At 36.8% G+C, this 103,604-nt stretch overlaps 8 protein-coding genes across 12 annotated transcripts; 3 read left to right on the top strand and 5 right to left on the bottom strand.

The window, feature by feature from the left end:
• Positions 1-1,240: 1,240 nt before the first annotated feature.
• On the bottom strand, positions 1,241-5,383 carry LOC123875973 (protein lethal(2)essential for life-like). Its single transcript, XM_045922114.1, has 3 exons — positions 5,231-5,383; positions 2,679-2,909; positions 1,241-2,114 (listed from the first exon to the last, which is right to left on the bottom strand). Exons 2-3 carry the CDS (start codon positions 2,907-2,909, stop codon positions 1,764-1,766), a joined length of 582 nt encoding a protein of 193 aa, XP_045778070.1. The 5' UTR covers positions 5,231-5,383; the 3' UTR covers positions 1,241-1,763.
• A 1,199-nt stretch (positions 5,384-6,582) lies between these two features.
• Positions 6,583-24,109, top strand: LOC123875951 (GPI ethanolamine phosphate transferase 2). Of its 3 annotated transcripts, XM_045922064.1 has the most exons (13): positions 6,583-7,241; positions 8,147-8,333; positions 9,321-9,386; positions 12,310-12,519; positions 14,862-15,065; positions 16,289-16,422; positions 16,988-17,181; positions 18,414-18,604; positions 18,893-19,476; positions 19,804-19,916; positions 21,108-21,715; positions 22,338-22,513; positions 23,373-24,109. In XM_045922064.1, exons 1-13 carry the CDS (start codon positions 7,084-7,086, stop codon positions 23,626-23,628), a joined length of 3,081 nt encoding a protein of 1,026 aa, XP_045778020.1. In that variant the 5' UTR covers positions 6,583-7,083; the 3' UTR covers positions 23,629-24,109. The 3 variants fall into 3 exon arrangements, with proteins under 3 accessions (XP_045778020.1, XP_045778021.1, XP_045778022.1); XM_045922065.1 differs by lacking the exon at positions 9,321-9,386; XM_045922066.1 differs by lacking the exon at positions 6,583-7,241 and having other exon boundaries at positions 8,317-8,333; positions 9,321-9,402.
• Positions 24,110-26,227: 2,118 nt separating this feature from the next.
• Positions 26,228-37,308, bottom strand: LOC123875963 (peptidyl-prolyl cis-trans isomerase FKBP8). Of its 2 annotated transcripts, none has more exons than XM_045922095.1 (8): positions 37,205-37,308; positions 36,571-36,762; positions 35,845-35,991; positions 34,503-34,765; positions 32,087-32,333; positions 31,513-31,791; positions 31,025-31,138; positions 26,228-29,886 (listed from the first exon to the last, which is right to left on the bottom strand). In XM_045922095.1, the coding sequence occupies exons 2-7, from the start codon at positions 36,760-36,762 to the stop codon at positions 31,052-31,054; spliced, it is 1,215 nt and encodes a 404-aa protein (XP_045778051.1). In that variant the 5' UTR covers positions 37,205-37,308; the 3' UTR covers positions 26,228-29,886; positions 31,025-31,051. The 2 variants fall into 2 exon arrangements, with proteins under 2 accessions (XP_045778051.1, XP_045778050.1); XM_045922094.1 differs by lacking the exon at positions 37,205-37,308 and adding an exon at positions 36,878-37,113.
• A 198-nt stretch (positions 37,309-37,506) lies between these two features.
• LOC123875968 (cyclin-dependent-like kinase 5) lies at positions 37,507-39,934 on the top strand. Its single transcript, XM_045922107.1, has 2 exons — positions 37,507-38,243; positions 38,642-39,934. The coding sequence occupies exons 1-2, from the start codon at positions 37,586-37,588 to the stop codon at positions 38,878-38,880; spliced, it is 897 nt and encodes a 298-aa protein (XP_045778063.1). The 5' UTR covers positions 37,507-37,585; the 3' UTR covers positions 38,881-39,934.
• Positions 39,935-40,443: 509 nt separating this feature from the next.
• Positions 40,444-41,484, bottom strand: LOC123875972 (DNA replication complex GINS protein PSF3). Its single transcript, XM_045922113.1, has 3 exons — positions 41,325-41,484; positions 40,979-41,247; positions 40,444-40,742 (listed from the first exon to the last, which is right to left on the bottom strand). The coding sequence occupies exons 1-3, from the start codon at positions 41,413-41,415 to the stop codon at positions 40,518-40,520; spliced, it is 585 nt and encodes a 194-aa protein (XP_045778069.1). The 5' UTR covers positions 41,416-41,484; the 3' UTR covers positions 40,444-40,517.
• Positions 41,485-42,537: 1,053 nt separating this feature from the next.
• Positions 42,538-44,455, bottom strand: LOC123875958 (X-ray repair cross-complementing protein 6). The gene has a single exon (XM_045922087.1). It carries the CDS (start codon positions 44,367-44,369, stop codon positions 42,576-42,578), a length of 1,794 nt encoding a protein of 597 aa, XP_045778043.1. The 5' UTR covers positions 44,370-44,455; the 3' UTR covers positions 42,538-42,575.
• A 1,758-nt stretch (positions 44,456-46,213) lies between these two features.
• LOC123875966 (guanine nucleotide-binding protein G(o) subunit alpha) lies at positions 46,214-103,390 on the top strand. 2 transcript variants are annotated; one of them, XM_045922104.1, is made up of 8 exons: positions 46,214-46,658; positions 58,335-58,377; positions 64,329-64,470; positions 75,049-75,209; positions 96,883-97,011; positions 97,396-97,525; positions 98,907-99,060; positions 99,577-103,390. In XM_045922104.1, the coding sequence occupies exons 1-8, from the start codon at positions 46,541-46,543 to the stop codon at positions 99,762-99,764; spliced, it is 1,065 nt and encodes a 354-aa protein (XP_045778060.1). In that variant the 5' UTR covers positions 46,214-46,540; the 3' UTR covers positions 99,765-103,390. The 2 variants fall into 2 exon arrangements, with proteins under 2 accessions (XP_045778060.1, XP_045778059.1); XM_045922103.1 differs by lacking the exon at positions 46,214-46,658 and adding an exon at positions 49,287-49,781.
• On the bottom strand, positions 75,703-84,393 carry LOC123875961 (probable cytochrome P450 49a1). The gene is made up of 7 exons (XM_045922092.1): positions 82,785-84,393; positions 82,565-82,681; positions 80,563-80,639; positions 80,012-80,486; positions 78,544-78,622; positions 77,786-78,121; positions 75,703-76,008 (listed from the first exon to the last, which is right to left on the bottom strand). The coding sequence occupies exons 1-7, from the start codon at positions 83,123-83,125 to the stop codon at positions 75,889-75,891; spliced, it is 1,545 nt and encodes a 514-aa protein (XP_045778048.1). The 5' UTR covers positions 83,126-84,393; the 3' UTR covers positions 75,703-75,888.
• Positions 103,391-103,604: the final 214 nt, after the last annotated feature.

The following is a 103,604-nucleotide window of genomic DNA, read 5'->3' as shown; positions in this document are numbered from 1 at the left end:
ATTGCTTTCTGTGGCATTTGGCTTTCGCTAAACATTAATGTGCGGACGCGGTTTGCTTAGTGCTTGTGCAAGTGTAGTTAAATGGTTCGCGGTAACGCCTTGGCGGCAAGCAACCTATAACTTTAATTTTTAATACTAGTAAGTACCTAGGTATTAGGTACTAGTATTATAAGCTAAATTAGCTCAATGACTTTTAGAAGGCTTGAAAGAACGAATATATTTTCTAGTATAGTGTGCCCGCGAGGGGGAAGGGGATCCAAATGATTACACACGTCCTTCCTTAAGTAAAGTCTGTTTATTACTACTCTCTTTGCTACCACACCTCACTAGTTCATATTTACTTAATTAAAAGGTTTTTTTTGACGTGACAACGTCTTATAATTCGATAGAGCCGGCTGCACGCACGAAAAAACATGACTCATGCGGCGTTACCTCGCTCTGAGGTAACGCCGCATGAGTCGTTCCTTGTAAGGCTTGAAGTGCAAGCGCGAGCGCGGAACGAGCGACAAAGAAGCACAATCGGCCTTTGTTGTCACGTACAACTATCGTCAGTAAACCGACTTTACAGACAACCAATTTTTTTTTGTTGTTTAATTACTTAACTAGTTGAAATTTGATAGCTGGAGTGATTAAAATAATTACTTACTACCTACCTAGTATGTATACCTAATAGAAATATTTACAAAATTACTCTAACCCCTAATAATTAGGTCAAATAAAACGCTCATTTTTGTTCACTCTTCAACAGTTGTGCAGGTAAGTAGTTCATTCTTACAGGTAGTCTATCTTGCCCACTCTTCCCTTCAATCATAAAATTTTATTTCATTATAATTTATAAATATTTTGGCATGGTGGATTATTATTTTTTTGTCTCTCGTCTGGCTTTGCAAAGATTAGCCAATGTCAAGTTTGTAGTTATTTGTAACAAGTTAGGGACTACATATAAGTATGGACCCCGTCTGTTGTATAAAGCGCTTTAGAGCGCTTCCCAGTCAGTTTTAACAAAAAACAAACACTCCAAAAGGCAGAGCACGCCCGCGAGCTAAGACCAACACAGACGAAGTCCTGGATTATTATTATACTTAGTGTCCAAACCTACTGGGTTATTCCGCTTATTTACGTACAGATTTTAAAGGTACCTACCTACCCATATATTATATTAATTTGTTGATTAGATAAATTTATGCAAATGACGTAAGGATTCTGACTATCAGTGGTTTTCAACAATAAAACAAGCAAATCATTACAACAAGTATCTTATTATTTTACAATAATTAATGAGTGATGTTTTGCATTCCTTTTAATTCGATAAAACCTAGTTCGTTCATTTCGTTCGCCGTTGTTGGCCAACATCGGGACATATAAAAATAAATGCTATTTAATTTACATTTCGATCGTTAGCTATACCTATCTATTTAGCCACATTTACATAAAGAGAGTGTTCACAATGTTCATTTTGCAGTCGTAGTACGCTACTTACGCTATTATGTGTACCTAAGCGAAAGTCTTCAGAATTCAGATGTTTCAAAAATCCAAAAAACTCGCCTGCAATTCAATATATAGGTACGAGTAGGTAAAGCGATTGTTATTATTCTTTGTACGAAATCGTTTTGTTTTCTTATTACCTATATTAATTTATTCTGCCTATTTATCATCAAAGGCTGCAGTATGGAGCTTCATAAACAAAAGCACAAGAAAGTAGTAGGTACTTACAAGAAAAACTCTCTTTAGGTAAATGGGACATTTTTAAATCGATGTCGCACTTAAGGGGAAGTGACGATTGGGACGGTCTGTTCGCGAGGCTGCTCGTTGTTCGTGATCTCAGGCTCAGGCTGCTTGACTGGACCAGTTTTAGTGATGGGGATAACTCTTTCACCAGAATTCGGGGGTGGGCGTTTAGGTGCCGTGATTGTGAGGACTCCATCCGAGGACAAGGTGCTGACTAGATCGGTGAGCTCATAGCCTGGGGGCAGGATGTATCTGCGGGTGAACTGGCGGGAGATGAAACCATGCTCGTCTTGTTTCTCCTCGTGTTTGCCTTCGACGAGGACGGAGTTGTTGGTGGCTTTCACTGTGATTTCTTCGGGGGTGAATTGTTGGACATCTAGGATCACCTGGAATTTTAAGAGGTTTACTGTTATTTTGTGTTTTAAAAAGATGAGAAGACCTCTATAGTTCTACCTAAACCTATATTTGGCTGATACCTGTTAGCTTGCGAATCTATTAATTTTAAATCGATTTTTTTCTCAACTCTGTCATCGTAATCTTATGGTCTTTTTCGTCGAAGTTGTTAGTCCATTGATCAAGGGAAGATCATTTGCTTTCAACTTGAAGTTAAAGTGTGGTCAAGTAATGGCTCTCGTTACTAAAGAAACATGCAAGACTAGACACAACGTAGCAAATAATGCTTCTTTAATTGACTGAGGGTTTGACTTTTCACTGAAGTTAAGTACTTGGTGAATTTCAGCCCGCGTCGGTTAAATCTCCTTTTAAGTTGATGGTAGATAAAGACTCCTGCCGTGCGAGGCTGTTTCTCCAACATGGCCTAAAATAGGAGTTCCCGAAGAGGGGACTCGAAGGGAACGAGGAGAGGGACAACAGCTCAACCCTCTTCAAGTCCATGCCAAAGTGCTGGTGCTCTCTGAATAATAATTCTTACTTTAAGACGTAATACTAACCTCAAATTTCTCCTTAGTGAGGTTGATAGTAGACGAGGACTCCTGCCGGGCGAGGTTGGTCCTCCACGGTCTGAAGTAGGAGTTCCTGAAGAGGGAACTCGAAGGGAATGAGGAGAGGGAGGACAACAGCTCGTCCCTCTTGAGGCCCATGCCGAAGTGCTGGTCCAGCAGCTTTGATGGACGCTCCCAGTCGTCCCACCAGTCGCGGAATAACAATGGGACAATCGACATCTGAAAGAGAGAAAAAAAAACGAATACTAGGGGTTTTTTGGTAGGTACCTACCTAAGTACCTAGTGCTGGACGCTGGTGTCAGGTAAGATAAAAAGAGTTCTGGACGATCGCGATAGTGGAAAAAGTCAAGTCCTTTGCGTCAAGGTGCTTTCCTACTACGCGGGGAGCGAGACTGAGCGACCTCCATTTATTTGTCTGATTTAAATCAAACCAAGTACCTACCTAATTTGGTAGGTATAGATAGCTATGTGGCCCATAGGTTTAAGTGATTAGGTGTAATGTGACTGAGAGATCCTCATTCACAATGATTTTAATTAATTCTCTATTCAATTTTGTTATTATGGTACTATCATCTTTAGGTCTCATTCAATATAATCTGTATAGGTAGGTATACCTAATTGCTTATCTCATAAGTAGGTAGATATCAACCAAAGAATTGCAAACTAATATGGGTAGGTACGAATGGTGTTGGTGAGATTTGATGCCTTGAACATGGACCGAATTATAACATAGCAAAACACATAAAACTTTTTAACAACTAATTTATCATCAGCGTCGACAATTCAACACCGAGATAAACACAGTTGTTTTCCAGCGCTTATTTTCGGCGATTACGATCTTGCGTCCATCCATCATTGCGCTCTAAAACTGTGCTATTATTGAAACAAAACTGCAATGCACCAAACATCTAGAAGAGAGAGCCAGCGCGTGCCAGAATTTCGTTATTTTATAAAAGCTGAAAGTTTCTCTGCGTAATAAAGTCCTCAGCTCAGGAAGGAACGATCAGCATCTATGAATTTTGGATCATGGTGGCTTTGGAATATATTATAACAGGTAATAAAGGTGTAAAAAAAACCGGCAAGTGCGAGTCCGACTCGCGCACCGAGTGTTCCGTACTCAGGTATTTTTTCCGCATTTTGCACGATAAATCAAAAACTATTATGCTTAAAAATAAATAAAAATCTGTTTTAGAAATACAAGTAAAGCCCTTTGTGGGTTGACTGCACTGATGTTGACAACCTCCTCATATTTTGAAATCGGTAAATAGATAATAGGTAGCTACTTAGTTAGGTACTTAATTGACCTTCCCTATCAGATAAAAGTAATTTGGGCCAACCTTCGAGCATATTTTGTCAATATTACAAAATCTGGAACGGTTCCATTCAAATAGGTAGATATTAAACAGTTATACTTAGATCTGATGCAACATCATTGTGAACTGATTCTCTCAATACGAAAGCTTTGCGACGAAAATTACGTTTGTTTTGTTAGGGATGAAATTAGCTGATGCACCTATTTGTGGATAATGAGTCATGAGGTTGAATCTATTTCTATAATCTATAGTAGATTCATAAGCGACTGCCCACTTTGATCAATACAAATTCAACTTTATATTTTTATGCCAAGCAGTTACAATCGAAGTAAATTCCCACTTAGGTTCTTAAATTTGTAGATCTGACTCCCAAACGAGGTAGGTAGGTACGCATTTTGGGAATATCTTTACAACTTCGACTCCCGTTGGCGTCTCTCGTTATCATAATTCACATATCTAATCATCATCTAAATATATAGGAAAGATTTGTTTGCTTGTAATCGATAAAGTCTGAAACTTTAGAACTAATTTTAATAATAATTAATTCTTTCGCCATTAGAAAGCTATACTTTATCCAGAAGTAACATTATAGGCTCAAGAGAATCTGCATTCCGAACTGGTGCAGGTCACAGACGTTACATACAGACACTTGGTAGGTAGTTCTGCAAGAAATACTTCCACCCTGATCAAAGCCGGACGGATCAGCTAGTATCTACCTCACCAAAATATGTACGGAACCCAAAAATAGCGAGGCCCGACTCATACTTGACCGGTTTTTAAAGGCTGGATTTTTGAAATTGCCACGGGGGCTAAGGCGAAGATAATAATATCAAGTGACGAATTGTGGATGATAACTGTTTATTCTAGATGAAACTAATTATACCCTTACAAAGGACAATAAGTTTTAAATGAGAAAAGAGCCAAAAAGGGAAAACATTGCATTCTGTCTGCGAAAGTTCCGTAAAAATCGGTACAGCCCTTTTTTAATACAAGCAAAAAGTGAAGTCTTCACACAAAATTAATTAACTATCTTCTAAGTTCTAACTCACAATACCGAAAGCACACTTAACTAAAAAATTAAACTGAAAATCAAGTCTGTGTACCTACTTTGAAGCCGGGGAGGGTCGCTAGTTAAATATCTTTAGATATTTAATGTTAAAAAAAGCACCACGCACTCAAACCTTCGTCTGTTTTATAAAAAAATAAACAAACAAATAATTAAAATACCTTTAGTGTTGTGTTATGTTCGTTGCAGGCGCGCGCTGCGAAGTGCTCGTGGCTCGTGGCTCGTGAGACTACAGTCCGCAGTTTCAGGACGGATTTAAATAGAACTCTTCAGCGGCCCACACGGTGACTCAAGCGAACACCTTGAACTTGGCGATCGTAGGAACACCATGCGATAAACAACGTTTTTTTTCAGCTGCTGATACAAATATGAGCCTGAAAATCTGCGGATGGTAAGATGATTCTAGACGTAATATTATCCATACTACTTAACACCACAGTTTTACGATAGTCGTAAATCTGTGCTAATACTAATTCATACTAATATTATAAATGCGAAAGTGTGCCTGTCTGTCTGCTAGCTTTACACGGCCCATCTGCTTAACCAATTTTGACGGGTACAGGCGTTTTTAGTCTATGGATAGTACCATTAGTTTCCATCCCATGATCAACCTAAACCCTAGATACCTAGGTATTTATTTTATTGTTGCTTCTATAGAGTATTGAAAATTCCAGCATCTAGGCAGCTACCTACCATTAATGTCATAGATCAAAAAATTAAATTAGATTATATTAAAATTATTGAATAAAACTAATGGTCACCATAACGATGATCAATAAGAATGACGAAAAATATGCATTGAAAAAAGTAGTTGGTGTCTTTCGAGAATAAACGTAGACTTCAGAGATTGTGGGTGGAATGATACGAGGGTCGAATTTAGTTCCATAATTACATTCAAACGAAATTCCTCCGAACACACGCGATGTGACGTAGACGATGACAGTTCATTAACTCCTAGGGAAATTAATCAATCGCTTAAAAATAGATCAATAGAGACGCTTAAATCACTAATGTCGGAACACCTGGCTTGGGTTCAGTGAAATGAATCAGCTTAGCTTTGGCGCAACTTTTCAATGAATCAAACTCCGAACATTGTTCTTTTTAAGGTATTATACCTACCTACTTACATCGTCTTTGAATATTCAAAAACCTGCGATATATAATATGGTTGTTTATCGATGTATGCTGAGCAAGCAGGGCAGGCTGAGCTAAAATAAAAGAGACAGTCGAATAGATAGGTAGGCTCGAATCTTTTATTAAGGTCCTCTCGCTTGGGTGAGATACGAGTAAGTTACCATTGGGATGTTTGTATGATGAGGCGACAGATTTTTTTATAATATTTAACTTGTCAACTCACAATTTTTGAAATGTTTCCAATGTTACCCGTGACTACTGTTTTTTATGTCTATGGTTAGAAGCCAATACTAAAAAAACTTGAACTGACACCATATTGACACTGACAGTAGTGACAACATGAGTGACAATGACATTGACATTTAACACGCTGCTTTTGACAGATTGCTTTTCAACCGTTTTGTTTGTGATTTGTGTTTTGTTGTTCAAATAATTAGGTATAAATGCAAAATACAAATCCTTATTTAAAATAAATTCAAAGTAAAACAGAATTACTGTACTCAAGTGCAATTTCAGTGCCATTTACATAATATCATCTAAGAAATTTAGAACGTTACAAACATAGACTATCGTGTAGCGACCGGTAAATTATTGTTATCTCACTATTCTATATAATTGCGATATGCCGATAGTATTACCAATAACCGCAATTCAATACGTATTACTTAACACGCCAGTTCGAAATGTTGCATAGGAAATCACCATACCGCAAATTGCAAACGGAACACACACCTAAAAATCAAGCTACGTAAACAAACAGTTAAATCTATCCGGTCAACTAAGAAAGGTTCTTATTGTGCCTTGATTATAAAATATTTTAAAGAAATAACCTCGATAAATTCAAACTGTTCATGGTAAAGAACCTAAAGTTATTTTCAACATGTTGTCCTGGATACAACATAGATGGACAGCCTTGTGGCTCCTTATAGCATCCCATGGTGCTTTGTGCCTATTTTTGTATGGCTTTTTTCCACTGAAGTATCATTCGGGAAAACTGGCTCATATGGACGACCTTCCCAATTTCATAAATGGTGTGAGGTAAGTTTGCAATTTCTATTTTATGACACAAATATATTTTTAAATATACTAACATACTAATCAATTAGTAATCACACTAATATTTTAAAGGCGCATGTTTGAGTGTGTGTGCTTGTTACTCTTTCACACAAAACTACTGGAGGGATTTGGCTGTTTGGAATGAATTTTATTAATATATGGGCTACTTTTGTCCCATAAAAATCCATGGTTCCACATTGACAAATTCATTGAAGCATCATCTAGTTATAAATAAAATACTAATTTGATCCCATAGTCTTACTTTCAATAGAATTTTTTTAAGTACTTAAATATGATCACTTAATCGTATTTTCCTAATAATTTGTTATTCCATTATATAACTATTAAATAGATACTAAAATATAATTTGCTTCTTATCAATCTGGAATATTATATTATATATATCAACTGTCAGAGTTAACTAGAGTGAAGGAACTTTTGGTTTGATCCTGAATCGACAGTATGTTGAATATAAGCCTAGGTTCCATAACTTCCACACCATAGTACAGTATATAACATAATGTACTTTTAATTTTTTTTAATTGATATGGTGGCCATTTAGAAATGCACCAAAAGTTTTTTTTTCCCCCTCCCCTTTCCTTCCAAGGGGGAAAAAAATTCCCCTTTCCTCTCCAACTAAGCGTCAGGCTTGTGCTAGGAGTAGGTACAACAATAGTGCAACAGGCTGGGTTTGAACTGTTGACCTTTCGGTTTTCAGTCCACTCCTTTACCGGTTGAGCTATTGAGGCTCAAGTTAATTTAACTGTCTAGTATCTAGATACCTATTATGGTTCATGAGATACAGCCCAAAGAAGTGGAGGTTTAGTAATAGTTCCCTGTAGGAAACCCACAAAAATACTGAAAATACTCTTTTTCTTTATTAACAGTATTGATGGTCAGGAAGTGTATAATTCTGGTGAAAACAGTGTCATTCTGATGGTGATAGATGGCTTGAGATATGACTTTGCAACTGAAGAATACATGCCCTTTATGGGAGAACTATTGAAAAATAAATCTGGATGCATCTATGTATCTGTCGCAGAGCCACCTACAGTTACCATGCCTAGGATTAAGGTAAAATTACATTTTTCACTATGTTATCAAAGTTACTATAAAACATATGGTAAGTTAATAAATAATTTAAAACAGTAAGGACAGTCTTTGTGACCCTTGACCTTACCATGAAAGTTGTGGCATCAAAAAGCAATGGGGATTCAAGGAAAATAAGTTCACAAATCCCCATTGATGAGGATTGTCAATGGGGATTAGTGGAATAACCCAAGCAACATTGCATTTGAATGCCATGCAGAGTAAAAACAAATAAGGGGTATGGAACTAATGAAAACTGTCATACTCTTATTATTTATTATTATTATTAAAATTATTTATGTACACCTAACTGATCTACACTGACTTTGTAATTCGTATGAGTGGAGTTATTGAAAATCTTTTTAACCCCTGACCCAAAAAGAGGAGTGTTATAAGTTTGACGTGTGTATCTGTGTATCTGTCTGTGGCATCGTAGCTCCTAAACGAATAATTCGATTTTAATTTAGTTTTTTTGTTTGAAAGGTGGCTTGATCGAGAGTGTTCTTAGCTATAATAATAATCGAAGAAAATCGGTTCAGCCGTTTGAAAGTTATCAGCTCTTTTCTAGTTTTTTAGAGAGGTTTTTGTGTCGCGGTTTTTTAAATTTTAAGTTATTTGTAAGAGTTTACAACTGTATATTATAAAGAAAAAATTCATGCAAAATTTCATTTTTTCTAGACTTGTCTAGATTATTTAATAGTGTTAAAATCACAAGACCAAAGAAAAAATTTCTTTTGAGTTAAAAAATAAGTACTTGCTATGAAGAATTCTGTTGTTATAAGATTTAATTGATATTCTCCATTTTTTTTGAAGTCTTTTTTTTTGGAATAGAGATAGATTTAAAGAGTTAATTTGCTGTTATAAAGTATACAGTTAAAGTAAAGTATACACATAAACTTTGTTTATAGTGAGTTAAATTGCTGTTATAAAGTTAACACATAAACTTTGGTTAATTTAAAATGTTATGCACAGTCACCAGAAAGGAAAAAGGAGAAGGCACAGTGGAGGCGCACAATAAACTTCTGGAGGGATATATTCGCAAGTGTCACTTTCTGTAATTATATCACTGCTTTGCTTGTGTGGTGTTGCATCCAAAGAAAGAACTTATTGGTTTAAGGCCACTCCTATTAAAGTTAATCTCAGTACCGAAGTTAGTGTTTTGTGCATTTTTGTAGCTCCACAAGTTAATAAATCCATTTGGAACACCTATTAACTTAATTATTTCAGATTTCAGTTCCAAAAACTGCTGAAATAACTTATATGTAGGTAGTAAGTTTACTAACTATGGAACTTAAATCCGAAAATTCAAATCCCAAACTTCAATAAGTTTTTTCTTTGGTGTTGTGATTTGTAACATTATTTATTCATTTTATGATTACATGTAATTTAATTTGCTCCTGTTTGTTATTATGTAACACAGACTATTGGAAAAGATAGTAAAGACATTGCCACTTTATAGAAAAGCAAAATTTAAGTAAAATGTAGATTACTGAAGCACATATTACGCAAGTCAATGTCTATCCAAAACGCACAAAACTGGCTTCACTGTTTTGTTATTATGAGCCTAATTTTTTCTATAGTCTGTGGATGTATGTAGATAGATTTTTATTAAACTTAAAAAAAAATTAAACCATATCACATTCCAATCAGTAGTCATCATCACAATCATCATCATCATCGCCGGTTCACTACTAAGCAAGGGTCTCTGCTATGTTACGAGAAGGGTTGGGCCATCGTCTACCACGCTGACCAAGTGCAGATTGACAGACTTCACTACACCTTTGAGAACATTAAAAAGAACTCTCGCAGCCATGCTGGTTTTCTCACCATGTTTTCTTTCACCTTTATAGCAAGTTTGATTGCTTAAATCGCACATTATATATCGACGGCTTAGAATGAAAACCTCGTAAGTGTAAAAGAAGTAACTTTTCAAGAGGAAAAAAAAACTGCGTGCTGTAACTAACAGAAGCGAGTATTTACGAGTTTCTCATTTAATGTCATAGATGGCGTTACGAGTATCGAATGAACAAATTAGTCAGATCAGGATGTGCGTTGCGAGGTTTTCTTCCTAGAAACGCAATAAAATAAATTTTAGCTAAAATGCATTCCCGAGGATTTCACTCTAAGACGACGATATATTTATTTTCATGTACCAAAATTGTAGTTACAAAGTTGTAATAAATTAAGCTAAATACACTGGAAATGCTTATCTCTAAACAGAGATTTCTTCCAGCTTCCCGTTGCTAGGTTACTCAGATTAAGAGATAGACGTGCGCCCGGGATTAAACCCCGGGCCCTCGAACAAGAGGCCGACGCCTTAACCACTAAGCTATCACCGCTTATCACTGCAATCGATAGTAATGCATTTAATTAGTTCACTTCCCATTGCAATAGTTCCTGTCTGATTCTATCTGTAACTTTATAGCGTACTGAGTAATAAATGGATTGCAACATTTTTCAGCAATTGCATTGAGTACCTATATTTAATGATGTAGGTAATGCACAGTAATTCTCGTAAATTGTATGCTTCATTAATCTTCATATTATTTCCTAAGTATTACCATTTATTTTTATTGAATACTAGAGGATGCCCACGGCTTCGCCCGCGTGGATTTCGGTTTTTAAATCCCATAGGAACTCTTTGATTTTCCGGGATAAAAAATAGCCTATGTCCTTCCCCGGGATGTATCCCAAGTTGTACCAAATTTCATTAAAATCGGTTCAGCGGTTGGGCCGTGAAGAAGTAGCAGACAGACAGACACATTCGCATTTATAATATTAGTATGGATTTTTCGTAGTATGCTATGTACCACATAGTATGTTATACTCTATTTGCGAAAAGAAGTTAGTATAGCGCGTTCTCTGTTACGTAATCCCATACAAATGATAGAGGCAAAAATCTGCGTGGGTGTAAACTGTAAACCATTTTGAATCACGAACCAATCACAAACATGTTTTCAAAAAATATTCGAAATTCAAATAAGAATAAATTATGTACCTACCCACAATGTGGCAAATAAAATATTTTTATTATTTATTTTATATACTAGCTGTGCCCGCGACTTCGTTCGCGTGGAATCAGCGCGCTTTATATAGCCACGGACGCTCAGGCGCGAGGCGTGTAGTACGTACCTACTCTGTACGTTAAAAATGTTCGCCGTGATTTTTAAATTGACATAACTTTTTTATTTATGAACCGATTGACATGAAATAAACACTAAATGTTAAGTGAAGCTTACTACAATATATTAATGAAAACCGTATCTAAATCGAATAAGCCGTTTCTGATATTAGCGTGCACAAACACACAGACAAACAGACAAAAAAAATTACAATTTCGGGTTCGGCATCGATATAATAACAACCCCTGCTACTTTTTTTAAATATATTTCCATTGTACAGACACCACTTTTCTACAATTTTATTATATGTATAGATTATTATTATTTATAGTTTCAAACGAGTTTTCAAAATGGTTAGTTTCTACTGAGATTTTTGTCTATATTATCATTTGTATGGAATCACGTAACAGAGAGGGCGCTATACTTCTTTCCGCGGATAGAGTATAGGAGTATAGGGGTATAGGATTACCTGGTAGGTACCACACCTGTTTGTGACCTGCATGCTATTGACGCCAAGTTGTATCTTGTAGTTGTGGTCTTGGGGCAGTTTCAGAATATTATGTTTTTCTGCACTCGTTTTGACACACCCATTTCACGCTTCAAAAAATAAAAGCTCATTCCGGCGTGTTAAGGGTCTAATTATTTTTAATTCAGTGATGATTTTGCAAAATACTGATTTGGATTCTCGATTTTATTTGTATAGAAAAGCATCTACACAAATAAAATTATTTTAGCATTTTAATAATACCAACATCACATTAAACGCTTAAAAAACAATAGTCGTTTTTTTTTTAAAATTAATAATCTGGCTTGATAATCCAACAGATTTCATTTTCCAGGCCATGATGACAGGCAGCGTGTCTACGTTCGCAGACGTAGCGTTGAACTTCGGTGCGCCTGCAGTTAAAGGAGACAGTGTGCTGCGAGTGGCTGCATCAAGAAAACGGCGATCTGTCATGTATGGAGACGACACGTGGCTTAGACTGTTCCCTGGTCTATGGGCAGACTCTGATGGAACTACTTCCTTCTATGTCACGGATTATACTGAGGTTTGCAATGTTATATTATACCATAGACAATAGACATATTGCGTTCATATTACATGGCGTACAAAATTCATGCTCGGCGATGAGTAAGATAGAAGATACAAAACGCATGAGAGTAGAACAAATAGCGCTCTACAAATGTGATCCAAATGTTGTAGTTTTAAGTATAGTTTCTATTTCCTTTTGGGTAATAAGTAATTAAGAATAAAGAATTAAGATTAATTTTCTAACCGAAATTATGTGCCAAAGTGAAAAATATGTACACATTTAACATGACAATCATTAAATAATCTAATGTAATGAATAAAATAGATCATTGTGTAACGACCCTAGATTTTACACCAAAGTGTTATAAAATTATATAAAAATAATATTAAAATTTTTGCTTCAATTTTATCAAAATCAGGTCAGTGAATACTTGTAGAGATGTACTTACACATACGAACCTAAAATTAATTCTTTTAGACGTTTTAATCTTAATGTTGGCCGTCCGCACTTTCGAAAAGAGGCAAACACCGTTTGGCATGTCGGTGATGCAGCGGCGCGATCGACCGCGGTCGAATTGCGTCGCGAACGATGTGTGCGCGGGCGTTAGTGCTCGAGAGTCGAAATCAAAACGTGAACGACGTAACCCCACGGTGGGACCGCGTGCGTTTGCATCGGCGGCGGTGTCTGTGTGGACGTCGTAACGCACGGAGATAATCAATTTGTTTAACTTCTATACTGGGGCGATACATAAAGTATATATTAAAGAATACTGAACACGGACCAAGTTGGTGCTTGGAGAGAAACACTCTAAGCAAATATTCTAATAGAAGGGACCACTTTAATTACACAGATATATTTGTTATATAGGGGCGATACCTCCTAAGATCTAAAAGCGATTTATGTTTGAACTGTTGATGACGTGGCTGCTCAGGCGGGGAGAACCGCGTGTCCTCCGGATGTTCGGTGATCTTTGCTTGAGATGGCTTTCGGTGATATTAACTAACTATCTGACATATGACAGAGCGCGTTGGAAGAAACTTATGCGAGGGAGGACCCTAGTGCCTTTGATGCTTTGTGAATCCTAACTGAGGAGAGTCCTAGTGTCTTAGGCGCTTTGTGAATCCTTTGCTGAGATGATTCTAATGTGCTTTAATAACAGACTGACCACAGAGGGCAGGTAATGCTGCTGTTCTGTTTGTATTCTGACATTTGTTGGAATACTTAACCGCCTTGTGGTGGTTACCCAATATTAATAACATACCCATACAAAATTACGCTAATGCATATATACTGAAGGTTGGGTTAAGGCCTGTGGATATTCCTGCAGTGAGTCTGACCCGTCCTTGAAACCTATTACAGGTCTGTAGTGGGAGGGCACCACTATAAAAATGCTATTTCAGCTTCGGCTGCAACGTGGGATCATAAGTGGCACGCACCACTTCCTAAAGTATGCTTGCATACGCTGCGCTGTTTATTTGAATGATGACGTGTGTGTGGGGGGGAGCTACTGTTCATTGGTATTTTATGTGCCATATTGATCTCTTGATTTATCGAGGGTCCCAGTATGACGATGGGATACCAAGGGAAGGCAGAAGCTCACCGTACGTGGCGTGGTGGAGCTACGTACCATCATTCACTCTAAACCCTTTTTACGCCAATTGGGGTGAATGGTGTCGCTACACAACTTCTTCCTTTACGAAGGAAGGAGCACACATACACACACACACGTCTAATAAGTAGGGCTCTTTATAATGTGTTGTCTTGTAAGGCTGTCTCATGATCCTATCATAGTTTAATTCGGTCCTAAGCGGGAACACACCTTTTGATTCTTGAACTAGCACTTGTCTCACCATACCAAATGATAAATAAATATGCATACACAAACAACACACCTTCAATACTCGAACTAAGTTCGCATTGGCAATAGTCTTACCGGACCGAATGCATGGGAGATGTTATACGCAATCACACATTTTCAATACTTGAACTCTATAAAGTCGTTTAAGTCTGATGAACTCATTATTTCCGACGCTCTAAAAGTTCTTGGTTTATTATGGACACAACATCACAAGGGGTCCTACCGCTACACGATACACGTGCCACTTTAAAGAAATTGTTTTAAAATGTAATCTTTAGAAAGATCCGAAGGAAAAATAGGGTAGAGTTTTTTAGGACCCCGTTAGTTCAGTTACAATTGTATTATAGTAGAACTACACTAACAATTCAATATCGTTATTTATACTCATTTTTTGGGATCATCTTCACAATCGCTTCAGAAAAGTTTCACTTAGGTCAATCCTTTTAGTAAATAATTTATCAAATTGTAGTCTATCATTCTTAGTCAGACAATTTTTCAGGTAGATAACAACGTAACGCGGCATCTAGACAAAGTGCTCACGCCAGATGAAAACAAAAAGCCCACCTTTGACTTCTTAGTACTCCATTACTTAGGGTTGGACCACATCGGGCATTTAGAAGGTGCTAGAAGTCCGAAAATTAAGCCCAAACTATTGGAAATGGATGAGGTGGTCAAGAAAATATATACCGCTATGAGAACATGGGTAAGTAATTATTTTTTTAATACCAAACTCCTCAATTATATATTTTTTTGGTTTACATTAGGTATAGGTACTTAACAATAAATCAGTGAAAATAAAGTCATGACCATTGTTACACACTGTAATCATCATCATGGTCGGCCCATTGCCGCCTCACTACTGAGTAAGAGTCTCAGAATGAGAAGGGCTTAGGCTATGGTCTGCCACACTGGCCCAGTGTGAATTGGCAGAGTTCACACACCTTTGAGAACATTACAGACAACTCTCAGGCCGCAGGTTTCCTCACGAATCACGATGTTTTCCTTCACCGTTAAAACCAGGTTTCGGAACTTTTCGGAAATAAACCTGGCATCGAACCCCGGATCTCTCGAAAAGAAGGTTGACATGTACAAACGATAAATGCAAAAATCTTAGTGGGCGCTAGCTATTTCGAGTCACTAACCAATCACAAATGTTTTCTAATTGAATTTCGAATGTTTTTTGAAAACATCTTTGTGATTAGTTGGTGACTCTGAAAATGGTTAACGCCCACTGAAATTTTTGCCTCTATCATTTGTATGGGATTACGTAACAGAGAAAGTGCTTTCCTAACTTCTTTCCGTGGATAGAATATTGGCTATCGCCGATTTTGCCGATGCTCTGTTGTTGTTGATTATTTATCTGCTCTACTGGCAAGTGATGATGCAGCCTAAGATGGAGCGCGTTTGCCTAAAAAATGTCTTAAGTACTCTTACTTATAAATACTCGTAAGTCGTAGGTACTTACCTATATTAAAAGTGGACGGGAAAACTGATGCGGAAAGGGCTTGCCATATCCTAGCGATACGGTTCGAATTAGAAACGAGAAAACAAATCGCTTCGTTCCTACGTGTCCGTTTAATTTCGACTACATACATCCAACCTTGATGATGCTTTGCGATATTATAAAACTTGTAATTTGTAGTAATATAGTATACTAGCTGATACCCGCGACTTCGTTCGCGTGGATGTAGGTTTTTTAAAATTCCCGTGGGAACTCTTTGATTTTCCGGGATAAAAAGTAGCCTATGTGCTAATCCAGGGTATAATCTAACTCCATTCTAAATTTAAGCCCAATCCGTGCAGTAGTTTTTGCGTGAAGGAGTAACAAACATACACACACACACACACACATACAAACTTTCTCATTTATAATATTAAGTGTATAATTGTAGTAATTGTAAGTGTGTTTGATATTGACATTTTTAGGATCGTACAGGGATATTGTTGATCTGTGGCGATCACGGGATGAGGGACGCCGGGGGACACGGCGGAGCGAGTGTTGCTGAAGTGTTGGTGCCATTAGTGATGATCAAGAGCGACAATTTTCAGTGCCCACATCCGTGAGTACCTGTATCACACTTCACACTTATAATATTATAAAGGCGAAAGTTTGTATGTGTGTGTGTGTGTATGTTTGTTACTCTTTCAGGCAATAACTACTGAATGGATTTGGCTGAAATTTGGAATGGAGATAGATAATATCCTGGATTAGCACATAGGCTACTTTTTATCCCGGAAAATCAAAGAGTTCCTACGGGATTTTAAAAAACCGAAATTCACGCGGGCGAAGCCGCGGGCATTTTCTAGTTTATATTATAGTAAAGCCTTGGTCAAACAAATTCTTTTTTCAATACCTTAAAACTAGATTTTGGAAGGTTTGGTACTAAAATATAATATGTATTAATATAAAATGTAAATGTATGTAGATAGTATATAGGTATTTTTAATGACAATGATCCAATGTTGTTTATGTTATACATTATGTATAATGACATAAATATTTTTTATGTCAAATATATTTTTACACATTGAAATAAAATATTTATGAGCAGATGATTTGTGCGTATTGATATAAACACTTACTACTTTTATGCATCTATATTAAACTACTACTTCTACTTATAGGTTAGGTCCAGGCCCAACAGTAGCTCAAGTAGACGTAGCGCCCACAGTAGCATGGCTACTGAACGCGCCTATACCGGGAGACAGTACCGGCAGGATACTACCCTCGCTGCTACCTGCGGATATGAGACAGCATCTCTATCTCTTGCATGTGCTAGCGGCGCATAACGCCAAACAAGCTCTGCCCGCGGACACAGGTAATTGTTTACTGCGCAAGTATAATAGCACGGCTACTGTCTACGTCAATTATACCGAGGTACAGTACCGGCAGGGTACTTACCCTCGCTGCTACCCGCGGATATGAGACAACACCTGTATCTTTTGCATGTGTTAGCGGCGCATAACGCCAAACAAGCTCTGCCCGCGGACACAGGTAATTGTTTACTGCGCAAGTATAATAGCACGGCTACTGTCTACGTCAATTATACCGAGGTACAGTACCCGCAGGATACTACCCTCGCTGCTACCCGCGGATATGAGACAACACCTGTATCTTTTGCATGTGCTAGCGGCGCATAACGCCAAACAAGCTCTGCCCGCGGACACAGGTAATTGTTTACTGCGCAAGTATAATAGCACGGCTACTGTCTACGTCAATTATACCGAGGTACAGCACCGGCAGGATACTACCCTCGCTGCTACCCGCGGATATGAGACAACACCTGTATCTTTTGCACGTGTTAGCGGCGCATAACGCCAAACAAGCTCTGCCCGCGGACACAGGTAATTGTTTACTGCGCAAGTATAACAGCACGCCTACTGTCTACGTCAATTATACCGAGGTACAGTACCGGCAGGATACTACCCTCGCTGCTATCCGCGGATATGAGACAACATCTATACTTCTTGGACGTGCTAGCAGAGCATAACGCCAAGCAGGCTCTATCCGTGGATACAGGTAACTTAGAGGAATATCAGGTATAGTAGCACGACAACTGACTTCGGTAATAGTAGGGGACAGTACCATCAACCGGCAGTATACTAGCCTCGCTACTACTCGCGCATAAAGACAATATCTCTACTTCTTGCACGTGCTAAACGCCACGTAGCTAAAAACTTATCGACAAACTAGCTTATTCCCGCTACTTCGCCCGTGTGGAGTACACAAATTTCAAACTCCTACTTTACCCCCTTAGGGGATAAAACAGGTAATTTTCGAAAATCCTTTCTGAGCGGATGTCTACGTCATAATAGCTATCTGCATACCGAATTTCAGTTCGATGCGTCCAGTAGTTTGAGCTGTGCGATAATAATAGATCAGTAAAACAGATTTTCCTTTATTTATTTTTGCAGATAACAGATAGATTGATTATTTCGGCCGTTAGTTAACTGGCTTTTCACTCGAAAAAAGTATATCTGATTTTGAAAAAATCCGCTTTTAACATCAAGAATGAACTATATCATGAAAGTTCAACTTCTATCTGTACAGAATTCTACAAACAGTTCAAACGCGCCGAGTCACAATTCGCCCACTTCCTCTCTACGGGACAGGAGAGCGCGGCCAAAATCGCCAAAGATTTCTACGACGAGTCGCTGAAAGATATGGCCAAATACCTCACTGAAACTACCACAGAGTTCGACATGTTTGCTATTGGAATCGCCATTTTTATGCTGTATGTTGTAAGTATTGCATATATTTTTTTAGCAGTTATTTTTTAAATTTTTGATAAATTTTCAAAAATATCTATCCAGTCACAAATAGACAGTATAAACCATCAAGTATAATTTTTCAATAATATCTAAACAGCCGTATGGCATGTGTCGATTGTCTCTAAAATAGCAATTCAGGTATTAGAATTGCGCCTGTCTAGCGCAGCTCCGCGCCATAAAACAGAATTGAATTGAATTGAAGTATTAGGAACGAATTGAATTGATTTAGGACTAAATGAACGTTTTTTTACCTTTCAGTTGACCGGAGCGCTTCTATGCGTCACACTTTTCTCATTCCAACAAGACCCACAAAGAAAGACTAGCGTAGTACGACACCATAGGTCCCAAGCAAGCACCTTCGTAGCCTTCGGGATCATTTTCTCCCTAATCTCGACCGTTTTACTCATTACCTGCTTTATATCGGAAACTAAAAGCCGATTTTGTTCCTTCAACCCGACTTGGTCAATCGCTTTCATTGGATCTTCTTTTGCTTTAACAGCGGCGTATTTTGTTATAAAATCGGCTATAGAAAGAACCAAAGATTTATCCGCTTTGAGGGAACTAAACGCAATTGACTATTTGCTGATAATTGGTACATTATTTCACGCTTGGTCGTTTTTCGGGACTAGTTTCATAGAAGAGGAGCATATGACGTGGTATTTCTTTTGGAATACTCTGATGTTCTTTATATTGGTGCGGACGATTGTGGTAGTTGTGATGTACTTTAGTAAGAAGTGGTCTGGGGCTACTGAGGTTCAAGAGAAACCGGATTTGGAGAACAAGATGAGCTCAGTGGGTATCAGTATCGTGCCTCAATGGGTGTTGCTGATTGCTTTGCACAGGTCAGAATAATTTTATTTAACAGTATAATTGACAATAGTTTGATCACTTGTCTGTCTGTATGCACGAATCTATTAGACTAATTAAGTTAACAAAATAATTTTAAAGTTATTTTAGAAAATAGGTGAAAATTGGCCATCATCGCCCTTATCTCCGAAACTACTGAGCCTAACAGTAAAAAAAATACATAAAATAGTTCTTTACTTATAGATTACAGGATATGTCATCTATTATTACTCGTTTGCTCCTCCTTATTTGACAAATCATAGAAAGTTCACACAATCTAAGATGATATACTACACATCTTTCCCTTCCATTTAACTCTTCAGGTACCTAAGAACAATGAATCAAACTGGCGACCGTTGGCTGTTCCTACCGGACACTGCGGATTGGCTGAATATGCCGGAAAACGCTTTTTATCTAGAAGCACATCTTGTTATAGGTATGTAATATGTATACTGAATTTAAATCCACATAATATTACCTCAAGCGTCCTAAGTGTTGTAAGTGCGCGTAGTAAAATAAATAGTCCAATCTGAACAGAGGCGTAGGACTACGTATTGTACAAAACCAGATCTCAGCCGGGTATTTAATCTTTAGTCCATAACCTACGTACATTAATCTTATAGGGGAGTATATTATGTAGTAAATAATACCTAATAATGCCGATAGACATTATTAGGTATTACTATTGACATTGACAATACAGCTGACGTTTAGCATTTACAAAGACTATGAATACTTATCATACTACGAAAACCGCTGTTGCAACTTCAGGTTGGACTACTTGTTTTGCGTGCAATTTTTCAATTTCAGTGACGAGGATTTTCAAATAGTATTTTCAAGTACTATTTGAAAAAACGTCACTGAATTAGAAATTAATTTTTAACCCCCGACCCAAAAACAGGGGTGTTATAAGTTTGACGTGTGTATCTGTGTATCTGTGTGTCTGTGTATCTGTGTATCTGTGTATCTGTCTGTGGCATCGTAGCGCCTAAACGAATGAACCGATTTTAATTTAGTTTTTTTTGTTTGAAAGGTGGCTTGATCGAGAGTGTTCTTAGCTATAATCCAAAAAAAATGGTTCAGCCGTTTAAGAGTTATCAGCTCTTTTCTAGTTTTCTTGTACAAAAGAAGGTTAGATAACCGTTAGGTTCATAATATTATGTCAATTGACAAATGTCAAGCTGTCAAGATGGACGTTGCCTAAATACATAATTATTTATTTGAAAATGACGTTTTGGAAAACTCAGATACTTTAGATCGTAGGCGCGGAATAGTCCAAGAAAATCAGTTCAGCCGTTTGAAAGTTATCAGGTCTTTTCGGTCTTTTCTAGTTACTGTAATCTTCACTTGTCGGGGGTGTTATAAATTTTTAATTTACACTTGTATTCTTTATCGTATAAACTAATTGCGGCATACCACAAAAACTTGAGGTGCGATTCAATTAAACATGAAACGCATGCGCTTAACATTTTAAACCTTATTTAAATGTTTCTAGTGAGAGCATAAGTATTTAATAGTATAAATAAAAATTTTACCAGGACTTTCGTTAAACTATGAAATTCCTCATTTAAGCTATTACTTACTATTTTTAAAGTGACACAATTTAAACATAGCATGTTTCTTTCAGGGACCGTCTTAACACTAGGCATATGCCTCTGGAACGTTCGATACATGAACAATTTCATGCAAATGCACTCCGCTATAACCGTTTCAGCGACGGCTTGCATCTTCCTCTACCGAATAGCAACCGATGCCTTACAAACTCGATACACATTCATAAAAACTTGGGACCCAGTCGTCATAGTCAACGTTTTCTGGGGTCTACTAATATTTCAAGTAATTTTCGAACTGGCGACATATATTGGCATTTTCACTAAATGCGGTTTCAAACCAAACAGCAACAGTAAGTTCGGTTATACGAAACCGAAAGCGAAAACAGAAGATTACTTCTACGACCAAATGGACGAACCGTGGAATATTGAGGAAGTGAAACTGAGTTTGGCTCGTTCGTTATCGCATATAATGTATAATGATATGATGCTGATAATCATTTTGCTGATGCGGCCCCATAATGTGATAATGGTGCCGAGTATATTCTTCACTTGTGTGATGACGTGCAAGTGTTTGGACCATAAGTTGTTGGACGCGCGGGCGGGCAGGCGGACGGAAGTCGCTGATGTTTTGAGCCAAGCGCTGGTACATTTGTGGATAGGCATCCTGTTTTATTTTTACCAGGTGAGATTTTAAAACAGTTAATTTAAATAGTGTCTCGTAAAAAAACCTCTAGACAATGGTGATTGGTCGATCAGTCGGCGCAGGTGCATGCTATTGGTTGATAAATTAACCCTTGCTTCCTGTTCTGTTGTTTGCCGTGCACTAACTAGTATACCGTTCTTACAAATGGCGCTCGAAATGATTTACTGACGAACCGAGTGTCTACGCCCGCACATTGGGTCTACTAGACTGCGTCACAGTTCACGGCAGTTAGGGGATTTCTAACAATACGATGGCTTTGACGTCACTGGCAGGCGTCAAATGTTAGTATACATTTGACGCAGGGAACCCCAAAGTAGTCCTATTCTTGATTTTACGTCATTATCGCCTAATATTTGACATATCGTCGATTTAGAGTCAAACCGGGTGTTCCCTCACTACTTCACTTTGACTGCGTCTAAAGCAGATTACGTATGACAGAAGTGCGGACACCAATGTTCCTTGGAACATGTTGTTACTATGAAACGCTGCATCGAGTGGAACATAATATTGCTGTAAGGAATTGTCAAGCATACATTCTATACAAATTCTGAACTCTAAGTTCCAAACCATCTACCTAATTAAAATTTTATAACATTTTTAGGGTAACTCGAACAGCTTGGCATCGGTGGACCTGGGCTCAGGTTACGTAGGTCTCCGGGAGTACAGCGCAGTGAAGGTGGCGCTTCGCATGGGCCTGCACGCATATGCGGGGCCTGCTCTAGCCGGTGCGCGGCTGTTCTGCGCTTTGGCCGCCGACCCATCCAAATCCTGGCAACAGTGAGTATAAATTCACAATATTAGTACAAGATTTAAATTATAGCCTTGCTTTCCACACATAGTAATATTATAACACTAGAGGATACCCGAGACTTCGTCCGCGTGGATTTAGGTTTTTAAAGATCCCGTGGGAACTGTTTGGTTTTCCGGGATGAAAAGTTGCCTATGTCAATTACAGGGACGCAAGCTACCTCGGTACCAAATTTCATACGAATCGATCAAGCGGATGAGCATTTAGGAATCCCGCAGGAACTGTTGGTTTTTCCGGAATAAAAAGTATCCTATGTCCTTCCCCAGGATGTATCCTAAGTCTGTACAAAATTTCATTAAAATCGGTTCAGCGGTTGAGCCGTGAAAGCGTAGCAGACAGACAGGTAGACACACTTTCGCGTTTATAATATTATATATAAATATATAATATTAGTATGGGTTAAATCTGAAGCAAACGGCTCAAAAATATACTTATTTTTCACAAACTCTATGAAGAGAAGACTCACAAACAATATGAAGAGAAGACAGTATTCGTGCGGCTCACATTAACTTTTGTATACATAATAGGTATATGCGGTAATAAATTAAATTATTTTTTGCTTTTTAGTGTTTGTGGTCATTGAAGTCAGTTTTTATTTTTATAGCAAACAATATACCTAAGTGGCCAATCATTGCGATCTGATTCGACTTGGCTCGGCGAGCCTAGTGGATGCCAGCCTTAATAGGCACTGATCAAGACACACGGCCAGTGTGTCTAAGCCAAGTTCTATATAATTTTACCACGGCTTTACCCATAGTAAAGTTACTTACTTACCTTCACCCACTTACTTTATCCTTTAAAAGCTATAAATATTGTTTCAACTTTCAGGTACTTACAGTCAGTATGGCGAGTTATAAACATCTTTGCACTGCAAAGGGTGTACCAGCTCGTTATATACTGCGTCATAGCGACGATATTCAGACACCATCTATTCGTATGGACAGTCTTCTCACCGAAGTTGTTATACGATTTCGTTGCGACCGTCTTTTCCATGCAATCACTTTCCACGATAGGCAATATAGTACTGTTAACGCACATAACTAGTTGGGTCGCTAAACTATTTACTTATAAAACGACGCTGTGATATTTTAAACAACTAATATGAGTATTAGGCTGGCCGCACTTTGATGCGTTTTAGATTAAATACTAGCTTTAGATTAAATAAATTAATATATTTAATAAAATTCAAATCTAATAAATCGGACAAACAAAAGGTGTACAATATTAGTACCTATTTTGAATAAATGGTTTTGTACCGAAGAAATTAATTAATTCATTTCTGATGTGAAGTGCAAAGGTTCGAGTACACACATCGAGTTTAGACATTCGTTAATTATTCTAAATCGCTTAGAAACCTCCAAATTCGATGTGTTTGCGCTAGTTTAAAGAGTGTTGTATTAGCATTATTATAATAATAACGCTAAAGCTCAAACCCTCGCCAATCTTTATAATCGCTATGAAAATAGCTGGACTTCGTTCATTGGTCGGTTGAACTCGCAGCGCGTTTCACAGCGGCTATAAAAATTAACGATAAATGTTTGTATTTCTTGTTACCAATTATCGCTATTTTTTAACCGACCCAAAAAGAAGGGGTGTTCTAAGTTTGACGTGTGTATCTGTGTGTCTGTGTTTCTGTGTATCTGTCTGTGGCATCGTAGCGCCTAAACGAATGAACCGATTTTAATTTTTTTTTTTTTTTTGTTTGAAAGGTGGCTTGATCGAGAGTTCTTAGCTATAATCCAAAAAAAATTGGTTCAGCCGTCTGAAAGTTATCAGCTCTTTTCTAGTTACTGTAACCTTCACTCGTCGGGGGTGTTATAAATTTTTAATTTTCACTTGTATATAAATCTATTTATTTTGAACAAAATGTAGACAAAGCACAAAGTTTTTTTTTAATCTATGGTGCGCTCAAAAAAGTAGTCCAATGTGAACACAAGGCATATTATTGCGCATTGTGCAAAAACAGATTTCAACCGGGCTCTTTAGTCATCTGCGCAAACCACCATGTTGCAACTTCACATTGGACTACGTGTTTTGCAGTCGCTGTACAATGTTGAACATTTTAGTTGTACAGACAGCAAAAAGCTAGCTTTGCATCCGACCATAGTCGCTTGTACTGTCGGGTGCAAACCAAGTCTTGTTGTTGTGTCTTTATGCTGGTATCAATGCGTTCTTATATCTAATCTAGTATTATTAGTTTAGTTTTATTTCAACAAATGAACTGATACATGCCATTCCAAACAAGTTTTTTATTTATATCCCACTAGTTGACGTATCTATATAGTATACTAGAGGATGCCGCGACTTCGTCCGCGTGGATTTAGGTCTTTAAAGATCCCGTGGGAACTGTTTGATTTTCCGGAATAATGCCTATGTCAATTACAGGGACGTAAGGTACCTCCCTCGGTACCAAATTTCATACAAATCGGTTAAGCGGATGGGTTTTTAGGAATCCCGTGGGAACTCTTTGATTTTCCGGCATAAAAAGTAGCCTATGTCCGTCCCCGGGATATAAGCTAACCCTGTACTAAATTTCGTCAGAATCGGTTAAACTGTTGGGTCGTGAAAAGGTAGTAGACAGACACTTTCGCATTTATAATATTAGTATGGATACCTATACATATTCCATGGAGGAAGTGGTTCGATGCTATAAAGCAGTGGAAGTTTTCTCCGGCCAACATCCACGTTTCAAGTTTTAATGATGATTGATGACCTATTCGCTAATAGCGCTGATATTATAAATGCATACTGGTCTATTAGGTATAGTGCTCGTAAAACAAGTAGTCCAATTTTTTGTTAATTCACTACAGATACACGCTTTTCCATATTCACGACTGGAAAGGAAAGTAATATTATGGCCTAAGCTGGAACGCGTTTGCCTATTCACTCTTATAGTCTATAAACTGAAGATGCGGAATATGATTGTGCATTGTACAAAAGCATATCTCAATGTTTCCTTAGTCTATGACCTGCGCAAACTGCCATGTTTGTACTACGGTTTTGCGATCAACCGATCTTGAAGAAATATCTTGCATCCTGAAGCTGTGCCTACCAGGAGGATTACGAATACGGATATTCGCATCCGCAAATGATATCGATGTCCGCAAATACATTCGTATTAATTCAGACATCTGCATTCTGCACATCCACATCAATTATTAATTCGGAGCTTTTACGGATGCAGAAGATGCATACAACAAGTAACGATTTGTAAAGTGGCTGAAATCCACATCCACGGATGTAAAGTGTGAACATCTAAGTCGCATCCGCGGATGTTCAAATATTTGTATCCACAACAACCCTGGTGCCAACTAAATAATAATTTATTCTAATACTAGCTGACGCCCGCGACTTCGTCCGCGTGGATTTAGTTTTTTCGAAATCCCGTGGGAACTCTTTGATTTTCCGGGATAAAAAGTAGCCTATGTGCTAATCCAGGATATTATCTATCTCCACTCCGAATTTCAGCCAAATCCGTCCAGTAGTTTTTGCGTGAAAGAGTAACAAACATACACACATCCACACATACAAACTTTCGCCTTTATAATATTAGTGTGAAGTGTGGTGTGATTTTTTATTTTGGGAAATTAAAAGGTTTCTATAGAATTTTAAAAATCTAAATCAACGTACCTAGTTAGTTTTATATTCTGTCAAGGTGGATGGGAAATAAAAGAAGTACATAATTAATTTTCAACGTGTTTATTTTGTTTAATAATGATACCACCTTGGACCTACCAAACCAATAAAATATAAATACAGCTAACATATGATTTATTAAGTTTAGATATAATTATTACTTTTATTTTCAAATAAACATATTAATTTCGTGATTTATATACATAGAGGCTAATTTTACAACAAAAATATTTTTTAATCATGATATCAAAAATACTGCTATCTACTTTAATTTTAAAATAAAAGCACCGAAAAATAATAATAAATGAAAAATGCGTAAGTACCTACCTTACACTTTTATTATTAACTTTGATTTTTACACACGATACCGTATCAATAAAGGCTAAAGGTCTCCTACCCACTAGACAAGCACTTTAGGCGCTTTGCAGATGGAGCAACAAATGCAGCAACTACAGTACAACCAAATTAATAATGCGCATGCATCTTCGCTAATTGTCGTATTCCGAATCATTGAATCGTAAGAGCCCTAAACAATGCACTTGCATTTTGCACCTTGTTATAAACAAATAGGAGTCAATATCATGTGTATCATACGACCGTTGCCGAACAGTGACGAAGATTTCTATGCGCATTATTAATTTGGTTGTACTGTACTTAGCTGTTTAAACATATATTACATATCTCAATGGAACTGCGCACACGTAGCAACTCGAGTTGCGAGTTCCTATGATCGACAACAGTTTTTAGTTACTGAAATTGATGACTAAGATAGTTTCTAATTGCCGCAATTAGCAACTGTCGAATTTGTATCGGTTGTGTAAAGTTGATCATCACACTGTACGTAGATTAAGCAACTCAGCTATCAAAGTTGCTCACAGATTGCTATAAAATTGCGGAAACCGTAAACAAGACTATTTGGTTGTAGCAATTGTCAACTTTTAAAGAAAGCTTTCAAAAAGTTGATAGTTTCTTCAACTAAAGTTGCTCCATCTGCAAAGCACTTTACAGATTTCAAAAGAAAAAAAGGGGTAGTCGAAGGATTTTAGAAAAAGTAGTAAAAAAATAGTTAAAAAAATCATTGTTTAATTAACTGTTTAATGGATGGAAACCTTTAGACCAATATGTTTCACATACCTAATTACTACATTAAACATTTTCTGATATTTTAGTCAGTGAAAACATTTTTCGCGTCTATCAAAAGTACACACAGCTGGAATGCAAGTCTTAGTTGTTCTTTCTTAGTCGTATAAAAATTCAAAAAATATTCTTTCCCGTTGTTTCAGCAAAATATTATATTATTTGTAATTGTTACCACTAATAATAATTGCTGAATGTTCTAGATGCTTTATGCTTAAAAAACTATGTATAATACAATGTTTTGTTTGGCACTGCCTGTTACGAAAAATAAAATATTTAAAGGAGGTTGGCGAATTTAGACCCAGCATTTTTAAAAACCGTTCAGATTGAGAAATCATTTAATTTTAATAATATTTTTCAAAGTATTTTTCTGTATAAGCCTGATACTTTTAGAAGATGGGGATCAAAAATAATAAATTCACAAGCACACATTATAACTAACCGTTACATGGCAATACAAGTGAATATCTTTTTTCTCCTAACTTTATTTGATAGACTTTGATGAAGTTTTTTGTTAGACTGGTTTACTAAAACAAGCATGAGAAGTTTGATTAAGTGAACGTGGGCTTGAGGCTCACGGTTCTGTTAGTTTGGGTCTGAAACTCTATGGAATTCGCCAATCTCCTTTCAGTACAAATAGATCAATTAAAGTGTGTCACTGTTTTTATTCTTGCTACAGAATAGGAACATTATTAGACGCTGGTTTCAAGTTCTATTTCAGGCTTTAATGAAAAGCCTAACAGCATTAGTTCGAAAATATAAAGGAAGTGTCTGGAAAGCCTCAAGTGGTCGTCCGATGGTAAAAATATTTGGCTACAAGTTTTTTATTATTTAATTTGTTCCTTAACGCGAACTTTTAAGGATCAATTTTTAATGAAAATATAAAGTACATTTTCGGTAGCCGTAGTACCTCCTAACTAAATAGCCCAGAATGAAATTAAATCACTCGACTCCACACAGTCAAGGCATCCTATCACGTGATTTTGTAAAGCGCGAAGCCCGTCTTGTGGTGTCATTTAAAAACAGTCAATTAAAAGCTAACAAATTACGGCAGGATGTTTCTTTTTATTAAATGACCACACAAGCATATGCTAGACACTTTTGTTAAAAATTGAACCTTATCAGTTTGCACTAAGGTATACAATATACATTTTAAAAACTAAACTTCACTTGTGGCAGTCTAGACACTTCAAAAAATAAATACAGCAACCAACATTATTAAAATATTAGATCATGAAAATTATGATATACGTATTGATAAAAATAATATTTTTAAAAATACAAACCATTCAGTATTTTTCAAATACAACGGTACCTACCTTTTGTTTCTATTAACCTAACCTACAACCCCTTTATACAATAAAAAAATATATAGGAATATTAGCTACTCATATAAGTGTATCAAAATCACAGAACTCTAAGGTAAATGATAGAAATGTATCTGAATATTTAATACAGGGTCTGCTTGTCACCGATTTGAGTCCGTACAAAAATAATTCCAAGGACCATATCTGTAGTATCCAAAGCAACGTATATTAAACCGTGACGTTATGCGAATAAGTCTAATTTTACAAAAACGCACTACGATAGGTCCCTGCCCATTGGGCGCAGTGACAATCTCTACCTTAACACTTCTATATTTATTCTGATTTCTGTGATCGGAATTTATATACATATAATATACATAGTTACGATTTTCATGGTGTTAAAATTCTAATAATACGTCCTATGTGAGCGATTTTCAGCGTTCCAAAGCGATATTTTAATTTATGATACAATTTAATATCGCTAGGAACTAAAAAAATTAAAGGTTGTTCAGCTACTCTATGGTTTTAAGGGTGGGGTTCTTTGAATTGAATATAAGTATGCCGGGTTCTTACGCACAAACGCACTGCGTAACCTTAAACAAAGGGTGCGTGTTATCTGAAGTGAAACAGAGCGGAGATATAATTCAGCGGACCAATTTGTATCATTTCATCTTTTAATAATGTTATTGATCTGTTGAACATATCTCCACTCTGCTCCACTTCAGTGGACTGGCACACTAATGCCGCGTTTATCGTACACACTTTATATGCGTTGTGTTCATACACATCAAGAAACCTGTATCTTAAAAAGCAAAGTAGTTCAACACCTAAGGTCCTACACCTCAAACCCATAGTAGCTCAACACCAATGAACCCATACTTCAAACCCATACTAGCAGCTCAACGCCAATGAACCCCTACTTCAAACCCATAGTAGCTCAACACCAAAGGACCCCTACCCAAAACACATTGTAGCTTAACGGATTACAGCAATATTCGCAATCGCTCACATAGGAACAGTGAATAAAAAAAAGAAATGCAATTTTCTAGTCTGTTCATCATGACGATGGAAGGTTAAATTTATAAAAATAAATGTTTACATTTTTTTTTCGTTTTTTTTTTTATGATATCATTGTCTGCCCGTCCCCCTTATAAGATAGACTGGCAAACTTAATTAAAGTAGACGTAATTTTTATTGTTCTAGCTCGACAGTTAGATGGATATAGATTAGCGATGCACCTCAACCACTTTTATTTCACTGGCCTGTAAATAAAAACAAAACTTTTTTTATTCATTTACGAACAAGTGTAAATTGAAAATTTACAACACCCCCGACAAGTGAAGGTAACTAGAAAAGACCGAAAAGACCTGATAACTTTCAAACGGCTGAACTGATTTTCTTGGACTATTCCGCGCCTACAATCTAAAGTATCTGAGTTTTCCAAAACATCATTTTCAAATAAATAATTATGTATTTAGGCAACGTCCATCTTGACAGCTTGACATTTGTCAATTGACATAATATTATGAACCTAACGGTTATCTAACCTTCTTTTCTACAAGAAAACTAGAAAAGAGCTGATAACTCTTAAACGGCTGAACAAATTTTTTTGGATTATAGCTAAGAACACTCTCGATCAAGCCACCTTTCAAACAAAAAAAACTAAATTAAAATCGGTTCATTCGTTTAGGCGCTACGATGCCACAGACAGATACACAGATACACACGTCAAACTTATAACACCCCTCTTTTTGGGTCGGGGGTTAAAAAGGCCTAAGTCTTAAGTAAAGGCTTAAGTAATGTAAGTGTACATGAGTCTTAGGGCAAACGTTGGCCAATGTTGGCAAGTGCATGAGTATATCAATGAAATGAAATGAAAATTTATTTATCAAAAAGTACATGCGTTTCGTGGAGTCCTGGCCCCTAAATTAGGTAATACCGTATTATAGGGGCCAGTGCCTTCCTATACTATTGTTTATAATTAATTGATTAAAATCTAATACTAAATTAAAAAAATATATATATATTGTTATGTAAAAGTTGATGTGAGAGTGTGCGTGCGTGTGCGTGTGTGTGTGTGTGTGTGTGTGTGTGTGTGTGTGTGATATGTGTGTAAGTGTTTGTGTTGTGTACACAATATATGCACTACACAGTACCTAGAAAGATTGCACATCAAACTTAAGAAAGACATAACTTTAAGGAACATGTCCAACAATCCAACCGTGAAATTTGTTTGTGTGGACGACCATATCTCGTCATTAATATATATGACCTCAAGAGAATAAAATAGGGGCTTGAAATTTGTATTATCCACGTGGACTGTGTAATAAACTGTGACTGTTTTGTGTAACAAAGTCGCGGGAATAAGCTAGTAAAACTACAGAAATAAAAAAGTCTCACTTGATACTATAGTGGTAGTAGGCGGGATCATTGCGCCTGCATCTTGTAGCGGTACACCAGCACCGAAGCCACGCCCACCAGCAGGCTGAGCAGCAGCGAGCCCCACACTAGCATCTACAAACATTTTCCGCATGATTAGCTGATGCCCACGACTTGGTCCGCGTGAATTTAGGTTTTTAGGGTTCCGACTTCCATACCTCAAGGAAAACCGGAACCCTAACAGGATCACTTTGTTGTCTGTCTGTCCGTCTGTCTGTAAAACCTATAGGGTACTTCCCGTTGACCTAGAATCATGAAATTTGGCAGACAGGAAAAAACCGGAAACATCGACCTTCTGTCTGTGTCTTTTTTATTGTTCTTTAGTTTTTTCACTATACTTGCTTGACCACAATCACACATGACGGAAAGTGATGATGTGGCCTAAGATGGGACACGTTTAGCTAGAAGATGCCTATCACTCTTTATTAGTATGGATTCACATTTTATACCTTAGTTCTGGACGGTTTCTTATCCGGCGACGGTTTGGGCTGATCACTGGTCCCCAACATCCTTTTAGCCAGTCTCCGTTCCACGGATCTGTCCCTTGTGGCCTTCTCTTCGCATCTGGACAGTTCCTTACGGACTCCGACGTCGTCGGGGGCCGCGCTGGCGGCTGCGCGGGCAGCCTCTAGGGCTTCAGCGTTGCGTCCCATGGCGGTTAGTATGCGGGATTTACGGTATAGGGCTTTCGCGTTGTCCGGCTGGCAGGTTAACACGCGAGTTACTGCCTGGGAAATAAATGACGTAAATCTTTAGATGCTGTAAAATATCGATTTTTTCACTTCTTTCATCTCTTCTGTAGGTATGGGGTTTTTGTTGCCTCCATCACTTACCTAAAGAAATAATAACGACTCACTTCCAAAACAGAGTCGTAGGCGCCTTCAACTGGGCAGCGGCCATGGACCAACAGTCGTTCCTCCAGCAATGCGTGCAAGGCGTCCGAAGTGCTGGTCATTTCGTCCGTGGGTGTGGGGTCTGTGACACCGCCTCTCTTACACCTCTAAAGAAGTAATAAAGACTCACTTGCAACGCAGCGTCGTAGGCTCCAGCCTTCAACTGCGCAGCGGCCATGTTATTATGGACCCGCAGCCGTTCCTCCAGCAATGCGTGCAAGGCGTCCGAAGTGCTGGTCATCTCGCCCGTGGGCGTGGGGTCTGTGATGCCCCCCTCGCTCTCGTCGAGAACGTCGAGCGCTCGTCGGTAAAGCTGTACCGCTAGTTGAGCCTCGCCACGGCCATACCACCAGTTGCCGCGACAGCGACGTCGAATACTACAATAGAATAGAAACATTTTTTATTCAAATAAGCTTTTCCAAGTACTTTTGATAGTCAAATGCATCTACCACTGGTTCAAGCTTTTTTCTACATAGATAGAATAGGTAGATTATATCAATCAGATCCCACATTCACATCGTCATGTTCAACCCCACGACTGAGCACGGATCTGCTCTCAGTATGAGAAGACTTTAGGGAATTAAGGGACTTTAGGGACGAAAGCTGGTTCATTACTAATCATATAAATAGGTTAAAGATGAATCTGTTTGACCGATCTGTGTTGGCTTTACTTTAGAGACTTTAGGCCACCACGCTGGCCAAGTACGGATTGGCCGAGTTCCAACACCTTTGAAAACATTATGGTGAACTCTCACGCATGCAGGTTTCCTCACGATCTTTTCCTTAATCATTAAAGCGAGTGATTGCTTAAAAAGCACACTGCAAAAGAGGTACGTGCCCGAATTTGATCTCTGGACCGCCGAATAGGAGACCGACGTCAAGCTCTAGCCACTTTTCCGATCCCAAATACTGGGACAAAATTGGTCATGCCGCAATGGATGGGTTTCATCAAAAGCGAGAGCCTATTTTAAATAAAATTAATTTAATTAATATGCAAAAATAAATTCAAATCAGTTTTCCTGCCCTGTTGGATCTTTGCAACTCCGACGATGTAATTTATCCTCAAGGTCAAAATTCATACTGATACATATCATATACATATATATATATATATATATATATATATATAAATGTATTACAATGTCTATAATAAAACATCAATGATGAAAACGTATGTACAAAAAGTATGGACCCATTAAATAAATGGAACAAGTGCGAGTCAGACTCGCGCACTGAGGGTTCCGTACTCAGGTATTTTTCCGACATTTTGCACAATAAATCGAAAACTATTATGCATAAAAATAAATAAAAAAAGGTAAAGCCCTTTCTTATGATACCCCACTTGCTATAGTTATCTTACTTTGAAAATTTAAACACTTTTTTTTAAATGATGTGACCTGAAATTTACGGTTTTCGGATTTATTCCTTTACATGTGCTATAAGACCTACCCACCTGCCACATGGCTCTAGGTCAACGGGAAGTACCCTATAGGTTTTCTTGACGGACACGATGGACGGATGGACAGACAGACAGACAACAAAGTGATCCTATAACAGTTCCGTTTTTTCTTTTGAGGTACGGAACCCTAATAAATGGGCGTGGTGATAGTTTATAGTGCCAAAATTAATTGAAGTAAGACCTAAACAGGTATGTTTTCGATACATATGAATACTAATGCATTGTGAATCAACCAAACCCTGATTTATTCATATAGCGTTGATCATAACGTTACTGTTATATGTTGATACGATTGAGTGATGCGAGGAAATAGATAAAATATACGACCTTGACATAAATGTATGTCAATCGAAACTAAAATACATTGTTTCTTTATTTTTACGACCATACATTCCTAATCGCTACAATATTGTTTACCCCTGTGGCGCAGTGCACAAATTCCTCTCGATGACAAGAAGAATCGCGTTCCAGCGTTCGATTCTCGAATAACAATTCTATAAGATACACTTGTCATGAAGAAAAATCACAGGGAGTATTTTTCTATTTCAAGTTACAATTTCAATTCAATTTTAAAGATGTTTTCATGTTTTCAATCTTGATTTAGAATCCAACAATGAAAACAAAATGTAATAGATGATTCATAGAGAAAGGATTGATTTAAAAGACTCCAAATCCGAATATGCGTCTTAAACTTCCCCATTCATTTTTAGGGTTCCCTACCTCAAAAGTCGGCCATATGGAGCCTCAATAGCTCAACCGGTAAAGGAGTGGACTGAAAACCGAAAGGTCGACGGTTCAAACCCCGCCCGTTGCACTATTGTCGTACCTACTCCTAGCACAAGCCTGACGCTTAGTTGGAGCGGAAAGGGGAATATTAGTCATTTAACATGGCTAATATTCTTTAAAAAAAAAAAGTCGGCCATAAAAACCGGCCAAGTGCGAGTCTGACTCACACTTGGCGGTTTTTATTAACTACTTGTCTAGTCTTACACTCATTATAAGATAATGACTATGAGGTAAGACTCATTTTGATAGAGGGTTTTTGTTAGACTACAAGTTTGTTTGAATTTTAAACGAACAGACTCACCCAATTTCCATTCTTTCAGCAATAGGTAAAGTCTCATGATCAGGTTCCTCAGTCCAATCATGTAACTCTAGGCGGGCTTCAAGCCATGTATCCTGGTCTATAGGAGCTCCTTCATACTTGGGTCCATTGATTTCACCAACTAAGCCAAGACTTTCGCCAGGTTTCAGACCAATGTCTCCATACCCAAACCTTGGCGCTATTTGTAATAGACACACTTCACCTTTGTACATGAGCGTTAGAGCTAAGTCCAGTCCTTGGAGGATCTGTAATTAATTTAAATTATTCCATTCCTAATTAAGGTCTGAAACACAAAATCCGTAGGTAATAGGAATTAGGGCCCCATATTAAATATTTGAAAAATTCTGTATCTAAATATACTAGCGACCCGCCCCGGCTTCGCACGGGTGGACATTTATTTTTTCTATTTTCCGGGATAAAATATAGCCTATACGGATTCGGAAGAATCCCTCTAAGTAATGGTAAAAGAAATTTTGAAATCGGTCCAGTAGTTTTTGAGCCTATTCAATACAAACATACAAAAATACAAAGGTTTCCTCTTTATAATATTAGTATAGATAAAAGGAAAACTGACTAATCAATCAATGCACAACACAAACTACTGGGCGGATTGGGCTGTAATATGGCATGCAGATAGCTATTGTGATACTGAAATCCAATTAGAAAGGAATTTTGAAAATTCAACCCCTATGGGGTAGATTGGGGTTTGATATTTGTGTAGTCCACGTGGACAAAGTCGCAGACATAAGCTAGATAAAACTATGAATACAATAACTTTTGGTGTTTGAATATGTGCTTTTTGGATCTATAATTTGTCAAGTAGAATAAACATTCAACAACATACAATTTCTTTGATAGAAAAACATACGAAAACTACTCCAAATGTCCAGATATTTTAGTTTTAATCAGAAATGATATAAGCCTTAATGCCATCAACCATCCACCAACCGGGCTATCACCAGTTCTTGTATTAAGTTTATTGAACTTTATTATTTTATATTGATAAATAAATCATGTAGTGGCATATAGGCTAACGCATATAAGCCTAAATTAAATATGATGATAGTAATCAACATACTATTGGTTGATAATAATAAAAGATAATGATAAGAATAATTATCATTATTTCTATGGCTGCATGATGCATATAATAATAAAGCAAATCATACTGTTACATAAGCAAGTATAAATTACCAACTATGAATACTATTTATTACTGCAACTGCAAGGGTATAGTGATAGCGTCAGGTACAGAATTTTAAAATAGTACCAAACATTTAAAAATTTTGCCCACTATAAAAAAAAATATTAAAATTGTCCATACTTCATTATCACCCAAGTAAATTTTGACATGATCTCTTTTCTCAACAATGTCTTGAGTGCCATCTCGCAATTTCAGTTCATAACTGATCCTGCATATGTCACTCCTTTGTGGTCTCGCTCCTATTGACTCATCACCTGATTTGATAAACTAAAACAAACAATATGTGTAGTAGATATTAGATAATGTGGCTAATTCTGTTGTACACAATCTGTAAACTAAAATGACATGTCTAAACATATTGCTAACCCTGCAGAAAAAATATCTCTAGATTTAGACCTGTCTAGTTTAGATTAGAAATTGAGCACACGAGAAATCTTTGGGAACTGTTTCTGCTAGGCATGAAAGTAGATGAACATAATAGTATTGAATCAATAAATAAATGAGTTAAATAAATATTTATTTAACTTTTTTTGATGACTACTTAGATTAGAATACTGTAATTATTTTTATATATATTCTGCTTTATAATGATTTAAAATATGTACTAAAATCTACATAGGCATGGTCTTGGAAATGCTTCATTCCTTTCTTAGTAGAAGTGTAAATTTAGAAGAAACTAGAGAAAGAACTTACATTCATTTGAAATTTCTAGTTCCAGTATTTAATTAAGAAATTGTAAAAACAAAGTATATTAAACAATAGGCTAGCTAAGACAGCTGGATATGCTATTACCATTCAAATAATATTTATTTTGACACAAAACAGTTAATAGCCCAAAAATTGTACCTTCTTCAACAATGCCCCTGAACCCAACACATCCTGCCACTCATCAGCTGGTTTCTCTGTTTCTTCTGACTTCTCCGCCGCAGCCGCCTCTGCAAGTTTGGCTTCTTCAATCTCATTGGCAGCTGCCGAGGCCAGGTCCTCAAACGAACTGCTCTCAGACTTGTCGACCAATGTACGCTCCCCTTCACTCATCTGCAAAAGCAAACAACTCGTGATGTGCCCTCGACAACTACGTAACTAACCAGTTTATCATTTCGCGACTCCAGAACTTCGTAACTATTTACGCACTTAAAATTCGAGCACTTACCTTTCACAGATGTTTCGTTTTATACAATTTTAAACTTCGTTACAAAATATAAACAAATCTCTATCTAACACATGACAAATACAATGAATTGTTTTTTTTTCAATATTTTGTATTTGTATCGTACAGTGCTAAGGATGACAATTCAACTTTCTGAATCGGATTTTGATTTTTATTTTATGTTGTTGAATGAAATTTTACCAAAAATAATGAGTTTTTTTTAGCACAGAACTAGAAGGCACACAGACGATAGACTAATGAGATTTGAATTTAGTTGAGTACCAACTACCTTCTAATGTAAAATAAACCTAAAATAAAATGTAAAATTACCTGTCTCAATTACTCAAACACTTAATGTTTCGTTATTTCTATCTTTCATTCGGCATTACACTTTAAATATTGTGTAAACTTAGCGTGAAAGCGATAGTGAAAACTAGGCATAAAAGTGCCAAAAGTGGATTATTTGTATAATGTTGATGTGTCGTATTGTAAAATTGTAACATCCGTATATTATACCACCCACATTTGCAAATAAAGAATATTATTGTATAGTATTGTATTTTATTATCTGTTTAGAAGTTTACCATAGACAAAAACTAAAAGTATGATAATTTGACAATGTTGACATTGACATTTGATAAACAGCACCCTCGGCCTCGTCCCTTTTTGCTTTTAAAAATTAAATATTATTGAAAAATCATCTATTAAACTATGCAGAAATATGAAAAACTGGAAAAAATTGGAGAAGGAACTTATGGCACAGTTTTTAAAGCGAAAAATAAAGAAACTCACGAAATTGTGGCACTCAAACGTGTAAGATTAGACGACGATGATGAAGGAGTCCCGTCCTCGGCATTACGCGAAATATGTCTCCTCAAGGAATTAAAGCATAAGAATATAGTGCGGTTATACGACGTGCTACACAGTGAGAAGAAACTGACTTTAGTATTTGAACATTGTGATCAAGATTTGAAAAAATATTTCGATAGCCTTAACGGTGAGATAGATTTGGATGTGGTAAAGTCATTTATGTACCAACTTCTGCGAGGTCTCGCTTTCTGTCATAGTCATAACGTGCTTCATCGCGACTTGAAGCCTCAAAATCTGTTAATCAATAAAAATGGAGAACTAAAGTTGGCTGACTTTGGTCTGGCTAGAGCATTTGGTATTCCTGTAAAGTGCTACTCGGCAGAGGTGGTTACTCTGTGGTATAGGCCTCCCGACGTGTTATTTGGAGCTAAATTATATACAACAAGCATTGATATGTGGTCTGCTGGTTGTATCTTTGCTGAGTTGGCTAATTCTGGAAGGCCTTTGTTCCCTGGATCTGATGTTGATGATCAGCTTAAAAGGATTTTCAAATTACTTGGTATGTTGATTTCAAATATTTACTGGATGTCACACAAGTTTTTTACTACCAAAATATATGAGAGCATTTTCCTTTGACTGAGTAGCAGCATTTACTACTAAAGGCTCCCTCTGCTTTTGTAATTACTTACTCAAGATGATATGTGTATTGTATGTGACTATTTACACACCAAATACTCAATTCCAAGTTTTAGGGCCTGTACATACTGTTATTATATAGAGACTATAGGCGAAGGATCAAAATGGATCTTTCAAGAACTACATATCATAATGCACATGATGGACAAGTAGTACATTGAAGCACCATAGTAAAATACAAGAGATTTTTGTCCTCTGCAGACAATAATCCCTCATCTAGATTAGTATTCAAGTTTAAAAAAATGTTTTACCTTTTTACAGGAACACCAAATGAAGATACTTGGCCTGGTGTAACACAGCTCCCTGACTACAAACCCCTACCAGTATACCAACCAAGCTTAGGACTAGCTCAAGTAGTTCCACGGCTGCCAGCACGAGGACGGGACCTCCTTTCCCGTCTCCTTACATGTAATCCAGCTCTTAGAATGCCTGCGGATGATGCAATGGCCCATGCTTACTTTCACGACTTAAACCCGTCTGTCAAGAATGACAGATGTTAACAATCAATACACCCTTACCGGTGTACCTCAGAACTTTTATTTAGTGTTAAGAATCAAGACAATGACGAGGTACAACAGTGTTGTGATGAAGAGACATAAGTGCTCACAGTCACATTGACCTGCAGGTGTGAAACACCAGTGTTTTAGACCTGTGAGTTACATAAACAAAAACTAAGTGATTATTACAATCCATATTTATTTTGTTTGCTGTTTTAAATTTTAGTCCTATTATTTTATTGTTTATATCAAAATATTTATTTAGAGTTACAGCAATAGGAATTTTATTGTGATAGTTTACTGAATATGGTAGATAATATCATTAACAATTGATATGGAATTAATCAAAAGTATTGATAGTCATGTTTATCTTGAAAATTTTTGTAGTGATTTTAATAAAATGTAGTAGTTAAAACATTCACATGATGTTAAATGTTTATTTAGCATAAGCTATATCTACTATGACTTCTGTTGGCCAGATGTTCTATTCTGTACTAATGTGACATAATCATAATTTTTAAGTTAAAGAGACAACGTTCTCAAAAGAATGATTCATATTCGTACCGTGCTGGGGTATCCCAGTGTAACATCTTTTAGTTCATAAAATAGTATGCTAAGATCTTTGGCTAATTACTGGACTTGTAACAACTACTAAATTTATATATGTGCCTACCTACAATCAGCAAATAAATGATTGCAATTGACTGTGCCCAGTGTGAATCATCCTTAACATACAAAAGCCAAAATATTGAAAACAACTACTGCCATACTTTTCACTAATTTCCTAAACCTTTAAGACCTTATTTTTTATTATAGTTATCTATAATAGCATTTATGTTACATCTTGTTAGCTAGTGTTTTATTATTTGTAGAATACCTTATGATTTGCTCCGAATTATAATAATAATGTGATCTCATATTCTCAGTCATAAGTGTGTGCTAAGCCTACAATTATTATAAGTAATTCTATAATGAAATCCAACTAGGATTTTTAGAAAATAAATGACTGTAGTAGCTGTAAACTTTTTATAGATTAATCTCAATAAAATGTTTTTTTTTTTAAATCATGTTGTTAATAATATAATTTATTAGAAAATATTATAAAATATACATTTTCTGATTACACCTGTAAGTTTAACTCAGCTTACATGGTTAAATTACGACTTTATAAACACTTATCAGTACATTTTTATTAGCGAATTTGTTGTAAATTAATTACATAAGCAACTCAGGTGAACCAAAGCTTACAGGAGTAATCACAGCCTAATGTCAAACAATGGCACTTCACATTCTTGTGGCTTGTTGAATGAAGTTAAGTCCAAAATTCCATACATTTTGAATAGTCACAGACAAAATATAATCAGGGGATAATTTTTGCCATAGTATATTGGATGGGATGAAGTGTTCCAAATGAGTACACATACAGGCACAAGAAACACAGAAGTGGAAATGTGCATCTTAAGACGTAGCCATGTAAGAACTGGTAACTTGCCATTTTAATTAAAATAAACAGTAAGCAGACATTGTCCTGATGAAAATAAATATCAGGAATATGCTAAAATGAAGAATATTTACAGCATTATTTATTTACAATTACTTATAGTAACAACTAATTTATTTACAAATTACATAGTTTACATTTATAGCATTTCCATTTCAGCTCTTTTCCGTTTTCGATGGTTTGCAACCATATTGGCTGTTGTTAATGGACATTCACCTTTCTTGAGCCAGCCTGATAATGCCGACTCTGTGACCACAGCTGCAGCTGTCCGATCTCTTTCACTTGCTGATAAGGGTTGAAATGAACTAATGGAGTCGGTGGACACACTTGCCGATAAGATCATTCGAAATCTTTGTCTAAATGTCTGAAATGTAAGGATTTCATATTGACAAAATATTCTTTTAATATTAAAAACATATTAACATGTATAATATAGTACCTATATCAAGTGGTATTGGTTTAGTACCTATATATAACAGGTAACTCATTATTATTACCTTAATCTTTGAATTGCTATAAATTGTTTTGGGTTTTAAATTAGGTTTACTCTACCCAGTCCTTTAAGATGGGGAAAAAATTGTTAGGTAAGTACATACTTACATTTACCAATGTTGTTGCAACTTCCCCTTTAATATCATGCTTGGCGATATAACATCCAAATTCGTAAAAATGCTGTCCTAATTTTTGCATGTCAACAGTACAAGCATCTGCATTTAGTATCTCTCTGTACGTTTCTTTGTATATTTTTGGTAAATCCACGCTCACTATCGGTGGTCGTTTAATATACAAATATTCTGCTAGCCATAAAGGTATTTCGACGTTGGTACCAGCTTTTAAATCATCATCAACAGCCGAAGGATCCAAGAAACCTTAGAAATATTAAAATACAATTTAAAATCATAACCATTAGCAATGTTATTGTTACCTTTCTTAATAAAACACAAACCCATTTTAGGTAAATCGTGTAAGAATTTGCAAGGAACTTTTTCATTAGTAACTAAAATATCCGATATTGATAAGTAATTCGAATTAGCCATGGTTTTTATTAACAAAATTTTTATGAAAAAGTTAAAACCTTCTACCGCCAACGAAAGTTCATTTTATATACCCACAGACCAATAACATATGTTTTATGTTATATACCTATTACCTACCTACCTAAGTCCTAAACTGGACTTCGTCTGTGATGGCGTTTGCTGGCGCGCGTGCTGTGCTTGTTTAGAGTGTTTTTTTTTGTTAAGAGTGGCTGGTTTTTGTGTTAGTTGGTGTTTTTTGGTGGTGGAACTGACTGGGAAGCGCTCTAAAGGGGCGCCGCGCGTATGTCGGCGGACGCCGGCACAGACGGAGTCCATGCTTGTATAAATTCAATAACTTGAAAATATCACAAACTTGACATTGGCTAATCAGAGTAAAGCCAGATTTAAAGAAAAAAAAAAAGAAGTCCTAAACTAATGTTTCAAAAGCCATAGAACTAGGACCTAATCAAAGATGATATTTGACAGTTAAACCATATAACGTCAGACCAACAACTAAACGAAGTCGAAATATTTGTCTATGGTGATGGTATGGCATTCTAACTAGTCAAAGAGCTAGAACCTATAAAACTGTAAAACTTCTACCTAAATCATAGATTATCCTCTATGAGGATATATGTAGCACATAGATACGTTCTGTTCTTTTCTCAATGCTTTTCAAAGAATTACAGCTCTGAGTTCTAGCTTTTTGATGTACGCCTTATATGGCCTTGACCTACAGAGCATAGAAAATACACAGCAATACTAACAAAGGCAGAGGTGAACGAACAGAGGTGCCTACAGAGTACTTTTGCCTTGACCTTTCTGACCTAAGTCGAAAATTCCAGGGCCTTAAAATAATACGCTTATTCTATTATAATGAATAATTAACGATAGGCTTCTTCGAGGGTTCATACCATGATTATTTTCGTGATGGGTTTTCGTGGTCCCACTGGTTTGTATAGGGCATACCACCATGCCTAACAAAATGCTGGTATCCGTAGTTCAACTAGTGGCACCACGGGACTGTCACCATTACCTATTTTATTATTTAAGAGGTCATTAAGCACCTCCATCAATGATGAATTTCAGTTTTTATAAAAAAACTATTAAAATGACTATAACATAAATAAGTATCAATCAATATCAAACCTTATAAATTTTATTGGTTCATAAAATATAACTTATTTATCTTGTGAAACGCAATGCTCATAGACTAAATTAACAAGTTCCCTCTTTTTAAGCCCAGTTAAACCAGTGAGGCCTTTAATTTGCTTGAATCTCAATATTTGCCTCAATTGTGCAACTGAATAATCATTTAGTTTTTTACTCTTCAGTCGGAGGTCCAAAAGATCTTCATCTATATCCTCTACTTTTTGTTTCTTTCCACCATTTGATGCCTGTTTTTCTGCAGTTCTCTTCAGAGACATATCACCAAATGGGCCAAATAACTCTTCAAACAAATCATCTCTAATATTCTCGAACCTCTCCGGGTTGGGTATTGTTGTATCAACAAATGGATCATTATCTTCCTCATCTAAAGCAATTGCTTCTAAGGCTCTGTATTTGGACTGTAACTTAGGATCCTCAAACATATCTGGTTTATACTCTACTGTCAATTCATTCAGTATATCTTTCATCAGTGATTTATGTGCTTGTTCTATACATACAACTGAAGATTCTACATTATCTTCATCTTCATTAATGTTGACATCTCTGACACTTTCAACAAAGGGAATGTGGATGATATCAAAACCAACATCCACATCTAAATTTAATGGCCTTACACAAGGAGACAGTGCAACAACAACCGGTTTAGCATTCACTCTTGTGCATAGAATACAAATAGCAACCATTTCCATGTCTGCACAGGCTTTATGCAATGCCTTGCATGCAACAGTTGATCCTTCTATGGTTTTTTCATTAGGAAACAAGAAGTGTCCCATTTTTAAATACCACTTTTCCTTGCAAATAATTCTAGCAGGTTTGAAACCGAGGAGTTTCATCATGGGAGGGCCAAAAGGATTCTTGATAGTCTTCATTTCTTTATCTGTGAATTCTATCCTCTCACCTCCAAACTCTTGGTAATACAGTAATTCTGACTTAATCAATGGCACTTCTTTGGGTTGACTATTGTCTTCATCAATTTCAGTGGCATCAATGCTAACTTTTACTGTTTTTGTCACACTAGTAACAACCGCATTACTTTCTCTATCTAAATAAACATTTTTTTTGTTGTTTTGACCGGGTCTTTTGAGTAAGTTATAAATACCAACTCCAATATTAAAATCCTTACAAATTTCGAAATTTAGTTTTGCAACAGCTGAATGTCGATGTGATTCTTGATGCATGAGTTTTTCAATCTCGATTGGACTTGATATTGGCTTTGGCACAACATAATCCATTCCCCTATTGGCTATTTTCAAAAACTTCTCATAGAATGTATCAATTACATACTGTTGATCGGATATATTTATTACTCTTATATCTATGTTGGAATCAATAAGATCACTGGCTCTGTTAAGTGTCGGTTTCTGATCCAGTACAACAGGTGCAATATCAAATCGAGTAAGCATTATTACACTCCGAGATGACAATTGTTTCTTACAATTAAGAAACATTTTACTAGAATGCCACAAGACATCTGACAACTTGAACTCTTTAGCCTCGGTAAAAGAAGTTTTGGTCATATTTTTAAATTTCTTAAAATCCTCTAAGGTCGGCACAGACAAGGGGATTATTTCCGTAACAGGTTTTACATCAAACTTAGAGGTAGAAGACTCTTCAGACCCATACAAGCATACTGCAATGTGGTGTGAACTCGATGATCTCATGTGTTGTTTTAACAAACGACATGTTGCAATTTGAGCAATCTCAAAGATGTTGTGTTTAGAGTTTTCAAATACATTAATTAGAATCACTATACCCGGCACTCCTCTCCAGGACGGTTGATAATCATTTTCGTCGTCGGAATCCATTATTTATGTAGATTTGATAGTATTACAATGTATTTTTACTTCATTTTCTACTCCAGAAAATTTTGTTTTCGGGTTTCTGACTTTCTGTAAAGTGTAATGATTTTTTTTTTTTGAACTGGGCCAAAGAAAAAGAATATACTACTCTCTTACGAGAGAACTGGGCGCTGGACTGGCTTCTTCACAGTGTTGCCAGCTCTTTACAACCGTTTGTCGCTACGTCATCATGCATTGAAAAAGTTATGTCGCTAGAAGTCGCTGGAATAAATAGAAAACCAATACAAAAAAATCTAACCTAGCTACCACAACCTCCACTAATCCAACCAATAGGAACCGCATTAGGGTGTCAACAACAATTCTAAAACCCACGGCAAGACACATCGTGTCTGCTGAAAACTGCCCTGCCTCTGACAAGAGCCAGACTCAGAGTACATTGAATAAACAGATGAATAGTATAGTGACTCGATAGTCGCTACGCACAGCGCGTCCAATTTTATAGTCCAACAACGACGGCGGGGAGGATGATGTAATCGATCTATGTATAAGCAAAGAGTTTACAACTAAAATGTCGCACTACCGACTAGTCAACCTCATTCTGAGGAGGTACAAGTTATCTGTAAAATCGTGCTCATGGGTAAAAAAAATATTCAAAAACACTTTTCAAAAATCGCTTGTTTTTCGTTGCTATAAGTTAAAAAAAGTCACTATGTCTTTGAAATGTCATCAATTCTAGCGACTAAGTTGCTAAGTTTGCAACACTGCTTTTTCAACCACAGACCAGTTTTTTGACTTTGCGAGAAAGTTTCGAAATTCATTTTTTATTTTTTCTAACTGGCTTTACGGCTCTGAGTTCTAGTCTTTTGGAGCCTTTACAACTTTCACGTTAATTTTTTCGGCTTTACGGCTCTGGATTCTAGGCTTTTAGAACCTCGAGAGCACCTACCTAATTATATCTAAGCTACATCTAAGTAGGTACCCTATTAATACAACATAATTGTTAAATACTTTAAGAATTATTATTACTGAACATCCATGACTATTAGGTACTTCGTGCCATGATCAAATTGATTAAACATACAGACTTACCGGACTTACCATTGGGTGCACGTGCATGTACAACAAAGACAATATAGGTGTATTTAAATGTTATTTAAATATTGGGGTCGGCCGGATCGTTGAGGCCAAAGGTTCTAAAACTTTTTGAGCCTTGATAATTATAACTAACTAAGCGAATGTAGAGAAAGAAATTAATCACACTAATATTATAAAGGCGAAAGTTTGTATGTGTGTGTGTGTGTGTGTGTGTGTGTGTGTGTGTGTATGTTTGTTACTCCTTCACGCAAAAACTACCGGACAGATTTGGCTGAAATTTAGAATGGAGATAGATAATATCTTGGATTAGCACATAGGCTACTTTTTATCCCGGAAAATCAAAGAGTTCCCACGGGATTTCGAAAAACCTAAATCCACGCGGGCGAAGTCGCGGGCATCGGCTAGTTCAATATATATATAGCTTTTTCGGAATCCCGTGGGAACTCTTTGATTTTCCGGGATAAAAAGTAGCCTATGTGCTAATCCAAGATATTATCTATCTCCATTCTAAATTTCAGCCAAATCTGTCCGGTAGTTTTTGCGTGAAGGAGTAACAAACATACACACACACACACACACACACACACACACACACATACAAACTTTCGCCTTTATAATATTAGTGTGATGTACCTACCTACCGTATCGCGTATTTACGTACCTACTATATAAGATTGTTAGCCAGATGAGTTCAAGCAGTAAATGGCTAGTTTTGTTGGCAGTGGACAAGACAACCATTCAACGAAGGGTGTAATTAGTGTATCAGGGGGCATCGGGTGGGCGGACGCACTTGCGCAGTGCAGCCGCCGAGCCGGGCCTGCGCGACCCGTCATTCGTTCTCGGGTCCACGTCGCGGTGCCATTGCCGTGACTCCGGTTCCGGATTCTAGTGACTGCGAAAGCTCAGCGGCAACCCGAGCCGTTTCTGACGTGGCGCCCGGGCGCGACGCATTTGTACCAGTAGCACGCGTGCGCGAGCGAGCGCGTGCGCGGCGCTCTCTGCGCGCGACGACGAGCCGCGAGCATGCAAGGAGCACGGCGCTGCCACGCGTAGCGAGCCAGGCCGTGCGCGCCATCGCCATCATGGGCTGCGCCTCGTCTGCTGAGGAGCGCGCCGCTCTTGCGCGCAGCAAACAGATCGAGAAGAACCTTAAAGAGGATGGCATCCAAGCTGCCAAGGATATTAAGCTGCTGCTCCTTGGTAATGAGGCCTTCCTCTATCTCTTTCTTGATTATGCGCGCGCACTACGCGCAAGTCTCGCGGCCTCTATGCTCTATCGACTGGCTGTTCGAGCTTCCAAAAGCCGGCTTCCGGCGTATTTGTGTTGCCGGATGGCTTGTTGCTTCATGATTTATTATCTTTAAGCCATTATCTATGTTAATCAGTTTTAAAACATGATCGACACTTATTTTTAGGTTTGAATGCTATAAATCCAATATCTAAGCACTCTTGCTTGACCTATCACGAAAATATAAAACCACTAACTGAGGAGAAGTGCCCAGTTTCAAATAATGCTCATAAGAATATTATGTACCTACGTACGTATGTATTATGTAATTTTTAGTAAAGCGTCACTTAAGAACGTTATACATCGTCACTTTTACCACATCTGACCTATCTTGAAAAAACCCCACCCTAGAGAAATACCTACCTAATTAGTGATTCGATAATATGTTTATGTTGTAACTAGTGATTAAGTAAATTGACAACCTAAAACTACAATGGTGCCCATGTTGAATAAATATTTTGAGTTTAATAAACTTGCTAAGTAGGTATTACTTGCACTCGCTAAAAACTACCTGTAACTTCTTTGGGGTACTGCCAACTAGCACTGATTTGGGGAAGTAGACTATATAGATAAGACAGTATCATTAACATAATAATTTGAATAAGGTAATAAGTATAAATCGTAATTTTTGAACAAGTGTTCATACCAGACGGGTTCTTATGAATGACAACAAATTAATGATATCGAAATATCATGATAAATTGGTAAGTCGTTAATACTTTCCATGAGGCACTCTATGCATTGGACCATGATTAGCAGATGTGCGCTACCTAGAAAATACTTTCGAAATAGTCAATTAACGCTGAAGATAAATACATTTTAAAACTTCAGAGCGTCCTAGTTTCGTATCTATTTGAAAAAGCAGACAAATTTCGTAGGTACACTTGTTTGCGTGACATGCATGCACAGTAGCACCACGGCACAGGCTATGTAAATATACGAGTAGATGCCTATTGACGGGGTGTTTAACTAGTTTCGCACTTATAAATAAAAGGACTCCTAGAGAGTTCTTCAAAATATGGCGGTCCTCAGTCGTTCGCTGATTTTTTGCCAAGTTGCCAAGTAATCACGGCAATTTGACAAGTAATCTGTCTAGTTACAGCTGAGCGTGAAAAATAGCGGCAAATTTTTAAAAAACCTAGCTCGTGTATTCCCGTGTATAACTAGGAAGTAGCAATAAACGCCTACTTATTTTACACTAGCTGATACCCGCGACTTCGTTCGCGTGGATGTAGGTTTTTAAAATTCCCGTGGAAACTCTTTGATTTTCCGGGATAAAAAGTAGCCTATGTGCTAATCCAGGGTATAATCTATCTCCATTCTAAATTTCAGCCCAATCCGTCCAGTAGTTTTTGCATGAAGGAGTAACAAACATACACACACACACACACACACACACACACACATACAAACTTTCTCCTTTATAATATTAGTGTGATTAATTGGCCTTTCTCTGATGATTGACTGTAATTATACATATGCTGATTGCTTATCATAATTATTTATGCATTATTTCTGTTTTCTGACAGTATAGAGGTTGAAAGCAAAAAAAATATTATCAACAAACAATTTATTAAATCAATCTTGTATCTAACCGGTGCTTTGTTTAGACCTAACGTTAGATAGACTCTACCCAGATGAAGAATACTTTACTACCATGTATAATAACTACACAATACACATATGTAAATAGGTTCTAGAAATTTGAAACAAGGTAGGTACCCATCTATGCATTTTTAAATTATTTCACTTACCATAATGAAATTTTTCAGAATTTATTTTTTACTTATTTTAAAAATAAATAATCACACTAATATTATAAAGGCGAAAGTTTGTATGTGTGTGTGTGTGTGTGTGTGTGTGTGTGTGTGTGTGTGTGTGTGTATGTTTGTTACTCCTTTACGCAAAAACTACTGGACGGATTTGGCTGAAATTTGGAATCAAGATAGATAATATCCTGGATTAGCACATAGGCTACTTTTTATCCCGGAAAATCAAAGAGTTCCCACGGGATTCCGAAAAAGCTAAATCCACGCGGGCGAAGTCGCGGGCATCGGCTAGTCTTTTATATGTTGGCTTATGGCTAGCAAAAAAGAATGCTTGAATAGCCTTTCCAATCCAATCCATCATTCGTATGCCTTCACGGCTGGACATAGGCCTTCACCAATTAATTTTTTTTTATAAGAAAAGTTTGAGAATCAATGGAAATTTAAATGAAATAAAATATTGAATAATTATTATTTATGTAAGTTTATATGTAGAATTTGTAAGTAGCAATAAGCAGACGTAAGTATCATTCGCTACAGTAGCCTACAAGTCTTCGGCGTCATTTTTCTCCGGCTACTTTTATAAAATGAAATTATTCAAAACTAATACCTAAAAATTATTTTGTTCAAAAATCAAAATAACGATAAATATAAAGAACACCAATAGAGTACGGTGTATTTTTCCCATTTTTGTTCTCTTTCGGGTGTGAATATGGCTTCACGCATGTGTGAGCGAGCTGGAACGAAACACGCCGAATACGCCCGAACGTCAGTCGAGCGGGGCGCGGTCGCCGTCAGTCGTCACGGAGTGGAGCTGGTGCTTGTCATCCGGCCGCCATTATCTCATACAATTTCATAAAATCAATTAAAGTTTTCGCTGTCTTTACGCGTTCGAGTGTCGTGTGTATTACGGATTCGTGAAAGTTGCGAGGTTCAGACCATCCACACAAGTGTTCTGTTTCGGGCTGCAACAGTGATCAGTGATACGGTTAGGTTACTGTGTTGAGTGGTAACGTCGTGTAGGGTGGCTCCGGTTACTGTTAGGCCGGGGCGCAGGACGCGGCCGGAGCGTATGCAGAGGGAGCGGTGAGAGCGCGCCCGGCTCGGGAGTCGGGGCGGACGGCGGCGAGGGCACGGGGACAGCTGCCGACATGGGGTGCACTCAGTCGGCCGAAGAGCGCGCAGCGGCTGCCCGAAGCCGACAGATCGAGAGGAACTTGAAAGAGGATGGCATCCAGGCGTCGAAGGATATAAAGTTATTGCTGCTAGGTATAGTTTGTCGTTCACAAAACTCGCCGGGCCTTACGGCCGCACCCATGTATTGAATGCATAGTAACGTTCGTTACTCGCTCATTGTGGTTTGCCAAAACGTTCCAAATAAATAAATTCCGTCATGCAAAAAACAATAAATCGATAAACGTTTATATACAATCGGGTCAGAAACACGTAGGAACTCCTAATTAGCTTTCTCTTTAGCTAATCAGTATGCTAGTATGCATTATTATTGTTCCGCATTTGAAGAAAGTGTTTATTTGCGAATAATTAGAAAATTAGCAATTCAAAGTTCTGTACCTGCTTCTATTTGTATTTTGTAACAATTTTTCAAAGTATACTAGGTATTGCTTAAAATGGACTGAACTTAGCAGGCTAAAAATTCAAACTGAAACTTTTAGGTATGTCCAATATATTTTAGCAATAACAGAATTCAGTAAACTTCCTCCTAAAAAATATTTAAAGAATTCCCATAAAAATAAATCAATGATGCTAACTAAGAATGTTTGATGATAATCTTAAAATACTAAGTTTACTATACTTCATACAAAAATGAACCTTAAAAAAGCCATATCAAGTGGGATGAAAGATGAGAAATCACACTTCACACTAACACACTAATATTATAAAGCTGAAAGAAGAAATCAATGAGTTCCCACAGGATCTTTAAAAACAACAACAAAAAACAAAACACAAACAAAAAATTTTTTTTTAAAACAGGTTCCTTTGGAACGAAGTCGCGGGCATCTGCTAATTCTGTATAATTACTTAGTATAAGTAATTATAATAAGCTTACAGAAAAAAATCACTATTCCTATTAATTATAAATGCAAATTATGTGTGTTTCTTAGTTGATTTGGATTTTTTTCATTGGTATAGTTAAAGGTCTGGACTCTGGAGAGTGGCATAGGCTGATTTTTGTTCCGGAAAATTAAAGAGTTCCCATAGGATTTCTAAAAATCGATATTAATCCACGCAGATGAAGTCACGAGTATCAGCTAGTTTACTATATTTCAGTTTATTAAAAGGTATAGTTTTCGTTTTGAACTTTGTCTTATTAATAATAGGTAAGTAGGTATATCTATAAGTTTGTGTTGATGCTTATTAACTATTCAATCACTTCCTGCTTAAGGTGGAAAAGCCAATAACTTCTTTTAAAATTAACATAATATTCTGTAATGTTTGTGGAAGTGCTAACTTGCTTAGTCATACAAAGTTAATTATTTCATGACTCATTCTGTTATGGATTTTATTTTCCCCATGTGAATATATGAATCAATTTTATTTATTTATGTATGTAAGCTTATTTAGTTCAGTACTTAGAAGTAGTAAGTTTTTAGTTTATATTTAAGTAGGGAGGTATACTTTTATTTATTAAAATATATTTTCTACTAGGCAAAGAATTTCCCATTCTTTCTTTCATTTCTTTTTAGTGTCATGTGGGGCCATACTGTGAATCAATGCCATATTATAAATTATTATTATTATTATTATTATATTATTGTAATTAACTTTTGAGTCTTCAAAAAGTTACTTCCCTAAGCTTTTATGGAAAGCAAGTTGTAAAAAACCGGTCAAGTGTGAGTAGGACTCGCACACGAAAGGTTCAGTATCATTGTACAAGATATATGTATCTAACACTTTTATGTAGAACTCTACAAGTAAATAACGGTCTGCGCTATCTATACGTGATTTAGTGAATTAAACTTTTCATGAACACATTTTAATTTTTTTTTGGGTGATAAAACCACAAATTCTTGAATGTCTGTTAACTATTTTATGCCCGTGACTTCATCCGCATGGACTACCAAACAAACTCCTATTTTGCCTTTTGGATAGATCAGGTAGTCAGTCAATCAGTCCCCTTTTCCTTATATTACTATATAAGGAATCCTTATATTATTACATATTTCTGTATATTATTTAGATTCTTGAACCTAGTATCACTAACATCTGATATGTAATAAGTAATAACGTAAAACTTATAAGTCAAAATCTCATTTTCTTGATTTTATCATGTACTGAAGGGTTAGGGAACCCAGTTGAAACCTTATTCACTGAGTCAAGTCATAATTATGAGGGTGGGCTCTTAATCTGGAGAAAATTACCGCATTAATATCTAGAGCTAACTCCTTTCATAGTAATTAATGGAAAAGGGTCACAAGCTTCAGCAATGATGAATATGAGAGATGCAGAGAGAGTGTTATATTATTTACTCACTAGATGATACCCGCAGCTTCGCCCGCGTGGATTGGTCAAATCCCCTGCAGCATTAGGATTGAGGAGTTGGAATCCAAATTTTTTATGGAACAACGTCACAAAGTTCCTCAATCGATAAAAAAATATTTATGCAAATTGGTTCAGAAATCTCGGAGATATACATCATTGCATAGCCTATGTTGCTTACTCTCCTTGTAATCCTCTACTTGTTTGTGAAAGTCCAGTCAAATTAGGTTCAGCCATTCCGAACATTAGCCAGTTCAAACAGACAGACACTTTAATTTTTATTATTAGTATAGATTTTTAACATGTTTCAGTTAAATAATGGCACTGACTCTGTTGTCTTTCGCTAAACTAAGTTTAGAGTATCTGCATATTTCTTTTTGATATTGTTAACAAGTGTAAATTAAAAATTTATAACACCCCCGACAAAGTATCTGAGTTTTCCAAAACATCATTTTCAAATAAATAATTATGTATCAAGGCAACGTCCATCTTGACAGCTTGACATATTTTGTCAATTGACATAATATTATGAACCTAACGGTTATGTAACCTTCTTTTCTACAAGAAAACTAGAAATGAGCTGATAACTCTTAAACGGCTGCACCAATTTTTTTGGATTATAGTTAAGAACACTCTCGATCAAGCCACCTTTCAAACAAAAAAAAGTAAATTAAAATCGGTTCATTCGTTTAGGCGCTACGATGCCACAGACAGATACACAGATACACAGATACACAGATACACAGATACACAGACACACAGATACACAGATACACAGATACACACGTCAAACTTATAACACCCCTCTTTTTGGGTCGGGGGTTAAAAAAGGATATGAATTTTACATCTAAAGACACTTTTTAGTGCACGATTTAGACAGAATTTTAGTGCACTCTACAAAATGCTTGCAACTGGCAGCTTAAGTCACAAGGTTTTTGACAGCTCTAAATTATAATTAAAACTGTCAAACTGTGTCTGTTTTCATATTGCATTAGTAAGAAGAGGATATGAATACTCTTAAAAGTTAGCTCAGAATCAGTACCAATAAGCAGTTTAACACAATAAAATTATGAGTAACTTTGCGATAAATTATAAGCTGCAGTTGATATGCAGTGTTTGTCTTCCTGCGCCATAACTTTGATTCATTATGATGACACAACACAATGGAATCTCATTTGCTAATTAAAAACTTTGATAATATAACTGAGTTATGCAACACTTTAGCTTTAGGGAATATTTTGCAGAAAATAGTTTCTTTGAACAGATTTATTTAATAACTAGCTGACGCCCGCGACTTCGTCCGCGTTGATTTAGGTATTTCGAAATCCCATGGGAACTCTTTGGTTTTCCGGGATAAAAAGTAGCCTATGTGCTAATCCAGGATATTATCTATCTCCATTCTGAATTTTAGCCAAATCCGTCCAGTAATTTTTGCGTGAAGGAGTAGCAAACATACACACACACACATACAAACTTTCGCCTTTATAATATTAGTGTGATTTACATTTATTAGGAACCTAAATCAAGGTAACTAGTTTCTCAAGTATGTTTGTGAAGCATTTTCAAATAAACTCATTAAGTATGTATGTTAAGTCTTATTGCTGCCTGCGACTTCGTTCGCGTAGGTTTAGTTTTGTAAAATCTTGTGAAAATCTTTGATTTTCTGGTATAAATAGCAGCTTCTATCCATTTCCGGCATGTCAGCTGTTGCTGTACCAAGTGGATGATGCCCGCTTGTCACAATCATCATCATCATCATCCGACAGACAGCCACTGCTGGACATTCTTAGGGACTTCCACACTCCACGGATGTTGTCTGTCCACCTAGTTAGCCAATGCTGCTCTTTCCAGTGCAAAGTTGCTATTCCAGCACCTTGGGACACCAACGTCTATTGGGTTTTCGAATTAGCTGTCCTGCCCATTGCTACTTCAGCTTCGCAATCCGCTGAGTTATGGTGTGGTAACTCTGGTTCTATAGACCTCCTCATTTCTGATTTGATCACTCTAGCCATAGATTTTATTTTATTCAGATACAAGTTAACCCTTGACTGCACTCTCACCTGGTGGTAAGTGATGATGTAGTCTAAGACGGAAGCGGGCTAACCTGGAAGGTGTATGGCAGTTTTTATTAAGCCCATACCCTTTTGGTTTCTACACGGCATCATACAGGAACGCTCAATCGCTTGGCGGCACGACTTTATCGGTAGGATGGTAACTAGCTACGGCCGAAGCCTCTTACAGACCAAACCAGAGATTTAGAAGTTATAAAATTCCAAACTCCAGCCGGGAATCGAACCCGGGACTAATAGGACCACAACACTGTGCCAAGGAGGTCGTCAAAAATCTTATGGGTATCTAATTTTGACGATTGATCTTGAACGGCTGTTGAAACGTGAATGACCCTATCATGTAGCGTTACCAGTGAAATGGCGGCAGGTCGGATGTTACAGACAGGTACTTTATCAGCCGGCTCGAACGCGACCGGCGGCTTTATCGCGATGATAGCACAAAAAGCCCTCCGCCTCATCCGATGATACCGATAACGCGTTCGAAGATTGACGGGTTAATGTTTTATGATACTGTGGTAGTTTTACCAGATTACCCGAGTTAAGTTACGGGTTTCAAGCAATTAAATATCACTTGCTTTAACGGCGAAGGAAAACATCGTGAGGAAGTCTGCATTGTCCATAATGTTCACAATAATTAATGTGTGTGAAGTCTGCCAATCTGTACTTGGCCAGCGTGGGTAGGCTTTTGTCAAACCCTTCTTTCTCATTCTTAGAAGAGACCTGTGCTCAGCCTTACTACCATCGCTTAAAGTAGTAATTTTCATACAAGTTTCCTATGAAATGTCTGATGGAAAGCGAAAAAGATGGAAGCGGGGCTACCTGAAAGGGGTATGGCAGTTTTCATTCAACCAATCTCTCTGGTTTTTGCACGGCATCGTACCGGAACGCTAAATAGCTTAGTGGCACGGCTTAGCCGGTAGGGTAACTAGCCACGGCCGAAGCCTTCCACAAGACCAGACCAGAAATTAATTACTTCTTTAACAGGGCTCTGCCCGTCACTTACTCCATACAATCGTAGTTCTAATTTCATTTGAATATTAAGCAACCAAAGTCCGTGAACTTTTGCAGACATATTCTAGAAACTAATATCTGTGGTGTTTTAGATTTTTCTAAAAATATGTAGTTTCAAAATTACAGGAGCTCAGAGATTTGTATGTGAATTTTTAACACCGCGTAACTTTGAAACCGAATATTTTAACAGAAATCTGGAAAACCACAGGCATAGATATTAGTTTGTAGAATATGTCTGCAAACATGGACTTTGGTTGCTTAATATTCAAATGAAATTGGGACTACGATTGTATGGAGTAAGTGACGGAGAGAGCCCTGTTAAGGTATCTTTACAATTTTTGACGTGGGTGTTGCAAAACTAACACGTCGAATACCGCGATCTGATCCTCGTGACCCCGCTTGCATCTAATTGGTGCGACGAGCGGCGCGAACGGCCGATCTTTGACCCACGATACACATATCACCTAACTACAATGAGAGGACGAGACTTCGCTACTGATTTAATTTTACAATCGCTGCATTATTATCTCAATGTATGAATGACATGAATGAATGTTCGAGTAGGTAACTATTGCGAAAGATGAAGCATCTTTCTCAAGAGATAACAGCTAGTAACTATTGTCTTTAACATCTCATATGTTTCCCCAAATCGTCTGATCGTTGAATTAAACATCTATTTTAATTTCCTTTTATTTACAAGTGTAAATTACAAATTTATATTACCCCCGACAAGTGAAGGTTACGGTAACTAGAAAAGAGCTGATAACTTTCAAACGGCTGAACCGATTTTCTTGGATTATAGCTAAGAACACTCTCGATCAAGCCACCTTTCAAACAAAAAAAACAAAATTAAAATCGTTTTATTAGTTTAGGAGCTACGATGCCACAGATAGATACACACGTCAAACTTATAACACCGCTCTTTTTGGGTCGGGGGTTAAAAACAAGATGCACAGTTAAATGCGTAGTATTTAAAAATTACTTTTCGCCAAATTGGTGGGGACCAGTTTGTCGATTCTTCTTCGACTTAGCGTTTTCCGACCTGGGTGAGGTCCGTTTTCCTACATTTTGCTGCCAACTCTGCCCGGTTTTGAGCATGCTATTTACGCATTTTATCAGCTCTCAGGTTTGCGTTCACGATGTCCAGCCAGATAAATAAGTTAGTTACTTAAGTAGGCATCTATATCTGACTAAAACACGAATACTATTCCTATAATATTGCACCTAAGTTATAAGTATTGTTATTCGCCGTGAATTTCGGTTTTTTAAATCCCGTAAAAACTCTTTGATTTTCCGGGATAAAAAGTAGCCTATGTCGGTTGGGCCGTGAAAACGTAGCAGACAGACAGACACACTTTCGCATTTATAATATTAGTATGGATGGTTAGGTTTCCGAGTCATCAACTATACCTAATAGGGCCTACTTAATTCACTCTTTTTTCCTTAGTTTTTCACATTTTTCATGAAAGTACTTAAATTGATTCGGTGATAGGATAGATAAGATAAAATTATTTGGCTCGACAACAAATAAAACATAAGCGATACATATTGACTTAAATTAGTTATAATAACAAAACATGTACACCTGTTTACCGAACTAGTAAAAACTGTGTCATAAAAACTGTGTCTCGGAAAACAGGGCTAACAGCTCCATGAACACAAACCAATGTAACGAAATATGTGCGTCTAAGTTTATGTTGAGCGTGTGCGCGTGTGCATGCATGCGTGTGTGTGTGTGTGTGCGTGTGTGTGTGTGTGTGTGTGTGTGTGTGTGTGTGTGTGTGTGCGTGCGTGTGTGTGTGTGAATGTGTATATCCAATCCAAAAGTTTATGAGTAAAAGTGGGGTTACACTAGAATATCCAAAAGTCTTTCAGTATCAGAGTAAGCATGCTTCAGATGATGAAAACTCTGAAGAAATTAAAACCACGGCACAGTGCATTGTTAGTTTAATTTCTTCTTCTATTTTTGTATCGCAGCGAGCCATGAATTAAGTGTAAAATGTGTACGGTTTACATTCGTTTGGCAATTAACTCTTTTATATATCAATGCGGGTTTATTACTTATTAGCTTGTGGCCGCGACTTCGTCCGCGTGGATTTAGGTCTTTAAAGATCCCGTGGGAACTGTTTGATTTTCAAGTTGCCTATGTCAATTACAGGGACGTAAGCTACCTCGGTACCAAACTTCATACAAATCGGTTAAGCGGATGGGTCTTTAAGAATCCCGTGGGAACTCTTTGATTTTCCGGGATAAGAAGTAGCCTATGTCCGTCCCCGGGATTTAAGCTGACCCTGTACCAAATTTCGTCAGAATCGGTTAAACTGTTGGGCCGTGAAAAGGTAGCAGACAGACAGACACACACTTTCGCATTTCTAATATTAGTATGGATTAGCTTGTGGTCGGGAGTTTGGCCGCGTGTAGGTATTTAGGATTTTAATAATCCTGTACCTGTGTTTCCAATTGGTTGTCCTTTGTCCGTTTATCCTCTGAGATGTAAGCTGTAGCTTAAGGTGGTTTTCTCAAAAAGAAAAAAGGAACCCTAATAGGTGACAAAGTGATTTCGTTGTCTGTCTGTCTGTACGTCTGTCGTGTCTGTTAAGAAAACCTATAGGGTACTTCCCGTTGACCTAGAATCATGAAATTTGGCAGGTAGCTAGGTCTTGTAGCACAAGTAAAGGATAAAATCCGAAAATCGTGAATTTGTGGGATACATCGCAAAAAAAAAGTATTCATGAACAAATAAATTAGTACTTATTTTCAATTTTCAAAGTAAGATAACTATACCAAGTGGGGTATCATATGAAAGGGTTTCTTTACCTGTACATTCTAAAACAGATTTTTATTTATTTTTATGCGTAATATTTCTTGATTTATCGTGCAAAATGCCGAAAAAAATACCTGAGTACGGAACACTCTGTGCGCGAGTCTGATTCGCACTTGGCCGATTTTCTGACCAAAGGTGGTCGAGCCGAAGCTATAGTTCGGTCTGACGGCTGGCGCTACCAACCTTTTTTTCGGATTTGGATCTTTATTTATTTATTTATTACAGGCAAGCGCTTGACCACAATCATACCTGATGGAAAGTGATGATGTGGCCTAAGATGGAACACGTTTACCTAGAACTAGATGCTGCATATTCGCTCTTGTTTTAAAGATACTCGGATTGTAATTGGTAAAAAACACAACCTTGACTGTTGAATCAATGAGCTTATTCGATTGTTATTAACCAAAACTTTTCTTTCAGGTGCCGGCGAGTCGGGGAAGAGTACGATAGTTAAACAAATGAAGTGAGTACCGATTTACCTTAGTTATTTTTAGCCAAGTTTTTACATAATAAGGTATAACTATAGCGCCATAGTAAAATAGTATTGGCAATTGGCCAATCAAGTCGTCATTTGTCACTGGTGGGTAAATGAACTTCAAACTTGAAGCAGGTATACTAATTATAATGAAATCTTTAGGGTCAAAGCATATTGCCGCTTAGTCGATGCATGTGTTTTTACTTTAAAATGTTACGTAACTAGCATACTGAACTTTATCTCCCGTAATCATGTTGTTATCTGCGAGTAAAGAGAAAATACACCAGAATGCGTTCGTCACCGCTCGGCACCCTGCTGTAACTACGTCAGTATTGTTTTCTGTAGCCCTGGAAGATGACGTTTAGTAGGTATATCATAATGAATTAATGACTAATGAGCTAAAAGACGCTTCTTTCCGTCTCTGCGTCAATGTGCCTAGAAAATATATATATTTTTTTAGATATAGTATTTCATATGTAAACCAATACCAATCGATCAGCGTAAATAATTATTATTTAAGCTGGAATTAAGTAATTTATTCCCACATTATACTTTGCAATACTCTTAACTGATTAAGCGATTAAAATTATCTTCGATTTAAGAGCGCAATACACCACCCGATTGCCAGATAACTGATCGATTTTATCTATAGAGACTTGTCGATAAACTTGCTCGGATTGTATCGATATTGATTTCGGACTCAGTAACGAAATTAAAATGTCTGAGATATAATTAATTACTAACTGCAAACTCTCTTAGATACAACGTTAAAGCTATTTTCATTACTTGCCTACAAGTTTGATTGCAGCCAAGCGCTAGTCTATAAATTAAAAAAAATTGTCCGGGATAAATACTACTTCTATCTACGTCTATCCTTGTACCAAAGGTCAAAATCGGTCAAAAGGATAGACAGACACTCACATTTTCGCATTTATATTATTAGTAGTTATGGATATGGATTTTAAGTCTTCAACCGTAACCACAACAACCACGTCGATACTTTCCCTTACGGAATGTAATATAAAAGAATCTTTAAGCCAAAAATCTAAAAGATATCAGATATTGAAGAATTTTTTGACGTCTGTTAAAAACTCATTGAAGTATTTTTGAAGTCTGTTCAAAAACTACGTTACGATTTCAACTACCATAATAATAATTATGTATCTAGTATTATACCACTATTGACTAGATCAGTGTGTTACGTGTAATACCTAATGTCGACGGTACTTACGGATTTTATAATTACACCTGAATTATTGTAAACTGTGTAAATATTTTTCATAAATAAATATATTATTATTATATTACATAAATTATTTGTATTGTAGTCAATCCGTTCGCAAATATATGATGGCACGTGTATTCAATGACCTCGCGAAGAAAGTATATAAATCAATATCCCTTGTTAACATTGAGTAGTTACCTAGTTATTAGTAAGGACTTTGCACATCAAGCTCGACGCGATTGTAGTTTGCGCTTCCGTGACTCCGAGCTTCGAATAAAATCTACTGTCTATAAAAATCAACATTTTTGTGATTAGACCTGATTACCTGATAGATTTTCATATAAAGCAAGTAATTATGAGGATAATTTTTGGTTATTAGAATTGTTGGTTAGTAGAAAGGGCATTTCAAATCAGTAGTTTAAGTTGGTGATTTAAAGGCACTTGTAAAAGTTTAAACTAATTTCCTTGATCGTGACGTCTTTTGACGCAGGCGCCTTTTCTTATCGTATTGCCGTAAAGAGTTTTATTGAGATGGAATCTGTTTCGCAAGGGCTTTATTCGGAATAAGGCTGTTCCAGACACATAGTACTCGCATGAATATTTTAATGCGAGTATTTTGGTTTAGTCTATTGAGTGATTAAGTGCTGCTTATCAGTCTACGATACCAGCTCAAACTCATCTATCCATCCACCAACCTGTACCCGTCCATTACTGGACCTAGGCCTTTTGTCGAGCTTACGTCTTCCGCCTTTCCCATCCACCTTCTCGCCATTATTATTGTACACGTAAATACGCGATGCGTTTCAGGAAAACGCGGCATGTAGTTGAATTGTACCTACTTCGCGTCAGTACCTACTCTGTGATTAAAAGTTCTATGAGATACTCTTCCAAGATCAATGTTTTCTGCCAATTAATATAATCCGGGTTAAAGATTTAAAAGCATCTTCTATGCAAATGCGTCCCATCTTAGGGCAGGTTATCATTTCACATCATGTGTGATCTTGGTCAAGCGTGTGCCTATAATGATTAAAAAATCTCGCACACGAAGGGTTCTGTACCATCGTATAAGAAAAACACTTGATTTTTTAAGTGTTCATCGCGGCTATTATGTGTTTTTTTTTATAGCGACAATTGAAATACACATTCTGTGAAAGTTTCAACTCTATCTATTACAGTTCACGAGATAAAGCCCGCTGACAGACGGACGGACGGACGGACAGTGGAGGCTTAGTAATAGGGTCCCTTCGGGTACGGGACCCTAAAACGATATCAATAGGACTAGACGGTGTGCTAAAGTCCTAATATAGAGTGACGTAGAACCAGAACAGGACGTCAACGAAAGCTATTAGCAGTTTGTGATGTGGCAATTGTTAAAAACGATAAAAGCTCTGTCGTCATTGAGCCGTTTTAGATTGTCCGTACGTCATTAATTCAGTGACTACGGAACTGCCCGAATACCCGGCTGAGTTTGTTATGGACTCTTCTCAGACTTGGGCGCGTTTAAAACCCTCGTAGTTTTAGTTTTAACTTTACGTAATTAATTATCACCACTATATCACCTTACAACTCGAACAATACAGACGATCAAAAGTCGTACAATAGTACCTACTTTGAATAAATGATTTTAGTTTTTTTTGTTTTTGAATATAACCAAAAGAGTAACAATTATTAGATTAATTAAGTATTTATGAGAATTTGTACGGTGTCTAAAATGTAAAAGGAAAAGCTAACAACTGACTGACTGACTGGTCTCTCAACGCAGAGCTCAAACTACCTGACGGATCGGCGTGGGCATTCAGATGGCTATTATGACGCAGGACATCCGCTATGGAAGGATTTTTGAAAATTCAACCCAGAGGAGGCAAAAAAAGAGATTGAAAGTTATGTATGTAAGTCGCGGGGATAAGGTAGTCTAACACGCCTTTGCTTTATTCTCATTTTAATAGTTTTCAAATGAAATGAAAGGGCATTGAAAGGGATTGTAATTAAAACTAGGCGACTTGTACCGATTTGCTTTCTTTCTTAGCAAAGTTATTAAGAAAACGTACATTCAAAATCCTCAAGCTATCCCCATAACAAATTTCGTTAAAAACGGTTAAAATAATGGCCCGTGAAAAGCTAGCAAACAGACAGACAGCGCATTTGTAATTTAGTATGGATTTAGTCCAATAATAAAAATATGTTATTCAACTTCTGAACTACATTAGGCAAGTGAGGTTTTCGTAACATTTGCCTACCACAGGAACTGCCATCTATAAAAGCAATACAGTAAAATCGTTATATATTTTTATGCATTCATCTTATCGGTATTTGATAACTTTTTATTGAACATCAAATGTTATCGTATAAAACATGGAAATCGCGATGGAGAGCACATCTTACGTGGATGACGTCACGGGCGTCCCGGATCTAGCCGTGCGGCCCTGTGATAACTATGTTTATGTGACGTCAAACTTTAGCGCATGCGCTCTGTCATGTAGTTATTCAATGTCGATTAAGGTGCATGAGACGGGTCTGCCCGCGAAATTCAAATTTAATTTGGTTTTTCGCAATTTGCTAGTTGTTATAATTCAGAACTGCCAATTTTTGAATATACAGTGGACCCCCGGTAATCCGGCCCCTGTCTAATCCGGCACCCCCTTTAATCCGACAAGTCTATTTTATTGTTGAACTAGCTGATGCCCGCGACTTCGTTCGCGTGGATGTAAGTTTTTTAAAAATCCCGTGGGAACACTTTAATTTTCCGGGATAAAAAGTAGCCTATGTGCTAGTCCAGGGTATTATCCATCTCCAATCTTAATTTCAGCCCAATCCGTTTAGTAGTTTTTTGCGTGAAGGAGTAACCAACATACACACACATACATATACACATACACACAAACTTTCCCCTTTATAGTATTAGTGTGATGTGATGTGATTTACTTTTGACATACATAGTGAAGTACCTATGACTTGTATTTCAGAGTAGGTATGTATAACATATAGAATCTTATCGTTGGATCTTTAATTTGTCGGATTACAAGGTACCTACTCTTTTGTAAAAAACGCCGGTCTATAGGGGTTCTTACGCAGTACTCTATAATCCGACAAATTCGATAGTCCGACACTGCCCTGCAAAACGTTTGTCGGATTACCGGGGGTCCACTGTAGTATCATTTTTGATTTCAATGTGCGACATAATAATAATTTTGTTGTGGTTTTACGAAATACCGCTGCATATATACCAACTGTGGATTTTTTCGAGACATATTCTTCATATCTCGATAACGTCATTGTTTTCGAAAAGCGGCGCGGTGGCTGATGGCTCGCCGCGATTTTTAAGTATTCGGCGCTTCCATTGTTCGTATTCTTGAAGCGTGTTCACATAAAGGTTGTTTGAAGACACTAAAGACATACGAGCCGCATTAATGCCGTGCCGGGTAGCGACGTCACCCATTGTCGATTTTTTTTACAAAGTTTCTAGGCCGCGAATTTGCCACTTTTTTAAAACTCTGTATTTCTTACTTTATCCACATAAAAGTTAGCCCTTGACTGCAATCGCACCTGGTGGTAAGTGATGATGCAGTCTAAGATGGAAGCGGGTCAACCTGGAAGGGGTACGGCAGTTTTCATTAACCCATACTCCTTTGGTTTCTACAAGGCATCACCGGAACGCTAAATCGCTTGACGGTACTGCTTTGCCGGTTGACTGGTAACTAGCCACGGGCAAAGCCTCCCACGAGACCAGACCAGAAATTAGAAATTATAAAATTCCAAACCCCTGCGGGGAATCGATCCCGGGACCTTCCACTAATAAACCACAGCACTAACAACTGCGCCAGGGAGGCTGTCAAAATTCACTTCAAAGAAGACGACATGTTTTAATAGGTAATTTCTTATTACAGAACGTTTGAGGTGGTTTAAGTGTGGATTCTCTAAATGTTTGGAATTTAGAGAATCAATGACAATGATTAAACATACAAATACAAACTATTAAAAGAGGGCAATGAACTGGCACTCCACATCAAAATATAGGCAAACCTAGTTCTGTAACATCGCAAGCGACATTTCATTTTAATTAGTAGCTAGTTTGAAGTCTGTCGAAGACTGATAAGTGATAACATCTGGCGAACTAAGCTTACCAACAAAGTGTTAAACCAGACTCCAATGATAATGTTCTTAAAGCTAATAGCACATTGCTGGATGAGCCGTAAGCAATGCTTTTAACGATACAGGAAATACATCCTAGACATTTGTTTTCTGAATTTTCAATACTGAAAAATTTGTTGCGTAGTGGCTATTCCATTAGATTGGTCAAGCAACAATGACGTACGAAATATACAACTTGAATTATTTGCAAAGGAGAATTTTCTCCTGATGATCTCACTAAAAAATATAGATAAAAAATCTCACTCATAACAAAGTCTCCTTTTGTTTTACAGTTAGGTTGAAAATTGAAATCACTGAAATTGAGCGCACTTTGACTTTGTTTAGACTTAAGTTTCAGTTAAAACAAGACAGATTTATGCCAGCGGTATAGCGCTGTCTCGTTTTAACAGTGTCTTAAGTCTGAGCAAAGTCAAAGTGCTCTCTATAGAGCTCAGCCTATATACACAAAATCTCTTGCTCTCAAAATCGTTCCGGCTAATGGAAGAAGACCCACACATGTGCGCTTATTAGATCTAAGTACAAGAAGTTTTACAGATGTGTTAATGTTATTCTCTTTTGCCAACAGAATTATCCACGAAAGTGGCTTCACAAATGAAGACTTCAAACAGTATCGGCCTGTGGTGTACAGCAACACGATTCAGTCCCTGGTGGCGATCCTGCGCGCCATGCCTAACTTGGGTATCACATATGGAAACAAAGATCGCGAGGTAATTTCAGAACCTAAGTTGGTTAGGGTTCCGTAACTGAAAGATTGCCGACGGGACACTGTTATTATAGATAGGTACTTATGGATTACTTTTTAACCCCCGACCCAAAAAGAGGGGTGTTATAAGTTTGACGTGTGTATCTGTGTATTTGTGTGTCTGTGTATCTGTGTATCTGTCTGTGGCATCGTAGCGCCTAAACGAATAAACCGATTTTAATTTACTTTTTTTTATTTAAAAGGTGGCTTGATTGAGAGTGTTCTTAGCTATAATCCAAAAAAATTGGTTCAGCCGTTTAAGAGTTATGAGCTCTTTTCTAGTTTTCTTGTAGAAAAGAAGGTTAGATAACCGTTAGGTTCATAATATTATGGCAATTGACAAATGTCAAGCTGTCAAGATGGACGTTGCCTAGATACATAATTATTTATTTGAAAATGATGTTTTGGAAAACTCACATACTTTGGATCGTAGGCGCGGAATAGTCCAAGAAAATCGGTTCAGCCGTTTGAAATTTATCAGGACTTTTCTAGTTACTATAACCTTCACTTGTGTTATAAATTTTTAATTTACACTTGTCCATTTTTCATCTATCCTTTGACAAAGATATTGCTTAGTTTCTCAAATAAATCAATAGGTGTAAAGCTTCAAACGATTGCATGTCAAGATCTTCGCGTTACGAGTATCATGTCATGATTTCTCTGAAAGTGAATGAGAATAGTTCACATTTCTCGCTATATTTAGCGTTCTATACGCGTGCAATTTGTATGCTGTTCCGAAAATGTAAAGCATTTACGACGCGCGATATAATTATAATTTACTGTCTTATCGTTCGGCTTTTTCGTGGCCGTGTCGTAAAACAATGTGATATATTATGTCTGTGGAGCGATTACAAGGAGTCATTTCTTGGATCTTTCAGTTTACTATTTTATTTTATTTAGATACAAGTTAGCCCTTGACTTTACTTGTGCTATAAGTCCTACAAACCTGCCAAATTTCATGATTCTGAAGGTTTTCTTGACAGGCACGACAGACGGACAGACAACAAAGTGATCCTATAAGGGTTCCGTTTTTCCTTTTGAGGTACGGAACCCTAAAAATACTATTTTGAATTTGAAGGCGTATACGATTATACGAGCTAGTTGCGTAAACCATAAACTATCGATTACACCCAGCCCGTTCTATAAATAATGATCGGTTCGTTAAAAATTAATCTCCGTTGCACCAAGCAACGTTTTTAGTGCCCTAACCTTTCTTCTTGATAATCTGAAATGTAAAATCGCACTAATTTTCTGCAGTATTAGTAACTAAATAATTTAAACTTAAAGACGCTTCGGTTCAATAATAATTTATAGCCTACTAAATGACCGACTACGAATGACTTTGTCCGCGGGGATATATCTTAAAAAATCCCGCGGGAACCATGGATTTTTACCGGGTAAAAGAAATCTATCTCCATAGTCCATTCCCAGCCAAACTGTCCAGTAATTTTTGCGATAAAAAATAGTTTCGAGACTAACATACGAAAATGCCATGATCTATCTGTATCTATGTCAAAGTTTGTTTTTAATTTTAATTACTTACTATACAAAAATAGTATCAGTTAAGACATCTTCGTCTGAAGTGATCACGACTTTATTTTACTTCTTCTAAAATAATAAAAATTAACTTTAATTAAGGGACACGTCTTATGTAGAGAAGAAGCAGATAATTTACCTACGCATCTTGCTTTGATGTCACAAAAAAATCGTATGGGAGTTATTTTTGTGTTAATTATCTAGACTCTAGAGCTTGAGGGAACCAAATTGGCAGGGATGGCTGCCGTTACTAAATTTTTAACGTTAAAACTACCAAAACATTTCGTTAGTTGGCTATATCCCTCAGGTATATGGCTAACTCCCGGAAGATGTTAAAATGACAACTCAATTAGACCATGTCACTAAACAGTAATATCATAGAATACTCCTGTACTCATAGAATAATCATGATATAAGCTCCCGAAAAGTCACGTATTTTCCGTAATATAACCAGTTGGAATGTAAAGGTTGATGATCTTTTCCTCACCTCACATATGTTCGTATCCCTTAATCCTATGAGATACGGTTCAGAGGCACGTGCGAACTTTCCTTTCAGTGAAGTTTAACTTTGTCTATTATTTTACGTTCTCACCGCAAAGACAGAATGACACAGAAAAGATAGAGTTCATCCATTATTTACGACGAAGAAAAGCGAAAGGTAACCGAACTCAAGAGAATATTCCCATTAGTACCATATTAATTCAGAACGTGTATTTAATTATTATGAGTAAGTAAATGAGGTACCTAACATCTGCGAATGTGAACCTAGTTTGCGGAAACCAATAGTGAACCTGCAATAGCATAGGTACCTGCAAATGCGTAGTCTGTGAGATCGTGCAGAAATCAATAGTGAACGTTTGACTATTGATCTACTTCTGTAGGTAGTATAGTACTTTTGCATATTTTAGTCCTTGTGAAAGAGGCACAACACTTCATGACTTTTTGAGGTTCCCTTTTGAGGTTTTAAGGGTTCCGTATCTCTTGAAAAAAAAAAGGAACCCTTATAGGATCACTTCGTTGTCAGTCTGTCAAGACCCGTCAAGATAATCAAAACCAATTTTCCCGTTGACCTAGAATCAGACAGGTAGGTAGATGTGCTAGTACTAGCATAAGTAAAGTGGAACATCCGAAAATTCTGAATTTGTGGTTTATGGGTACATCACAAAAACCCTAAAAAAATAATTCAGAAGTGTTATTTCTTGTACGGTGGTATGGAACCCTTTGTGTGCGAGTCTGATTAGCACTTGACCGGTATTTCACATTAAAGATGCATTTCACACCCAGTGCATTCGGCAATCAAATCACACTATCACTCATATTATAAAGGCGAAAGATTGTGTGTATGTGTGTATGTGTATGTTGGTTACTCCTTCACGCAAAAACTACTGAACGGATTTGGCTTAAATTTAGAATGGAGATAGATTATACGAGTGTCCTGGATTAGCACATAGGCTACTTTTTATCCCGAAAAATGAAAAGGTTCCTACAGGGTTTTTAAAAAACCTGTATCCACGCGAACGAAGTCGCGGGCATCAGCTATTTCAAAATATTTTTATTCAATTAGACTTTTGCAAGTACTTTTGAATCGTCAAAAGCATCGGTTCAAAGTGCCTTTCCTACCGAGAAGAACCACCAAGAAACTCGGTGGTTGCTCTTTTCAAAGATTTGATGTACAATATTATGCCATGTATAAAAGTAATTGAAATCCCGCGCATTGCTGGAGCGAGCTTCAGGTCAAATCCACGCTCTTTTATCATTTACATAATATCTTCGAGATTATAATATGCTTTTCTCAGGAGCATAGTTTAAATAGATTTTTTAAACTTGCGTAAAGGAAAATCCAAAATTGATTGCGGAATTTTGTTATAAAAGATTATACCCATTCCTAGTCCAATAATTCTTAAAACATGGATCAGTGTGTTTTGATTGAAAAACCACATTCTTTGTAGGTCTTATGTCAGGAAATCTGATTGATGAATATTTAAAATGTCTTATTTCTTAGGCACGAATACCTCATTCAAATTCCTTATCCAAACTCATTTACATCCATCCATATATAAAGTATCTAGGAATTGTACGGTCTGTGAGAACTATTGGATGTTAGTTATTCACGAGGTTGCCATTGCCATAGGCGTAATGCATACCTGCAGAACGGAGTGTTTTGTTTTCAATATTTAAGTATACCAATTTTAACCCTATATTTAAGAAGCTATTAAGCTACGAGTAAGTTTAAATTGTTATTAAAAACCGCTCCATTCGACTTCGTAGATGTGCGTCGGACCTTAGTTCTCTACTTACAAGTTATTGCTACTTTAAAATCATTATTATTTGGTGAAAACATTATTTTTCTTCATATTGATTTTCAGGCGATTTTCACTGAAAGTGTTTTTTATTAATTTTCGTACTTACAAACGTTTGCTGCATTAATTTAACTGGAAATTACGATAAATATCGATCCCGCTGATATTTCATAGCTGATTCTTCACCGAAAGTGATTTCGCACTTACAATCGTTTGCTTCATTAATTTAACGAGTTTTTCTCTTTGTAACACGCAGCGATGCGAATGTTCTCGCTCGTCACTCTTTAGCGTCTTATCTCGATAATAATTCCCCGAGATATAGAAGAAAATAAAGCGGGATTAAATAATAATTTTCAAACTGAGATTCTGCTTGTGTTTTTTCACAAGGTACGCAAGGCAAAGCTTTTTCACAAGGTGGAATGTGTTAGATAATAATATGAAACGGTTTTCACTTATTTTTTTATCTTTATTTTATGACGGGGCTTAATCACTTCGTGATTATATCGCCCCCATGAGCAAATCAACTTATATTAAATCTTAATCACTAATTTAAAAAAAGACTTAGCCACTCATAAAGATTATTTATGAGTGGTTTTCACTTATTTTTTCGTATGCTACAAGTGAGATGGTCTATCTCTACTTAGTCCCCAGTCCCCTCCTACACAGAGTAGGGCTGCGATTCACCTCGGCGGCGTTATGCAACTAACGTTAACGCGCTCTCCTCGGGGCGCGTGTAATTTCTTGAATGTCAGCTTTATTTTCTGTGTTTAAACTTTAAATAGGTTAGAAATTGTTTAGCCGGGAAAAATATGTAGAGCTCTTGCTACTTCTTACGTCAACTGTTAAATGTATTTCTCACATTTCTCAATCTATGATAGTTTCGTGCATATATTAATAATATTTGCACGCTGAAAATGAATGAAAAATAAAATTTCATCTTTTTAAGTCTGCTTTGATTTTTTTAACATGATTTAGTCAGTCAGTGAGTCAAAACTTTTTTTTGTATACCTATCTATTTAGGTTTATACTAATCTTTGTCGACGAGTTACAGGCGAAGACTGATAGCACAGTTCACGTTCCATGTAACTTGTAAAAGAACCTCGAGGCTTCACCTACTGTACTGGCAGGCGTCAAATGTAGGCGATGAAACGACAAGACATGTGGCACAGATGTCCATTCAAGATCAAACCAAGAGCTTTCCTCTCTAGTTCACTTGCTGATAGTTACTGTGCAAAAAAATCATTAAAAAAAATACGTAATATCAAAAATTGTCGAACCGATAGGATATGTATTAAAAATTACTTAGGGATTTCCTTGAAGTGTAGGTAAAACACTATCATAAAAATTATAAAAATACTGTGGTTGTCACGTTTCCATAAAAAACAGCATTGCATTTTATCGGTTGCCTCTTGCATATTTATTACGGGTACTGTTTGGCAACAAAACAATGGCGCCCTATCGGACACGCCCGAGGACGTTTAATTTGTTCTCTGTAAAATGCGGTATTGTTTTAAGAATTTTATAATTTTCAATATGTATCATACAGCACGTTCCATCGGTTTTTATTTCACAATTTACCTCAGTAGAGAGAAAAATTTATACAAAACCTGTTATTGCGATCTTCGTAATCATCATTAACTATTTGGTGAATGAGACTCCTGGAAAATTTTGTTGGCATGTTTAGGGCATGGATTAGTACTTAATTTTTAACCCACGACGCGCATGAATTGACCAACACTGCAATCTCGCTTAGACGTAGCAAGCATCCACTTAGGGAAATACATCGTTAACCCTAAGAAAGCCATAAGTATTGGCACGGAAATGGTTTGGAGACGGCCGAAGTGACATAGATTTCAAGGACCTGCACAGCTCCAAAGAAAAAAGAAGATACTACGATAATATTTCTTCTTTACCTGCTGTAACCAGGACAGCCTGCGGACTACCTACTCGATATCTTACTAGTAAATCTATGACTTTGGAGTCATTGATGTTGTCGCGATGAGTAGTTGGCGTACAGACATTGACCTGACGATGGAGCAGGCAGGCAGTCACAGTACGAAAAGTTGGTAGACGTGTTCAAGGTCAGATGTTAGAGCAGGAAAGTAGTGGGTAAGAAGGCAGGTTTATCAAAGAAAAAGAGAAGAAAGTAAGTCGTTTATTTTTGAAAGCTGTGCCCACACATCACCAGTTTTGGCAGATTTGGCTCGCCCGGCCACTTTTACATTCAGCATTAAAGCCAAAAAGTCTCAACCTGAAGAAACGCCGGAATGAACTATGTCACATATGGCACAGCCCGAAAAAAAAGGTCCCAACACTGTATACGTCTTACACAATGCACGCACCCGAAAGCATACAGCGCTGATTTTCAGCTGGACCCCCGATTCGGGGTTATCAAACGTAAATCCATACATTTCGGATATCGGGGGTGATTTAAATGTTTGATTTAAACTTGTTAATGGCTGGTTAGCAAAAAACAAACTGAAAGTGAAAATTTTATTTATTACCAACTTAGTAGTACTTAAGTACCTGCGACACAGAAACAGAATTCTGCTCGTAATTGAAATTGAATTCTATAACGTGCGGTATAAACTATTAATGGCTTGTTTCTAAGTGATATGGATTCCTTTTCGTTACAACTAGTAATTTTCCTGTTATAGAAGATTATAGGGCCGTTTATTGAAACCGATTTGTGTTAATGATAATTTCAATGTTACTGATTATTGTTTATTGTAAATAACTTGCTTGATAGATATTTAATCGACTAATGATTCGCCATAGTGTCGAATCTTAATCATAATAGTTTTTTAATCGCTATTATTTCAGTCCTTAAAATTATCTACATAATGCTTTCAAATATGAGTAGATAAAAAAGAATAATTAGGCTGCGTAGGCTTTATATTGGTGATATTTTGAAAATATTTTTGGAATAAAAAAAAACCATGGAAAAAGTTTTAAAGAGAGGAAAACTTTTGAAGATATTCAAAAAACCTTTTATTGGATTTTTCCAAGGAACATCAATTTGAGGGTTCTGCGTTCACCTATTTCAGTCCAGTTCACGATAACCCAACGTTTTCGGCGAGGTCTTTCCATGAGAGTATGCCAAACGTGGCCAAATGCCAGTAAATAACTATAGTTATAGGCCTGTACATGATCACTAAGAGCCTTGGGTAACGTATACTAATAATTATTATTATAAGATGTATTAGATATTATGTTAGTTTTGATAGTGGGACACAGAACTCAGGACTTGAGATCTTTTGCAGTGGGATTGATGCGGAAGAAGGATAACTGTATCTACTTGTAAAATGTAGCACCTTTTATGAGAGGTTAAGGCCCTTACGATATGGAAGGAGTTTAATGACGCCGTTCGCACCCTACGAATCGCTTCTGCTTATTATCTAAGAGTGAGTCAGTCATGCTGGCGCATAAATGGCGCCGGGACCTAACCCCTACATATGTATTATTTGTCACATGTTAGGCCTCATTTACACGCGAGTTTTTATAACGCCCAAAAAAGTTAAAAAAGTGTCCAAATAGAACAAACGCACACACGTGAACGCTTTTTTAACCCCCGACCCAAAAAGAGGGGTGTTATAAGTTCGACGTGTGTATCTGTGTATCTGTCTGAGGCATTGTACCTCCTAAACGAATGAACCGATTTAAATTTAGTTTTTTTTTGTTTAAAAGGTGGCTTGATCGAGAGTGTTTTTAGCTATAATCCAAGAAATCGGTTCAGCCGTTTGAAAGTTATCGACTCTTTTCTAGTTTTCTTATAGAGGTTTTTGTGTCGGGTGTTTTTTAAATTTTGAGTTATTACATTTCGAATTCCTGCTATCCGTTGCAATGCAGTCGGACACACTGCCTGGTTCAAAATTCAAATATTCTTTTTGATCTATTATTCTACGACTCCGATAAAATATATGGAGGTTGCTATACGTTACGTGAAAAATAAACAGTTGCCACCGTGCATATTCTAAAATCATAACACGGTACACCGTGTATAGTCCAGCTGAAGTGGGGTGATTACTCAGTATCTAAGCCTGAGATCTATGGAACGCACTTTGACTTTGCTCATACTTAAGACACTGTTAAAATGAGACAATGGTATACTGCTGGCATAAATCTGTCTCGTTTTAACTGAAACTTAAGTCAAAGCAAAGTCAAAGTGTTTAGATAGCTATAGATTTCAACCTAACACTGAATGATAGCCACCGAGCTTATTTTTTAATCCATTGAAGGAAAGAAAATATATTTTTTTATCACCCCGTGAAGCAGCAACGTATAACTAACCAACCTCGGTGGCTATCATTCGGTGTTAGACACTGAGTTAGCGAATTACCTAGCTTGTTATGTATGCAGTAAGCAGTAAGTATCGATCTAATTCAACGAATGGTGTGAGTAGAATTAATTTATTCTGTCTAGTGCCTAGCGATGAATCGGGCTATTGATTCCTTATCTATTCCTATAAACCATGATACCTATCATATTTATACGAAATCGTGGCTTTTCGAGTGGACGCTGCGTGTGTAAGCGCCATTATATTAGACAAGTGCCCTTGTACTTAGTACGTTTATCGTGTATGCAAGCCCTTATCGCGCGGGCAGTGAATGCAAATCCACTAGACGCTAGCTGGGCTAGCTGGAATGAATGCCGTGGCATGGGTTTAATTAATTAAAAAACCGGTCAAGTGCGAGTTGGATTTGTACACGAAGGGTTCCATAGATACCATAGAAATAACACTTTTTAATTTGCAGGCAATAGAAATTAGTACACACTATGAAAAATTCAACTATCGTATGAGACACAGCCCGCTGACAGGCAAACAGACGGACGGATAGATAGCGGAGGCTATGTAATAGGGTCACTCCCGTTGGCATACTTCTATTACAGAACCCTAAAGTCTGGGTGTTTTATCATGTACTCGTGTGTATGTTTACAGTCAGATTTGCTTTTGTTGATAAGATGATAATAATATAATTAATTAATTCATTTTAATTAAATTAAAATGTTGGAATTACCAACTTTGATACGTTATTTATAATTATAATACTATTTGGTATTGGTATTATACCAATTTAATAACCGTTTTTTCCGTATTACAATAATGTAATATTATCTAGGTATATATTATATAAAACACATAAAATGTTCTACTTGTGCTCGTTATAGACTTTAAAACCATCCAACCGATGTCATGTGTCCTAAACCGGTTTCATTCGAATTCTTAGACCACTAAAACAATACATTTGGCACATTCTTTAGTCACGCCGGGTATTCAGATAGTATCTAATAACTAATATACTTAGTACAACAATATAGTTTGTAAAATGAAATAGCGTCTATGTTTAAACTATTATGTACATACTAGGTTTACTACATATACATATAGTATGCGACAGGTTGAGATGGCAATCGGGGCGGGGGAATGCCCCGCACACCCGCACGTCACCCGTGCTATCCCGCACCGGGTTAGCGCGGCGGTTGTGCGGGAGTGCGAGGCGTTCCAACCCCGGTTGCCATATCAACCTGTCGTGTAATATAGTTATAAAGAGATTTAGAAAAGGTCCAGACGACATTCTAAAAAAACAATATATTATACAGACCTAAGCAGGTCTTATAGGCTTTACGGATATCTTGTTCTTATTAGGTTTAGCACAACAATAATACTGCAAATATTATTATGTGACTTTTTATCAACGTAGCCTTATCAGTTTTGTCAATAAACGGCTATAACGTCATTGGAATTAGGTAACTTTGTAAAACAATTCGTCACCTTATCAGTGAATTTTGTAGTTGCTTGCATACCCGGCGCCGGAGCAGTGAAATTATTCAGAAAGTTTCCATATTATGTACCTACCTTCATCCCATGCCTTCATCATGTTAAGTAACCCTACAGGGCCACTTGTGGTACCCTTTGACCCAGTATACTAGACAAGGTGTCAGGTCCAACAGGGCAGGGGAACCTCATAGTTATTGCTCTTAGTTCTCTGCGTTTATAACTACCTAACCCCTGCCACTTCAACATGGTAATCCTTAAAGGCCATTAGTGGTACTGGTATAGGTACATTTAGGCCCAGTCCTTTAGACCAGGTGTTCCAACTGGACAACTCCATATTACGCTAGTTGTCTACGACTAAAGTGACCTAACACCTGCCATTTCAGCGTGGTAATCCTACAAGGCCATTAGTGGTACTGGTACACTTTGGCCTAGTCCATTGGACTAGGTGTTCCAACTGGACAACCCCATATTGCGCTAGTTCTCTACGGCTAACATCTGCCACTTGTGGCACACTTTCTCCCAGTGTATTAGACAAATTAGCTGGCAAACAGACTATGGTAACAAGTCATCATTATTATCATCATCATGATTAACCCATCGCCGGACTACTACTGGGCACGGGTCTCCTCTCAGAATGAAAAGGGTTAAGGCCATAACTTTCAGTCTTAGGCAGGTCCAGTGCGGATAGGCAGACTAAATACACCCTTTGAGAACATTGTGGAGAACTCTCAGATATGCAGGTTTGCTCGCGACGTTTTCCTTCACCGTTAAAGCAAGTAATATTTAGTTGCTTAAAACGCACATATCTCCGAAAAATTAGAGGTGCCAGGGATCAAACTTTCGACCTCCCTGATAAAAATCGACGTCTTAACCACTAGGCTACCACCGATTTTATAGACACAAGTAAACGATGGAAATGTTGTTACAGAGCGACGGTAAAATGGTGTTCGACGTAATCCAACGGATGGAGGATACGGAACCATTCAGTGAGGAGTTGCTTGCGGCGATGAAGAGGCTGTGGGCGGACGCGGGCGTGCAAGAGTGCTTCGGCCGTTCCAACGAGTACCAGCTCAACGACTCTGCTAAATAGTGAGTTCACTGTTTTTTTTTTTTTTTTAATATCTATCCGCGTGAATTTAGGGGGTTTAAAAATCCCATAGGAACTGTTTGATTTGCCGGGATAAAAAGTTGCCTATGTCAATTTACGGGGCGCAAGCAACCTCTGTACCAAATTTCATATAAAACGGATGGGTCTTTAAAAATCTCTTTGTTTATCTTATGTAAGCTATCTCAGTACGCTTCAAAATCGGTTAAGCTGTTTGGACGTGAAAAGCTAGCAGACAAACAGAAAGACAGACTTTCGAATTTAATAATATTAGTATGGATTGTATTTTTAATCTTTGGTTAGCTGTGACAAAAATATAGTATAATTAAAAATATGTAGTAGTATAGTATAGTTAAGGACCTGGAGAGTGACATAGGCTACTTTTTATCCCAGAAATAAAGTTTCCGCGGGATTTTTCGTAACCTGAATTCGCGGACTGATCGTCTAGTTACTTACCCATGATGAATTTATTTAAACTCTAATAATTACTTAATTTATTGAAATTTTAAGTAAGCAATTGTATTTGGCTATTTGGTACATAACTTTACAACACTAAGTAGCTACAAACATAATTTACAAGACACTAATGAATACTCGTAAGAGCTCAAACTACTGAGGACTTTTTTTTTGTCTTAGTGTGTATGAGCGTTAAGTTAATCTATGTTAATCGGTCTGTTTTCTCGAATGAAGTGTAAACTTCAATGGTTCATTTGGCACATAAGTCGGTGTCACGCTATAAGTTAGCTCTCCATGCCTCCAAGTCACGTTATATTTGTAGAATACCTGAAAAGAAAAGTTTTATGTAAGTAGAAATATTTTTACCACATGCTTCCTAGGTATATGATATAAAAGTTCAAACCTTTTATGATTCCATAAATTAATTTTTAAGCCTCAATATATCTCAAAGCTATATTGAACAGCTAAAATTTTCATATTTATCGCATTGTCACATCCAATTTAGTAAAAACTTCACTGATTCTTTTTTGAGTGTAAAATAAAGTAAAAAATATCGGTCGAGAGCGAATCGGACTTGCATACTTTTTTTTGCAGGCTTTTATAATTTTTTTTTTTGTGATATAACCACAAATTCAGGTTTTTCCGATTTTTCTCTTTACTCGTTCTATAAGACCTACCTATCTGCCTAATTTCATGAGTCTAGGTCAACAGAAGTATCACATAGATTTCTATTACCTACGAGTACGTGGATACCGTGAATTCCATAACTACAGTAGAAATTCATCCTGGAATAAAAGAAATATTCCAAAAGGAAAAAATAATGTAGTAGGGTACATTATGCATATTTCTTTGTACGTACTTCGTCGCGAATAAAGAAAAATCCACTGTAGTAAGAATATTTTTATACCTTTGTTGGCTTTGCTTTACCCTATAGTATTCATTCCGGGCGAAAACACCTTGCTGCGATCCTACAGCACAATGTACCCCGGTTCTAAAGGCCTCATTAAAATCTGTTCTGTTATTTTTTTTACCTGATTCATAGAAACGACCAGGAAATTGTGCTAGAGACTTTTTAATTATAATTCTGATTCAAAAATCCTTTTTATAACTTTTCCTCTCTAACTACTCTAGTCAACGTTATAAACTGAAATCGTAGTTAAAACTTCGTGGATTTTTTTATTTTCGCCTATCTGTGGTCTTAACCTTTGATTTTTCTTACGTTTGTCTGTGGTCTCTTGTGTCCGTACTCTGTACAGAACACGAAAATACAATTATTATTTTATTGGGGGTTTTACCATTTGAAAATTAAAATTTATTTAGTAAACCACGTAGAAATCGTAATCGTAAGAAATATTGAGAAATAGATCTAACTAACAAGTGTAAATTAAAAATTTATAACACCCCCGACGATCCAAAGTATTTGAGTTTTCCAAAACATCATTTTCAAATAAATAATTATGTATTTAGGCAACGTCCATCTTGACAGCTTGACATTTGTCTATTGACATAATATTATGAACCTAACGGTTATCTAACCTTCTTTTCTACAAGAAAACTAGAAAAGAGCTGATAACTCTTAAACGGCTGAACCAATTTTTTTAGATTATAGCTAAGAACACTCTCGATCAAGCCACCTTTCTAACAAAAAAAACTAAATTAAAATCGGTTCATTCGTTTAGGCGCTACGATGCCACAGACAGATACACAGATACACAGACACACAGATACACACGTCAAACTTATAACACCCCTCTTTTTGGGTCGGGGGTTAAAGAGTCTAACACTGGAATTCATAGTCAAGATCTAGGGACTTCTTTAGGGGACCATTCAGATAACATGTGTAATATTCAACCTTTATGCAATACATTGACGAAACGTGGTTAAAGACACCCCTATATTGACTATGAATTCCAGTTTAGAAGAGAGCGAATTTAATGGAGTTCTTATTTTTCCCTTGCGCTAACAACAATCTACAGTTTACTAATTATTCATTATTAATTAAAGTAGGTTAATTCTAATCTGACCGGATAATAAATAGTCCCTAATTAAATACCTGGACCATGCCAAGGAGGGTGGGTCGGTCATACATTTTAAATCCCGTTACCTTAGCTAACAAAAGCTGCAGCTCCGCTTCAGCGAATCTCTTCCCAATACACATTCGGCGTCCGAATCCGAATGGTAGAGATGCAAACGGATGAATTCCAATTTCCTTTTGCTTGCTCCACACAGACAATGCCTTTGCATGTTCGCAGATCGGTCCGTTTGGTTTCCCCCGTATTTGCATAGTGTGATCACAGTCTTTGGCAAACTGTTTGGCAAATTCCTCCTCTCCAATAACGTTGCTATTGTCTCTCATCCAACGTTCTGGAACATATTCGTGTGGCGATGGAAAGTATCTCTCTTCGTTTGACATGATGTAGTGTGGAAAGACGACGTGTGACTGCAAAATGTTAACAAAGAAATGTTCTAATGTAATTGTTCTTACTAGTTACGCTTTTTTAGAAACAGTTTGTAAGAAAGTATAGAACAGATCGAGAATGTTATTTATGTAATTATTTATGATCTTTTTTGCACTAGGGAAACGTTTAAAAAAACGGAACTGCAGCATGTCTTGTGACCAATAAAACATGACTAAGAAACTGCTCTGAAATGACTAGCTATGTAACGCAAAGAACACATCGGTCTTTGAATTTTGAGGAAAACTGTTATACACAGTTTATACAAGCAACTTTAAAGTTACCTGAACCCAAATGTACATAATTATGTCTATACGAAAAAATACGGCTTTGGTTTTGAAAATAAAGATTTTTCTGATTTTTCTGTTAGACTTTAGATGTAATTATAAAATATGTAAATATTTACCCCTTTAGGTACTTGATATCCTGATATAATCGCATCTGATTGTATTGAGCGTCCATTGCCCAAGATTACTGGTTTGATACTGAAACATAAAAAAATATGTATTAGCGATAGTAGATAATGTATTAGCAATTTAATTTGACACATTTATTCTCAAAACGAGTTGTACGTTGTATAACTGATAATGATGACGTAAACTTTGTAAAACTGGTACTGAAAATTGTAACGATAAAATAACACTTTAGTGATCCTTCAGTGAGTAAATATTCCGAATTGAATATGGTAAGAGTTAACACCTACGCTTAGAAAGTATCTACTTAGTATTTAATTGTTGCTTCGATTTAGAAAATACTGCACTAAACTCGTTACACACTATTATGCACATTCTCGTAGTAGTTATGAACAATTTTCGCATTAAATCCGATTTCGGTTGGGACAACAAACATTTTACTTGCCACTACTATATTACCCTATTATAAAAATATCTCTTAATGCTGATGCTGATAGATTAAGATTTGTGTATAAATCCATGCGCCTGCGTTACTTTAAAACTACACGTTTTTAAAGAAATCTAACTAACCACAACACATTGAAACAAAAGTGAAATCCAAAATCTCGATTTTTCAATAATAATAAGCGTTTAGCAGTTTTTTTTATGTGACCTAAACGACGAAATATAATGTGACACTAATGTCGTCATAGGTAACAGAAGTTATCAAGAAATAAGGTCCTTTGTAAAATATCCTCGAACATACAAAGGATCTGTTTTTCTCGCAGAATTCCATTTGATGGCAGTTGTAACTCTGCTAATTTTTGGATAATGCCATTTTTGTTTTCAATGTGTGTGATATTAGTTTCTAGAACGTGTCTACTTTCATTGAGTGATTGGTTAGTGTTTAAAATTGAAATGAGAACCAAACTACGCTATGAATGAACATACTCATTATTTCGGATTTCTGTATAACAATTTGAAAAACAATGTTGTAAAGTCAATATCTCATATGCGGTAACATAAATAAAATGAGAATCTAAGCCAGTACTGAATAAAATATAACACGTAGCACGACGTTCTATCCACCTAAATACATCTGCATTGCTTCTACACAGTGGTGCAACATAAATAAGAAACCGCTTTAACCGCAAAGTGTCTTGTCGGTATGAGTTACACTGCATACAAAGCAACTTAATACTCTACACTAGGGATCAAAAGAAACGACTACGTAATTTACATTCATCTCTGTATGTCAGCTACTCGATTTAGCACTTATGTTCTACTGAACTGCTTTATTCACCGATAAAAACTTTTAGTTTCAATTGATACTCCAAACTCTGATATGTGTGGTTTGTCTATGATTATAGCTGTTATCGTATATTTGAAATGAATTAGTTGCGGCGTCATTAACATGATTCATTCTAAATCATTATCATTATAATCTCAGTCATCAGTCTCTTCAGAACTTCAAGAACTTACCGCAAGGCTTCTTTGATACAAGCTCGCAAATATGGCAACTTATCCAGATCCTTGCTATTAAGACTTCTGCCAACAGGAAGATTTTCGTCCAGTTCCTTTTGCAACTTTTGTTGTGCTCTTGAATTTTTCGCCAGTAAATACATAGTGCTTGCCGCAGCCGCTGCAGTAGTATCAACTCCCACTAGCAACAAGTCTAAAGCTAATATAGTTGCAACCTTTTCTCCGGATTTTTTGGCTATTTCAGCGCAAACTCCTTTGTCAGTTAGTCTCTTCAAACACAGACTTCTAAAGGAATCTAATGCATTGATATAGTTTTTGTAAGCTGGAGTTGAATAAAGTCTCCACAAGGGAGCTGATAGTTCAAGTTCGGGAACGCTATGGAAAAATCCGTGAATACTTTTAATTATTTCCTTGGCATCTGCATCGTGCTCTTTCAAACATCCTAGTCTTGTTCCTAAAGCCCAGGCACCTACAGCTGAAAAAATAACATATTTAGAAAAAAATCTTGACGTATAGTTGAGTATTGATTTATTTATTGCACAAATACTTACATTCCAGAGCCCATTTGTATAATTCCATCAGAAAATCATTTGGCATTTCCCTGTTCTCGTCTACAATGTTCTCCATCCTGTAAAATTGATTGAAAACTTTTAATTAGGGCTATCTGCGTGATTTATTTTTACTCCAATATTTAGAACCTTCCAGCTACTTATGAGAAATAAACGATGTCCTTTAGTCCGAATACATACTTTTCAAGATCTGAATGTTAGCTGCAAACTTTTTATCGAGTAGTGAATAGACAATGTTTTCGACCGTACGAGATTTTCAATAAGTAATAGAAGCTACTGATTGAAATTCTCAAAGGTCGCGTGCTGTTATGCCAAATGCAAAGCGGTTGAAGCCCATTTAATCGGAACGTTACTTTTTCATTGAATGAGATTGTTGTTTCCCGCAATGACTCAGAACGGAGCATGCAAAACAAACACTCAGACGCCGTCGCTGTTAGAAACGGATGTGGTCATTAAACCGTGATTCTACAGTCTGCCTACATTTGTAACTAGTCTACGAGACCGTAACTTTGCACATGTAGAAACTGCCCACTTTGATTGTCATCTTAGTGCATTGTTGATAACAGCATATAAGATAAAGACACTAATGGCGAACAGTGAACTATAGCATGACACTTTCCAACAAAATGTCCAAAATTGAGAATATTTAATCGTATTTAAAAATAAATTAAAGTTAAAAAAAAACCTAGGATTATCTACTACTTATACACAAGATATTAAAGCTGCTTCAATAAGCAATAATAATAATAAAACAACTTGCGTATTTGCACGTAAGGTTTTTGCTAAAGGGGCAAAATTTTTGAAGGCAGCTTTTTGATATTTAAACTACTTTTCATACTTTTATTGGTTGTGATAAGTATCTACTGGATATGGTATGGACTTATATACCGTATTAAAATGACCTCAAATAGATGTTCTAGAATTTAAATGGAGCAAATTAGAGTACATCAAGCTGGTAAGCCGACACCGATTGACCAGGTCGACGCCTAGAAGTACCTAGTTGTAGACTATTTGACCATGAGGTTAGAATTGGTCCAACTCGGGAATTTGCATTTGTTCTGAGTTGAGCAGTTTAATGCATGTCCGATTTTTAATAGCTTATTTTTTGTTCCGTATCACCATTTTTTGATCTACTTCCACCTTTTGAATTCATATTTTGGAACGCGATAGGTTCTCGATAACCCGGTATCAAGTGCTGCCTAACGATGTCTTCGATTTGAAGTCAAATCTGAAGTCAAAATTTATGCAATTTTGCATTTTGAGAACTTTTTAACCTGTGATAGATATCTTGTTACTTTTATATTCATTTGAAAATGGCGAGAGATCTTGAATGATTTGTCAAAACGGAAAACTGGCTTATCTCGGATACCCTTATCAAAAATGTATAGCTAAGTCTAAAAGGACGTAAGGACCAAATTACCTTTTGATGCAAGTTTAATATTTGTACCAGGGATACATACATTTAATCATTGTAGTAGGTACTCAGATTTGACCTTAAAGTGCAAGCTTTTCAATGTTTTGTAATATTGACTGCTAATTTGATCTAATGATTTATAATATTTAGCTGCTTAATTCATTTGCAAAAAATTGCTTTCTATTATTGTAAATTATCCTGAATTAGTAGCTTAATTAAGTACTAATTATACACTGTAGTATTCATTGAAAAGCTTCACACTGGCTATTAAAATTATTACGCATTTGTTCAGTTGCCAAGAGCTCAAGATAACAAAGAATAACGACACATTCATATGCTAATCGAAATCCAATATGTGATTAGCGAGTGAAAGGTTAAGATCACGAAAGGAGAAAAAAATACAAAAATTGTACTTACTGATACTAATTTTTGAAACTTAGAGAGATTTCTTCTGCTATATCTACGTACAAAAGTAATACTAATAACTACTCTATAACAAAGAAGAACTATGTAATTAATAGAACGTATTCATTATGAACACTAAGTGAATTGCTATCTCTTATCGCTCACCTGTCAAGAAAGTCTATAGCAACGCCGTCAAGCGATGGTACAGCAGCCCTCGCCGCTTCTGGTGCCACAAGAGCTTTGGACACTTTAGACCGAAACTTTGACCATGGCATGCCGTGCCTGTTAAAAATAAATTCAATTCTCACAAAAATGCTATAACCTCTAATTACAATCTAATTACAATGTACATACATACTATAAAAGAATCTACTTAAATACTTACACGCCTATTAGTCCAGGTTCATTGCCAAAAAAATCCTTTCGTAATTCCTGTTTGTAATGCCTGAGGCATGGTGCGACTGCTCTGTATGGCATAGCATCTTCGCGCCTGTAAATTTTCGCGGTCTCCTCGGCACAAAATGGGAATACTAAATCGGGATGTCCAAATAGCTTAGCAACTTTAGCAGCGCCACCCGCGCCTGCTAATGCCCTTAAATTCCATAACGTGATGTCCAAATTACGCGTCCTCCATGGCTTTTGTCCGATAGCAAAACGCCAGGAGTTCCCTAGTAAAGGAAGTGGCCTAGGGCCTGGAATGGTCGCGAAACACCTTGCACTTGTCATCGCGTGCACAATACTGATGGTCCTTCCAGCCCCTGGAGATGTAGCGTGAAGGAAGTGGGGCGACCACGTTACGTTTTCAGCAATTTCGTAATACCTGTCCAAGTAGGTACAGTTTGAACAATAGGTACAACTTATTAATTTCCTTTGCTCCTATTACCCATTGGCTCAGAACATACTCGTAGTGTATATTTAATAACAATTGCCTACTATGTATTGTGTTACGTATAAGCATGTTTCTTTACATTATTATGAATTATGTATAATTCCAGTATTTTAAACATTGACCTTAAAATTAATCTTTTTAATAGTAGAGGTAATTCAAATTTTCCTTCCTTATTCAGTACAGTGTTTTTGTATTTTGCTACATTAGAAACGTTACATTACAACTCGATAATGGTTGTTACATGCCCTATTGTTTATTATTTGGAAGACTTAAGTGTCTTAACTTTCGCATAGATATTTAGCATGGGATATTACAAATCGTCCCTTCCACTGCATGCAATAGTTTACTGGTAGGGTTTATTAGTATGTGTATGTTAATAGTTGTAACTCATCCGCTGAAACTGTAAGTAAATCTTCAAATAAGGCGTGTTTATCTTTGAGCTAAGATAGGTGTGCTCGTAGCTCGCTCATATTCGTGCTGCTCAGTTGCCAATTGAATAAAATGACGTCACAGATAAATGTGATGTGTCCAATTAGTGGTTCCCTCAATGGGAGTTGGGTGCGGTGCGCTCGCGCCGATTGACTCGTCCGGCCTTTGGGAACACATTCGTACCATATTTGCACTTCTTCCGCAATCGTTCCCTTTAAGCCTTATTTGTTGCAGCAGTTCAGATTTCAGAGGCGCCAGAGGAAGTCAGATTTCATCTAATGAAGAAAACGCATCGTTCAAATTTGCAGATTTCAGTTTCGTCATGCGCTAAATAAGCCACGGACAATATTTACTGTTTATATTGGCACTGTAAAACAGAAGCAAGTTGTAACATTTATTTAGACTTCACACTCAATATTAAGACATATTATGTAATGTGGTTTTTATGTAGTCTCACGGTATAATTTTGTTATCCTGCAAAATCTGAAACATGATAGGAATAGTCCTTTTGCATCGGAAACTCGGTCGCCGGATGCAGTTGCAGACTCATAAGGAACTCTCTGTTCTCTTATCCTCTCATCTTCGGTTTAATAACGTCTGATTGCACCAGAGCATTTCCTCCATGAATACATTATCCAACCACGAGCGATTGCGATTTACTACACCACTTTGTGTGTTACGGTCGACGAGTACTCAAATGCTCGGAAAATTGCTACTTTATGTCATCCATCCCATGATGCACGTAATAGGTATTGTATTACGAAAACACTCGATACATTGGTAATAGGTACTTTCGACTTTTGCTGCACGTACCTATTTGTCACCTATATTATAAACTACTTCAAGATTACCTGTGTTACCATGTTTCAATCGAAATGTTATTAGATCTATTGCAGTAGTGTTTATTTTCAAATATCATTTTACGTTCATTGATTGTACTCATAGATCATGTTCAACATTATTTACAACAGTTTAAGTTTAATAATCTATTAAGATAAGTTGGCTGACAGTATTTAAATTAACTTATCTCGTTACATTTCATACTCTCAATAAGCATGTTCGATTGAAAGAGATTTTTCATATGATAACTTCAATATAAAGTCAGTTCTTTCCTTATACAATTTCCAAAATTTCCAAAATCGCCTAAAACACTTTTACACGAGTGTTAGATATATAGTACCTCGCATGGGTGTCAGCGATTCAGATAATGCGGGTTATGCATCTACTCGTAGCTACACAGGTTGTCGGGGGGTTGACAGATTTATGCCACTATCTAAGCCCACTCGGATTTTGGTGCCTCTTTATACCGCCTAGAGCACTACGCTATTGCGGTAACAATTTTTCGACTACAAAGACTTATTACACTTATTATTCTCTTCATTCTTATAAATTGCGTTAAAATGAGTCTACCTTCGGACTTATTGAATACTCATTAGATACATATTCTGCTTATGTTTGTGACTAAATCACATTCTTTATAACAGTTCACAGAAGAGAGAAATTCTTATAGTTATACATATTGTGATGAGTTGACAGATGTTCAAAGACAAGTTCCCTTTTTCCATATTTTGTAAAACCATTGAATTCAAAACTTTTACAATTTTTTAGCTATCTAAGTTCGATCCCATTGCCGAACTTACAGATGTTCTATCTTTTGCGGCATTGATTTTGGGGTATTCATTTGTAACTGAAAATGCCGAACGTTGGTACTAACTATTGTGACATTTTGAAACATTGCAGACAATTTTAGACCGATCCCGATTTGCATTATGAACTTACAGTAATTGTTGTATATTTTGTGAATATTTTAGAAATTGTTAATGAGAAATCTGTTTCGGATTTCCGTTTCAGAACATTTAAGACACGTGCGAGTCTTTGTGAATTGATCTCGAAAATGTACAATACAATTTACATCTCTTTCGAGAAAATTTCGGAACATTGAAAACATAATGATGGAACTTTCCTATAAAAGGAAAAAGTGACGGACTGGCTGACTGATCTATTAACGTACAACTTAAACTACTGAACGGATGGGGCTGAAATTGTATTTTAGATAGCTAAAGATTTTTGAAAATCCGATCCCTAGGGGGGTAAAATAGGGGTTTGAAATTTGTGTAGTACACGCTGATAAAGTCGCGGGCGTAAGCTAGTTTTTTTAAATTATTATAGGCAAGCGCTTGACCGCAATCACGCCTGATGGAAAATGATGATGTGGCCTAAGATGGGATGCGTTTACCTAGAAAATGCCTATTCACTCTTGTTTTTGGATACCCGGAACCGTTTCGTGCGTGTAGAATCTACACGCACGAAACGTTTCGCGTCATTATTCCTCATACGCATGGCTAAGGTTTTGTAGATGGAATGTCGACGACATAAGGATGGAAACTCATCCGACGTCTTGCGGTTCCGTGGTAAAGTAGGTGTGCGTTTAGGATAAATTATTATTATAGATGTGAGAGATGAATGATCAGTAAGGCCGATGCGTGAAGACCCTCTGTATGATGAGTAGTTACATCGGTTGCGACATTCGGATACGTACAAGCGGGTGTGCATTGTGCGTACCGTGCGAACGAGCGCGCCGGCGATCGGCAGGCGATGGTGAAGCGAGCTATAGGAGGGCTCGGTCGGCGTGCGGCGCGGCGGCGCGATGTGCGCGTATTGATCGGGCATCGCGCCTGGACCTGTTGCCGGGCACCCGACTGCCGCTGTACGTTTCATGCAATCTTAGCCGAAATGCCCCCTGCATTCAAGTACGAATCAATATGAGCAGTTATTTGCAATACTGCCTATTCTACTCAGGAGAAAAACGGTCAAGTGCGAGTCGGACTCGCACACTAATAATTCCGTACGCACTAGAGTACGGGATTATTAGTGTGCCAGTTGTACTAACAAGAAATATCAATTTATAATTTAAAAGTTTTTGTAAAAAAAAAATATGATTTAACCACAAATGAACGAATGAAAAGACAGATAGAAAAACGGAATACGGAATGTAAGCATACGAGCTTAACAAAAAACATTTTTTTATTTTCATAGATACACAAGTGGAAAGGCATTCCGAACCAGTGGTAGATGCTTTTGACGATTCAAAAGAACTTGTAAAAGTCTAATTGAATAAAAATATTTTGAATTTTGAATTTTTGAGTGAGGTACAACTACGCATATCATAACACAAAGTATAAAGAAAAAGAATTTTCTAAAAACTTTCTATTCAAAAAGTTAGAATTTTTATATTTAAGTATTTTTAACATTTGTGAAAATCTGTATTATTACTTTCAAAAAGTTTCATAACAATTATTGGAAATGTATGCAAAATAGGCATAATTTTTTTTCAACTCTTTTTCCGTGTTGGATTTTTTTTCATAATTCACCACTTCAACCAGTCAAGTCTTGTCGGACTCACACACCCTTCGTCCGACGAGACTCAACCGGTTTTTGTTTGTACGAATACGAAATGACAATCTTATCACTTTAATTTTTACTTATCCCAGGGGAACCTGGGTAAAAATTAAAGTGATAATGATAGTGTGACCTGCGTATTCCTTTTGCTTACACCAAAAATAACTTCGAGATTGCTCAATTTCCCTTACCCAATCGAAGGCCTCGGCCGGGGAGATCTTTAATACGCAAGTATCTGGACTTACTTTGACAATATTACACCGAGGCCGTCGAGCTTGGTTATTGATTTAGTCTTAAATAATAAGCTTATTAGGGTTCCGTACCTCAAAAGGAAAAACGGAACCCTTAAAGGATCACTTTGTTGTCTGTCTGTCTGTCTGTCCGTCCGTCCGTCGTGTCTGTTAAGAAAACCTATAGGGTACTTCCCGTTGACCAATAATCATGAAAATTACAAGCGCATGTCTATATTAGTCGATGTTACTCAACATCAACAGTAAGGTTATTATGCCTTCTGTACTAAAGGCAAAACTTTTTCTCGTTCAACACTCATGAATACAAATAAGCCGCATCTGCAATGTAGATCCTCGACTGACTTGTTGTAAAAGTTGGGCTAAAACGAAATGCATTTCCATTACTAAATGGGAGATTATCTAATCTCAATACAGATTTGAATCTCTACGTTTTTGGCCGCTGCTGTTGAATCTGTTATGTTGATTTGTAAAAGCCAATAGCGGGCGTGAGTCTTATAACTACGATTTCTTTTCTTCATTTTTATGTTTCATTTTTAAAATTCGTCATTATTTAGGCTTGCGTCGTTTTCATTATTGATTTCATACTTTGTAATTAAGATTCTTCTTTTTCTTTATTTTAATGTGTTTCATTTTAAAATTCCTCATTATTCAAACTTGCGGCGTTTTCATTATTGATTCTAGTCTTTATAGTGACTAAGACTTTTTTCTTTATTTTAGAGTGTTTCATTTTAAAATGCGTCATTATTTAAACTTGCAAAGTTTTCATTTTGGATTCTTTTTGCAATTCCGCTTTATTCTATTATTTGTATTGCATTAAAGATGTGAGAATCAATAAAGATACTCCACGGATCTCTTCTAAGTTCTTAACTAAGTTCGCGTAACTTTTTTATCTTGTATATTTCAGGAAACAAGATTTTCGATAATTCACGCGCTTTTTCTGATTACTCTTACTGGTTTTTCTCGAAAGAAGGGCATTCCGAAACAGACACTTTACGATTCAAAAGCACTTGTAAAACTTTACTTGAATAAAAAATTCCTCTTCAGACAATAATTATGGCTAACTTTGTCTCCGAAATTTTCTTTTGTTTCCAAATTGATAAATCAGATAAGTGGTACTGGTAAACCTCTCTTGGGTAAAAAACCTCGATTTCCCGAGCCATTTAAAACGATGCAAATTGAATTAATGAGCCATTTTATCACTCAAAGTAATCAAACAATCCTGTTACAAAGTCTATATCGCACCAATTTTCCAGCATAATAAGTACAATAGTTCTTGAGTTGGCAGGCTTCCAAATGAGCCACTACTGACATTGCTACCCCCGGTGTCACTTTAAGCCTTTCACTTTTATCAGCTCGGTGGAGTGAAGCGTAAATATTTTGACATACAATATTTTGAATTACTTACCAAGAATCAGTTAAGTGTTCAGATTACAATTTACATGCTTGTTTATTATTATCAGAATCAGGTCAAAATTGTATTTGGACAGGACAGGAACATAGTGGTGGGTCTAAAATCTTCAAGTTCGGGCTTCTGAAAAGATGTCTTTGTTCGGTCATTAATAAATATTTCAAGAGTCGATATCTGGCGATTATTAATCACAGTTATCAATGAAAATGCTTATATGTGCATACTTATAATCAATTTTTTTCTTATGGCTTTTCCCCTGATAATTCATATTTTAATATCCGTGAACACCGTGTACATTTCTTATAACTGTCCATATATTCCCAAATAGCCTTATCGCAATCTCTTAAGTCGAACCGTGTCAAGAGCGTCTTACATTCGAATTAAACATACAAGTCGTTTGAGTACGCAGGAGAGACATGATCCAGAGCTTGATTGCACCAATTTTCCAACATTATAAGTACAATGGGTCTTTAGCTGGCAAGCGGCCAAACGAGCCTCTAGGTACCCTCGGCGCCACTTCAAGTTCCCGCTCTTACCATATTGTGTGGAGTGGAATAAGATGCAAATGTGTGGGACACAAACTTTTTATCTACTCTCGTAATTTTTCCAAGCCCGAAGACATTGTCAGTTTTTTACCCTCTGTGCCAAAAAGTATTTCGTTGAATTATTCAGATGTAATAGAACAGTTTGTTTGCTGATAGCATAACTCAGTTAACCATGTATTTTAGTGCTTTAATCTTTGCAGATTGTAGCGTTAAATACATACGCAGTAGAAGTTACTATGTAATACTCAATCTAGTCTAGCAAATAAACGAATTGAATTTAATTCAACGGCGACAATTTGGCAAACACCAAAATTTACTTTAGACGTGAAAGATTTAAATTCTATTAAAGTTGAATGAAGAAAATACGAAATAACCATACTAAGCTGATGCATCCACATTCATGAATAGGTATATATCGAACAGTATTTAGCTATCGTAATAAATTAACAAACGATCATAAGCGACAAATTGGCCTAAACGAAACAAACATACTGCAATTGATCTACAAAACACTCTACAGGAATCTTAGAATTCTCATGGGTATCAAAATCAGTTCAGCGGAAACTTCAAACCGCTAAACATCAATTTTATTTTCCATCTGTTTGAGAACGTGGCATCGTTGACACTTCCTAAAAACGATAAAATTAAGAAAATAAATACCAAAACATGGCACATGAAATGACTAAGTTGAGATTTCAACAAAAAGGCTTACGGAAACCTCGTATCACATATCTACATATCAGTAGTAGTAGACCTGGTTCAAAAAGCACCGGTCTAGCTAGAAAACAACGCACGTCTAGGACGCTGTTGCGTGCTATTGTTCGACAGCCATGACATATTATATCAAGGGTTGTCTAGGCCGAGCTCCAGTGTAGCCTGTTGGCGGCTCGCCAGACGTTGCCTAGCTTAGACTCGCAATCGGCCTTGATCGTAAACCATGAGACTCGAACACTGAACTACGATACGACTGTTTGGAATTTAAAACTCGAGGTCCATTGTTGAATCTCTCGTCATAAATATGTAATGTTGATTCATTGATACCGTTTATGTATTTTCAGTGATTTTAAGTTCATCTTTTACATTATCATATTACGAAGAAAGACAACGTCCTCGTGCAATGTCGTGATGCCTTTTAAGCGGGCTTTGAACATTTAGATGTGATTTGATGACGTTTTCAGTACAGATCCCACAAGCAACGATCTAAACTTCTAGAGATCTGAACGTTCACTGTAATCTATGCGTTGTTTTACAGGCTCTTTACACCTAGTAGTCGAGTGAAGTTGACTTTACCAGTCAAATTAGGTCAAAGTGAACTCAGAGTTTTAAACCAGGCAGTGGGATCGGATTCTGGACTCTCGATTTCAGCTTATGCTTGGAGTTACTCTACGTGAAGAGATCCCTAGGAGAACCAGAGTAACCGATATAGCTCAGCGGGTGGCGAAGCTGAAGTGGCAATGGATACGGAACATAGTTCGAAAAACCGATAGAAGTTGTGGTCCCAAAGTGCTGGAATGGCGACCTCGCCCGGGAAAACGCATCGTTGTAGGATCTCTCACTGTAGGTGGACGGACGACAGGCGAGTCGCAGGGAGCCGCTGGATTCGGGCGGCGCAAGAACGTGGTACGTGGAAGTCTGTACAGGAAACTTATGTCCAGCAGTCAAATTCAAATTCAAATTCAAATTATTTTTATTCAATTAAACTTTTACAAGTGCTTTTGAATCGTCAAAATAATCTACCACTGGTTCGGAATTCTGTTCCTACCGAGAAGAACCCATGTGCAGTGGACGTTTTATCGGTTGATGATGATGATGATTTCAGCTTTGCCATAACGAATCTATTCAGAATTTTAGAATTCTGTTTGATGCTATAATCTTGAGGTCATATTAGCCGGTACCGTGTTGCTTAGTAAGTTATTAACTTATTAGTCATGGCTATTAGTCGCTCATTCAGCCAATCACATTGCCGTCTGCGGCTCTATTGGAATCTAAAGTGGTTCATGCCTTAATCCTTGTTCCTACTAATCGCTGTATTGCTTTAGCTGCTTGCCAATAATTTATCTGGGTGCATGGCTATTTAAGTGTTTATTTTTTGAAGTCACTCGCATTCATTTTATTTCTTAGGATTAATAAAGTAGTATGATGGTCGGTTCATTATTATCATTGTGAGGAGGATTGCCAAACCAATAATTTGATTTTGATAAAGGTCTTCAGTCTTAGTGCTCCCCTGTGGACAAAATAATAATATATGTTAGCACAAATTTAATATGACAATGATTTATGTGACAATATGAAAATATTGACCATTTTTCCATAGTGGTAATTGTAAACGAGGTATGGAGCTTATATTATAAGGTTTCTTGTTTAAAATAACGTCTATTTCATGACAGAAAGTTTTTTACTGTTGTTGTACACTCGGGTTTATCGTTTAATAAATCAAACTAAAGGGTTTAAACAAGGTCTATTTAAAATACAAAGTAATATTTAGTCAAAATAGGCGAACACTTAAAAGCTCGCGTGTGGTGGAGGTAGTTTTCATTTGGGTCGGTGATTTTCTTGTGTCGCGCTCTAGTGGCCTTTCACACGATCAAACATTAGCCACAGATTACAAGTTGTTTCTGTGTTAACGGATTTGTAGTTGATGTCTATGGTTATCAACTTTATGATTCAAAAGGTTAAGAACATGATATTATATTGCCCTTATTATGCCTATGTTCGTCCCCGGGATGTAAGCTAACTCTGTACCAAATTTCATCAATAAAATCGGTTAAACTGTTGGACCTTGAAAACCTAGCAGACCGACAGACAGACAAACAAACTTTCGCATTTATAATAATAGTATATGAATGTAGTACAGTCACCTCAGAATTCAGGATAGATTTCTATGACGGTCTCTTTTAGCCCATTGTAAGGACTCCTACAATTTGTCAGATCTATTTCCTTGATTCGTGCTGAATCACTTGTAAGCGAGATGCCGTCAGAATTGACTCACTAATTCGATCTCGTGACCTATTGTCATTGAAATAGATTTGTAAGGTCACCCGCTGTATTGTATGCAGTGGTCCCTACCATTAGTATACCGCATTGTCAGCTAGTGAAATTTTGAAAACCAGCCGTAGTTGTATGAAACTGAATCTGTTTGCTTAGCCTGCAAAAAAATCTCTTTTAGATTTATCTGCTAAAGGTGCTAATTTGAATGTGATGTAAAATCTAACTAGGCATTATAAAAAGACTGACTTCTCTATCAACGCCACCGATACAGAAATTCATCGAAGACCAACGCACGGTCTAAAGTCTAAACCTCTGGTGATAGAAACTTAAAATTTTGACAGTAGGTTTCTTTTATAATCTAGGCATTCATTTAGAAAGGTTTTTTGGAAATTCGACCCTTAAAGGGGTTAAATAGGGGTTGAAAGTTCGTATCAAAGTCTGTAATTTTGCAAGATCCGTGAAAAATAAAATTTTGTACTTTCGGTAAAAATGAGGCCCAGCGCTGTCTGTTTAACGTCTAGTGTTGGTTTTTAAGTTTTCATACACACCTAAGAGAATTTCGGGACAGTTCGCAAACAAACTTTTATACTAGGTGGCACTCGTTGAAAGAGTTGGTCCCATTCTCAAGACTAAGTCGTTTGTATGTTGTTTACAACATGTTTTAGTAACTCCGAAATGCTGCAACAACTTTTGTACTCGTACATGAGACCGAGCTAGTTAATTGTCAACATTATTGATTATTCCAACAGCTGCACATAGAAGGGAAATACCAATTAGATATTATAATCACAAATAACTTCCTTATGACTGGTTCCTGCATAAGATTTTGCCTTTTCAAGCCTTGTATTGTTTTGCTGGTCGCTAAAACTGTATGAAATGACTAACTTTTCGTTTAGTGCACTAATATAAGAATCGCCAATTATTATTATTATTAATTGATCTGTTTGATTGTTCATATCGTCGTATTCTGACTTTGGGCGGTTACAGATGGTGGAAACATGGTGAAATAGTATTCTTGTATTGGTCTGGAAGGCACCAATGTCTTCCAGAGATCAGATATCTGCGCCATTTCCTTTGTATATATGTATATTGTATATTGTATGTATATTTAAATAACACCATACAAGGTCTAAAAGGAATAAGGGGTCATGCGGCAGCGCGTCGCCTAACATATAAAATCGTCATCATCATTATCCCATCGTTGGATATAGGTCTCTGGTAGGCACGCACCACGGTCTTGTCCACCTGATTCCAGCGGCTCCCAACGACACGTTTGATGTCTTCTGTCCACCTAGTGGAAGGTCTTCAAACACTGCTCTTTCCGGTAGAGGTCACCTATTGTTTTTTCCACTAGGATGCGCCCTGCCTATTGCCACTTCAGCTTTGCAACACGTTTAGCTATGTCGGTTCCCTTCTGGTATCTTCTCATTTCTCATTTGATCACGTAGAGAAACTTCAAGCATCTCCCACTGAGCGACACAAATATACATACGTACAATACAATAACATATTGTATTTATTTTCTTTTATGTTGTATTGATGTATTGTTGGATTATATTAATATGGATGGTGTGTTCCCTGCAAATGTTAAGTTATTAGTTCCTGATTTTAAAGTCCAATATTAATAAGTACCATATTCCATTAATATGAGCATTTCCTGCCAGTGTGAGTGTTCCTGTGTATAATGATATTGTTGAAGCATCGCGTGCTGTCTGGCTCTAAGCTCGTTAATATGTATACGGTGCCGACGCGGCGCTGACGCCATTTGCAACTGGTGGCACACCAAAGTTCACCACAGTTAGTATTTGCCCAGCAAAAATCCGGTCAAGTGCGAGTCTGACTCGCGCACCGAGGGTTCCGTACTCGGGTATTTTTCCGATTGGGGATTTGGGGATATGGGTCAAACATAATCTATTCTTTTTAACCGCAGACACGCGTAAGCTATGGCGCATATGCCGTTAAAATTAAACTTTTAGGAAAATTTTCATATTGAAATCGCGCTTTGTGCATGATCGGCGATTGCTTCAAGTGAAGTTAGAAATAAATTGAAAAGAATTTTGCAGTACTCATATTATTTTTCAAAAAATTAAAATAATATAGTACTACAAACGAGCCTATTCGTTAAACTAATAGGTACTTGAAAAATCGATGTATGAATAGAAAAAAAAACTGAATACGCATTGCAGAGGAAAGCAGTGCTCCTACTCTGTTTATGTTTTCTGATGAATATTTGACTTACTTTTTGATAACACGAACAGTAATATACTCGTACTAGCTTATTCCTACGACTTCGTCCGCATGAAATTTGAAATCTCTATTTTACCCCGTTCGAAGTTGAATTTTCAACTCCTAAGGGGGTTAAATAAGCAAATCCTTTCTTAGCGGATGCCTATTTCATAATATTATCTCAGCTCCGATCCGTTCGCGTCCATTAGTTTGAGCTGTGCGTTGATGGATCAGTCAGTCAGTTAGCTTTTCCGTTTATACATATAAAAGGATAAACTAACTCACCGCCATAAGTACTTCTCGAATCTATATGTAAAAACTTTTTGCATGTAAAAAGAACCTACTTGGTTCTTTTTATAACGTAATCTACGTTATAAACGGGTTTTAGAAATACACTTGGCACTGGGTTCCTTCATATATCAGCTGGTTACATACTAATGTTCAAGTAGTCTAGTACATATTAATATCAAACAATTATCAAATCAAAAATCAAAAAAAATATATTTATGTAATTAAAATTAATTTATTAATATTTTAATCGAAAGTTTTTAATTATAATGCGTAAAAAATGACTTCTTACGCGCCATTTTAACTTTATGTGTCAAATGTCATGTCAAAACTACGATTTTAGGCCTTATTTTAAAAGTGAATTGTACTTTTGACATGACAATTGACTGTACGTGGTTTTTTGAGGACAGTGAGAAAGAAAATCTTAAAATGCAGTTTTCTTATAGGTTAGATATCTGTTAGGTTTAATGCAGAAATGCTTGTAGGGTTACATTTATTTTGCCGGTTATACTATGTATAATTGCGTCGTTTGTGGGAAAACCGATTACTAAGCACTAAAGCAGGCTACAATACCAGTCCGAAGTAATATGAATACGTAATTATGTGTAAACATTGTATCGAATGGAATGGACCCCTTTTTAGAGTTTCGTACCCAAAGGGTGCAAGGGGTCTCTAATATCTTCGAAATGATCTGCTTTTAATTCTATTGTAACAAAGTATATTAAAAATCGGTTAATGGCGAGTCGGTACCGCACACGAAGGGTTCCGTACCATTGTAAAATATTATATTATTTGTACTTTTTTTTTTTTAAATTTACATGGCGGTAATAGAATTGTACAATTTACACAATTTGTACTTTCAACTCTTTACCTATTACGGTTCATGACATACAGCTCGCTGACAGACAGACAGCGGAGGCTTAGTAATAGGGTCGCGTGGGCACCCTTCGGGCACCGAATACATAGTAGTACAGGGTACGGAACCCTAAAATTATCCTCGTGAATGGGTTTGACTGCCCTTCTGTGTTGATAGAGTATACATACTAGCGAATACCTACTAATGGAAGCCCGCAGATCAATTGTATAGGTTAAATGAATCATTAGCCATATAAGAATGATCACACTTGTTTTTATAACATTAGGTACCTTGAATATATAACATTGAAATTGTTTTATTGAAAACACTGACTTATAACGCTGTGTTTTCATTCTTCATTACTTTGGAATTCTATGCCTATTTAACAATTTCCATTTCTTTGTCTTTACCTATGTGGAAAGATATGGGAAGCTAAGGCATTATTATCCTAAGACTCACTTACAATATTATTATTGGAAGACATACCTACACAACTAGTTTTCTAAGATGTTTTTGATGAAGACCTGAGCTGAATTCAGTACCTATTCATTATTGAATTGATTTTTTGAGTATGATTTTTTTTTATTTTTTAGGGTTCCGTATCTGAAGAGTCCAACAGGACCCTATTACTGTCAGTCCGTCTGTATTTCAGCGGGCTCTATCTCATGAACCGTAATAGATAGAGAGGTGAAATTTTCACAGAATGTGTATTTCTATTGCCGCTATAACGAACGAATGAAAATTAAAAAAAAAATTAAAAGCGGTATTTCTTGTGTCATGGTACGGAACCCTCCGAGTTCGAGGCCGACTCGCACTTGACCGATTTTTGTTCAGATACTTCACTAAGCATTATAGCGTACCAAGTTTTCAGCAAATTGCAGTACTGTACAGTACAACCAAATTAATAATGCGCATAGAAATCTTCGTCACTGTTCGGCAACGGTCGTATGATACACATGATATTGACTCCTATTTGTTTATAACAAGGTGCAAAATTCGTCGTATTCCCAGAAACACCCGAATCATTGAATCGTAAGAGCCCTATAAACAATGCACTTGCATTTTGCACCTTGTTATAAGCAAATAGGAGTCAATATCATGTTATCATACGACCGTTGCCGAACAGTGACGAAGATTTCTATGCGCATTATTAATTTGGTTGTACTGTAACTTGTGTCTGACTGTCTTTTATTTTGTGTTACAGTTTCCTGGACGATCTCGACCGGTTAGGTGCCAGAGATTACCAGCCCACCGAGCAAGATATTTTAAGAACTAGAGTCAAAACCACTGGCATTGTCGAAGTGCACTTCTCCTTCAAAAACCTTAATTTCAAGTGAGTTTAATTGTCGATCCCAGAAACTTATCTTACAGCTTTTGAGCAACTTTATTATTGTTTGATTTTAAAACAAATGTCATAATGAAACCGTCATTTAGAATACGTACGTTTTGTATAAAGTCGTGAGGAAACAATATAAATTGATAGTTAAACAATTTAATAACTAACTTTTAAGTTAAGTAAGTTCATATTTAAAATAGTACAATTCATTGGTTTTTTTTTTAAATTCCGCATGAGAAACTCATTTTGTACTGTTCTTGCTTTCTCAAAATAAAGAAAATTGGACCAGCTATTCAAAGTGAGGGTAGGATAGCCTGTAAACTTTTATCTCTCTGGTAACATTTTTTTCTGGATTTTTGAACGTCTGGCGTTATGTTCCAGATTATTCGACGTAGGTGGGCAGCGGTCGGAGAGAAAGAAATGGATCCACTGTTTCGAAGACGTGACCGCGATCATCTTCTGCGTCGCCATGTCCGAGTACGACCAAGTGTTGCACGAGGACGAGACAACGGTAAACAACCTTTATAATATTACTAAATTAAGCATGCGACTTATCGCTAAAGTGGCGTTTCAATGGCTCAACGGTTATAGGAGTGGACTGAATTCCGAAAGGTCGGCGGTTCAAACCCCAGCCGTTGCACTATTGGCGTACCCACTCCTAGCACAAGCTTTACGCTTAGTTGGAGGGGCAAGGGGAATGTTAGTCATGATTAAAAATGGCTAATATTCTTTAAAAAAAAAATGGCAGCCTGTCGGTCGAAGGAGACCTGCTAGGTGATTCGCTAACTCTGTGTCTAACACTTAATGATAGCCACCGAGGTTGGTTGGTTCTACATTGCCGCTTCACTGGATGATAATAAAATATTTTTTCTTAGAAAACGTTCAATGGATTTAAAATTAGCTAGCTGGTCAATCGACCAACATCTGAAAGAGGTCCATTGAAGCAGATCTTAAAAGAGAGGGAGTCGTGGCACCATGTCATGGCAGCAGCCAAAGATATGAAGGAATAAACGGACTACATCATGCTTACGATTTTCTCCGCGTGGACTACGCTAATTTTAATCTCCTATTTTATGTCCTTAGGGCTTAAATTTTCAAAAATCCTTTCTTAGCAGAAGATGTCTACGTCATAATAGCTATCTGCATGAAAATTTCAGTCCGATCCGTCCAGTAGTTTGAGCTGTGTGTTGATAGATCAGTCAGTTAGTCAGTCAGTCACCTTTTTAGCGTTGATAAGATTAGTCAATCAGAACGACAAATCTTTTACGACGAATATGATGATGTCAAAAAATCTGTAGAATTTGTGTGATAAAGTTTTGTGTGATAAAGGTGATTTTCTATTTCTGGGAAAATGAGTTTTTTAACGTTTTTTTGAATATCCAAAAGTGACTACCTACATACTTGTGTGCTCATAATATTATATTCTCATTTTAGATTATAGCTGTTATCTATTTTGTTTAGGTATATAGTTACATAACTTTGGGCAGATAAATTTTTCTCCTTCAGTGTTGTTTACAAAACTTCATAATAGATATTGTAGGTATGTAAGATTTTTTTCGGTAAAAGGTTTTTTATTAGCTGTGTCATCTTTGGTTAAAAGATTGTCAGTAAATGCTTAGAAAGTTGAAATCATCATCATGATCAACCCATCGCCGCCGGCCCACTACTGAGCAAAAAATGAATAGGGTTTAGGTGTGAGGTTTTAGGAAGGAATTAGGTTAGGAATAGGTTATGCGTTAGGTGTGTGTGGCATGTTTATAGAAAAAGGGACAGGTTTTTGATGCAATAGTTTCGCGGAATTGCTATTCGAATTCTGAGCCCGACCGTACATCGGCGTTACTTGTAAAAGTAGTAGTAATTTACTATTAATTATGCGATTTTCATGTTTCCAGAACCGTATGCAGGAGAGTCTGAAGCTGTTTGACTCCATCTGCAACAACAAATGGTTCACGGACACCAGCATCATCCTGTTCCTCAACAAGAAGGATCTGTTTGAGGAGAAGATACGCAAGTCCCCGCTCACCATATGCTTCCCTGAGTACACAGGTATATACTTCAATCATGGTTATATATTTTCTTATGGCCATAACTTCATCTGGATTTGTTGGTAACTCGGAGAACTCTGAAATAAATAGGAACTTCATAATTTTCTTACATGTATTTACAAATAATGCTATTTTATGGCACACAATGCTATTTTAATAACAATACCATAGTATAAAGAGAGTTACAGAAGGCCGACACCTTTAATATAGTGGTAAATGACTACCACAACTAACTACCCTTCAACATAAGAGCCATATACATAGGCCAGTTTGGGTCGCTCTTCCTCCTGCACTTACAACACGATTGCTCTGCATAGATGGATTCGTCAAACCTCTGTAGTAATAGCCTTTCTCTGTGATAATACTTACTTGTAGTAGGTGTTTTACCTTATTTTTTAGTAGGTATAAGTTAGCATAGAGTTACTGTCGCATTAGGACTCCCTGTAACGACAGTGTACTAATAAACAAATTCTAAATGTTAACTTATGTTAACAATGTCCTTTTTGGTACCGCCCAGGTGCGCAAGAGTACGGCGAGGCGGCCGCGTATATCCAAGCGCAGTTCGAGGCCAAAAACAAATCCACCACTAAGGAGATCTACTGCCACATGACGTGCGCTACCGACACCAACAACATCCAGTTCGTGTTCGACGCCGTCACCGACGTCATCATCGCCAACAACCTGCGCGGCTGCGGCCTCTACTAGACACCCACCCACACCCACCCTACACCCATACACCCTCGCAGGGTGCGGCGAGGCGGCCGCGTACAGGCAACGATTCCAACCAAGGAGAACAACTTGTACAGCTGCAGCCTCTATTACATACACTTTCACACCCTAGCGTGGTTGCGTCTACACCCAACACAAGCAAGGCTTGTAGGTACTCTATCTCGCTTACTCATAGGCAACGGCTTATAAGTAGAGATGGGTGAAGTCACTTAGTGAAATTGTTTTCTTTACAGTGATTTTACAGGCGATTTTTCATGGAAAGTGATTTTTCAATCTTTGCACTTACAATCACGTATCATTTGCTTCATCAATTTAACTAGAAATTATGATCAAAATCAATAGCACTGATATTTCACCAGTGGTTTTTTACGGAAAGTGAATTTTTGTATTTTTCATTGTAAGTGTGAAAATTCGCTTTCCATGAAACTAGCGAACGATTAATTTTTCTGCTTGCTTTTACGCAGCGATGTGAGTGTTCTCGCTCGCGCGCTCTTAGCTCCGGTCGATGACCATGCGTGCGCAAATTTTAGAGAGTAAAGCAGGCAACTTGTAAGGTGCAAGTGTTACATATGAAAATGCTATTCACGCTAAATGATCCATGTCTACCAATAAGTTGTCTGCACCACAACCTACTTCTTACTGTCTCTGTGCCGTTTCTTCATTGTTGAGGGTCGTCACGCCTTCCCATTAATCACGCAATGGTAGGGGTTTTTTGGGATAATGTTATATACTAAAGTGACTTAAAGTGTATGGGATTGATCGGCAAATAATTTAATTATACAGCCTCTGTTAAAATATAGAAGGCTCTGGGCTGTTCATTAACAATCAGTACTTTTAACTTTGCCATTATAATAGGGTGTATACACATCTTTGAAACAAGATGATGCTGAGAAAAGATGATTCCTTCAATCTAATCAATTTTAATTACAATACATGTTATGGTTTGTAAGAAGCAACAACGTTAGGGTGTATTGAAGTAACCAAAAAAGTTCTGATTTTCACATCATTTGTATGAGATTAATAACTGCCGATTGTTTCATTCAATAATAATAATTAATAATCTTTATTATTATTGGACTAACTAGTATTACTTAATCTAGCCAATGGTAAAGAATTTACCATTGCTTTAAAAGGTTGATTCATAATCAGGCGATTGTATAGTTTTTATAGCAGAATATGTTTTTTTTTTAAATCTTAATATTGAAGTAGATAGACTTGTTTTTGCAGTTTCTCATTCAAATGAGTGCATTGAAAAATCGTAATTTTTATGATTATTATTCATTATCCAACATCCATTCGTCGAATTCTTTTACAATACTTTTTATACACAAATTAAAAAAACAGTAGTAAAATGTTAATTAAATAAATTGTTATTGAATTATATTGTGGTGTTATGAAAAGCAATATATCTTTCAACGCGTACTCCACCCGAGTACTGAAATGTATCTTAAAATTTAAGATAATCTTAGGCCGCAATTACATCTGTAAGTTTTACTCGTGCAAGTAGCTTACATAATTAACTTACGACAAACTGACTAATGTAAACACTCTTATAAGTACTTTCACCTTAGTTTTTTTGCCAAATTATCATGTAAGTTACTTACGTGAGTAAAACTTACAGCTGAATTCGCCGCCTTACATTTATTTGACAGTACTCGACGGTTACTCTGTACCATGTAAATAAAGACGTATAGTAAAAGAAATTGACGTACTAAAGAGCTAATATTGTCTTATTAATTATGTAATAACAATGTCGCCTCCAAACAAAGCGGAACACGAACTCAATTAACCGTTTTTATGAGAGGAGTTTCAATACTAGTTAATAATAAAAGGTTGTTTTATATGTACAGACATAAAACCTTGATTCTTCTGTGTATACTTGGAAATATTTCTGAAAATGGTGCCCATTTGAGGCGTGTGAAATTAGTATTACGGTTCTGTATGCATACACCAATCTGGGTTTTAATCCTTAGTCTTTTGATTTGATGAAAAACTATAAATATAACAAAGTAATAATGTGTGTTGTTGGTTGGAAATATGGAGACACTCCACTCCAATACAATGGTTTTTCGCCGCAAATCATAATACTTAACCACCCAGAGGTCCATACTGACAAAAATGAGCACTTGTGCACATTATAATTTTCGCCAAACAGGAGACGCCCAACTCAAATTTTTGATAATGAAATAAAAAAATTCACTCAATAGAAATAGAAAGATCATTATTAAAATAAACTTTTACAAGTGCTTTTGAATGTCAATCTAATCAATCTAACTTTGGAATACCTTTTCTACCAAGAAGAACCAGCAAGAAACTAGGGAGATATATCATCTGCAATTCTGTACATATAAAATAACCTAAATAACTCGTTTCTTAGAATGTAAGTATTGTCAGTCATATTTTGAAGTAATTCGCTGCATTTTTATAATTTAGCCTCATTCGCTATGTTTGGACTCGACGTGAAATGGTACCATTGGATGACTCTTTCATATTTATCATAGGATGTATTTTGGTGGTCGTACAGCATTTCTTCCCACTCCGCTGCTCTTGTAACAAATAACAGAATATACTCACAACCGCCATTGATATATGAAACACAAGATATGCAGTCTTGAACTTGAGTGAAGATGTGTCTGAAAACATTGCGTTAATATTAAAGATTAACACACATTTCATGAAATATTCAATTTAATTTAGATTTGCAACAAAATCATATTAATTACAATTAAACACTTAGGCAGAGATCTATAGCGCGTACCTTGAGTCTCAGTTAAAACGAGACAGATTTATGTGAGCCATATAAAACTCTCGTTTAAACAGTGTCTCAAGTCTGAGCAAAATCAAAGTTTGCGCTATAGATCTCAGCCTTAGTTGGCACTAAGGAACTTGAATCTTTTTATAACTACTTTACAATTTCAATTTTGATTTCTGTGGACACATTTTTTGGTTTTCTATATCAACGGCCACAGCATATCAATGTCACTTCTATGCAGAGTGGTGGGAGCATTGTATGTATTATATTTAATGAGAAGTAAGCTTTTTCGATATACCTGTGGGCTTATTCTGTAAGGTTTTGACGTTTATCGATTCACAGTTGCTACTCAGTCGCCACCTGTCCAACCCCCACACAAATCTGTTGTGTCGCCGGCAGCGATCGCTTGTCAACATGATAGCAGACCCAAAATTTGACTATTACATTGTAATAATCGCAATAAGTCTTATTGATTGGCTAAAATGCATGTTGCACAATTGGAGCAATAATGCCACCATAAAAGCCGATTATAAAGCTTGCGATTGTTACAATATGATAATTACAACTTAGAGCTGACCCTCCTGTCGTATTGACAGTTTTGTATTAAATGACAGGTCGCGACAGTTGCGCGAGGATCGCTAAATGTCAAAATAAAGTTGTAACTTAAATTATAAGTCCTCTGATGTGCAATCAAGCTTCGGGCGTTCTATGTTACGTGCTGTAAAACCGGTGTGCAACTAGATCCAACGGTGTATCCTCCACTGTATTATAAAGCATAGTTATTGTACTTTGTAGTTTAAACGTCGCGTCAAAGTTTATGGCCGGTCTGAAGTTAGTGCGAAACACTGCATATTAAATGTAAGGGTAGCACACAAAGTATAAACTCAGAAGTCCAATAGTATTGAAAAAAAGTAACACACAAACCTGGTAACGGGCTGCCATTTTTTAAAGCTCATAGGTGTCAAAACTCATCCAGTATATGCAGTCTGTGTGTGTATGTGCCACCCATACAAGCGTATGTCTTAACTTTTTAAAGTGTAATTTATGTGAACTTTGCCTATGAG

This window comes from Maniola jurtina, chromosome 20 (genome assembly GCF_905333055.1).
Source record: "Maniola jurtina chromosome 20, ilManJurt1.1, whole genome shotgun sequence".
NCBI lineage: Eukaryota > Metazoa > Arthropoda > Insecta > Lepidoptera > Nymphalidae > Maniola > Maniola jurtina.
Note: the sequence above shows the minus strand (reverse complement) of the source record. Positions and strands in the feature narration are given on the sequence as shown.

Excerpts from the sequence above, each read along its gene's own strand:
- LOC123875951 (XM_045922064.1), top strand. The coding sequence starts at position 7,084 with ATGTTGTCCTGGATACAACATAGATGGACAGCCTTGTGGCTCCTTATA. Across the intron at positions 19,477-19,803 it reads TTGCTGATTGCTTTGCACAG|GTACCTAAGAACAATGAATC; the intron begins GTCAGAATAATT and ends TTAACTCTTCAG. Across the intron at positions 21,716-22,337 it reads TCCTGTTTTATTTTTACCAG|GGTAACTCGAACAGCTTGGC; the intron begins GTGAGATTTTAA and ends TAACATTTTTAG.
- LOC123875973 (XM_045922114.1), bottom strand. The coding sequence starts at position 2,909 with ATGTCGATTGTCCCATTGTTATTCCGCGACTGGTGGGACGACTGGGAG. Across the intron at positions 2,115-2,678 it reads TCACTAAGGAGAAATTTGAG|GTGATCCTAGATGTCCAACA; the intron begins GTTAGTATTACG and ends TTAAAATTCCAG.
- LOC123875972 (XM_045922113.1), bottom strand. The coding sequence starts at position 41,415 with ATGGCTAATTCGAATTACTTATCAATATCGGATATTTTAGTTACTAAT. Across the intron at positions 41,248-41,324 it reads ACACGATTTACCTAAAATGG|GTTTCTTGGATCCTTCGGCT; the intron begins GTTTGTGTTTTA and ends AATATTTCTAAG. Across the intron at positions 40,743-40,978 it reads TTGCAACAACATTGGTAAAT|ACATTTAGACAAAGATTTCG; the intron begins GTAAGTATGTAC and ends CTTACATTTCAG.
- LOC123875966 (XM_045922104.1), top strand. The coding sequence starts at position 46,541 with ATGGGCTGCGCCTCGTCTGCTGAGGAGCGCGCCGCTCTTGCGCGCAGC. Across the intron at positions 64,471-75,048 it reads ATGGAAACAAAGATCGCGAG|AGCGACGGTAAAATGGTGTT; the intron begins GTAATTTCAGAA and ends ATGTTGTTACAG. Across the intron at positions 75,210-96,882 it reads CTCAACGACTCTGCTAAATA|TTTCCTGGACGATCTCGACC; the intron begins GTGAGTTCACTG and ends TTTGTGTTACAG.
- LOC123875963 (XM_045922095.1), bottom strand. The coding sequence starts at position 36,762 with ATGAGTGAAGGGGAGCGTACATTGGTCGACAAGTCTGAGAGCAGTTCG. Across the intron at positions 34,766-35,844 it reads TTTACTTGGGTGATAATGAA|ATCCTCCAAGGACTGGACTT; the intron begins GTATGGACAATT and ends AATTAATTACAG. Across the intron at positions 32,334-34,502 it reads GCTGAAAGAATGGAAATTGG|TATTCGACGTCGCTGTCGCG; the intron begins GTGAGTCTGTTC and ends ATTCTATTGTAG.
- LOC123875961 (XM_045922092.1), bottom strand. The coding sequence starts at position 83,125 with ATGACAAGTGCAAGGTGTTTCGCGACCATTCCAGGCCCTAGGCCACTT. Across the intron at positions 80,640-82,564 it reads GCTATAGACTTTCTTGACAG|GATGGAGAACATTGTAGACG; the intron begins GTGAGCGATAAG and ends TCAATTTTACAG. Across the intron at positions 80,487-80,562 it reads ATACAAATGGGCTCTGGAAT|CTGTAGGTGCCTGGGCTTTA; the intron begins GTAAGTATTTGT and ends TTATTTTTTCAG.
- LOC123875958 (XM_045922087.1), bottom strand. The coding sequence starts at position 44,369 with ATGGATTCCGACGACGAAAATGATTATCAACCGTCCTGGAGAGGAGTG.
- LOC123875968 (XM_045922107.1), top strand. The coding sequence starts at position 37,586 with ATGCAGAAATATGAAAAACTGGAAAAAATTGGAGAAGGAACTTATGGC. Across the intron at positions 38,244-38,641 it reads AAGGATTTTCAAATTACTTG|GAACACCAAATGAAGATACT; the intron begins GTATGTTGATTT and ends ACCTTTTTACAG.